General features: G+C 46.2%; 8 protein-coding genes, 1 long non-coding RNA gene and 2 pseudogenes across 15 annotated transcripts; 6 read left to right on the top strand and 5 right to left on the bottom strand.

Annotated features, from left to right (window-relative positions):
- Positions 1-1,963: 1,963 nt before the first annotated feature.
- Positions 1,964-4,825, top strand: LOC120713510 (annotated as a pseudogene).
- Positions 4,826-10,049: 5,224 nt separating this feature from the next.
- Positions 10,050-13,716, bottom strand: LOC120713724 (wall-associated receptor kinase 2-like). Of its 2 annotated transcripts, none has more exons than XM_039999679.1 (4): positions 12,599-13,716; positions 11,911-12,039; positions 11,625-11,774; positions 10,050-11,522 (listed from the first exon to the last, which is right to left on the bottom strand). In XM_039999679.1, the coding sequence occupies exons 1-4, from the start codon at positions 13,590-13,592 to the stop codon at positions 10,327-10,329; spliced, it is 2,469 nt and encodes an 822-aa protein (XP_039855613.1). In that variant the 5' UTR covers positions 13,593-13,716; the 3' UTR covers positions 10,050-10,326. The 2 variants fall into 2 exon arrangements, with proteins under 2 accessions (XP_039855613.1, XP_039855612.1); XM_039999678.1 differs by having other exon boundaries at positions 12,515-13,714.
- Positions 13,717-45,622: 31,906 nt separating this feature from the next.
- Positions 45,623-72,018, top strand: LOC120713723 (glycerophosphodiester phosphodiesterase GDPDL4-like). 5 transcript variants are annotated; one of them, XM_039999675.1, is made up of 10 exons: positions 45,634-45,920; positions 46,224-46,517; positions 48,032-48,147; positions 48,234-48,729; positions 49,140-49,178; positions 49,280-49,567; positions 49,712-49,851; positions 50,261-50,827; positions 71,235-71,276; positions 71,501-71,642. In XM_039999675.1, exons 1-9 carry the CDS (start codon positions 45,770-45,772, stop codon positions 71,256-71,258), a joined length of 2,115 nt encoding a protein of 704 aa, XP_039855609.1. In that variant the 5' UTR covers positions 45,634-45,769; the 3' UTR covers positions 71,259-71,276; positions 71,501-71,642. The 5 variants fall into 5 exon arrangements, with proteins under 5 accessions (XP_039855607.1, XP_039855609.1, XP_039855611.1 ...); XM_039999673.1 differs by lacking the exon at positions 71,235-71,276 and having other exon boundaries at positions 45,623-45,920; positions 50,261-50,747; positions 71,501-72,018; XM_039999677.1 differs by lacking the exon at positions 71,235-71,276 and having other exon boundaries at positions 50,261-50,747; positions 71,548-71,984.
- Positions 72,019-74,850: 2,832 nt separating this feature from the next.
- On the bottom strand, positions 74,851-79,206 carry LOC120713722. Its single transcript, XM_039999671.1, has 10 exons — positions 78,934-79,206; positions 78,060-78,306; positions 77,730-77,942; positions 77,222-77,302; positions 77,059-77,145; positions 76,869-76,964; positions 76,716-76,769; positions 75,623-76,618; positions 75,480-75,519; positions 74,851-75,384 (listed from the first exon to the last, which is right to left on the bottom strand). Exons 2-10 carry the CDS (start codon positions 78,297-78,299, stop codon positions 75,236-75,238), a joined length of 1,956 nt encoding a protein of 651 aa, XP_039855605.1. The 5' UTR covers positions 78,300-78,306; positions 78,934-79,206; the 3' UTR covers positions 74,851-75,235.
- A 2,759-nt stretch (positions 79,207-81,965) lies between these two features.
- Positions 81,966-85,889, top strand: LOC120713719 (heat shock protein 81-1-like). Its single transcript, XM_039999668.1, has 3 exons — positions 81,966-82,216; positions 83,165-83,587; positions 84,129-85,889. The coding sequence occupies exons 1-3, from the start codon at positions 82,091-82,093 to the stop codon at positions 85,674-85,676; spliced, it is 2,097 nt and encodes a 698-aa protein (XP_039855602.1). The 5' UTR covers positions 81,966-82,090; the 3' UTR covers positions 85,677-85,889.
- A 1,447-nt stretch (positions 85,890-87,336) lies between these two features.
- On the bottom strand, positions 87,337-89,305 carry LOC120713720 (pentatricopeptide repeat-containing protein At2g44880-like). Its single transcript, XM_039999669.1, has one exon. It carries the CDS (start codon positions 89,163-89,165, stop codon positions 87,453-87,455), a length of 1,713 nt encoding a protein of 570 aa, XP_039855603.1. The 5' UTR covers positions 89,166-89,305; the 3' UTR covers positions 87,337-87,452.
- An 87-nt stretch (positions 89,306-89,392) lies between these two features.
- On the bottom strand, positions 89,393-92,481 carry LOC120713721. Its single transcript, XM_039999670.1, has 2 exons — positions 92,218-92,481; positions 89,393-91,512 (listed from the first exon to the last, which is right to left on the bottom strand). Exon 2 carries the CDS (start codon positions 91,405-91,407, stop codon positions 89,770-89,772), a length of 1,638 nt encoding a protein of 545 aa, XP_039855604.1. The 5' UTR covers positions 91,408-91,512; positions 92,218-92,481; the 3' UTR covers positions 89,393-89,769.
- A 7,075-nt stretch (positions 92,482-99,556) lies between these two features.
- LOC120713718 (probable protein phosphatase 2C 66) lies at positions 99,557-104,054 on the top strand. Its single transcript, XM_039999667.1, has 5 exons — positions 99,557-99,962; positions 101,849-102,229; positions 102,340-102,457; positions 102,625-102,848; positions 103,036-104,054. The coding sequence occupies exons 1-5, from the start codon at positions 99,693-99,695 to the stop codon at positions 103,597-103,599; spliced, it is 1,557 nt and encodes a 518-aa protein (XP_039855601.1). The 5' UTR covers positions 99,557-99,692; the 3' UTR covers positions 103,600-104,054.
- Positions 104,055-104,749: 695 nt separating this feature from the next.
- LOC120713717 (pre-mRNA-splicing factor CWC25 homolog) lies at positions 104,750-107,939 on the top strand. Its single transcript, XM_039999666.1, has 4 exons — positions 104,750-105,097; positions 105,272-105,419; positions 106,092-106,253; positions 106,684-107,939. The coding sequence occupies exons 1-4, from the start codon at positions 104,910-104,912 to the stop codon at positions 107,773-107,775; spliced, it is 1,590 nt and encodes a 529-aa protein (XP_039855600.1). The 5' UTR covers positions 104,750-104,909; the 3' UTR covers positions 107,776-107,939.
- Positions 107,940-108,342: 403 nt separating this feature from the next.
- Positions 108,343-116,001, bottom strand: LOC120713716 (annotated as a pseudogene). Its single transcript, XR_005691250.1, has 15 exons — positions 115,708-116,001; positions 114,777-114,902; positions 114,543-114,696; positions 113,831-114,024; positions 113,398-113,640; positions 112,965-113,084; positions 112,558-112,728; positions 111,982-112,154; positions 111,435-111,682; positions 110,941-111,025; positions 110,442-110,551; positions 110,012-110,236; positions 109,220-109,285; positions 108,837-108,931; positions 108,343-108,752 (listed from the first exon to the last, which is right to left on the bottom strand). The product of XR_005691250.1 is annotated as a peroxisome biogenesis protein 5-like (transcript).
- Positions 116,002-119,288: 3,287 nt separating this feature from the next.
- LOC120713715 lies at positions 119,289-120,063 on the top strand. The gene is made up of 2 exons (XR_005691249.1): positions 119,289-119,636; positions 119,782-120,063. It is a non-coding gene; the product is annotated as an uncharacterized LOC120713715 (long non-coding RNA).
- Positions 120,064-132,208: the final 12,145 nt, after the last annotated feature.

The following is a 132,208-nucleotide window of genomic DNA, read 5'->3' as shown; positions in this document are numbered from 1 at the left end:
TTTTATATAATTCCAAACTATGAGCTTGAAGTAGAGATTTTCGTGTGCTATGTTTGTACTTGACATATGTTTATGCTTGTTTTTTTGAATAAGCATCAAGTGACATGTTGCTAAGATTAAACCATATTGCTTGTGCTCCGTGTATTGCGCCCGTATTAACGCACGGGTATACACCTAGTTTAAGTTTGAAATCCAAAAGCCATCAACGCCCAACACGGCCAGCCATGGAGGAAAATGTGCTACTCCCGTTGCATGGCAACGACAATGTTGCTACTCGCCCAACGGAAAATATAAAACTACATGTACATGTGACCACATATACCTTATCTCAGTCGTTGATTTCTCTCCATCCAACCGCTGATTTACCTCATCAGCTACCCATTTATCTTTTTACCTACATATGATTCTTTTACCTACCCAAGATTCATCTCACCTAGCCATATGAAAAAGTAAATTATGGAAGAGGAAATGTTTTTGTTGGCATGTTAGAGCAACTCCAATAGGGCTACTAAATGGGCTGTCATCTCCATATTTACTCGGTGGGTACAAAAAATTGATCTCCAGTAGGCCTTCCAAATGAGCAGCCATTTTGGTAGGTATTCTAAATTTCTCCCCTCACCCCCCCAATTTGGTGGCCCTCTATTTGGGATGCCAACTATGGGCCCTCTATAGAAGCCCAATTTACTCGGCCTGCTGGAGTGGAGGCTCATATTTGAGTGAATAAAATTTAAAAGTGGGTTTCTAAATAGATATTTGCTCACCCAAATTTAAAAGCCCTACTGGAGTTGCTTTTATCCTCAATGTCCTGAACAACAATAATGTTAAAATCTATTCCTAGTGCACAGAAAGAAGCAATGAACAAATGCTGCTCCTCTCTATTCTCAACACTGAGAGGAACTGCTTTTGCTCACCTACTCAAGGCATTTTGATTGGCCATAAAATTGGTAAGATTACGTGTGCTAGTTTCCATTATCTAAATTTATCGGTTTATATTTGAGTAGCGCAATATCATTCGTTATAAGAGGGGGCCGCCGGTCCTTGGAAAGAAAATCAGGTGTACCCACAAATAATTTGTGGCACTTAGTTTTGCTGCAAGGGACTAAGTTGAAATCTTAGGTCCTTTATTTCTACACCTCACCCCGCATGAGTTAGGCTCGGCTTCTTTAATTATATGTGCATGACACGTCTCCAAAGTCGTAGGTTCCATTGGCCTTTGCCAAAGCTTGTAGGGGCCGGGACGTTATATACAAACCACACGCGCCCCTTGTGCAGGCCAAAAGCTAGGGTTTAAGAGCATCTCTAGCAGATTATTCTTCTCTCATATCCTATATATTTTCTCTTTTCATCACCAGTAATACTTTTTACATTTTTAGTACCATGTGCTCTAGGAAATTAATTACTCAAAGATAGGGTAGAGAAAGGAATTCCCTTACATTTGAGTGAGAGGGAGATATGTTTTGATAATAATCACAAAAATATTTTGGTATTGGGGATGGAACTGGTAAATCTGTTGGACCACCTCCCATTACTAAAAGAACAGTTTTTAAGTATTGGGGAGATGGATGAATACTCTGCTTGATCGAGATGCTCCAATGGTCCTCATTAGAATCTTTTATAGCACAAGGTGAAAAGGCTAATGAGCATGTCGTGCAACAGTACAACCACGTGTTTTCTGGTGACAGCGTGATGTCCAAAGCTGGCTTAATTTGAACTGAACTTACTTTGCAGGTATATTATTATAGGGGATTAGCTTGCATTGCTTGCTTGTCGGTAGCTATAAAGTACTGCTGGATGCAAAATCGGCAAATCCAGGCACGTGATTCACGAATCAGGACCTGTTTCCTCGTTGTTTCGTAACTTTGGTTTGCTAGCTAGTTTGGAGGACTAGAGGCTAAAGAGTACGCCAACACTATATAGTGGCGAGGCAGATATACATTATACGAACCCCTGAACAGTGCTCCATCGAAGAAACAGTGTTGGAAGAACAAATAACAGTCGCCATTACCATCTAGGAGTAGTTAGTAGTAGCTACTAGCCTACTACTAATAGCTATAGCTAGCTAGTAATGGGGAGAGACTGATCGAGGCATCTAGCAGCGGCGTGCTTGCGACCATGGAGAGGAGGGTGGTGGGGATGATAAGCACGCGATCGGTGCTATTCGCGGTTGCTGTTGCTGCAGCGGTGCTGCCGCCGCCGCCAGTGTTGGGGGCGGCGGCAACGGCGTCGGTCACCGACGATGTAGCGTTGTTGCCCGGCTGCACCAGCCGCTGCGGCAACATCAGCATCCCGCACCCGTTCGGCGTGGAGCCCGGGTGCTTCCTCCCGGGCCTCAACGTCACCTGCAGGAACAGCACGTCCGGCGTGCCCGAGCTCTTCCTCGGCGACGGCACCTTGCAGGTGCTCGAGATCTCCATCCCCAACGCCGCGGTGCGCATCAACGCCACCTTCGCCTACTTCCCCGGCAGTAATGGCACCTACCCCAACAACATAGCAACAACAAACCGCACATGGAGCAGCGCTCTCGGGGAATCGGGGCCCTACACTCTGGGCCTCTGGGGTGGAGGAACAAGCTGATTGTACTCGGGTGCAACGTCCAGGTCATCGTCGCCGGAGGTCGCCGTCGAACTCGAACCCTGAGCACCTGCGCCGCGTTGTGCGACTGGGACGACGACGGGAGCTTCTGGTATTCTCCCTCGACCCCGGACTGCTCCGGCGTCGGATGCTGCCAGGCCAATATCATGGAGGATCACAGCGGCGGCGGCTATGAGTTGAAGGCGCACTGGATGAACGGGGAGCCAGGCGCCCACTCCGACGCCACGGTCTGGATAGTGGATTCGGAGTTCAGCATCCACCCCGCCTTCCAAGATTGGGTTGTTCCTTCGGGGCGGCTCCCTGCGGTGCTCGACTGGAGGATCAACCACACGACGTGCCACGGCAACGCGTCCTCGGCAGCGTGCCGCAGCAGCCACAGCCTTTCTTGAGAAGCACAGTTGCCTGATTAAAATTTTTATTTTTAGTCACATATTTGTATTGCTAGACTATGATATGCTGTATTTATAACCCTTCCACATAGTTAATAGTCATATCCAAATAACTAACCCTTTCTCTGTTGAATTTGTTCGCTGATCAATCCAAATAACTGTGATAATGACTCTTAATTACATGTTTCAGTTTGGAAAATCGGGCTGGGAGTTGGCGGCGGCACAACTTTTTTGCTCTTGGCACTTGGTGCACCCTTCATAACACGTAAAATCAAGTTGCATAAGGCTAAAAGGAAGAAAGAAAGATTCTTCAAGCAAAATCATGGGTTGCTACTCCAGCAATTGGTGTCACGGAATTCAGATATTGGTGGAAGGATGATCATCTCCTTGCGGGATCTAGAGAAGGCAACAAACAAATTCGATCCATCTCATGAAATTGGTGGTGGAGGGCACGGTGTTGTGTATAAAGGACTTCTAGACCTACAAGTTGTTGCCATCAAGAAATAAAAAATTATAGTACAAAGAGAAATTGATGACTTCATAAATGAGGTTGCAATTCTTTCCCAAATCAACCATAGGAATATTGTCAAGCTCCTTGGGTGTTGTCTTGAGACTGAAGTTCCGTTATTGGTTTATGAGTTTATATCGAATGGAACTCTTGATCATCATCTTCATGTTGAAGGAACCATATCACTCTCATGGGATGATCGACTGAGGATTGCTCTCGAAATTTCCAAAGCTCTAGCCTATCTACATTCAGCTACTTCAACACCAATACTTCATAGAGACATCAAGTCATCTAACATACTTCTTGATGACAATTTAACAGCAAAGGTATCTGACTTTGGGGCTTCAAAGTACATCCAGATTGATCAGACTGGAGTGACTACAGCTGTCCAAGGAACAATTGGCTACTTAGATCCCATGTATTATTATACATCTCGACTAACAGAAACCGTTTGTCTACCGGTCTGACTTTTAGTTTCGGTGTTCTTCTTATAGAACTGCTTACTAAAAAGAAACCGTTTGTCTACCGGTCTGACGATGGTGAAGGTCTTGTTTCACATTTTGCATCACTACTCAATCAAGGTATCTTGGTTGACATAATAGATCCTCAAATCATAGACGAGGAGGGTGAAGCAGTCGATGAAGTTGCCGCTCTAGCGGTGAAGTGTACAAAACCGAATGGAGAAGATCGGCCCACAATGAGGGAAGTCGAGATGACATTAGAAAACTTGAAAGGCACAAAGAAGCAGGTTCATAATACGACTTCAAGGAGGAAATACGAGAAGGATCATTACATGCCATTTGGAGAACTCACTCTAGACACAAGCAGACAGTACACCATGGAAGAGGAAATATTATTGTCGGCAAGGTATCCTCGGTGAGATACCGTTGTGTCCTGAACAAAAATGTTGCCTTCTATATCAATTTAATTCCCAGATGCATTGTTGCACTTGTTCTCTTTTGATGACTGTCTTGGAAGTGTTTTACTCTTACACATCCATACCGTCTCGTGCATTGGAGCATTGCTGTTGCAGCAACAGACATTCAGAACCAGACCAGAGGATTGATTTGCAGGTTCAGACTTCAGATTGGCCATGCATTGCAGTGTCAGGCTTCAGATTGACTGCGGCTGAGATGTGAGAGATTGAGGATAGAAATCTCTGTAAACTACATTTGCAATGTTTACACGAGGCCACCATCTCACATTCTCACCAGCGAGGAAGCTCAAAATCGGAAACATGAATTTCCTCAAGTTGTAATCCTCTAGATGGTGACCTCGCGTTGTAATCTGAATTGAGGGGCGATCGTATCTTGTGTTTCTAATGTAATCTGAATTGAATGGCTCTCGTGTTTATTTTGTTGCTACTGGGTTGGTAGGAGACAGTCGTAGACCTACACGTCCAGTCGTCCACTCAAGGCGCGGTGATATCAGCGGATGGACTTGCTCCTGATGATATCAGCTGCCAGGCGTCAGTATCATAGGCGGTGTGGCACCAAGGCGCGGTGCGGCGCCGCCGCAGAGAATTTTCTTCCCCCATCGAAGTCTCACGGGAGATCTGTCCCAGCGGGCGCGGCAGCGGCGGAGGCGGAGACCCGCGCTGGGCGGTCGCGGAGGTGGGCGCGGGCGCGGGGCGGCGGCGGAGGCTCGCGCGGGGCCGAGGCGGGAGCGGACGCCCGCGCGGGGCTGCGGCGGAACCTCGCCGCCCACGCGCGGAGGGGGCAGGGCTGGACTGCGGGCGGAGGCCCCGACGCGTCTTCTCCGCGCGGATCGATTGGCGGAGGCGGAGGCGGAGGCGGCGGTCAGCGCAGGCGCGGGCCCGCGGCGGAGGCCCGCGCGGGTGCGGAGGCGGACGCCCGCCCAGGGCTGCGGCGCAGATCGACCTGCGCTGGCGGACGAGATCGACCGGCAGCGGTGGCGCGGCCACGCGAGCGAGTGAGCAGGGGCAGCGCGAGCACTTGTAACGGTGGTGGATGCGTGAGCGTGCGGAGGAGCACCGGGGGGGGGGGGGGGGGGGGGGGGGGCGGGCGCGAACACGTGCGGAGCTGAGCGAGCACATGATGACACGACCGCGGCAGCGGCGAGAGCGTCTGGAGCAGCAGCAATGCGGCGAGAGCATTTACGGGAGCCGCAGCGGGGAATGGCGGCGACACCGCGACCAGCAGCCAGCGCGCGTGCCGCACCTAATCTGAAACGTATGTTCGCTGCGCCGGCGATGCCTGACTGCCTGTAACGAAGATCCGGCGAGGCGGCGAGCGACAGGAGGCGCGCTGGCCGCCGGCTTCTGCGCCGCCGCCTAGGGCTTGTGCGACTGCCCCGGCCGGTAGTTCCAGCTCAACATCGGCCTCTGCTCCCAGAGGCCAGAGCAGCGGCCATCGGTGGCCTGTTCGTCGCCAGCGTCGTCGTCCCCTCCTCTTCGTCCCCTAATCGTTCTTCGCCACCGCCTGCTGCTCGCAGAAGGCAGGCTGCATGTCCGTGTCCATCCGACTCCCATCCTGCATACGAGCAGAGGCTCCTCCACCTATACATGTCCATTTGGGCGTGCCGGGCCGGCTGGCACGGGCACGCCTGGGCACGGCACGGTTCCACCGTGCCCAGCCACGGCACGGCGAGACCTCGTGCCGTGCCGGCTTTCCTGTCCAGGCACGGCACGGTTAAGCTTAGACGGGCCGTGCCGTTCTTGGGGCACGGTCAGCCCGGCAGTGCCGTGCCGTACCCGTGACCAGGACACACAAGAGCTCAATCAACTCCAAATAATGCAATATAAACAGATTTCATATGTTCAAACTCAAGCATTCAACAATTCATGACCAAACTCCAAAATACCAGGCATAATCATTCAATCTACTAAACTAGATCATCCAGGCATTCAAACCATCACAGAACACAGAACAGTGCATCTCAAAATGTAAATGGAGCCTTAGTGCAATGTTGGCTCATTAAAAACCTTCCTAGGTAAAAACTCACACCTCGTAAGAAAACCCTAGGAAGGAAAAGAGTTACAGATACATGAATAGATATTAGATAGCCAGAATGGAAAGAGAGATTGAAGTTCAAGCTCTTTTGCCTCTTGAACTGGATGGTTCAGTTGCTGGGCCATGTCTTTCTTCCTAGCAGCAGTATCAGGTCCACTGCCTCCTTCTTGCTCCTTTCGCTTGGTACCAGGTGATGTTTCTTCCTCATTGTCCAGGTACATAGCTTCAAAGGCTGCTTCAAGGTCCTTTGTGTTCCTTCTCTACAGTGTGCTGCTTGTGCAAGTCCACCAACTCCCAATACTTGATGCATGAGAGGACCTCCACCATGTCTGGTGTTAGCCGCCGCCGCCGCTCCTCGAGGACCCTGCTAGCTAAGCTGAAAGTGGATTCTAAAGAAATAGTAGACACTGGGACAGTCAAAACATCCTTAGCAAGTATAGATAAGATAGGATAAGTCTGATTATGGCGCTGCCACCGGTTTAGAATGTTGAAATCAGGTCCAAACTTAACCTCAGTGTCACTATCAAGGTAAGAAGAGAGCTCAGATAGACCTGAACTAGCTGATGTACCTGCACCATTACCAGGATTACCTGCAAAAGCTTCCTCATCACCATATATATCATCCCAGGCCTCAGTTCCCATACCAGAAAATAGCTGGCAGTGTTGAAGTCCTCAAGCAAGCATCACCAAACTTGGACTCATAAACTTGAAACATCTTAGTTAACTTGCAACGAATAGATGATGGGTATCTAGCATAATCTTGACCATTAAGAACACTTAACTTCTGCAATACTTTATGAAACCCCCTCATCTTAGCTCTAGGATCAAGAATGAAAGCAAATGAATACAGGAGGAGTATCTCCCTCCAGTATTTGAGGAACTTAGTTTTCATAGGAACAACAGCAGTTCTTAGCAGTTCATGGTTCTCATATGCATTTAGATGCCTAGCAATTTTCAAAATATGATGCAGCATTAAGGGTGATGTAGGGTAATAAACACCGGATAGTGTAACAGTTGAGTCATAAAATAATTGAAGAAAAGACAATAACTTCTCTGCAATAGTCCAGTGATTAGGAGTCAGTAAAAAAGAGCCATCCTCTTTGCGAGGATGGTTTGTTTGAATCCACACGGAGAAGGTACTTTGATAAGGATCTAAATGCTTAAACATCAGATAAGTAGAGTTCCATCTCACATCCATGTCAACTCCAAACTTACGAGGGCGGACACCAACACTCAAGCAATACTGTTTATAAGAAGCAATACGTTGATTGAAAGAATTCAAGAATGTAATAGCAGTCCTAAAATCTTCAAAATATGGTTTCAAACGTTTCAGGCAACTCTTAACAATCAAATTGATGATATGGCAAGCACAGCGCTGATGCAAGAATACAGCAGCTAGATCATCTTCAATCCTAGCAGGTTTAGGCATCAAACTACCAATGTAACCAGAGAATACAGGTTTTAGAACATCTATAGCAATTTTGTTAGATGAAGTATTGTCAAGCACAATAGCAAAGATTTTATCAGTAATACCATAGTCACTTGCAACCATTTCAACACGCTCAGCAATGTTAACACCTGTATGAGCCACTTCTATAGGTTTTAGACCAAGTAACCTCTTTTCTAAATACCAATCAGGGTTAACAAAGTGAGCAACAACAGAGATGTAGTCCTCTTTAGCTTTACCAGACCAAATGTTAGATGTAAGAGCAACAGATGAAACAGAGTTTTTCAGGACATCAGTAAGCTGTTCAACACGGTTATTATAAAGGCCAATCAAGTCTCTAGCAGTAGTTTGTCTAGAGGACTTCACAAACCTAGGGTTATGAGCATTGGTAATGTAGTCCTGAAAAGCATCAGATTCACCAAAGCAAAGAGGCAGGTCTAGCCTAGCAATCAAACGGCAAAGCTCTGTTCTAGCAACAGAAGGAGAGTACTCCCAGTGCACAAAAGAACCATCAGCATTAAACTTAAGCATAGACTGAGTTCTACCGTGTCTATCCTTTTCCTTCTTAGTAGGGCAAAGATCTAGGTGACGGCGCAAGTGCCCAGTACCAGAAGAGGATTTAGCAGACAAGGTATTCTTGCAGTGGTGGCATATGGCAGATACACGAACTTCCTTACCTCCCTGGATCTCAGTCACCTCCTCAAAGTCTAGCCAGACTTTGGAAGATGGTCCCCTCCTCCTGGTGCGGGTACCAGATGCACTCGCCGCGGCCGTGCCCGTCGGGCTCGTGGATCCGGTGCGCGTGCCCGTCCCCGTCCCCGTCCCCGCGCCGGCGCCATCCACTTCGATGGCAGCATCTGCACTGCTACCCAGGATGAAGCGCCGGGCATCCTCGGCCTCATTCTGCGCCTCAAGCTCCCGCTCCGCCTCGTCGGCCTCGGCCTCGGCAGCAGCATAGTAGTCGTCGTCCATGGCATCATCTTCCATGGACATGGCCGCCTCCTCAGCCGGCGTATCCGGCTCCCTCACGGCCACGCGGCACCGGATCTATGGAAGAAGACCCATAGCCAACGACCTGCAACACAAGAGAAAGAAGAAGAACATAGAGGTTAGGGTTACTGATTTAGGGTTAGGGTTCGAGACTTCGTGCGGAAGAGAGGGACGGGCGGACGGCTCACCTGTGCAGCCGGAGCACCAGATCCACTGGCGGCGAGGGAATACGACGAGCGGAGCTTGGCACAGAACTTGACCAGATCGAGGTTAGGGTTAGGGTTACGGAGGCAGCGAGAGAGGAGGAGAGGGAAGAGATAGAGCGAGGAGGGAGAGAGAGGGGTAGAGGATCAGAAGGCGTCGATGGCGGCTCGGCGGCGTCCGTCTCCACTCTCCGGCGAATGGCTAGGGTTACGGTGGGTGAGGCGAGGCGAGCGAGGGAGACTGCGGGCGGCTCTGCTGCGGGGGAGGGGATGGCCGAATGGCTAGGGTTACGAGGGGGGGAGGGGAGGGGGGGGTATATATACCGGGCCGATGCCGGGCCGGCCACATTTACCGGGCCGTGCTCGGGCCATCACCGTGGGCCAACCTGCCGGCCCAAGCACGGCACGGACCTCGTGCCGGGCCGGCACGGGCACGCCGCCTGCCGGGCCGGGCCGTGCTCGGGCCGTGCCTCGCCGTGCCGGGCCACGGGCCCCCCGGCGGGCCGGCCCGAAATGGACATGTATACCTCCACCGTGCAGCTTATTACACTAGCCGACTAGAACAAGACGGCACCGTGCAGCTGTCTTCTGCAGCAGAATAGCAGGTAAATGTATTCAGCCCCAAGTCTGTTTGATGCACCTGATAACATCATATGGTCCAGTTAATGTTCCGGACTGTTTGCCTGGAAGATTATAAGCGATGGTTTCACTACTGCCTACCAACAAACCATAATCTTACTGTACTAGCAGAATCATGTTATGATTCGAGGCAGCGTGCTGGTCCTCCAGTCAGGTTCAGGTAGCGTTTCTTCTCTCCATTGCAGATTGAAAGTTGATGTAAATTACGCTGTGTTACGTTCACAAACAAGTTCTCTAATTTTTTTTCCCCTGAAAGACCACAATCTTTAGTCGGTATTTGGGTAAATAGCTGTACGCTGCACTGCAGCAAGAATAATGAGACATTATAATGCTCTGCTTTGAACTCCTCTGTCCAGTCCTCACAACAGACTGGACCACTGGAACAGATAGGTGGCAAGACCATTTCATGTTCAATCTATAATCAGGGAGCAATGCAAAATAAACAGGAAAATAAAATTTTCTGAAAGGTGGACAGGGTAATTTAGAAAACAACAGAGAATGACGTTTTTTTTTCTGTTGACTTCCTATGTATTTGGATTTTGGACTGAATATAGAAGCAACATTGTTCAGCACTGCGCAATATTATCTACCTTGCTGACAACAATGTTTCCTCTTCAATTGTGTACTGCCTGCTTGCTTCAGTAGAAACTTGCTCGCTTGACATCCAGTGAGCCGTAGTTTCATCATCGCCATATTTCCTTGATGTTGTATTCCACGGAACCTGTTTCTTCTTAACTAGTAAATTCTCAAGTGTCATCTCTACTTCTCTCATTGTAGGCCGATCCTCTCCCTTCAGTTTAGTGCACATTGCTGCTAGTGTGGCTACTTCTTGGACTTCTCCGTCTTCTTCCTCTATGACTTGGGGATCTATTATATCAAACAACTTGCCTTTCGTCAATAGTGAGACAAAATATGAAACAATGCCATCACCGCCATCAGATCGATACACAAATGGTTTCTTCCTAGTAAGCAATTCTATAAGAAGAACCCCATAGCTGAAGACATCACTCTTGTCTGTTAGTCGGCCTGTGTAATAGTACATTGGGTCCAAGTAACCAATTGTACCTTGAATCGCTGTAGTTACACCTGTCTGATCAATTGGGATATATCTTGAAGCTCCAAAGTCTGATACCTTGGCAGTTAAATTGTCATCCAGAAGTATATTCGAGGACTTAATATCTCTATGAAATATCGGCATTGAGGCCGCTGAATGTAGATAGGAGAGCGCTCTAGCCACTTCTAGTGCAATCCGTATCCTGTCATCCCATCTAAGTGATATAGGTCCTTCAATGTGAAGATGATGATAAAGAGTTCCATTCGATATGAACTCATAAACTAGCAGTGGAACCTCTGTCTCAAGGCAACATCCTAAGAGCTTCACTACATTTCTATGGTTCACTTGAGAAAGAACCGCAACTTCATTTATGAATTCATCAATTTCTCTTTGCACTACAATCTTTGATCTCTTGACTGCCACAACATGCAGATCTATAATACCCTTGAACACAACACCATGTCCTCCCCCGCCAACTACGCGGGACCTATCAAAATTGTCTGTAGCCTTCTCCAGCTCCCTTAATGTAATTATCATCCTTTCGCCAATGTCTGCCTTATGCGATATCATTTGCTGCAATAGTAAACCATGATTTTGGTTGAAATATTTCTCTTTCATCTTCTGCACCTTTCTCTCCTTGAGTTTCCGAATTATGAAGGGAGCACCAAATGCTAGAAGCAAAAGACTTGTACCACCAGATACTCCTAGCCCGATGCCTAAACCTGAAACTGAAAGATAAAACGTTTGGGGGTTCAAATTCATGTACCTCGTGCAAGCGAACAGATTAAGTGGGGATGAATTAGTGATAGGTTCACAAAATGGCTTGTCACCTGGGGATGAGTTCTTTATTGGAACGCACCCCCCTTTTCTGGAAGAATTTCCATTGGTTCCAATTGGACATTGACAATGGAAAGTTCCAGGCAAGTTTAGGCAGGTGCCATAGCACGAGTGGGCTTCCTGGCTCAAACACTCGTTTATGTCTGGAACAAAAAATATACAGTCATCATGGGAACATATCGTATATATGTTCGGAAGCGAAGCAATCAGGCAAGAATTAGTATACTAGCTGTAGAGATAATGTTCGATCATCAATCTTGTTTGCATTTTTGTACGTACCTTGGCATCCATCTGGGGCAGAAGCATTTCCGTAATACCCAGAACGGCACTCGCAAATAAAATTCCCTAATCCATTTGTGCAGATGCCATGACATGGGTAGATGTCTGGAGACATACACTCGTCGATATCTAGAGGAGAATAAATTGAAACGTCATTGATCAGGAGGGGATGTTAAGTACCGTACTCTTCAGATTCATGTATGGATAGTACTCTCTCCATTTGAAATCATATTAGTAGGTGTATACTAAGATTTCAGAAAAATTACACTTCACAAATTCTGACCAACAGTTATTCAACCTATAAGAAATTAAGAATGCTTAGTGCACACATGCTATACGTTTAGATTCGTATTACAAAAATTCTTTACTATGATGTTGACTTTATAACAATTGGTGATAAGAGAAATCAATGGTCGAAAAATACGCCTACATGTAATATTTTTTATTTAACAGTAATTATTTTTGAAGATATTATTGGTCGAAGATGAACTTTGACCGAATCTAAAAGTTGATATATTACCTCCACAGACTTTAATAAATTCTAATACACATATATACTTAATTTAATTAAACACCAAACTAGGGAGCGCGAGTGCATAGTTACCTTGGCATCCATCCGGGATGTAAGGGTTGCCTTGATAACCAATATCGCAGGCGCACCGACGCCCACGATTGGGAACATTATTACCTGCTTCGACGCATCTGCTGCTGGAGCTGACGCATTCGCTGGCGACTTCGTCCCTGTACACCGACGGGCACCCTGTGTGGTTGATCACCCAGTCGAGCGTGGCCGGGAGCGCCTCAGGAAAGTAGCCGGAGACACTGCCGGCGACCTCGTCGGCGTAGCTAATCCCCTGGTCAACCAAGTAGACGGCAGCTTCGGCGTAAACCGATGCGTTGAGCCTGTTGACCTGGATGTTGTAGGAATCGTAGCCCAGGACGATGTTCGCCTGGCAGCAGCCGACGCCGGCGCAGGCGCCGCTGGACTCGACGACGATCCGGCGGTCGCCGTCGAGCGGGCAGACGGCGGCGCAGGAGGCGATCAGGCTTTCGTCGTCCCCGCCGCGGAGCTGGACCTGGGCGCCGCAGCCCACCAGCGCGACGCTGCTCCTGGACTCGGACAGGAAGAAGGGCCCGCCGATCGGGAGGCCCCGGCCCCACGGCCCGCTCGCGGCGCTGGCCCCGGCGCCGACCGTGTACAGCAGCCGGCTGCTGTTGATGCGCACCATGCCGTTGGGGACGGAGATCTCCAGCACCTGCACGGTGCCGTCGCCCAGGAACAACTTCGGCGGCCGGAAGGAGAGGTCGCAGGTGAGGTTGAACCAGGCGGCGTGGTAGCACCCGGGCTCGACGCCGAACGGGTACGAGATGTCAATGCCGCCGCAGCTCCTGGTGCAGTTGTTCCTCCCCGAGCCGGTGGCCGCCGCCGCAGCTGGTGCCGCGCCGCCGGCGCCGAGCAGCAGCAACGAGCCGACTATGGCAGCCAAGGCTGTAAATCCTCTACAAGCTGCCTTCTTCATGTCGGCCTGGCTCAGCAGCGTCAAAGCCCTCTGTGGAACTGCAGAGCAGCAACACAAAGGGGCGGCGGCTTGATGCAAATGCAAGCACTCGAGCAGTGGGCAGAGGCTAGAGAGAGGGAGAGAGAGTGAGAGGAGTAGAAGCGAGGTGCAAAATGCCATCATGCTTTAATTAAGGCCGTGTTCGGTTAAGTGTCAAATCAACTTTACACAAAAAGATGAATGCCCGCATGGAGTACTAAATGAAGTCTATTTGCAAAATCTTTTCAGGGACGGATGTAACTTTTCGAGTAGAAGAGAGTTGATGATTTTATATTTGCAAAACCTTTTCAGGCCCGCTTGCTTCTCAGAGTGGAAATTGGAAAAGAGAACGCGACAACGCGTGCGCTGTCTTTGCTTGACTCCAGGTCTTCTCCTGTGTCCATCAACTAACCCTGCCAACCATTTCTCCTTCTTGAAATATAAAATATTAGAGAGTTTAAAATTTATATTCAAATATAAAATATTTTAAAATATTTTGGAAAAAATTTCGATCAGCCTCACCTCTTCTCCTCCCACGCATCAGACCCCTCGCGAAAGCTTCTTCCTTTTACCCCACGCATAGCTGGACCGGGCGAGCACTGCCCACCGCCCCTAATCCTATCCGTCTCCTCCAATCTCCCTCTCCGCCATTTTGCTGCTCCCCTCCCTCTCAATCCCAGTGAGATGAGCAGGCTCACCGCTCCCCGCACCCCTGATCCCGCTCCCTCCTCCTTGGGGGATAGCGAATGCTAGGGGCGTAGAGTCCCCTCGGCACGCCCTCAATATGGCGGCGGACGCTGAGGGTATGAAGTACCCTCGGCTGGACAACGACAATCCGCGTTAAGGTATTAGCTCGGTGTGAGGTACCCTTGGCTGGACAGCGAGAATCCGCTTTAAGATGCCGTAGGAAATCTATTCCCCGCATATGCGGGGCAGACGCAATGCGTCGCACAGGAAGGTGTTTTTTTTTCTCCTCTCGACCCCGCCACCGGCGAGCTAGGGGAGGGAGAAGGGGAGCAGCGGCCGCCGAGAAGGGATGGTTGGTGGGGCCGGGGCGGCGGTGGACTTTAGATTCCGGATTACGAGAGTTTTAATAGCCACCGAATCTAAAAGAGTGGGCCGAGGGGGTGGCAGCAGCCCGGCGATGGAGACGGGTTGGCCGGCTGAGGGCGAGGCGGCATGACCGGGGCTGAATCTCGGTGGACGGTGGCTGGCGGCGGAGATGTGCAACGCATCAGCGCTGCCCCGCATATGTGACGAATAGACGCCCCTCAATTTGGTCCTTGATTCGGGCCTGACTCCGTTGAGGCTGAAGCCGTTTTCCACGATGCCCCTGGTTGTGCATCTGTGCGATCACGGGAACCTCATCGAAGACCTCGTGCAGTTGTGCTCGTGCGCCAACTGGCCGGTGGCCGCCGCCGCAGCTGGTGCCGCGCCGCCGGCGTCGAGGAGCAGCAGTGAGCCAACTATGGCAGCCAAGGCTGTAAATCCTCTACTAGCTGCCTTCTTCATGTCTGGCTGGCGCTGGCGCCCTGGCTCAGCAGCGTCAAGCAGCCCTCAGCACAAAAGGGGCGGCAGCTAGCGGCTTGATGCAAGCACTCGAGCAGTGGCACAGGCTAGAGAGAGGAGTAGAAGCGAGGTACAAAATGCATGCCATCATGCTTTATTAAATATAAATACAAAAGAACCTTTATTAGTCTTGGTCGTCGTGGAAGCAAGTTATTCTGCCCATTTGCCTCTCAATCAAGGGGAAAAAAGATAGAAAAGAGAACGCGACAATGCGTGCGCTGTCTTCTCCCCCGTCCATCAAGTAACCCCGGTTGTGCCAAACTTAGCTCCATCTTGAAATCTATTATCTTAATACAATAGTGTTTAAAAAAGCCACCATGTTCGCCGAGAGAGTCTAGAAATTCCCACGTTAATCTAAAAAAGAAAAGATTTGCACCGTTGGATTTTATGAAGATCTAACGGTATGTATTATTCTAAAGAATCTATATCACATAAAAAACTATATTAGATTAAATTTTATGTTTCCTATTTCCTATTAGACTTGGGCTCTATTATTTTATTACACTCGGGCTCTATTATTTCCAATCTAAAAAAAGACTCCATTATTTCCATGACGTAGAATTCGTAAGGTGTACTCCATCCTAGCTATCTAGCTATAGGAATATGTTGATGTGTAGTTTAGTTTACAAAATAGGATAAGAGTTTTACGAAGCTGAGGGCACCGATGGTGCGCTGCTGTGATCAGCGGTCACTAGAAAAGCAATTGACATCTATTTATAATATTAACTAGCATAGTGCCTATGCATTAGTGCGGGTAATTTAAATTTTACCTAGATCTACATGAGACCATCAATTTTTTTACTCTCTCGCTACGTCTACAAACCGTGTGGCGATAGTGTGAGATATTGATTAATTGCCCAGCTTCCAGTTTTGATTCAGATTGATTTTGTTCGGGTTCCGCTTAGGATTCCGATTGCAAATCTGCCCCAATGCGTGCTACGGACAAAGTTGGTATATGTATCAGATACATATAGTTGTCCATATTTTAATGTATAAGGATTTACGTGATTGAGTCGTGGACGGAGAAGTTGTCCGACTTGCATATGAGATGGACTAAGATCCACATGTCAATGACACAAGACAGACCAAACAAAAAATTAAGGTGGAAACCTTGCTCGGTTTAGAAATAGGTATATATAAGAGAGTATTAAAGGAAGCCACAATGTTTATCGAGAGAGTTTAGAAATTCTCGCGTTAATTAAAAAAGATAAAAAATATACTCCCTCCGTATAGAAAAAGAATATCATTTTGGATAAGGTTTGGGTTAACCATTGGGAATATAAATCATGAATAACTTTTCAGTTATTGAGTTTGAAAAAGTGAAAGCCATGTAAATAGATTTTTCTTAAAAATCATATATATATATCACTTTTCAACAAATATTTTTATAAAAACAAGCAGTCAAAGTTATGCTTTGGAGACCGTGTTGTTATCCTAAAAATCTTCTATTTCCTATATGGAGAGAGTACACCGTTGGATTTTATAAAGATCTAACGGGCTAAACTAACTTGAAGAGAAATTCCCATGTTAATCTAAAAAAGTGAAGGATTTATTAAATTTTATGAAGATCTAACGGCCTAGACTAACTCGAAGAGAAATTTCCATGTTAACCTAATAAATAGAAGGATTTAAACGGTTAGATTTTAAAAAGATCTAGCGGTTCATATTAATTTAAAGAATCCATACTGAATATTAGTAAATATCTAAATTAGAATTAGTAAATAGCTAAATTAGAAATTAAAATAGGATAGACCAAGCTTATAACGTCAAAGACTTTTCAAAAAAAATATGCTGGAAATCAATCTTTCATCCACGTGCTATTCAAGTCAAAATCTAAGGCATTAGGCCATTAACGTTAGGAAATAGTACTATTGGTTTTTCTCAGCGCCATAGGAATAAGTCGCCTTAGCCCTAGATAGATATGGGGTAGATAGACCCAAAGACAATTCCGACCTGCCACCAGGTAATGGTCTAGAATGAAACGCACGCGTGGAGCCCTTTGGATTGAAGGGCCCCGCACCGGGGGAGGTCACACATCCCTCAGAAGTAGGGTGATCCCTTCGTGGAGAACGGTTAGCCTGGCGGCACATTTAATACATCATCTCGGTGCAGCATAACAGGGCTCGAGGATGACGCGCTTTCCCATAAAACAGCATGATTATAGGGGAGGGGTGCCCACAGACGGCGCTGTGACCACGCTGGGAGGGGGGCTCCCTGGGGTCACGTCACATCAACTGGCGATGGATAGTGTGGTGCCCCCAGCATCCGCCGCTTCCCATCGTGTTAGGCAAATATGGAGAAGAGCAACCGCGACCCCGGGCAAAAACTTAGGGCAAAACAAGGATCCCAATTTACCCCAGAATATCACGGGATCCCTCGGGGTACAATCTCGAACAAGAATAGGTCTGCCTTTTAGAATTGGGCCATGCCCAGACGGTAGGCACCACTTGCCGCCCCGCGCCTATCCTAGGTTATCGCGTTCACACCTAAGCATCGCACAGAAGTAGAATAGAAGAGTAATGTGTAAGTGGGGGATGCTTGGATCCTGATTTAGGACTCCCTCGGTTGATGATACCAGACTGAATATAACAACTAGCATCGCACAGAACATATGGTGTTATGCTTCCAAGCGGCCTCAACCTATCTAAACTCATTTGTCCACCGTTCGTCTCACGGATGGGATCTATACTATGTGTTACACCCCTAGCCGAATCTCAAAACGGGTGTTCCCATGAATCTCTACTCGCGGTACTCACCCACCATTAGTTTTTCTTAATAAGTAAACAATAGTAATCGGTGTATATTAATTTTAGAAAACAATTTAATTTGCAATTTTGTGGATAAAAGGCATAAGCAAAAGGAAAAAAATTATCAATCATGCGGCAGGGTATACAAATATATATATCGTTGCCCGAAAAGACAGACTGTCTTGGCCAACAAGTAGCATCAATCAATCATGCAAAAGGTTTTGAAGGGAAGAACAATTGTACTTGAGAGTGCTCAACTTGGGGGAGTGTGACAATAACCAGCACATGGACATTAGGAGCCTATGAATGAAAATTTGGTGATGCGGCCATGTTGTACGAGAGTATCAACATGATGCATCCTAGCAAGTCATTGCCACTGCAGCATGCTCATCATCACTAGCAACTGGAATTATTCAAAAATTAAATTTTAATGATACCAGGATAGTATACATTGAGCCACTCACCAAGAACTTCTTCTTAATAAAAAACAAAGAGAAATTTTTAACCGTAACCAAACTTTCATACAAAACTATTCATGACCAGTCAAAAATAAAAATATATTCCTATTGAATATGAGAAAATAACATGTTGTAGGGAAAGAGTGGTGATATGATCCAAATAAACCAACTCGGGACCAATATTTGACATGGATATACCTAATTATGGGCAGTCCAACCCAATGAACCTGACCCGACACATCCAAAATGCCCAATCCAACCAATATGTTGACCAGTTTGGACAGAAATTTTCGACCCACAAGAAACAATATGTTGGATAGAGCTAGACTTTTCTTACCTAAAATCCCAAAAAAAAAAAACGGTCGAACCCGAAAATTGTACATGAAAAATTGGGTTTAACCCGACCTGACCACATATCGGGCCGGGCTTGAATAAAAGAATCCGACCTGGTGGCCGGGTCGGGTCGAGTTCGCGCTGAAGAGAATACCGAGCTTTTCTTTAACTCAGCCCCTGATCAGGTATGTATAGTAAGTCGCGGACCATCTGAGAAGCACCTAGCTTCATTGACTAAAGTGTAGTGGGCAGAGCTTCTTGGGTGTAATTTTAGCAAATGGAACGAGCTCAAGGGTCTATACCTTGCTTGCATAACAACAAATTTATTGGTGCAGCAGCCATAAAACAAGGGGAGCATGTTTAGATCTGTTGTAGCAATTGGAGAGGCTGGATACGAAAAATAATAAAGATAATGCATCCACTACTCATTAAGTTTTTTTTGACTAATATTCAAAAACTAAATTCTAATGATCTCAGAGTAGTGTATATTAAGCCACTCATCTAAATCTTATTCTTAAAAAAATAAGAGTAATCTTTAACCGTAACTAAAACTTTCAGACAAAAATATTCATTACCAGTCAAACAACAAATATATTTCTATTGAAAGCTTAATTTTTGTATTACTTTCAATAAATATCAAAATTATGTTTCTATGTGAGGTATTCTAAAAAATTATATACCACAAAGTATTATGGTGGAAAAAACATAGATGCTACCTTCCTCTAGGATATTGGGACAAAACAATTACAATGACATCACAAACAATAATATTGGCGTAAATTTCTTTTAGAGTAGAATACAAATGTTATTACATCCATTCAAAATTATTTAGCACTTTAGTTTTGTCGTAAGTGGAACATTTTTATTCACTGACCAGGACAATAAAATATATTAATTTTCATAATACCAAATAAATACACTATAAATATATATTTTATGATAGATTTAATGAAACTAATTTGATCTTATAGATGTTGGTACTATTTTCTATAAATTTAATTTGAATTAGATTAGTTTCAAGTAGAACAAAGATAATACGTACCTAATAAAGTGACTAATAATTTAGATAGAAACAGTAACATAAAAATATCAAATATCTAGCTACCCGCGCTATTTGCGCGGGCCTCCTTGCTAGTTTAAAGTATTATAGAGTTTTGAAAGTGATTGGGTGCTCTAGTCTGAGAGGGGAAGATGGTGAATTAGGCAACTTAAAATCTTAACCTATGGCTCAAACTAGTTTGCACAAAACTTAACTAAACAAGCTATCTAGATAGAAAACATATTAGGTGCAAACCAACCTCTTCGTGCAAACTATGGAAACTTCAATCTGAACCATCAGATCAACATTCAAGGGGAGGGGCGCATGGGGGTGGGAGGAGGGATTTGCAAAAATGTGATTACCCAATTGTCACACCCGGTTTAAGAAAGTAACCGAATGTATCTCATGTGTGCGCCAGGATCAAGTTCACAGACACATGATAGACTTATAAAATGAAATGTCATTACAATGTCATAACGAAAGAGAGTAAATAGTACTTTATTACAAGACCAACAGTCTTAGACATAACAAAAGATAAACGACTCAGAGTAACAGCGGAACGTCGTCTTCACAGGCAGATCACTGGGAGATATACGCCTAGAACTCCTCGAAGTCTTCTGAAAACTCCGGACAATTATCTTGGTCTGAACAGCGCTATGCAAGGGTGAGTACTCTTATGGTTGGTACTCAACAAGTGGTAGGGAGAAATTATACTACATGCAAGGCAAGGCTAAGTCAAGGGATGGCTGACATGGTTTGACTGCAATAAGCACTTTTAGTTGATCAAGTTTTAATTAGCAAGCATTAACTAAGTTTAATTTTATACCATTAAACCCACAAGTATATAAGTAAAGAACTGAACAACATAAATAAACAACAACGATTTAGATCATCTTCAAGTTCAATTATCATGTGAGGGTCCAAGCCGCTCCTAACTGTGAGCACGGCTGATATATCAGTTTTACACTCTGCAGAGGTTGTACACTTTACCCACAACTCGTGTTTCTCATGTCGTCCGGGTTTGCAAAGCCATTAAACACTTCCTTTGGTGAGTGGCTAGGGATTCACTATGAGGCCTTTATAAAGATTCCCTAACCTATGACAATCCGCTAAGGTTTCAAACCAAAGTGGTCATAACACTTCCTAATGAGGAGGTACCTTAGCCAAGAACCCTAAACAAAATCATTGCCTCAAGAGGACCGAGCTATACCCCAACGATGCATCCCCTCTTGCTCTTTCGGTAAGATTGTCAAAAGTTAGAGTTTCTAATTAATTAGCCAAGATCAGAGCCATTTAATATTGTGGTTGCACTGTTTTCCTGAGTGGTTCTCCATGTTCCAATTAAAGCATATATGATCTTATTAAAACAACAGGTAAACCGGAACATGAAGTAAACAAGTGTGTCATTGTTTCCAAGGTGAAACCTTAATCTAGTAAGAGCAACTAGCATAGCTACAACACTAAAGTAAACCCAAGTTTGGTCAAGGTAGGAAATAAACAAACTAGGCATGTCCTTAAATAGGGTCCCATCATGTTATAGACTCATGCATTGCATATAAAGTAAATGTGAATTAAATGATAAATTATGGGACAAAATATGATCAAAGGGTCCACTTGCCTTGCTCAAAGAGCTGCTGCTGTTCATCGTCTTCAAAGCTGTGCTCTTGGCAGTCCTCGAAAGACGCACCGTCTATCGCATCACACACGTACATATAAGCAAGCAAATACAATAAATAAGAAACAGTACACCAATCAGTGTAAACAGTACAAAACAAGGTTATAGATCTACTGTACACGTCACAACGATCGCGTGAGCGCAAGAATCATCAAAAACAGAGTTATAACGAGTAAGTTATGGCTAAAACGGGGTTCTAAGGGCTTATCTGCAATAAACTTGAAAGAAAAAGGGCTCTGGGTAAAGAAACCGGGGGCTAAAACATAAATAAACCTTAATCGCAGGGGCTAGCAAGCGAAACTAGCCTCCAGGGACGTGTTGACGGTCGTTAAGTGCAAAATATGACCATCAACTATACTCACAAGAGAAGAAAAATCATGCCTCTTACTCACATATTGTATCCCTAATTTAGCTCCATAGTTGTTTTGGAGAACTTATATTTTCAGGAGCACAAGTCCGGAATAAGAAGAAAACATGAAGAATACGCAGAAGAAACCACAGAAGATCACGTCCTGCGTAACACAAGCAAAAGAGGCCCACCTGGCAGACCAAACCGACCATCCAAGCCTCACCGACAACCTGAAAAGAGGACCCACTGGGCAGTCTCCCAGACGAAGGCGGTGGCGAGAGGCAGCAGGGTGGGGCCGGCCGAACCAGGGGTTCGGCCGAACCCTCCCTAAGTCCCGTCCAGGTGCACTTTGGCGGGAAGATCACTCTTATCCTCCTAAAGGCGGTTTGGCAAGTTTTCATGTATAGAGATGGCGGGAACCGACCTCAAGCACTATAAGAGGGGCCAACCACCACTCTCTCACACACACACCACTTGGAAAAGCCTCTCTCTCTCATTGTGACTTGTACCCTTTAGGGTAGTGGAGCTAGGCTAGTACTTCAATTCCTTAGCGAATCCAGTCGTCTCGGGGTCGGAGAGCAATCCTCGGCCTCTGGTATGGCTTTGTATTCCGACTATCATTATGCTATTCATAAAGAGTTCATTCTTGGTTATCTTACTATGTTCTTAGCATGCGTAGCCAAGTTCTGTTCTTATTCAAGTTGTATTAGTTGCCTGCTTAGACCAGATGATCTGGGTAAGAATATCGGTTCGTTGTGCTTTCGGGCTTGCCTTAGCGTCTTACCTGTCCATCCGAAGGGTGGGGGGCCCGGGGGCGCTTGGGTAGTGACCTCGTACGCGAGCATGGGGCTCGGGTATGTGGGATCTTTCGGATATGACGGTGCTCCACAGTTTGACTGGGGTAGACCGCAGGTGGTGATAGCCCTGTCGGTCCACTGGGAAGATGCTTCTCAGTTAGTGTACTCCCCGACATTCGGGTATTCGTATAGGAGGTCACGCAAAGACGAAACGGTCTGGACATTCTCTAGAACGAGTCATTCTCCCCGATGTCCCTAATTTCTCGGCACCTGCAGTTCTAAGCGTGTGACTAACATAGCTTCTCTGCTGACATGAATAGTGTGGCAGCCCCGCCCGACATAAACCGGCTTAAGTGCGCTAACCATCATCAAAACGACAATCAGGGTTAACACGCACTTAAAACGGAGCAATCCGGTAGTGCTGTAGGGTAAAATCCCGATAAAACCACTTACACCTGGATCGAACAAAGCAGCGTAACTCACACGAAGGCGAGTCCAGAGATTACAACACCTCACAATATATTACACCACAGAGTTTAACATAAAAACAGAATTACAAACCAAGTTCCAAATTTAACAAAGTACTTTTCAAACCAACGTAACAGAAGTTCATCAGAGTCCTTTATTTTAGCGGAAAGTAAACACGAGAACTAACGACGATACGGATGTCTCGAGAAAGCCCGATACAAGACATCACTCGTTCTTGTCATCATTGGCCGGGGACGCATCCCACTCCACGGACCAACCAGGCGGAAGAGTGCAAGGCCAGGTCAAACTGGCAATCATATCCTCAAAGGTTTCACCTGAAACAAAATATAGCCACAAGCAAGGCTGAGTATTCTAATACTCAGCAAGGCTTACCCGACTAAGGGTATACTTAGCCCTTTATCTAGACATGCAAGGCTTTTGGCTTGCGGGGTTTGGTTTGCCGAAAAGCAGTAAAGAGTAGATCCTTAATTGCAGGTTTTAGTTTTCAGGTTCTAGTTCAATTAACCATTCTAAGTGAGCATCTATCCAACAACATACATGGTGAACAAAACTTATCTTTCATCAATCAAACATATTCATCATCATCATCAAGTTCCACTTCTTACTCTATGTAGCAGAAGAGTTAAGCAGTCCCATTATCCGTGAGAGGCGGACGATTCGAATCGAATTTGTTAACCTTGCAAGGCAGACCTAAACACACGTCACGTGGTTACTCCCAGAGTCACACGTGCAACATTTCCCCTTTCTTTCCGGGTTGTGGATCAGGGTCACCGTCCTCGACTACAGAGTACGACGACTCTGCACCCGCATGTGCGCGCATGAGAAACGACGTTCAAAGAAGGTGAAAGTAAAGTCCACTTGCCGGTCCAATCAGGTACTTAAGCTTACCGATTACCATATTCTCGGCATGTGTCTAGTACGTTCAAACGCTTAACCACCACTACCACACACTGCGGCCTTATCAAATTTCACTAAACAGACGGGGCATCACAAGTACCACAGCCCCGCCCGTAAGCCTTATAATTGCAGCGGGTATTAAACAACCAACTCCTATAATTCTCGCGAGTGACAGGAAATCACTCGACTTCTACCGAACACTTAGCATAGCCAACTAGCGACCTACACATACTAGTGTTCAAGCATAGGTACCTAGGATCATGCAACTAAGGTTCCAGTCAACTCCTGTAAACTTAAATGCACAAATAGATAGGAACAATAATAAGTTGCATAAATTTAAAATAGTTGGACATGCTCCGGGGCTTGCCTTCCTAGGCGTAGCTGGATCTGGGCTCTTCCGAACTCGGGTTCGGGTCATGCGCAGCTTCAGTTTGGTTAACTTGAGCTTCACGCTGCTCACTCTCGGACTCGGGCACCAGCTCGTATGTTCCGTCAGCGAGAGTTGTAGTATCTATATGAGATGCAATGCACATGGGTAAGTCGTTGTGATGGTAAGAATTTATGAATTATTTCACAATAACGGTGTAACGCAAACAAAACCCGAAGTTAAAGAGTGAAACATTTTCATTCATATTTTACTGGGCAATCATTTATAGAGTAGTAATATAACCTATCTAACTACACAAGACATCATGATCAACAGCACAAGAGAGCTAGACTAAACTCCTAAACAAGTGGGAGTAGCTTCATAAAACAATAAAATCATGGTTGGTTAATAACTTAACAACTCAGCACACATACAGTATTAAATTCAACAAAAATTACTACAAACAGAAAGTAAACAGGACTAGCTATCCTGCAAAACTCATCCTAAATCTTGTAGCCAATTATCCAGAACAATTCATGTAGTCAGACAATTCCTAGAACAAGATTGAATTATACAGGTTACACCAGAGTATAAAACAATCTCAAACTTTAACAGTAGGTCTAAACAGGGATGAATTAGCTACTGTGAATTTTTCAGGATTTATTAACCACACAAAAAAAATTGGAGAAAATAAACAAAACATACATCAGTTTAACAAGATTAATTTTTAGATCCTGTTCTATTTATGAACTGGGGCTCAAACTCCATGGACAAGCTAAACTATTCAAAATGAACACTCAGAAATATTTTCATGATTTATTATCAACATAAACTATTTATCATAATTACAATCTACTAAACAAACATTAAATCAAAGAAATTGCTACACAAATATAAAAATATTGAAACTTGGAAAGTGGTGCTCATTTGGTATTGAAAATACACAGAAAAGGTTCCATACATATATCTAAGTCAGAACATCCAGAAATAAAAAGCAAAATATTTTACTAGATCTAGCCAAGACTAGGGTTTCATCTAGTTACAAAGGTCAACTGGTGCTCAAATTTTTACACAACACTAAGCATGGCATGTACTACCTACCAGCCAAAAATAAACTATAGAGTCTAAGTATAACTCCTAGAACAATTATAGTCTTTGAAATCTAATCTTTTTCCTAGATTAAAATACAGACAGAAAATAAACATGTGCATGTAAAGAAAGTTGTAGATCTTGTTGCAAGGATTCCAAAACAATTGGATTTGCATTTTTCCGATTTTTCTACGAATTTCTAGGAATTTTCAAAGTTTGCTGGTTTGGAAAACAAAAAGGAAAAAGGATTTCTTTTTGCACAAAAGCCCCTGGAAGAAGTTTTCTTCTCGCGGATAGGCCCCTGGCCGGAGTTGGAAGCAGGGGAGCGGCGGGCGGCGGGATTCCGGCGTGGGGGCTCACCGGGGGCGTGGGGAAAGTGGGGGAAAAGCGTCACGGCGTCGAGAGGAACCCAAGGGTGGGCTCGGATGGACGCGGGACGGCTGGAGGCGGCGGCTCCGCGGAGCAGGAGCTCCGGCGGCGGCGTTTGGCGGCGGCGGCGGCGGTCCGGTGGTCCGGGGCGGCGGCGAGCGGGTCGGGGAGCACCGGTGGAGGCCAAGGGAGCTAGCTGCGGGGGTTGTTGGGCACGAGGGAGGGCGGAGGAGTGAGCTCCGCGGCGAGCTAGGGGGCGGCGGCGGCCATGGTGGCGGCGGCGGCCGTTCCAGGCGCAAGGGCGTGCGGGGCTTGGCTCTCAAGCTCGGGCGCGGCGATGAGAAGGTCAAGGACGGCTCTAGGCTTGCTGGAGAGGTCTAGGCGGTCAAGGACACGAGGCGAGACGAGGCACGGTCGGCCGGACCATCACGGCGTCGCCGTGGCGCTTCGGCGGCGGTCCACGGCGTGCGTGCACGGGGTGGCGCCGCGTGGCGAGGCCGAGGGGGTTGGGTGGGTTCGGTTCAGGGCAAACCCGGTGCCGGGGAGGTGGCCTGGCCGGGCGAGCGGCGCGCGGCGTGAGGCCGGCGGCCCTGGTCGGTCGGCAGAAATAGGGGAGGGGAGGGAGAGCAGAGAGAGAGAGATGAAATTGATTCAAACATTCGAATTTTTCTCAAAGATTCATTTTGAAACATGAAAAACTCTGAATCCGAAAGTTGTAGAGAATTTCGAATTCTCCACTTTTTGTTTCAGGCACAAGTTCGTTTGGGAGTTCGTTCAAAAGTTAATTTGACATCCCGACGAATGTACGCTATTCGTCGGTTCGAATTTGAAATTCAAAATTTCTTCAACTTTTGTATCGAAACTTGAAATTATTTGCACACAAAAGTTGTTTCGCAACAAAAATGCTACGACTTTGGTTTTGGGCAAAATTTTGTTTGAGCTATGTTTTTGGAATTATTCTCTAAGAATATTTGTTTAAAACTTGAAAAGAATACAATTTAAACCTTTAAAACCTTGATTCAAATGATTTGTCATTTCATGTGCTAAACTTCACTTTCTCACTTTGATTTCAACTAGACTTTGATTTATCGTGATGTTAGTGACATGCCAACTCAAAATCATATGCACACTTGCATTGGATTAAGAATTATTTAAGGTTTCCGAGCTATGCACATATACACATACACACGCGTACATACACATGCATTTATTTCGATGTTTCTTGATTAAGGGTGCAGGATTTGATGCTAATGACCCTGGTTTAACTAATTAAACACCTGGGGTGTTACAGCCTACCCCCCTTAAAAAAGAATCTCGACCCGAGATTCGAATAAAAAGGCTAAGTGTGGAAGGTATGTGTACCTTGGAGAGAAGCTAGAAAACCACGGTAATGTTCATTTAGATAAGTTTCAGTCTCCCAAGTGGCTTCTTCTTCAGTGTGATGACTCCACTGGATTTTGTACATTTTAACTAATTTTCTTCTGGTTACCCTTTCTTTTCGGTCAAGAACTTTGATAGGATATTCCACATAGGAAAGGTCCGGTTCTACCCATATATCCTCTTGTTCGACAATCTCCGTGGGAACTCGGACACATTTCTTAAGCTGAGAAACATGGAAGATGTCGTGTATGGTGGATAGTTGCGGAGGAAGTCTCACCCTATAGGCCACGGGTCCACAAATTTCGATGATTTCATAGGGACCTACATACCGGGGAGCTAGTTTTCCTTTCAATCCAAATCTTTGTACACCCCTGGTTGGAGAAACCCGAAAGTACACATGATTTCCAACTTCGAATTGCAAGGGATCTCTTCTTTTGTCGAAATAGCTCTTTTGCCTAGATTGTGCTGCTTTAAGATTTGCTTGGATTACCCTCACTTTTTCCTCTGCCTCGTTTACAAGATCAGGTCCGAATACCACTCGTTCTCCGACTTGCGACCAGCTCAAAGGAGTACGACACCTTCGACCATACAAGGCCTCAAAGGGTGCCATTTTCAAACTTTCTTGATAGCTATTGTTGTATGAGAATTCTGCTAGAGGTAAACACTTATCCCAACTCTTGTCAAAGTGAATGACACAAGCCCTCAACATGTCTTCTAGGATTTGGTTTACTCTCTCTGTTTGTCCATCGGTTTGAGGATGATAAGCTGAGCTTCGAATCAGTTTGGTACCAAGAGAAACTTGCAATTGTTCCCAAAAGCGTGCTGTGAATTGGGTGCCACGATCAGAAATGATCGTTTTAGGTACGCCATGTAGGCAAACAATGCGATCGAGATAAATCTCGGCATATCTCTTGGCATTATAGGTGGTGTGCACTGGGATGAAATGGGCCGTCTTTGTAAGTCTGTCCACGATAACCCAAATGGAGTCGTGCTTCTGAGAGGTGTTTGGCAATCCAACAATGAAATCCATACTTATGTCTTCCCATTTCCATGATGGAATAGACAAAGGTTGAAGAGGGCCGGCTACCTTCAAGTGGCTGGCTTTCACTCGCCGACAGGTATCACATTCCGAAACATACTTAGCAATTTCCCTTTTCATCCTAGTCCACCAGAAGTTTTGTTTAAGATCTTGATACATCTTGTTACTGCCTGGATGAATGGAGAACTTGGAAAGGTGTGCCTCATCGAGGATTTGCTTTCGGAGCTCATGATTCTTTGGAACGACTATACGGCTTTCGAACCATAGAATTCCATTGTGATCTTGGCGAAAACATTTATACTTTTCTTCCCCTTGGTAGAGCTTCTGCTTGATGATATTAATACCTTCATCATGTAGTTGTGCCATGATAATTTGATCGTGGAGGGTTGGTTCAATGGAAATATGGTTTAAAGTGCCTTGGGGAATCATTTCCAAATTTAGTCTTCTCATTTCAGAACATAGTGTCTGGTCATAAGATTCCACCGTTAGGCAATTACAATGAGTCTTGCGGCTTAGTGCATCCGCGACTACATTGGCCTTGCCCGGATGGTAGTGCACCTCAAGATCATAGTCTTTGATTAATTCCAACCATCTTCTTTGTCTCATATTTAGATCGGCTTGGGTGAAGATATATTTGAGACTCTTATGGTCGGTGTAGATATTGCAATGAGTGCCCATAAGATAGTGTCTCCAAATCTTTAGAGCATGAGTGACGGCTGCTAACTCGAGATCATGAGTAGGATAGTTCTGCTCATGCGGCCGAAGAGATCGTGAAGCATAGGCAATGACTCTATTGTCTTGCATGAGCACACAACCAAGACCCATACCCGACGCGTCACAATACACGTCAAAGGGCTTGGCATTATCAGGTTGAGCTAGTACAAGGGCCTTAGTCAGCAACTCCCTTAGAGTGTGAAAAGCTTTCTCACATCTTTCATCCCAGACAAATTTGATTCCTTTCTTCAACAGTTCGGTCATAGGCTTAGCAATTTTTGAGAAGTCCGGAATGAAACGACGATAATATCCAGCTAGACCAAGAAAACTGCGAATTTGATGAACGGAAGCAGGAGATTTCCAGTCCATCACTTCTTGTACTTTACTAGGATCAACGGCTATGCCTTCACTGGATATGGTATGACCCAAAAATTTCACCCTGTCTAACCAGAATTCACATTTGGAAAACTTAGCATATAATTTATGATCTCTGAGACGTTGAAGAACAATGCGCAAATGTTGGGCATGGTCCTCTTCATTCTTGGAATAAACAAGGATGTCGTCAATGAAAACCACGACAAACTTGTCAAGATCAGGCATGAACACCGAATTCATAAGGTACATGAAATAGGCAGGTGCATTTGTGAGGCCAAAGGACATGACTAAATATTCATATAGTCCATATCCCGTAGAGAAGGCTGTTTTAGGAATATCACAGGGTCGGATTTTGATCTGATGATATCCAGAACGAAGATCCAACTTTGAAAACACCCTAGCTCCAGCCAACTGATCAAATAAAACATCAATGCGGGGAAGGGGATATTTATTTTTGATTGTCACCGCATTGAGGGGCCGGTAGTCCACACACAATCTCAAACTATCATCCTTTTTCTTCACAAATAAGGCCGGACAACCCCAAGGTGATGCACTGGGGCGAATGAAACCTTTGTCAAGAAGTTCTTGCAGTTGAATTTTTAATTCGGCCAATTCCTTAGGTGGCATTCTATAGGACCTTTTTGAGATAGGTGCAGTACCTGGCTGCAACTCAATAATAAACTCGATGTCCCTATCCGGTGGCATTCCTGGCAAGTCATCCGGAAAAACATCGGCAAACTCGCATACCACTGGGATTTCTTCTAATCTGGATTCGCTCATGGCATATGCGCAGGAATTTGTGCACTCTTGGGAGGGCAAATAAAGAGTAGTGGCTCCTTGGATCGGAGAATTTATTTCAACGGCCCTGGAGGGAATGTCCAAAGCCACTCCATGCCGAGTCATCCAATCCATTCCCAATATTATATCTAGTCCTTCTAGTGCCAACAAGATCAGATCGGTTTTGATGACTTTACTACCCAGTTTGATTGGAACGTTTCTTATGATTTGATTTGAAGCAATTTTTCCACCCGGTGTTGATATCATATAAGACCCTTTTGTGTGACAGAAATCCAAACCCACTTTTGCACCAAATTTTGCATTAATGAAACTATGGGATGCACCGGAATCAAATAGTATAACTGCAGGCTTGTTGTGGATAGAAAAGGTACCCGTCATCACTGGTGCACCCTCAGGAAGTTCTGCAAGAGTGGTGAAGTTGACTCGCCCTTGACTGACCTGAACAGTTTGCCTTCTTCCCTTGTTCTGGTTGTTCTGAGTAGACCCTTGACCCTGGTTTTGTTTCTTAGGCTGCGGACACTCTCGAGCAAAATGAGATGAACTCCCACAGTTGAAGCAACGATTTTTATCGCCTGGACGGGCTGGTGGTGGGGGTGGCGGCTGCTGCGATCCGCTACCACTCGCGTTCACGAAACCCTCCGGATTACCACGCGTTGATCCCACCATCTGGAATAAAAAAAAATTCCTTCGTAAGCAAGTGGGATGCAAAGCCCCAAAATACAAAAGAATAAGTGCAGATCACTGAAACTTGTATGAATTATATAACAACATGGACAAAAAGTTGTTCGTTTCAAGAACAACTCTTGACAGCAGAGGGGTATTTTAACACTCTACACCTTTGTATTCTACTCAAGCACTTCGGCAAATAAAGTCATTTGCTGAGTTCGGTAACTTCCTATATTCAAACACGGCAGACAGAGCAGAGTCTAGATAGACCTTAATCGTGAAAAATAACACGTGCTCAGGTGCAAACCTCAGTATTTTCCTATTACCACATGTACTTTTATTGATTTCCAGATTAAGATCATGATGCATGCACGACCTATTCGTCCTCACAAAACAAACAACTGCCAAATAGCTTTGGACTTACGGGGTTAGCGCCGGTAGCATAGCACAAAATTACGTCTCTCCCTATATATGTCTAGCCGAATTCTAACCGTTCTTAACTTAACGTAATCGCGGTTAGTGTACCTGCAAAAGATGCATAGAATGTATATATATGAATGTCCACGACTGGACCCTTCGTGCCAGCACTCACGAACGGCCCCCATGTGTCCTACGCCACATGGGTAACGCATATGCAGTTGCCCACATATTCACACATACATTGCCATTCACTATAGAAACGGCAGCCATACAATTTTTCCGCCGTATGGCCAACGTTAATATACGCTACTCAGTGGCGTATTCACAAATTCCTTTACTCCCAATATAATCGACCGAGGTCGGTATATTGGTAGCAGCTCAAGTAGGCCACTGCTTGAGCACAGCGTTCGGTTCGCATCACCAACGGGAAGGTCAGTCTCCCTCAGCTGACTGAGTATACTTTACTCCCAATATAGTCAACCGATAGTTGATATATTGGCAGCACCTCAAGTAAGCCATTGCTTGAGGGCAACGTTCGGCTCGCATCACCGACGGGAAGGTCAGACTCCCTCAGCTGACTGAGGATCCTTACCTTCTTACCATGGCGTAGGTGCGTCGTTACAGAATTTAAGGGTTGATTGAGCACAAAATAAGGTCTGACGAAAAGTAAGTGCTGGAAGTCAGGTATATAATGACATAAGTTAGATAGCCACCTAGTAACTTCCCATAATTCCCTTAGGGCTTTACGAACTAGGCACCACCTTAACGAACCAACGTATTTTGCAAACGCAAGTGTTACGGTCAAAATTTTAATAAAATCCTTCAAAAACTCGTCACTAACTCTGGTGCACGCTTTGTTCGGCTCTGATACCAGCTGTGGCATTGGATTAAGAATTATTTAAGGTTTCCGAGCTATGCACATATACACATACACACGCGTACATACACATGCATTTATTTCGATGTTTCTTGATTAAGGGTGCAGGATTTGATGCTAATGACCCTGGTTTAACTAATTAAACACCTGGGGTGTTACAAATAGTATACTAGAATCTTGTTTGCCTATGCTCCCACTAACCTTAGGTGTATTTGTTTATTCTTTATTCATGAGAGTTAATTGATGTGTGTGTCACATTACCCTCGATTATCTTTATTATCACTTACCCTTGTATGATCAGCAGTGCACACCTTATCTCATAATTGTTATCGTTATGTATCTAGTAAACATCTTTACACACCATAGCCATCCCTTGGGAAAATATAAATAACGATACACTGAATACTTCCGGGTGAAATGCTACGACGGTATATCTGTGCGATTGTAGATCCGTCTGTAATCATTATGACATACCGCACGCCGCCCATGGCGTCACCGTTGTGGGGCGACTGACCCGGTGTTTCTTGGCGCCGTTGCTGGGAACTAACCATTCCTAATGATTGCGCTAAGAAATGCCAACAGGATGGCAGGTTTTATTTTACAAAAGCGCAGGGGCTAAAATAGAAAAGAAAAGGGCCGTTTCGAAAATACTTTTGAACTACAGTGGATCGCGGGTTGATTTGACTAGAACAGAGGGGCTCTTTTGCAAAAAGATCTGGGTTGACCGGTACTTGACTAGTTGACTTGGGTTTATATCTAATCTGCTGGATCTAGATCTAACGGCTCAGGATGATTGGGGGTGGAGGCGGCGGTGCTAAGGCGCCGGCGGCGAGGCTACACGGTGGCTGGCGTCAGCGCGCTCGCTGGCACATCGCGTATACGCGATTCCGGCCACGGTTTGGCACGCGGTTTGGCCTGGGAGGTAGAACGTGAGATCGCGAACTCATCTAGGGGTTCGGTGGGGCGAAGCGAAGACCAGGGCGAGCGCGCGACAGCAAACGGCGGCGCGGGCCGTCGGAGCTCGCTCCGACGAGCGAATTCCGGTGGAACAGAGGGGAAAAGAGAGGGGAAGGGGCACGGCGAGAATCCTCACCACCGTGCGAAGCTCCGGGGCGGCGTGGTCGTCGAGGAATGGCGACGGAACGATGACGCGGCGTGCGGCTCCGAGCTCCGAGAGGGTGGCAGCGGTGCAAGCTAGGGTTGATGAGAGCAGATGCGGCGGCGGCTAGGGTTGACTGGTCTAGGGGGTCGCGGGGGTTCCCTTTTATAGGGTCAAAGGCCTCGGTGTGCGGGCCCAGAGCGGGGGACCGGCGGTATGCACGCCATGGCCGGGTTCCGGCTCGAACCTGAGCCTGGCTCGGCGGGGAAGGCGGAGCTGATGGGCGGGCCCCGCCTGTCAGCGAGAGAGGGAGAGGGGAGGGTGGAAACGGGCCGGCGTGGGATTTGGGCTGGGAAGGCGAACTGGGCCGGCGGGGAGAAGAAAAATAAAAGGAAAGGGAGAGAGGGATTTGGGCCGGGCTGGAAAGGGTAGGGAGAGGGTGAAGGGTTTTCTTTTTGCATTTTCTTTTGGAAAATTATTCAAACAATCAAATTTAAATTCTGAGAATTCAAATTCCAGTTGAACATCAAGCAATAAAATAATGCAAGGGCACTATGAGATGCACAAACCTATGTAACCTTATATTTATTTTTATAGCTAAGTAATTTATTTAATTCACGATAAGTGATCTAAATTCAAGAGAAATTAAATAAAACCTTATCGAACCTATGAAAAATCTAATTAAATTTATTTGGGTGCCTAAAACTGAAAATGCGGGTGTTACCCAATCCAAGGGCGGGTCCAGATTGTAAAATTATCCAAACCCCCATGCCCCTTGGATGTTGATCCAATGATCTAGATTGAAGTTTCCATAATTTGCACGAAGAGATAAGTTTGCACCTAATACGTTCCCTTAGTGTGAAACCCTCATCCCAAAAGAGTTTAGCAACCTATAGCTAATCCTAGAAAGATACTACTCTAGAAAAGTAGGAGGGATGAGAGAAAGCAAACTCTCGACACGAGGATTTATCCGTGGTTCGGATTGCCACAAAAGTGCCCCTACATTCACGCTGTTGAAGCACTCACGAAGAGTATTGCTTCCGACAATCAAATCTCTTTCGTGATCAAAATCACGGTCATCTTGATCCCGCTTTCCACTAAGGAGCTTCTCCACAAAGGGTGGGGGTGTCCACGTCCCCGCACAAGATCGTCGACGCCACTCCACACCAAGCCGGAGGGTTGAGGACGTGCCGGCGAGCCAGCAAGACTCCAAGAAGGCCGGCGCACCAAGATACACTTGTTGGTTCACTCTTGAACCAGCCACAAGGTACAACACCTTGCTCTCTCACTCTCTTAAGAGCTAATCCTAGCACTAACACTCACAAAGCTTGTGCTAAGCCTAAGAATTTGATCTATTTGCACTTGGATGGCTTGGAGCTATTCTTGGATGTGTATGAGGCTTCTAGGAACTCCAGCAAGCTTCAGATGGCCGGGGGTGCCCATATATATAGCCTTCCAATTTGAACTAGCCGTTTGGAGCCGTTGGCCAATTTTCTGTGTAGGCGTCGGTTTATCTGGTGCTAGAGCGTCGGTTCAACCGGTCGCACACAGGCTCATTCTAGCCGTTGGCTTTTCTAACACGGCCGCAACAACTCCTGGGACCATCGGTTAAACTGATGCTTGGGCGTCGGTTAAACCAGTGATACTAGATCTTCTCATTGCCGTTGCACTTGATCATTTCTTGCTGACATTATTGCATCGATGCAAGCTCCGATGGGGCATCGGTTAAACTGGTGCTAAAAACTTGGCTCATGTGTACTTGACATCGTCTCTGAGTAATAGTATGTTGATTGCACCGATGGCTGTCTCTGACCCATCGGTTAAACAGGTGCCTTAGGGTTGTCTTGACTTGATCTCTTCTGGCACCAAAACTTGCACCGTTGCTAGGGCGCCGGTGTATTCGGGAACCATCGGATGAACCGATGGCTACGCGTTGGTTTAACCGGTTGAGCTGACTCTGCATCTTATTGTCCAATATCTGTATTTTTACTATGCTTTTGCATTTCTACGACTGATTGGACTTGGCATCTTGGCGGTGGATTGGTCATGGCGTCTCGACGATGGATTGGACATGGCGTCTCGACGATGGATTAAACGTGTTGAATTATATCCATAGGGCCTAAAAATCCTACAAATGTGATCTCGCAAACTGGTTAGTCCCTTTGATTATGTTGTCACTCAATCACCAAAATCACAAACAATGGCCTAACGGGGCCATGTTCCTTACATGTTTAAAATTTGTTCTCAAATTTAAGATATTCTAGAATTCTTTAAAAAAGACAAATCCAGTCACCCATATCGCTCTACCCAATGTACACCGCCATCGCCCTCTGACGCGTGGGCCCCAACTCCCGCTTGCTCTGCCTCCTCACAATGCTGGCTTGCTCCCCCAACCCCTACCAGCCAATAAAACACGAAAGACAGAGAGGAAGAGGAAGAGAACAAGAGAGAGGACAGAGAAGAGAGATGGAGATGATCAGTGGTAGTACTAGCAGCCGCACCACTACTACCTCGGAGGGCCCCCTTCCCCACAGCTCCTCGCCTCTGGTCCGCTGCTGTCCCCACCCCTCCCCTCCTTTCCCCAGCTGGTGCTTGCTCACTGTCAGACCTGGGGCAGCGGGACTTCTCATAGGCATAGAATATTCCAGGATAAGGGATGGCATGTGAACCATACTTTATGCTATTGTAACTACTTGATCACGAGTAGAACTAGTCGGAATAGAAGAAAACTACCCAAGTAGTACTCGGGTAGGACTCCTAAACTAGTATTCGGCTAGGATGCGCCTGAGTGCACCTGTTAGGTGTAGCCCTCGAACTTCGGAAGGTTTCATAAATGTGTTACGAGGGTCAACAAGATTAATTCTTTTCCTATCATAGCCGATCTGAAGTAACTGAGCTCTCCAGTCCATATCTACGGTGTCCAGCCCCCGAGCAGGGTCGCTTGAGGAGTCATGGAGACACACACGGCGCCCAACTCCTTTCGTTTGGGAGGTGATTTGTTGTTGGAGATGAAGTTGATGATTCGTGCTCGCCAGTTGGAGTCGATGATGAGTACTTCTGGTCCCATTGCTGGCACCAAGTTTGGCTTGGTTAGTGGTTCTTCTTCAATCTTCACCGTGGGCCTCCCGAGAGCCTGGATGAAGACTCCTACTGGGACGAGAGCTCGCTTAGAGTCGAGCTTTGAGACAACAACCACAAAGATGTTGTACTCTTGAATGATGTGATAGTCCGTACAACTTTGCTTCCAACTTGCGGATTTCTTTGTTGTAGGCATCCATCTTCTCCTGGGTATACTCCCAATCTTTGTTGACTTGTTGGATAACCACTTTGGAGTTGTCGTAGGGTAGGAGCCTTTTGATGCCGAGTTAGGCCCTAAATAAGGGCTTCATACTCGGCGACTTTGTTGGTCACCTTGAAGAGAAGTTGTAGCACATACTTGAGTTGCTCGCCTTTTGGGGAGATGAGGAAAACGCCAGTGCCAGCTCCAGCTCCATCAAGGTTGAGTGCTCTGTTGAAGTACATGACCCAATGTTCGGGTCGATGTTAAGGTGGAGAGTCCTGAATCTCGATCCATTAAGTCGGCTAGCATCTGGGACTTGATTGTAGAATGGGTGTGAACTCAATGGAGAGAGAGCCCAGAGTTCTATTGACCACTTGACGACCCGACCATTGGCGTCTCGGTTATGAAGGATGTCGCCGAGTGGGTAGGAGGAAATGACCTTGATGTGGTACACCTGGAAATAGTGTCAGTGCTTTCTTGACATGATGAGGATCGTGTAGAGGAGCTTCTTTGACTCACCGAGTACATCATTGATGAAGTACACAGGGAGTTGGACTTTGTATATGTGTCCTGGTTCAACGCATTCAATGACCAGGGCAGTGCTAACCACATGAGTAGTAGCTGTTATGTAGAGTTGGGTCTCCCTGTCGTCCAGAGATGTGAGTACGGGTGGTTTGGTTAGGGATTCCTTCAGCTCCTAGAATGCCTTGTGGCATCGTCGTTCCACTCGAACTTGTCGGACTTCCCGAGAAGTTTGAAGAAGGGCAGGCCCTCATCACCAAGTCGGCTGACGGGCTTAGGGCTGCCATGCACCCAATCAACTTCATCAGGTCCTTGCAGGGAGGGCTTCATGTACCTAATAGCGTTGCCTCTATGCCCCAACAACTGACGATGAAGACGAGTAGTTTTCTAGAAGGAATGCTGAAAACACATTTGGTGGGGTTAAGTTTCCATTTGAATCTCTAGAGATTTTCGAACATCTCAGCCAAGTCAGCAATGAATTGGTCATTGGACTTAGTCTTGACCACCACATCGTCGACATAGGCCTCGTCATTGCGCCCAGTCTGCCTTTGGAGACATCTCTGGATGGCCTTTCGGTAGGTTGCACTGGCGTTATTGAGTCCGAACATCATAGTGTTGTAGCAATACGCCCCAATGGGAGTAATGAAGCAGGTCTTCTCTTGATTTGACTTTTGTAGGGCGATCTGATGGTACCCAGAGTACCAGTCAAGAAAAGATAGGAGGACACATCTGGCCATTGAGTCAATGACCTGGTCGATGCAGGGTAGAGGGAAGGGGTGTTTCAATTCTCTCTAGAACTAGATCATGAGGGCTGATGAACTGATAGTTACTTGCATTGAGACGACGGTAAGTGCTCTGACCCTCCGTAGCACGCACGGAGCTAAGAGCTGGACGAGAATTGATGGACGAAGCACCCACATGCGGCAATTAGGGCAGTAGCCAATGTGCTCTCCATTGGCTACCAGCTTGTTTAGTTCGCGAAAATTTATGGGTTTTGGTATTGTAGCACTTTCATTGTTATTTAACAATTAATGTTAAATTATGGACTAATTAGTCTTGAAAGATTCGTCTCGTCATTTACAGTTAAACTGTGTAATTAGTTATTTTTTCTAATTGCATTTAATGCTCCATGCATATATTCGAAGATTCGATGCGATTGGTACTGTAGAAAAAAATTTGGGAACTAAACATAGCCGAAAGCGTCTTAGTAGTGTTATTTGCAACGGTCAAGGTGGATCACGACGGCGCCACCTCCCTGAGGGCGCAATAAGAAGTTGTGCCATGATGAGGGGAAAGGTGACGGCCAACGGTCAAGGTGGATCACGACGGCGCCACCTCCCTGAGGGCGCAATAAGAAGTTGTGCCATGAGGAGGGGGAAAGGTGATGGCCAACGGTCAAGGTGGATCACGACGGCGCCACCTCCCTGAGGGCGCAATAAGAAGTTGTGCCATGATGAGGGGAAAGGTGACGGCGACTCCGCTCCATCTCGATCGACAACCTCAGGGAGGGATATAAATTGATGATCCTTAGGTGTAGGCCTGGGTATCGAGCCAGCTCGGCTCGATATAGCTCTCGTTACCACACTAGCTGGATTTGGCTTGTTATGTAAATGAGCTAGCAGATCAGCTCGGCTCAGCTTGCTAAAAAGCTCAAGCTAGCTCGTTTGCTGCACGAGCCACATCATAAAAATACAGTATAAGAAGATTATAAATGCAAGTGAGCAACAAACACAAAGACATGTGGAAATGGGAGATCGGAGAGGAGCTGCGTGCCTGTATGTGGTGTGTGTGCGGCATGCAGCGGCTCAGGGTTGGGGGTCGGAAGGGGAAAGGGAAAAGACCGTGACTGTGACTGTGACTACAGTGGAAGTGGAGTCGACTGCTTGGCGGTGTGGTGTATAAGGTTAGGGTTTCACGATTGGGCTGGGCCGAGCTGCCAAGGGATGTATGACCATATGGGCCGAGTCAATTTCAGTTGTTGACTAGAAAATTAACTTGACTTGTTATCTCTCGTGAGCAACTCGCGAGCCAGCTGGCTCATTATAAAACGAGTCGAGCTCGAGCCGAGCCATTAACGAGCGAGTCGAGCGAGCTAGCAAATTACAAGTTTTTTGTCCAGCCATACTTAAATACACCTCCAATCCTTTTTGAATTAAAATAAAATTATAAATATTTGAATTAAAAATATTGAATTTTCGTCCAGCAAGTTATAATGATTCGTTAAAATAAAATTATAAAAAATAGTATAAATATTTGAATTAAAAATATTGAAGGGTCACCGATTTGTATCCCTAATCTCCTCCTGAAGGCATGCATGCCTCCGGGGCTCCGACCACTCAAAGACCACGAGAGGATAATAAACTAATAAAGGTGGACTGCTGTTGATGAGCATGTGGAAGCTATGCACGGCTTTTGGACCGTATCTACGTGCACGCGTGCGTGCCATGCACCGATGACCGACCGATCGATCGTCGCCGGTCAATGCATGCCGGTCTCGGTCGTCCTTTTGGCCAAGCGAACACGCGGCCGACCATTTCTAGTTTTCTACCACTGGGAGTCTCGTCTCGAATTAGAAACGCTTGCAGTTTTCCAATTCGGCCTAGAGGTGCAGGTGCAACGACGCGAACGCATCAATACGTCACACGGCCTGAGTGCACGACTCATGGTGGACCGATGACTTGCACTTGCATAATGCGCATATTACGGAGTATCTATCTATGTTCATAAGCTCATCGTGACGGGGAACTAAACACTGTTTAGTTCCAAAAAAATTTCTACAGTACCCGTCACATCGAATTTTTGAACACATACATGGAATATTAAATATAGTTAAAAAATAACTAATTACACGGTTTAACTGATTAGCACGAGATGAATCTTTTAAGTCTAATTAGTCAATAATTAAATATTAATTGTCAAATAACAACGAAAGTGCTACAATGTCAAAATCAAAATATTTTCGCGAACTAAACAGAAACGTTCGATCATTTCTAGTTTTCTACCACTCGGAGTCTCGTCTCGAATTAGAAAGGCTTGCAGTTTTCCAATTCGGCCTAGAGGTGCAGGTGCAACGACGCGAACGCATCAAGACGTCAGAACTGCTTATGTTTGGACTTTGGAGATCCATCTACTCAGAGTTATATCCAGTTGATGGCAGCTCTGCTAGCTGCAAAAACGCAGCTAATCTCCAACTAACTAGCTGCCTCCATCCACCAGTTATTACCTATTAGTAATCCTAGTTATTAATCATTATTAGCTCTAGCTACAACTTAAACACGATCGATCATCTTCAAGAGCTCTTGTATTTTGTTAGCTAAATTTGGAAATTGTACTCCCTTTGTAAAAATACAAAGCCACCTAATTCTATGGGTTAATCCAAAAGACTATGTAAAAATTTGTTTGGATAAATTCAAAGCGTTCCCCGTCGTGCGATCATCATCGCTATTCCGATCCCTCCTGCCTGCGGGTTTCCCATCGCTTGCCGCCACCGCCTGGACGTGGATGCCTGCCGCCGCCGCCTGGCCGTGGACGCCTGGTGGTGATGCCTCCTGACCTGAACACCTTGAGGCTGGCTGGACGTAGGGGTGGTAAAGGGTTTAAAATTTTGAACTAGAAAAATCTAAGAGCCGGATTTTAAAAAGGATTGGACTCTAATCTTATACAATTATGAACTAAAAAATTTAAGAGTTTTATTAGGCTGTGAAAAAACCACTAGGATCATGATCTATTACCACCTCTAGACGTCCCCTCAGAATGATTTGAGGTATGTGGCCGAAGTCGGTGGCGGGGCCGCGGCGGCCAGGACATGGCGAGTCCGGCGGCGTCGAGATTGGATCCAGGTGCGCCGATTTGATGCCTCGACCGAGTCATTGGCGGCGATTCGATTTGGTGCCTCGACCGAGTCATTGGCAGCGATTTGCTAGGGAAACTAGGCACGCGTGAACTGGCCAGCGAAGGGGCACGAAGGAGGAGAGAGTGGGCAGGAAGGAGGAGAGAGTGGGCGGGCGTGGGCGAGCGGGATGGCAAGCGTGCGGGGCTCGGGGGGAGGGATACCAAGCCTAGATAGATAGATGGCGACTCATTTAGCTTAGCCGTTGGATGTGGTTTTACTCTCTGTTTCTTTTCTTTTAACTAGCACATGTCAGATAGTACAAAAGTTTTTAAAGATGCTCTAACAAGGGCCATGATTGGTTGATCTAGCATACGATTCTTGAAAAAAGAATCTCGCATGCATAGAGTACTAAATAAAGTCTATTTGCAAAAAAATTTTAGGGATGGATGTAACTTTTCGTGACGAATCTAATAACGGTAATTAATTAATGATTGGCTACAGTGATGCTGCAGTAAATATTCTCTAATCACACGACCAAAGGTCTCATTAAATTCTTCAGGGTTCCTAGCGCAGGAGTTTTGAAGTTGGTTTTGAAAACTGACTTAATTTAATACCTCTAATTAACAATCAAAATTGATACAAATTCTAGCATAGCAGAAACTAAACAAAACTAAAATATTTCTTCCCTCACGGCCTCACTTGTGTGCAACGACTGCCACCTGTGGGTTCCTTTCGGTATTTCTTCCCTCAAGGGCCACTCGCTTCTGTGCGTACGCAGGCTCCCTACTACAATGAGTTGACCCGCCGCCATTACTGCTACTACGAAGCTTAGCCACGGCATTAATTAACTCTCATCATCATCGTCAACCTCGCTACGTGTGTCGCCGCTAATCAGCCGCCACACGCAGCATCAACGAAAAGCTGTGCCGTGCGAGCACCGGCGCCGCCGCCACCAGGCCAGCCGCCGTGGCAGCCAGCCAGACGCACTCCAATGATGGCGATGAGGCACCCTTCATTCACAAGCCCCAGACATGCCGCCGGCCGGGGTAGGGGACGAGGAAATATCAGAGCATTGCCTAGGCCGAGAGACTTCAGCCTTCAGGAGAGTGTGACAGCTGACGCGACAGTGCCGTGGTCTGCGGGGCGCCGCGGGCTGCGCGATGCACATGCTGGGCGCCGTGTGGACTATGGCTGTATTCAGTTCCACAAAAATTCTCACAAAAACATCACATCTCCATCACATCTCTATCATATCGAAACATTAAATATATCAAATGACTCATATATAAAGTACTAAATGTAGATAAATAAAAAAACTAATTGCATAGTTTTGATGTACGTTGCGAGACGAATCTTTTGAGCCTAGTTAGGTCATGGTAGGACAATATCTACCACAAACAAACGAAACGTGCTACGATGTGCTACAATATTTTTTTCGGACTGCTACAGTAGATTTCAGGGGAACTAAACACAGCCTATTAAGAACGAAGATTATCTGTACCATTGATATGCAACCCGGGACGTAGTACGCGCAGAAGCGAGTGTCCCTTGCTTGAGGGAAGAAATTAAATACATACCAAGAGGAATCATCTGACTGGTCGTGGTAGCTAATAATAATGATTAACTGGGATCACTGAAGAAGTAGCCGTTAGCTGACTACTAACCAAGTACTAAGCCGTTAGCAGAGCTGATGTGGCATGTCATAGCTGGCGAGCTCGCTCTAACCGGCAGATGGATCCAAAAAAAATTATCCTTAAGTCCAGTCTCAATGGGAGTTTCATATAGAGTTTCATGACATTAAATATCATCAATTTTGCTGATGTGGCAAAGAGAGAAAATCATGGAGTTTCATGGGATGTGAGGAGAGTTTCATCACCATAAAACTCATCTGGTACGGTTACCTAATTTCCAGTCTAGATATCTATGCCTATGAAACTCTCACCGAGAGTGACCTAAACTGGGGTATTTAGCTAGGTAGGTAAATACCGGATTTCATTCCATAGGAGGCCTTTCAAGCGCTTTGATGTGGTCGCATCGCGTCGCGCGCATTCAAATTCGAGAGCGTACACACGCAGACACCAGCGGCGCTCGCGTCGCGTGTTTGTCGTCGATCATCACGGCACCGGATCTGACCGCGGTTTGGAAAATTGCAAGGTGCGACACACCTCGGCGCGAGCGGACGGGTGGGCCCGGGCGTTTGAACGCCGCCGCGGGCCACGGGGCCGTGCAGCTGCTTTAGGCTATCCGCACTGTATCCTCTAAAGGATCCCGCAGGAGCCGTACAGGGAAGAATCGCCTGCAGCGGCGTCCTGCAAAACATCCTCAACCCAAAACGTCCCCATCGGCCAGCGTGGTGCGGGGCTGTAGGATCAAGAACACCGACTAGAGAGGAGTGAATATGCGGTTTAAAATCTAAAACCAACAATACTAGAAAAATTTAATTAGTAACAAAAGAAAGTCATATATCATGCTACTACTAACTCTAGTTGTGTTTGCAACCTAGGATGACAAGATACAAATCAAGCTCTAATAAAGTAAATTTCTCAAAGTAAATGAACTAATCAAGATGAGAAAGAGATGTAACCGAGATAGACACACGAATTTGTCTCGTGGTGTCGATGACTTGCCGGTCACCACTAATCCATGTTGAGGTGGATTCCAACAGTCAACCGCTCTTCTATCAAGAACTCTCTTGATCTTGAGCCGGCTTGAATCAAGGAACCGTTCCACACCTTGATTCCACTAGAGTTGCTCTTCACCACTCCGGTGAGGTGAGCACAAAACCTCTCACAACCGAAATCGGGGCTCCTCAACAATCTCCTTGGAGGTGCTCCACGAAATCCGCTTCTCCAAACCATCTAGGGAGCGGCAACTCCCAAGAGTAACAAGTCGTTGACGCTTGCTTGAAGTTTTCCTAGTGCCACAAAGCTCAAACTCTTGATGCAATGCACTAGGATGCTCTCACACTCTCAAGAATGCAATCTCTAAGCAAGTGTGTGAGAGAGGGATGCCTTAGTTCTATAGTGTCAAGTATGCAGTCCAAATGGCCAAGAGAGTGACCCAATGGCCGGGCATTGGGTATATATAGATATCCCCTCAAAAACTAGCCGTTACACTCTTTTCTGCGAAGTCGCGGACCGTCCGCGGTTCAAAAACCGGACCCTCCGCCGTTATAAGCCAGTGAGTCAGAGTGCATTTTATGCGTGTCAGAACTAACCGTTACAGCCATGGTGGACCGTCCGCGCCCTAGGGACGGACCGTCCGCAGTTATGTGTTCCACACCACCAGAGACGAACATTTTCTCTGGTACAACTTTGAAATTAGTCGGCGGACCGTCCGCGCCCCAGGAACGGACCGTCCGCCGTTCATCCTTGAAATCCACTAGAGACAACAATGTCTCTGGTACAAATTGTCAAATAGCCGGCGGACCGTCCACACCCCAGGGGCGGACCGTCCGCCGCACAGATCATCGCCTCAACCAGAGAAAACACCCTCTCTGCTACATTTTGAGTTAGAGCGGCGGACCGTCCGCCAGCCAATTTAAATTCCCACTCAAGTTCAACCGGCTCTCTGGTATGGGTGCGGACAGTCCGCGCCACAGAGGCGGACTGTCCGCACTTGTGCAGTCAGTTCTCAAACTTGATCTTTTTCAAATTTTTTCAAAACGTCGTTAGCCCTCATGCATGCATCTAGACATTTTAAGCAAAATGGCACTAAAGATCCATCAAGTACGAGTACACGACCCCTCTTGATAGTACGGCTATCTGTCCAACAAATCCGGTCACTTTTCATCCACTAAACGCCTTGTGACTGGTAAATTACAAAAGCCCTATTTTATACCTTTGTCTTGAGCCCGAGCTTTGCATATCATCTCTAAACTCCACACGTTCACAACCAAATCCCTTTCATCCGTGGATCAACCTATGCTCATTATCTCGAATGAAATTGTTAATCCACAAATCGTTGTCATTAATTACCAAAACTCGAATTAGGGGCCTAGATGCTTTCAGAGGCCCGCGAGCTAGCAGTCGCAGCCTCACCTGTGTGCCTGGAGAGGGAAGGGGGAAGGAGCAGAGGAGGCGGCGGGAGAGCTCGGGGTGCCCGCGCGGGGAGGCAAGCCGGCAGCCGGGGGCGCGCAGTGCGGCTGGTGGGGAGGCGAGCAGGGGGGCCGAGGCCGCGCCGGCGGGAGGTGTGGCCGGACCCGCCATGGCCACGCGTGGCTCCGGCCGCCGCCGCCATCCCCGCCAGGGGTGGGGACGGCGATGAGGCCCGGCAGGGAGAAGAGAGGAGAAGGGGGAGACCGCGACCACCATCATGGCCCAATAGCAGGATGCCGCCTCATCCTCGGCCAGCGCCGCCTCGTCCTCGGCCCTCGCACACCTCGCCGCGACCGAGCTCCAGGGGCGCTAGCCGCGGAGGCCGCGAGCTCCAGGGGGCGGCGTCCCCGAGCTCCAGAGGGCGGTGGCACGCGTAGGTCGCCGCCGCCCCAAGCCGGATCCGGTCGCTACCGGAGGTGCTCGCGCTGGATCCACCATTTCTACCCAGTTCTGGCCGCGCAGAGCCTCGCCGCCGGTGGGGGAGGCAGGGAGGAGGGGATGGGAGGGGATGGGGAGGAGGGGGTGGAGGGGATGGGGAACCTTGCCGCCGTAGGGGAGGGAGAAAGCGCGGGCGGCGGCGCGTCTGTTCATGGAGTGGGAGGGGCCGGTGCCGTCGCGCCCAGGTACCCGCCGCCGGCGAGGGAGGAGGCGCAGGGATGGCCGGTGGAGAGGGCCAGAGAGGGGCGGAAAGAGAGAGGGGGGCGGCGAGAAAAAAAGAAGGGAGAGAGAAAAAGTAAGGAAATCTGACATGTGGGTTCCGTCTATAGCAGTTGGTATAGAGGAGAGAATTAGACGATGAATGGGTGCAGAAAAATTAGGTATAGTAAAGACAATCTCGATGACCAGGATCAAAAATATTTTTTTAGAGGATGAATTTAGAGTAGAATGAGTGTGAACAGCCTTATATGCTCCCTGCCAAAAAAAAAAAAACCAACAGGCGCGCATTCCTCAGCTCTGCTTCTCTCTCTGTCTTCTCGATCCCCGCCGCTGGCCGCTGCTCGATCCCACCGTGCTCCGGGGGAAGGTTCTGGAAGCTCTCGGCGGATGAGGTGGGGTGGAGGAGGAGTAGGAGTAGGAGGAGGGGTTGCCGCGTCCCTCGCCGCGCTGCTGTGCTGCGGCTGCGTCATGCTGGCCCTCGCCGGCGCCGCCGCTGCGCAGGGCTCCCGCCTCCCCTTCGCCTACAAGACCCTACGAGGTAAGGCCCGGCCCTGCCCCTCCGCAGCTCTCTGGACGCGTGTCCGTCGTTTGCTCTGCTTCTGTTCATGCCCAATTGCTTGTTCGTACGGGAGGTGCCGGGCGCGTGCTTCCGCGGGCTCGGTAGCCGACAGAGCCGGATTCACGGGTGCCTGTTCTAGAGCCCGTGCAGCCCGTATGCACAGAATTTTTCCCCCCATAGAGGCCACGCCTACCTTATTCGTCGACGACTATAGGTTTTCTCCCAACACTAATGGCAAAGTTGGAACAAATAATCACGAGCTTTCGCCGTTGTGTTCTGCAGGTGACCCTCCACGAATCGTGGCCAAAGGCGGCTTTTCAGGAGTGTTTCCGGACTCAAGCTTAGACGCCTACTCTTTTGCATTGAGCACCAGCGCACCCGATACGACTCTCTGGTGTGATGTCCAGCTGACGAAGGACGGCGTTGGAGTCTGCCTTCGGGACATCAACATGCAGAACTGCACCACCGTCGCCGAAGCATACCCCGCGAGAAAGCGGACCTATGTCATCAATGGTGTGCGGAAAACGGGATGGTTTGCTTCGGACTTTACCATGGCTGAGCTCCAGTCTGTCGTTTGTGAGTATAACAGTGCCACGGCCAACTTGCATTTCACCATAGAGCAATTAGTTGGATAATTGCATAAGCTCTGTACATCTTCGATGTGTCGACAAACTAATAATAAAGTTTGTAGTAGTCTTTTTCCGTCACAAAGAAAAAGACTAATATGTGCAAACATGCCCCTGAACTCAAGATGGGAATGGGCCGGCCCGGATCTGGCCTTGGACCTGGCCCTATGGCCTCAGGGCTAATTTGTGAGGCCACGGGCCGACCCAATCTATCATCTATATATGGCCTTGTTGACCCAATGGGTATAATGGGTCCACCTGTTTAGACATAACATATAGTATACCAGTGGCGGATGTACACCCCGGGCCACCCGTGCCATGGCCCGGGGTTCGGCTAAAAAAATTGCTGAAGAAGCCCAAAAAATTGCTGAAGAAGAATAAATATACTACTTCGCGATAACACTTGTTGTATGTTTTCTATCTTTCCATTATGTTCTCGTGTATCTTTTGAACTTCCATTATGTTCTCGTCTATCTTTTGAACTATGAGTTTGTCGACGTCTAGTTTTTGTCACAACTATATTTAAAACTCGGCCCGGGGTTCAACTCAATCCTAGTTCCGCCACTGTAGTATACTGAAGTTATATGTGCATACAACAAATCAATCAATATAAATAAGAGCAAGGTAGAGTGTAAAATTATGAAAATTAATATAGTATTATCTAGTGCTAGCTGAAAACTCTACAAACAACAATATTTCCAAAGCCGCGATAATGGTGCAGGCTACTATGGCCACGCAAGCTGTGTGTCCACGAGGAAGAAGAAGAATCGTTCTCCACAGTTGCCCAGTGGCCAGATGCTCCGTTGCACTTGGGGTTAGCTAGGTAGGGCATGCAAAGATCTGGTTCTAGTTCAATCATCATATAGGATACCCACGGGAGAATAACAGAGATGGAGCGCGGCATGAAGATTCATGGCCGCCGGATGATAGCGAGACGCGCCGAGATGCTGCCGCCATGGCTAGCTTGCTCGCTTCCATGTTTGTCTCTCTCCCATGCATCAGATAGAACTAGAGATCAGGTGGGATGGTAGAGTAGAACTAGAGATTAAGTAGGATGATAGAGTTGTTTTGGGTCGACCCATCCGGCCCATTGGGTCGGTAGACTCCGGTTTCTATGGACTCTTATCAAACTTGAAGCCGGCTCATGTGGCCCATTGGCCTTGCTTTTATGGGTCGGGTCAACTACCCGATGGGTCGACCCGACCCGTTCCCATCTTGACCCTGAACGCACCACCAAGGTCATGAATCTGGAAACATAGTAACATATTATGATTCTTCTTTCTGTTTAGTTTTATTTTATTATTTATAACTACTTTCACATTGTGGGCTTCGTTTTGCTCTTAAGTTGTGTATACTCGAGCATTTGTGCCTTTTGTCTTATAAATACTTTTCTGAGAGCAACATGATCTAACGATGCAAACTATACTTCTTTATTCTTGACTCATTATCTAATATTTTGAGCAGTAACACAAGCAATTTGGTCTCGCTCCCCCAGATTCGATGGATATCCTATCCTCTCTGTCCCTGAGTTGCCAACCATCCTTGACGTCAAGCAGCCTTCTCTTTGGTTGAATGTTCAGGTTGAATTATTGTTCCTAAAACTTAACCAGAATTTATTATTGCTAGTGCTACCTTCAAAAGCTAATTTCTTGTTTCATGTGTGTAGCACGATATTTTCTACAAAGAACATGGTTTGAACATGAGGAACTACATACTTTCCATCCAAAAGAATGTATCTGTGGATTATATCTCGTCACCTGAACTGGGCTTCCTCCAAAATATATCTGGAAGAGTTCATCGCAAAACAAAGCTTGTGTTTAGGTTTCTTGATAAATCCTTAGATAATTCTATACACCAAACATATGCTTCACTTTTGAGCAACCTAACGTTTATTAAGTCTATTGCATCTGGCATAATGGTCCCTAAGAGCTACATTTGGCCAGTCACAAAGGATAACTATCTACAGGCACCCACATCAATTGTAGCAAAAGCCCACAGTGCAGGGCTGGAAATATATGCCTCTGATTTTGCAAATGATAGAATTATCCCCTATAACTACAGTTATGATCCATTGGCAGAATACCTAAACTTTATCGGCGATGGGGGCTTCTCTGTTGATGGTGTATTGTCAGAACACCCAATTACTGCATCAGAGGCTATTGGTAAGCTACCAAGTACATGTCAAAGAGTTAACTAAAATATTGTTATTGATTTTTTTTACCTTTTATCATTATATTTGCATGTGAACTCCTACGTACAATATATTGGACTTGCACTTTTATCGAGTAAGAGGCATAACATTACAATCCTCCTATGGAACTTATGCCTTGTAACACCTCAAGTTGACCGTACTTTTTTCCCCTAAACCCTCATTTAGTTTTGTGTCCACAGTGTCCAATGATCAAATAGATTGGAAGTGTAGATTCAAAATAATCTTACTGCATTTTAAGATATGGTTGTGCACATCATGGAAACTTATGATGATATCTATGAAGAAAAAGGCATTATGATGATATCTATGAAGAAAAAGGCAACTTGTAATTTTAATGCCTTTGAATCTCCTCATCTGCAGGTTGCTTTGCTAATCTGAATTCAAGTAAGACTGATCATGGTATGTCTCATCAGGGTGTAAGACCTACCTTAGTAGTTGTGCCATGACGGTTGAATTTCTTCTATTTCAGCTCAGTTTAATTATTTAGTGTTTCTATACAGGGGAACCCTTAATTATCTCGCATAATGGTGCTAGTGGAGATTATCCGGACTGTACGGACCTAGCCTACCATAGTGCAATTAATGATGGCGCAGATGTCATTGATTGTCCTGTTCAAGTGACAAGTGATGGAACTCTTATGTGCATGGGTTCCATTAACCTGCTTGATACTACGAATGTGCAGAGAACAACTTTCAACTCTCGTGCTTCTGTTGTTTCAGAAATTCAGGCTACACCAGGAGTCTTCACATTCAACCTTACTTGGGATGACATCAATAGTAGTATACAACGTGAGTTTCTTTTGTAGTATTATTGAGATAATTCGTTGATGTTTTGTCCACCAAGAGTAAATGATGAATAACATTATAATACAAGAATGGCTTATAAAAAGCACAAACTCATCAGTAGCCTTTTAACTTGTCATTTTCCTACAGCCAAAATATCTTCCCCATTGAGTCGGTATTATATGGTAAGGAACCCAAGGTACACAAATCAAGGGAAGTTTCTGAAGTTATATGACTTTCTAGCAATGGGAATGGATAAGGATTTGTCTGGTGTCATGATCATTATTGAGGTGATACTTTCGCTCGAAATTCACTTATTTTGATAAGATCCAGAGTTAAAACTTTGTAGCTTATACCTGAGTTTTATATCTCTATTATGACTATGTGACGGGCAAAAGTTCACCAGATAATAACCTTTCCATATCTTGAAGAATAATGAACATAATCTGTATCAAGGAAGAGCTCATGTTCTATTTTCATTTTTTAATATTTATAAATGGTATAATTTATGTAACTGTTGTCACCTTGATGAGTTCTGTTTCTTGTATAGATACACCAAGTTTGTACTTGTATAGACACACCAATGACCTAAACACCACTAGCCATGTTCTATTCATCTTTGCAGATGACAAATATCTAGAAACTTATCTTACTAAATCGAGTTCTTTATTCATTTATCATTCTATCTTTGTACTGCAGAATGCTGCATTTCTGGCAAAGTCATTAGGAATTGACATTGTTGATTCTGTAAACGCTGCCTTAAGTGCTGCTGGATACGATAATCAGACTGCCAAGGAAGTTCTGATTCAGTCAAAAGATAGTGCTGTTCTTGTCAAATTGAAGCAGCAGAAAACAAAATGCAAGCTTGTTTACACTCTCCCATTAGGCATTGGGGAAGTTTCTACCTCCTCACTAGAAGCCGTGAAGAAGTTTGCTGATGCTGTAGTTGTTGATAGGAATTCTGTTTTTACCTCAAGTCAAAGTTTTATCATCAGACAGAACAGTCTTATGAAAGATCTACAGTCAGCGGGGCTAGCTGTGTATACTCAGGTGTTCCGGAATGAGTTTGTGTCACAACCGTGGGATTTCCTTGCAGACGAAACTGTGGAGGTCAATTACTATTTTCAATCATTTAATCTGTCAGGCGTCATAACTGATTTCCCGAAGACGGTTAGAAGATACAAAAGTAAGTCTCATTTGTCATCTACATATAGTGGGTCATCATTTTGCTGCTTGCATCAGCACGGTACGATGGAAACTAGCATTTGGAATGTAGAGGAGAGGATAGGAGAGAATAGTGGCTTGTATTCCTCCAAACCCTAGAAGGGTGGGATATGTAGTTCCTATACATAGGCCTCTGGATGAGCCTCTATATATGGGCTCAATATACTCCAACACCCCCCGCAGTCTGAACTACCGGCGCAGCGGTGTTCAAGACTGGACAACAAGAAAGCTAACACCCCCCGCAGTCTGAACTACCGACGCAGCGGTGTTCAAGACTGGACAAGAAGAGAGTACAAATAGAGTACAAAGGGCAAATATCCCCCGCAGCCACAACTAGCCACCGGCTACGTTGAGGCTGGATCGAAACTCCGAGAAGGTCGACGAGGGCAGCCCCTTGGTGAAGATGTCAGCAAACTGGGAGGTAGTCGGGACATGGAGTACCCGAACATCGCCGATGGCGACTCTGTCGCGCACGAAGTGTAGGTCGATCTCCACGTGCTTCGTCCGCTGATGCTGGACGGGGTTGGTGGAGAGATACACGGCGCTGACGTTGTCGCAGTAGACAAGCGTGCTCTTTGCGAGCGGGCTGTGAAGCTCCGCTAAGAGCTGCCGTAGCCAGGACGCCTCCGCCACGCCGTTGGCGACAGCCCGGTACTCCGCCTCGGCACTAGAGCGGGAGACAATCGGCTGCCGCTTGGACGACCAGGAGACCAGGTTGCCGCCCAGGAAGACGGCGTAGCCGGAGGTGGAGCGACGAGTGTCCGGGCAGCCAGCCCAGTCAGCGTCGGTGTAGACCACCAGCTCAGCAGAGGACGAGCGGTGAAGTACCAGGCCGAGGTCCACAGTGCCACGGACGTACCGGAGGAGACGCTTCAGCGCAGCAAGGTGTGACTCCCGGGGATCATGCATATGGAGACAGACCTGCTGAACAGCGTAGGTGAGGTCCGGCCTGGTGAAGGTGAGGTACTGCAAAGCGCCGGCCAGACTCCGGTAGGCAGTAGGATCAGCCACCGGATCACCCAGATCAGCAGACAGCTTCGCCTGAGTGTCGACTGGAGTGGAGCAGGGCTTGCACTCAGTCATCCCAGCCCGCTCCAGAATATCGAGGGCGTACTGCCGCTGGTGAAGGAGAAGACCAGACGGGCGAGGCTCAATAGTGATGCCCAAGAAGTGGTGGAGCTCACCGAGATCCTTCATAGCGAACTCCTGCTGCAGAGAGGAGATGACACTCTGAACCAACTGCTGACTGGAAGCTGTGAGCACAATGTCATCGACATATAGCAGCAGATAGGCAGTCTCATCCCCACGGCGGTAGATGAAGAGAGACGTGTCAGACTTGGCCTCGGTGAATCTCAGTGTCATCAAGAACGTGGCGAACCGAGAGTACCAAGCCCGAGGAGCCTGCTTCAGACCATAGAGAGACTTGTTGAGCCGGCAGACCATATCCGGACGACTCGAGTCCACAAATCCCGCTAGCTGAGAGTAGTGGACAGTCTCTGACAAGGTGTCGTGAAGAAACGCATTCTTCACGTCCAGCTGGTGCACAGGCCAAGTGCGTGAGAGCGCAAGCGAGAGGACCGTGCGCACCGTAGCGGGCTTCACGACCGGGCTGAAGGTTTCATCATAGTCCACATCAGGTCACTGAGTGAACCCCCGGAGGACCCAGCGAGCCTTGTAGCGCTCCAGTGTGCCGTCAGCCCGACGCTTGTGCGTCCAGATCCACTTGCCAGTCACCACATTGCAACCAGACGGACGCGGCACGAGGTCCCACGTCTAGTTGGCAAGAAGAGCCGCGTACTCCTCTTCCATCGCGCGACGCCAGTGAGGATCTGCCAAGGCGTCGCACACAGAGGAAGGTACCGGAGAGTCCCGCGGCTCGCCCTCGGTGGCGGAGAGAGTCGCGGCCTGGGACGCCATCCGCCGAGTCACCATGGGATGGATATGCCGAGGATCCCGATGGATGACCAGCGGGTGGTACACCTCCGGCTCGGCTCGAGAGGGAGCCGGAGGTGGCGACGGCGGCGACGGCTCCGGTGTCGGCATCGCAGGTACCTCTGGAGCAGGAGGCGGCGCCGGTGTCGACGCCGAACGACGCCGGTACACCTGCACCGGCTCAGCGTACCGCTGCGGTGTCGGGGTCGGCGCCGAGCGGCGCCGGTACACCTGCACCGGCTGAGCGTGCCACGCAGGTGCAGGGGAAGGCACCAGGGCCGCGCGTGGCGCAGCGGGTGACACCGGGTCCGCGCGCGGCACGACCGGAGGTCCGGGGACCGCGCGTGGCGCGACCGTGGGCATCGGTGCCGCGCTCGGCGCAGCAGGGATCACCGGAAACGGTGCCGGCGTGACGGGAAAACCTGCAGGAAAAGGACAGACAGGTAACGGTGGCTGAACCACCGGGTCAGTCGGAAACAGAGACTCCAGCTCGGGGTCAGGAGAAGGTGTAGAAGAGGTGGAGTAGGGGAAATCCGACTCGTCGAAGACGACGTATCGGGAGATCTGGACGCGGCGAGTGGTGAGGTCAAAGCATCGGTACCCCTTGTGGTCAGGGGAGTAACCGAGGAACACACAACGAGTCGAGCGGGGCGCCAGCTTGTGAGGAGCGGTGGCGGAGGTGTTAGGGTAACATGCACACCCGAAGACCCGAAGGTGGTCGTAGCGAGGAGGGGTACCGAAGAGAGCGTGGTGTGGAGTGGGAGCAGGAGAAGCAGTGGACGGAAGGCGGTTGAGCAGGTAGGTGGCGGTGTGGAGGCTCTCTGCCCAGAAGCGCGGGGGCAGGGAAGCCTGGATCAGAAGGGTGCGCACGACGTCATTCGTCGTGCGAATCATCCGCTCAGCCTTGCCGTTCTGAGGAGAGGTATACGGACAAGACATACGCAGCTGAACACCCCGAGACAGGAAGAAGGAACGGGAGGTGGAGTTGTCAAACTCCCGCCCGTTGTCACACTGGACGGCCTTAACGGTGAGGCCGAACTGAGTGGACACCCAGGCAAAGAAGTGGAGGAGGGTGGGGAAGGTCTCAGACTTGGCGCGCAAAGGAAACGTCCAAGAGTAGTGCGAGAAGTCGTCGACCACCACCAGATAGTACTTATAACTAGAAAGGCTAAGTACAGGAGAGGTCCACAGGTCACAGTGAACAAGATCGAATGCACACGTCGCATGCGAAGAAGAGGAAAAATGGAGCCGAACATGACGACCGAGCTGGCACGCATGGCAAAGGGGCTGAGCAGGAGCCCTAGTACCAGGAACATTGGTACTACGACCGAGCTGAGCCAGAACGTCGCGGCCAGGGTGACCAAGACGACGGTGCCAAGTGGTGGAAGACGGCGTCGCGGCAAAAGCGGCAGACCAAGAAGGCCAGGGCGAAGAAGAAGACGAGAGTGGTGCAGCGGAAGAAGGAAGGCGAAGAGTGTAAAGGGGCCCCGTGCTGTCACACCGGAGTAGCGGACGCCGGGAGGCCGAATCCTTTACAGTGAGGCCAGAAGAATCAAACTCGATGGAACAGGAATTGTCAGCTGTGAACTGGCGAATGGAAAGAAGGTTATGAACCATCTGAGGAGCAACAAGGACATTGGGAAGGAGAAAAGAACTAGGAGCAGAACCCACGGCGGTGACAGGAAGGCAAGACCCGTCACCAATCATGATGGAAGAAGGACAAGAGGGGTGTGGGGGTTGGACAGAAGAGAGGATACCGACATCTGGGGTGGTGTGGAAGGAGGCACCTGTGGCAGAACCACCTGAATTATCCCGGCTCAAGTGCGCAGGCCATCACCATAAAGGCAACACCGGCTCAAACGCACTTCAAACGGAACAATCCTTGGTCTGTCGGGTAACGTCCCGATACAACCACCGGTTCTCGGATCGAACAAGCATACCCCGCACGAAGGCGAGTCCAGAGATATTACAACCACAAGTTTTACATCACAGGCATAAAAGTTATTACAAACCAGTTCTAAAGCATTATTACAAGATCAACCTTAGTAAACAGTTATACAAGCCATAACTTAAGTTCAGAGTTTAGACAGCGGAAGATAAAACACGACGGCTACAACACGTCGCAAAAGGATACCAGGCTAGCCCAAGCATGGTATCACTCGCCATAGTCATTGCCGGTCGAAGACGTGTCCCACTCTACGGACCAGCCAGGAGGCAACGAGCAAGGGTAGGTCAAGCTAGCAATTTGCTCCTCAAAACTCATACCTGAAAAGGTTTTCAACAGCAAGACTGAGTATTCTAATACTCAGCAAGACTTAACCGTCAACGGGTCTAAGTAGCCCACTATAGCTAGACTATGCAGGGTTTGTGAGGCTCTGGTTTTCCTTTTTGCTGAAAAGCAATAAAGAGTAGGTCCTTACTTTCAAGTTTTAGCTTTCAAGATTCTAGTTGATTTAACCATTCTATGTAAGCAACTACTATCCAAACATGGTAGAAAACTAAGCAAACAACAAGATTGATAAATAATATTGTTGCTCTTATTACTCTGTGTGGCAAAGGGATCAAGCAGTCTCATATCATCGTGAGAGGCGGACGATTCTGAATCGAAATTCAACCTTGCAAGGATAAACCTAGCACACACGTCTGGAACACCGTCGGGTCGTTCCCAAACAACCGTTGACCTTTCTTTCCGGCTTGTGGATAGTGCCACTCTCCCCGACTACAGGGCTCCAAGGTCCACCCTTCTACGAGGTCCACCCTTGTCCCTTGAAGTCGCAGTGTTGCGCAACATAAACATAAAACCTATCCCTAAGAGAGAGTGGGAGGTATATCCACTCCCCGGTCCAATCGGCTACTAGGCTTGCCGCGTACCATATTTACGGCATGTGGCTAGTACTTTCAAAAACTTAACCAGCGCTACCACACACCGCGACCTTAACAAGTTCATTAATACAGACAGGGTCTCACCAAAGGTCATGATATCGAACACGACCCCGCCCGTCGTCCTTATATTGATAACCGAAAGTAAACAAGTAATTCCTATAAAGCTCGCGAGTGACAGGCAATCACTCGACTTTTACCGGTCCTACAAGCTTAGCAAGTAGTCGAACTCAAGTCTAGTGTTCAGTTCATAGGTTCCTAGGATCATGCATCTAGGGTTTCAATTCAAATCCTAAGAACTGTCAATGCACAAGTAAGTAATACAGTAAATGATATTAAATTGAAGTATAGGTTATGTCCGGGGCTTGCCTTCTCGGTAGTCGCTAGCTAACACAGCCTGGGGTTCTTCCGAACTTTGGTTCGGGGCTTCAGTTAGTTCAGCTGCGTTCACCTGGACTTCTGGATCACCTTCGCCAGACTCCGGGATCAACTCGTACGTCCCGTCCGTCAACGTAGTCGTATCTATATGAAATGCAAAAGGTGACATAAATAAGAACATACCCCTGTCATGGTAAAGTTGTAGACTAACAACTGGCAACAAGCATAACACATGGGCAATCGTTTATAGAGTAGTTAACTATCAAACCTAACTACACAAGGCATCATGATCAACAGCACAAATGATGTTGACTACTCCATAAACAAGTGGGGGTGGTTTTCTATAACAAACAAAACATGGTTTGCTAATAAACTAAACACTCAGAGCATAACCAGTAATAAATTCTGCCAAAATCACACTAAACAGAACATGAACAAAGTAACCTACCCTGTAAAAATCATGCCATAACATCTAACCATTTAATCAGAACAAAACAATCATTCAGACAGCACATAGAACAAACTTGAATTATACAGGTCAAACTAGAACAAAGCAGAAGCTCAAAATTTAACAGGAGATCTATACAGAAATGAACTAGCTACTGGGAATTTTTCATGATTTTATCTACACAGAAATAATTATGAGAAAATAAACAAAACAGAACAACAGATTAGCAAGATTCATTTTTAGATCCTGTTCTTGTCATGAACTGAGGCTCAAACTTCCTGGACAAGCTAAGATGCTCAAGAACAACATGCAGAAATATATTCATGATTTATTACGAACAGAAACTATTTACCATAATTAAAGTCTATTAAACAAGGATTAAATCAAATAAATAGCTATACATGAGAACTGAGCACGAAATTTTTATAGCAACACTATATACATATGAGTAAATCACCATAAAAAATTTCATTGCAAGATCAGGCTTCCAACAGTAGATAAGAAAAAGATAAAAAAACAACTAATATAAATGCACTAGTAACACAAATCAAATTCTACAGCAAAAACTTGCAACTAAAGCCTAACATATTATGGTTCTACTGCATAGAGATCTTCAAGAGGATTCCAAAACATCAAGATTTGCTATTTTACGAATTTTCTACGAATTGATATTGAATTTCAAAGTTCACTGAAAAATCATAACAAAGAAGTCCCTAAAGCACTATTCATCTGAGTCACGAGGTTTGCAGACAGCCCCCTGGGCTTTTGATTCTTCTCACCCGGGGTCCTTGGCCGGGTCAGAGCAAAGGGGCGGTGGTTGACTGGCCAAAACCGGCGAGGTCCGGCCCTGGGAGCGAGGGGGAGGTTAGGGAAAAGACATAGGAGGTCCTCGCGAACCTTTTGGTCGTCTTCTTGGGGCTCGGGGTGGGCGGGTTGGAGGTTCCCCACGGCGAGGTGCGGCGGCGGCGGAGGGAACTCGTCGGTGAGGTTGCTCCGACGGGCTCTGGGCGAAGGGGAGGGGTGAGTGAGCTGCCTGAGATCGATGCGAAGCTATTGGAGGGGTCGGGTTGAACGGTGGAAGACCGGAGCTATGAGCTCCACGGTGAGCGGCGGCCGGTGGAGCTCGGAGCATGGCGGTGGGGTGACTCCGGTGGCAAATAGGCGAGGGGAAAGGGCTGGGGAGCTGCGCGAGGTCGAGGCGTGGCTAAAGGAGGGGTCAGCACGGGCGGATTGGGTCTGCAGTGGCGGTGCGACGGCGGATTGAGCTCGCCGGCGTTCGGGGATGGCGGCGGCGTTCTGGGTTATGGGGACAGGGAAGCAGCAAAAGAACGTGAGGAGCAGCACGCAGGGGCTTTTGTAGTGCTCGTGCGCGCAATAGGGAAGGGCGGCGGCCTCTGCAGCGGGCGTGCCACCGCGGCGACGAGGTGGCGGCCGGCGGGCTGCTCTGGGCGGCGTGGCAAGGCGAGGAGGCTCCAGCGCGAAGCCAAGGGCGGTGGGGAAGCTGTGGGGCGACGCGTGGGCGCCAGCACAGAGCGAAGGGCGGCCGGGCGGGCTCTCCACGGCGCCGGCGACATGCTCTGCGGCGGCGGCAGAGAAAAACAGAGGAGAGGGCTGGAGGAAGAAGAAAAAGGACTGGTTTGCAATTTCTGAAAATTTCAGGGACCAAACTGTAAACAAGTAATAACTTTTAAACTAAAGCTCAAATGAAAAAGTGCTCAACATGAAAGTTGTTCAACTTTTCAAGATCTACAACTTTGATGTTGTGCAAAAATTTATTTGACCAAAGGATAGAGAGCTAATTTTGAAAACAAAGAAAGGAATTTGAATTCAAAGGAATTTGTCTTTTTCAATGAAATTTCACTTCAATCTTGGGCTGATTTGAAAAGTTCCCTGCCATGTAATGATTACACCACATTTTACAAAAACACCCTCCACAAAAGCTATAATTGCACACCCAATTCAAATATAACTGCAGAATGTACCTTGCATAAAATCATAATTACACATATACCCTTTTATAATTACAAAAAGATCCTTTTTCAAGTAAAATAAGCACAAGATGCATACAATGAGTGCAAATTTGATTGAGCAAACACCTAGGGTGTTACAGCCTTCCCCCCCTAAAAAGGAATCTCGCCCCGAGATTACAGGAAGACTAAGAATGGAAAGGTTCGATACCTGGATTTGTTCTAAGAAAGTCGGGAAAGTTTCTTTGGAGAAAATTTTCAGTCTCCCAAGTAGCTTCTTCCTCGGTATGATGATTCCATTGAATCTTGTACATTTTAACTGTCTCCCTTCTAGTACTTCTTTCTTTGGCGTCAAGAAGCTTGATTGGATACTCCGTGTAAGATAGATCGGATTCAATCTCGATATCTTATGGTTCAAGGATCTCAGTAGGTACCCTGGTGCACTTCCGGAGTTGTGATACATGGAAGACATCATGAATGGCGGCCAACTGAGAAGGAAGACGAAGTCGGTAGGCAACTGGTCCACAAGTTTCGATAATTTCAAATGGTCCGATGTATCGGGGTGCTAGTTTCCCTTTTACGCCAAAGCGTTGAACACCTCTAGTAGGAGACACTCGCAAATATACGAAATCCCCTACCTCGAATTGTAAAGGATCTCTTCTTTTGTCTGCATAACTTTTCTGTCTTGATTGGGCTGCTTTGAGATTATTCTGGATAACTTTGACTTTTTCCTCTGCCTCAGAGACTAAATCTGGCCCAAAGATTTTACGTTCTCCAGCTTGTGACCAACTCAAAGGAGTTCGACACCTTCGTCCGTATAACGCTTCAAATGGTGCCATTTGCAAGCTGGATTGATAGCTGTTATTATACGAGAATTCTGCCAGTGCTAGGCATTTGTCCCAGTTCTTGCCATACTGAATAGCACATGCCCTCAACATGTCTTCAAGGATTTGATTGATTCGCTCCGTTTGCCCATCAGTTTGTGGATGATAAGCTGAACTACGAATCAATTTTGTTCCAAGAGATTCTTGCAATTGCTCCCAGAAACGTGCAATAAACTGAGCCCCACGATCAGAAATGATCGTCTTTGGAACTCCATGCAAACGAACAATTTGATCAAGATAAATCTCTGCATACCTCTTGGCAGAATAAGTTGTATGCACTGGAATAAAATGAGCGGTCTTGGTGAGTCTATCAACGATTACCCAAATAGAATCATGCTTCTGAGAAGTGTTGGGTAAACCGACAATAAAATCCATACTGATGTCCTCCCATTTCCAGGACGGAATGGGTAAAGGTTGGAGAGTACCAGCTACTTTCAAGTGACTAGCCTTAACTCTTTGACAGACATCACACTCAGAAACATATCTGGCGATCTCTCTTTTCATTCGAGTCCACCAGAAATTTTGTTTAAGGTCTTGGTACATCTTTGTACTACCCGGATGAATCGAAAACTTCGATAGATGGGCTTCGTCAAGAATTTGCTTTCTAAGTTGATGATCCTTGGGTACAACAAGTCGAGATTCAAACCATAAAACTCCTCGATGATCCACTCGGAAACATTTGTACTTTGCTTCACCTTGGGATAACTTTTCCTTGATGACCTTGATACCCTCATCATGTAATTGTGCCATGATGATGCTATCATGAAGTGTAGGCTCAATAGATATATGGTTCAAACTTCCTTGAGGTACCATTTCTAAGTTCAACTTCATCATTTCTTGGCATAGAGTTTCATTGAATGGCTCTACAGATAGACAATGGCATTGTGACTTGCGGCTGAGTGCATCCGCAACCACATTAGCTTTTCCTGGATGATAGTGCACTTCTAGATCATAATCCTTTATCAACTCTAGCCAACGCCTCTATCTCATATTGAGATCAGCTTGGGTGAAGATATATTTGAGACTCTTATGGTCAGTGTAAATATTACAATGAGTTCCCATAAGATGATGTCTCCAAAGCTTGAGGGCGTGTATAACAGCTGCTAACTCCAGATCATGTGTTGGATAATTCTCCTCATGATTCCGGAGAGCTCTTGATGCATAAGCAATAACTCGGTTTTCTTGCATAAGCACACAACCAAGTCCCGTACCAGAAGCATCCCGTACCAGAAGCATCGCAATAGACATCAAAAGGTTTGGTGTTGTCCGGTGTAGCTAATACTGGAGCAGTAGTGAGTCGAGCTTTGAGAGTTTGAAAGGCTTCTTCACATTTGTCACTCCAAACAAACTTCACTCCCTTCTTCAATAACTCCGTCATAGGCTTGGCTATTCTGGAGAAATCAGGGATGAATCGACGATAATATCCAGCTAAACCAAGAAAACTGCGAATTTGATGAACTGAAGTTGGAGATTCCCAATCCATCACTTCTTGTACTTTAGTTGGACCAACAGATATACCATCACTGGAGATAGTGTGGCCTAAAAATTTCACACTGTCCAACCAAAATTCACACTTGGAGAATTTGGCATAAAGATGATGATCTCGTAATCGTTGAAGAACGATACGCAAATGCTCAGCATGATCTTCTTCATTCTTGGAGTAGATCAAAATATCGTCAATGAATACTACGACGAATTTATCCAGCTCCGGCATAAAGACTGAATTCATCAAGTACATGAAATATGCTGGGGCGTTGGTAAGACCAAAAGACATAACCAAATATTCATAAAGTCCATATCTGGTTGAGAAAGCAGTCTTTGGAATATCACAAGTCCTGATCTTTATTTGGTGGTAGCCAGAACGAAGATCGATCTTAGAGAAAACCTTGGCTCCAGCTAACTGATCAAATAGGATATCAATGCGGGGAAGAGGATACTTATTTTTAATAGTGACCGCATTGAGTGGTCGATAATCAACACATAGCCGCAAGCTGTTGTCTTTCTTCTTCACAAACAGGGCTGGACATCCCCAAGGTGAAGAACTTGGACGTATAAAGCCCTTGTCAAGAAGGTCTTGGAGTTGGACTTTCAATTCTGCTAACTCATTTGGAGGCATTCGATACGACCTCTTAGAAATAGGGGCGGTACCGGGTTGAAGTTCAATAACAAACTCGATATCTCTATCAGGAGGCATTCCAGGCAAGTCATCTGGAAATACATCCGCATACTCCCACACAACAGGGATATCTTCAAGTTTAATTTCTTTTGTAGCATAAGCACAAGAGTTGAAGCACTCTCGTTGTGGTAGATAGAGTATGGTGGCTCCTTGATGTGGTGAATCTATCTCGACAGCTCGGGAAGAGATATCTAACAGTACTTTATGTGTAGTCATCCAATTCATGCCTAAAATAACATCCATGCCTTCTAAGTTTAACAGGATCAAATCTGTCTTTATCAATTTGCTTCCCAGCTTAATTGGCACATATCTAGTGATTTGATTGGAAGCTATCTTCCCACCAGGGGTTGTTATCATAAAAGACCCCTTAGTATGACAAAAATCAAATCCTAATCTTGCTCCAAATTTGGCACTTATAAAACTATGCGTTGCACCAGAATCAAATAATATGACTGCGGGTTTATTGTGGATAGAGAAAGTACCCGTCATAACTGGTGCTCCTTCTGGAAGGTCTGCGAGAGTGGTGAAATTAACTCGCCCTTGTCGAACTTGCACCATTTGCCTCTTGCCCTTGCCCTTATTGTTGTTCTGGTTGGAGTTTTGCCCTGGATTATTCCTTCTGGCCTGCGGACAATTCTTGGCAAAGTGAGATGTACTGCCGCAGTTGAAACATCGATTATTACCATTCCCACTATTGAACTGTGGGGCATTCGGCCTTGGGCTAGATTGCTGCTGCTGCTGTTGAGGCACTGGAGGTCTGAATCCTCCCTGCTGCTGGGGTGGTCTAAACACAAGTCTGCCCACTGGGGCATTTCCCTGTGGAGGTCTGGGTGGAGTATTTTGCACCAGACGATACCTCGGTGGCTGGGCACTCGAGGGTCCTGTGGGTGCCTTCCGCTTCTTCTCAGCACGATGGGCAGTGATGCAGTCCTCTTGAGTAATTGCTAGGTTGACCAGCTCATTATAGGTGTTGGGCTGAACAAGGTTCAGGCGTTCCTTGAGCTTAGTAGTGAGGCCACGAAGAAAACGGTCACGTTTCTTGGCATCTGTATCAGCATGATGGCCCGCATATTGGCACAGGTGATTGAAAGTCTGTGCATATTGAAGAACAGTGCGGGTTCCTTGATTTAGAGCCAAGAATTCATTCAACTTTCTCTCTATCAGTCCCTCAGGAATATGATGTGATCTGAAGGCAGTTCGAAATTCCTCCCAAGAGATGACATGCTCAGCAGGCTGCATCTCACAATAATGATCCCACCATATGCGTGCAGGACCACGAAGTTGTTGGGCGGCAAAGTGGGCCTTGTTGGCATCAGCACACGGTACCGCTAACAGAGCAAACTTGGAATTGATAGTACGAAGTCAAGCATCAGCATCTAGTGGGTCATCAGCTCAGCTGAAGAGTGGAGGTTGGGTACCAAAGAACTCCTGGTAACCCGCGGGTTGAGCATCCCGACCTCCATGATATTGGCGGGGCTGATTTTGTTGCCCTTGGACCAATTGACGAAGCAGCTCAGTCTGCATGGCCATCAACTCGTGCAGATTCGACGGTGGTGGCGGTGGCTGCTGAGATCCACTGCCACTCTCACGGCCGAAGCCTTCAGGCGTTCCACGAGTTTGACCAACCATCTGTAATTATGGAAGACATCCATTAGATACATTTCTCTTGCTCCCAAAATCAATGGTAAATGCAGTGATCAAACAGTGGATATCAAAATAAAATCAGCAGAATTTAACTAAATGCGGTGTAGCATAATATGCACAACACATATTTGTACAACCCACAAAACTCAGAATTGGTCAACTGTTAGATGGCTTCATGCTCCATCGTATTGATACTCAACGCTGAGAGCGAAAGGGTAAAGAAGCTAATCCAGCAATTCATTCTTCGTTGTTCTGTGCTACGCGGCTAACCAACAGAGATCATAGGAGTGATTGGACTAAAATATAGTCTCATAGATTCAACAGTCTAAAATTTGATGAGCATACATGCCACAAAATTTGCAACATCTTAGTATTCATCAAACAGCGTGGAAATGCACAAATGAAGAGATTTGGCAAGTAGGAAGATCATGATTTTCAAACAGGTAGTCGCTACTTATATTACATCCAAAGTAGCCTTTCTCTTACAACCTAGCATCATACATCCTTACCACATATAATACAACAAGTGGTACTCCTCCCTAGGCTATTTTACAACATCATCTTCTCTATGTACAAATGCTACAATAAGAGAAAACACAACTAGCTAGGACAAGTCTAAGACGCCTAGAAGTCGTCGAGGTTGCCCACAGAAGAGGCACTGCCGGAAGAAGAGTCGTCCGGCTGAGGGTTAGGCTCAGCAGGTGCGTGCTCCGAATCCAAGTCAGAAACTCCCTCAATCTCCTCTGGGTCCTCTTCTGCTGCTGCAGGCGCGGCTGGAACATCTAGTTGCTCCTGGAGCGCACCAATATGGGCTAAAGCATCAGCCCAATCTGCTTGAAGCTCATTCACCTGCCCCTGTAGAAAACCAATAACTGTGTTGCGCTGCTCTATCTCAGCACCATGCTCTAAAGCCTGATGCTCAAACTGTGCAATTGCCTGATCCCTATCAGCAACGGCATCCTGAAGTCCCTGGATCTGAGTATCCCTCAAACGAAGACCTCGCTGGAAGGACTGGGCTAAGTCTAGCACCTGCTCCATATGTCGCTGCTGAAGTATCTGGTAGTGAGACTGCGCATTCATATATCTGACTACTGCCTGAATAGTCTCCTCAGCTACATCTCCAAGTAAGTGCCCAAAGTGTGTGGCCCTGAAGAGCCACTCTGCATTACCAGCACTGACCGCTGGAAACAAACCAATCGGATACGCAGCTACCTCCTCAGGATGGTGCTCACAAAAAGTAGTAATAGCTCTGAGGGCTGCCGTCTCAAAAGCATCAACCAAACGATATCACACCACCTCAATATCAATGGGTGGCCAATCCAAGGTGGGGTGCTGAGGAATGGTCATGGTAACTCTGTTCTTCTGAATCCCATCCTCAGAAAACTGGCGTCCCGTGTACTGGGGTGGATCTGGGTAGTGAAAGATACGAAGTGAATCCCAAAGAATCCTCGGAAAACCCTCCCAGTACAGACAGTCGGTATGAGCATTTCCCTCCTCATCCCAATACATCTGAGGACAAGCCGCCATCTGAATCAAAAAGGATTCAAATGTGAGTAATGTGATTATCTCAAGACTTCTCAAATAAAGCTTTAAGAAGACTGCGGTAAAGCAAATGTGATCCTAATTCAAAAGATGACATGGTTCCAAACTCAGAAAATAACAAACCACAATCGGTACTGGTTCATCATTTGAGATTCTAAGGAATGAAGAGATCCTGTTAACAACATGGGGCTTAGGATGAAGGCATGACTCAAAACCCTATTTTTCATCCAAGGAAACCTAAGCATTTAACAAGCATGCTACTAAAATCAAAATTCAACTCACTCATGATTTAAGCACACTAACACTTATCTATGAGAATTCATACTAGAAATTCCTTACAAAGCTTAGGTAACAACTTCAAACACTAAGAACCAATTCAAACATCAACTAGATATGCATGCACGTCCTGACCGTCCTCACAAGATAAACAATTGCCAACTATCGTTGGGCTTACGTGGTTAGCACGGTGGCATACATAAATACGGCTCTCCCTATATAGCTAGTCGATACATTCTAACCGTTCTTACCTTATCGAATCGCGGTTAGTGTACCTGCAGAAGATTGACAGAACAAATATATATATCCAATGAACCTTTCATGCCAGCACTCATGAAAGCGTCCCCAAACATTACCGCTCACTATAGAAGCGGCAGCCATACAATTCCCGCCGTATGGCCAACGTTAACATACGCTACTCAGAAGCGTATTCACAAGTTCCTTTATATAATCGACCAAGATCAATATATTGGCAGCAGCTCAAGTAGGCCACTGCTTGAGCGCAGCGTTCGGTTCGCATCGCCGACGGGAAGGTCAGACTCCCTCAGCTGACTGAGCACACTTTACTTCCAATATAGTCAACTAATAGTCGGTATATTGGAAGCACCTCAAGTAAGCCACTGCTTGAGGGCAGCGTTCGGCTCGCATCACCGACGGGAAGGTCAGACTCCCTCAGCTGACTGAGGATTCTTACCTTCTTACCTCAACGTAGGTGCGTCGTTACAAGAATTAAGAGTTGCTTGTGAGTATGGTTTAACAAAATGTAAAGTGCTGGAAGTTAGATAATATAAACCATACATAAATAACCACCTAGTAATTCCCATAAATTCCCTAGGACTTTACGTTCTATGCACAACCCTTAACGAATCCAACGTAGTTTTCCGAAATACCTTGTTGTTCCAATTTTATACGGAAAACGATTTTTAAGGTTCCAACACCTCTGGTGTATGCTTGCAGCTCGGATACCAGCTGTGGCAGAACCACCTGAATTATCCCGGCTCAAGTGCGCAGGCCATCACCATAAAGGCAACACCGGCTCAAACGCACTTCAAACGGAACAATCCTTGGTCTGTCGGGTAACGTCCCGATACAACCACCGGTTCTCGGATCGAACAAGCATACCCCGCACGAAGGCGAGTCCAGAGATATTACAACCACAAGTTTTACATCACAGGCATAAAAGTTATTACAAACCAGTTCTAAAGCATTATTACAAGATCAACCTTAGTAAACAGTTATACAAGCCATAACTTAAGTTCAGAGTTTAGACAGCGGAAGATAAAACACGACGGCTACAACACGTCGCAAAAGGATACCAGGCTAGCCCAAGCATGGTATCACTCGCCATAGTCATTGCCGGTCGAAGACGTGTCCCACTCTACGGACCAGCCAGGAGGCAACGAGCAAGGGTAGGTCAAGCTAGCAATTTGCTCCTCAAAACTCATACCTGAAAAGGTTTTCAACAGCAAGACTGAGTATTCTAATACTCAGCAAGACTTAACCGTCAACGGGTCTAAGTAGCCCACTATAGCTAGACTATGCAGGGTTTGTGAGGCTCTGGTTTTCCTTTTTGCTGAAAAGCAATAAAGAGTAGGTCCTTACTTTCAAGTTTTAGCTTTCAAGATTCTAGTTGATTTAACCATTCTATGTAAGCAACTACTATCCAAACATGGTAGAAAACTAAGCAAACAACAAGATTGATAAATAATATTGTTGCTCTTATTACTCTGTGTGGCAAATGGATCAAGCAGTCTCATATCATCGTGAGAGGCGGACGATTCTGAATCGAAATTCAACCTTGCAAGGATAAACCTAGCACACACGTCTGGAACACCGTCGGGTCGTTCCCAAACAACCGTTGACCTTTCTTTCCGGCTTGTGGATAGTGCCACTCTCCCCGACTACAGGGCTCCAAGGTCCACCCTTCTACGAGGTCCACCCTTGTCCCTTGAAGTCGCAGTGTTGCGCAACATAAACATAAAACCTATCCCTAAGAGAGAGTGGGAGGTATATCCACTCCCCGGTCCAATCGGCTACTAGGCTTGCCGCGTACCATATTTACGGCATGTGGCTAGTACTTTCAAAAACTTAACCAGCGCTACCACACACCGCGACCTTAACAAGTTCATTAATACAGACAGGGTCTCACCAAAGGTCATGATATCGAACACGACCCCGCCCGTCGTCCTTATATTGATAACCGAAAGTAAACAAGTAATTCCTATAAAGCTCGCGAGTGACAGGCAATCACTCGACTTTTACCGGTCCTACAAGCTTAGCAAGTAGTCGAACTCAAGTCTAGTGTTCAGTTCATAGGTTCCTAGGATCATGCATCTAGGGTTTCAATTCAAATCCTAAGAACTGTAAATGCACAAGTAAGTAATACAGTAAATGATATTAAATTGAAGTATAGGTTATGTCCGGGGCTTGCCTTCTCGGTAGTCGCTAGCTAACACAGCCTGGGGTTCTTCCGAACTTTGGTTCGGGGCTTCAGTTAGTTCAGCTGCGTTCACCTGGACTTCTGGATCACCTTCGCCAGACTCCGGGATCAACTCGTACGTCCCGTCCGTCAACGTAGTCGTATCTATATGAAATGCAAAAGGTGACATAAATAAGAACATACCCCTGTCATGGTAAAGTTGTAGACTAACAACTGGCAACAAGCATAACACATGGGCAATCGTTTATAGAGTAGTTAACTATCAAACCTAACTACACAAGGCATCATGATCAACAGCACAAATGATGTTGACTACTCCATAAACAAGTGGGGGTGGTTTTCTATAACAAACAAAACATGGTTTGCTAATAAACTAAACACTCAGAGCATAACCAGTAATAAATTCTGCCAAAATCACACTAAACAGAACATGAACAAAGTAACCTACCCTGTAAAAATCATGCCATAACATCTAACCATTTAATCAGAACAAAACAATCATTCAGACAGCACATAGAACAAACTTGAATTATACAGGTCAAACTAGAACAAAGCAGAAGCTCAAAATTTAACAGGAGATCTATACAGAAATGAACTAGCTACTGGGAATTTTTCATGATTTTATCTACACAGAAATAATTATGAGAAAATAAACAAAACAGAACAACAGATTAGCAAGATTCATTTTTAGATCCTGTTCTTGTCATGAACTGAGGCTCAAACTTCCTGGACAAGCTAAGATGCTCAAGAACAACATGCAGAAATATATTCATGATTTATTACGAACAGAAACTATTTACCATAATTAAAGTCTATTAAACAAGGATTAAATCAAATAAATAGCTATACATGAGAACTGAGCACGAAATTTTTATAGCAACACTATATACATATGAGTAAATCACCATAAAAAATTTCATTGCAAGATCAGGCTTCCAACAGTAGATAAGAAAAAGATAAAAAAACAACTAATATAAATGCACTAGTAACACAAATCAAATTCTACAGCAAAAACTTGCAACTAAAGCCTAACATATTATGGTTCTACTGCATAGAGATCTTCAAGAGGATTCCAAAACATCAAGATTTGCTATTTTACGAATTTTCTACGAATTGATATTGAATTTCAAAGTTCACTGAAAAATCATAACAAAGAAGTCCCTAAAGCACTATTCATCTGAGTCACGAGGTTTGCAGACAGCCCCCTGGGCTTCTGATTCTTCTCACCCGGGGTCCTTGGCCGGGTCAGAGCAGAGGGGCGGTGGTTGACCGGCCAAAACCGGCGAGGTCCGGCCCTGGGAGCGAGGGGGAGGTTAGGGAAAAGACATAGGAGGTCCTCGTGAACCTTTTGGTCGTCTTCTTGGGGCTCGGGGTGGGCGGGTTGGAGGTTCCCCACGGCGAGGTGCGGCGGCGGCGAAGGGAACTCGTCGGTGAGGTTGCTCCGACGGGCTCTGGGCGAAGGGGAGGGGTGAGTGAGCTGCCAGAGATCGATGCGAAGCTATTGGAGGGGTCGGGTTGAACGGTGGAAGACCGGAGCTATGAGCTCCACGGTGAGCGGCGGCCGGTGGAGCTCGGAGCATGGCGGTGGGGTGACTCCGGTGGCAAATAGGCGAGGGGAAAGGGCTGGGGAGCTGCGCGAGGTCGAGGCGTGGCTAAAGGAGGGGTCAGCGCGGGCGGATTGGGTCTGCAGTGGCGGTGCGACGGCGGATTGAGCTCGCCGGCGTTCGGGGATGGCGGCGGCGTTCTGGGTTATGGGGACAGGGAAGCAGCAAAAGAACGCGAGGAGCAGCACGCAGGGGCTTTTGTAGTGCTCGTGCGCGCAATAGGGAAGGGCGGCGGCCTCTGCAGCGGGCGTGCCACCGCGGCGACGAGGTGGCGGCCGGCGGGCTGCTCTGGGCGGCGTGGCAAGGCGAGGAGGCTCCAGCGCGAAGCCAAGGGCGGTGGGGAAGCTGTGGGGCGACGCGTGGGCGCCAGCGCAAAGCGAAGGGCGGCCGGGCGGGCTCTCCACGGCGCCGGCGACATGCTCTGCGGCGGCGGCAGAGAAAAACAGAGGAGAGGGCTGGAGGAAGAAGAAAAAGGACTGGTTTGCAATTTCTGAAAATTTCAGGGACCAAACTATAAACAAGCAATAACTTTTAAACTAAAGCTCAAATGAAAAAGTGCTCAACATGAAAGTTGTTCAACTTTTCAAGATCTACAACTTTGATGTTGTGCAAAAATTTATTTGACCAAAGGATAGAGAGCTAATTTTGAAAACAAAGAAAGGAATTTGTCTTTTTCAATGAAATTTCACTTCAATCTTGGGCTGATTTGAAAAGTTCCCTGCCATGTAATGATTACACCACATTTTGCAAAAACACCCTCCACAAAAGCTATAATTGCACACCCAATTCAAATATAACTGCAGAATGTACCTTGCATAAAATCATAATTACACATATACCCTTTTATAATTACAAAAAGATCCTCTTTCAAGTAAAATAAGCACAAGATGCATACAATGAGTGCAAATTTGATTGAGCAAACACCTAGGGTGTTACAGCACCCGAGTCGGCGATCCACTCGGTGCTGACCGGCGGCGTCCGCCCCATGGCGCTGAAGGACTGCGCCAACATGGGAGCAGCTCCGGCAGTAGCAGCACCGGCGGCGATCGGCTGCCTGCTGAAAGCGTTGGCGGCGAACAGCGCGGCCGCGGGGGGCATCCCGAACGCAGGCCTCGCGGCGGCGAGGGAGGCAGTGGCCCGCGAGGAGTCCCTGGGCGGAACGGCCTGCGCGGCGACGAGGGAGGCGGCGGCCCGCGCGGCCTGCGCGACGGGCGCGACGGCGGCCCCATAGGCGGCGGCGGCCAGGTCTGCGGGCGCGACGGCCTGAGCCTGCGCGGCGGGCGCGACAGCGGCCTGCGCGGCGGCGAGAGAGGCAGCAGCCCGCGTGGGGTCCCTGTGCGCGACGGCCTGCGCGACGTGCGCGGCAGCGAGGGAGGCGGCGGCCCGCGCGGCCTGCGCAGCGTGCGCGGCGGGCGCGACGGCGGCCACAAAGGCGGCGGCGGCGGCGTGCGTGGCACGGCCCGCGCCCTGGAGCAGAGGAGGCACCTGGGCGGCGGCAGGCCAGGGGGCGGGGGTCCACGGGTCCTGGGGCCACGGCCGCGCCGCGGGGGGCATCTCGAGCGCAGGCCAAGGAAGGAAGAAGGGAGTAGCAGCGCCGTGGGCGGCCTCGGCGGCGCGAGGAGCAGCGGCGCCAGCGGCCTCCGCACCCCCCGCGGCGGCGGCAGTGGCCGGATCAGGCGCGGGCGCACGGCCCCCCGCTGGTCCAGCGGCAGCAGCAGCCTCGGCGGCCGCCGCGGCCGCTGTGCCGGTGGCCGCGACCCCCCCGCGCGCGCCAGCGGCGGCGGCAGCGGCTGCGGGGTCGGGCAGCGGCGACAGGGCCGCAAGAACGGCGGCGGGAGAGGGCTGCGCAGTCGGAGCAGAGGAAGCAGGAGACCCCGGTCCAGCCGGCGCGGGCGGCGCAGGCGAGCGGGGTGGCGGGCCAGTAGATGCGCGCGCGGGCGGCGGCGTCGGGCTCGGCGGACGCGAGGCAGAGGCAGCACGCCCCCTGCTGCTGCGGGAGGGAGAGGTAGGGGAGGAGGAGGCCCAGGCGCCGGCGGGCTGCAGAGCAGGGGAGGAGGAGAGGGGAGGGAAGGGCGGCGGCGCCGGCTGCCGGCCGGCCATGACGCCGACGGCGGCGGCGGCTACAGTAGCCAGGAAACCCTAACTGATACCATGTAGAGGAGAGGATATGAGAGAATAGTGGCTTGTATTCCTCCAAACCCTAGAAGGGTGGGATATATAGTTCCTATACATGGGCCTCTGGATGGGCCTCTATACATGGGCTCAATATACTCCAACATGGAACATGGCTAGTGGTGTTTAGGTCATTGTCTTCACAATGGTAGGGCTAGTTTCCAACCATTTTCCAGCTTCACAGTACCTTGAGCTTGTGTGATATCAGAATTTTCAGATCTGAATTCTGATCCCACATTTGCCCTGCTTTTGCCATAGATTAGGGAGATGGATATTGGCATCCTTTTTGTAGGGTTATTGTGATAGTATTTACTTAGTAGCTGCAGTATTTATGTTCCTGTTTCTAACACTTGCATACTCTTGTATTGGCAGAAAATACTTGTACAGGTTTGGGAAATGACATGCCCAACTACATGCAGGCTGTTCCGGTTGGCGCCCTTGACCAGTTACTCCAAAAGTTTAAAGCCCAGCCGCCATCTATGCCGCCAATGCCGACACTGAATGCCTCAGACGTGGTGGAGACACCGCTTCCTCCTGTTGCACCAAGAAATGCGCCTGGTGCGCCTCCTTCTGATACTCACAAGGCTACCGCAAGTACTGGTATTCTGTTTGTGATGGTTTTCGCAGCTCTGCTGATCTAGACAGACACATGAGGCTGTATAGTAGGTGATATAAGTTGTTTTGTACAAGCTCCATTTGATTCGGGCAAGCTTAGACCGATGACCTGGTGCTCCCAGGCATTTGTTTGATCGTTTCTGCCTGTATAAATTCAGCAGTAGAAAGGTTACACTATTTAGCCAGCATGGGGTGTTGATACATTGCACATAATTGTTCTGTATATATCCTCGTTCTGACATGAAGAATATGTTATATGTTCTGCGAATTGGCAATCATCACTGTCACGTGAAAGAATGAAGCTCAGATGAAATAGCAATTTTTCTCTGATGTGAGTTATAAGGCGAACTTTTCTTCGGAGTGCATGTCTCCTACAGTGAAGAACAGCCTAAAACCATATCGCTACTATGGTCACAGTAACTATCAAACATTCTATGCACAGCGCTGTTAAGGCCCATATGTTATCTAGGCCCATAGTGGCCCATACCCTGGCTACATATATGTCCACCTAGGACTAATGGAGATTATCACTTGTCTAATCATCTAAAGGTAACATGGAATCATAGCATAGTTTAGGATTAGGGTTAGGACTAATCTAATCCCTACCCCCGATCCATTTTTTTCTCCCGCCAGCGCTCTGCTCTGCCACCCGTCGGGTTCCTCTGCTCTGCCGCCCGTCGCGGCAGGTCCCCATCCACCACCGCCTCTGCTCTGCCGCCTGTCGCAGCCAATCGCTGCCGCCGTCGCGGCTCATCCACCGCTGCCTGTCGCGGCCCGTCCAGCGCCGCCGTCGCGGCCCATCTCCTGCCGCCCGTCGCGGCCTCTTCTTCGACGCCGCCATCCTCTCCAACGCCGCCCGCCGCGGTCTCCTCTACATCGCCGCCTGTCGTGGTGATTTCTGCTATCGCGGGAGTCCACTCAGGCTATCTTCATCAGGCACCGCTGCTGCAAGACTGCCGTGTTTTTCCTCTGTGAGCAGGATTTTCATTTCTTGTTACTGGTACTGGTTTTTGCTATTGTTGGACATATACCACCATGTCGCGTCCTATTGCTATCAGCCTATCACCATCCTTGTGCAGCTTGATGGCTCCAATTATAGCGAACGGGTTTTTTGTGTTGAGACAGTGCTTGGTGGATATGGTCTTGTCTCACATCTTATTGGCACTAAACCAGTTGCTCAAGCTGATGGTTCTAATGCTAGTACATTCACTACTTGGGTTAATGATGATGGCAGGGCAAGACTGCAATAGTCACAAGTGTTAAACCATCATTGATGATGAGTCTTCAGCCCTTTGCAACAGCTAAGGAGATGTGGGATTATCTAAAGAACAGATTTGTTCATGTCAGTGGTGCTCATCTGCATACTCTGATGCAAGGTCTTCGTGGACTTCAGCAAGATGACATGACCATTGATGACTACTATAGTGCTTTTGATCGTTTCATGGGACCAGTGCTATCTATGGTTCCTTCATCTACTGCAGATTGTGATGGGTGCTCCAAGAAGAACAAGTTCATTGAGCAGTTCATGATGTATCAGTTTGTTATGGAACTCGGGTCTGGATATGAGCCTGTTTGTGTGCAGCTTCTCAATAGATCTCCCTCTCCATCCTTATCAGAGGTTCTATCCTCATTGACTGCTAAAGAGGCTCGACTTCGTTCAGTGTCATCTGCTCCTTCAGTGTTGGCACCTCAGAGTGTTCTTGCCGCTGCTCACAGGTCTCGTGTGTCTGATACTTCCACACCTTGTGAACATTGTAAGAAGACTACTCAACGTTCAGAGCACTGTTTCGCTAAGTATCCAGAGAAGCTAGCTGAGTTCCGTGCTCGTCGTGCGGCTCGTGGTCGTGGTACATCTGCTCCTCCTCGGGGCTCTGTGTCTGTTGCTGCTGCTTCACCTGTTCATGCTCCTCAGTCCTCTTGGGTCCTTGATTCAGGCGCTTCTTTCCACGTGACTTCTGATAAATCTCAGTTGGTTAATTGCCAAGCAGTCCATAATGGTGCTTCTGTTCAGACAGCGAACGGTACATCTTGTCCTATTACTTCTCATGGTTCACTTTCTACACCACACTTTTCTGTACCCAATGTTTCCTTTGTACCTCAGCTGTCCATGAATCTTCTTTCAGTAGGACAGATTACCAATCAGAATTGTTTTATTGGATTTGATGACTTCGCCAATTTTTGGCCTCTGAGGGTACTCTTCCTCAGCTTTCATGTTCTGGCGCTCATGCTCAGAATGGGGTTGCTGAGCGCAAGCATCGCCATCTCATTGAGACTGCTCGTACCCTTTTGATTTCCTCATTTGTTCCTTCTCATTTTTGGGGTGAGGCTGTTTCTACCGCTGCTAATCTCATAAATAGACAACCGTCTTCCACACTGTCTGGAAAATGTCCTGGTGAAGTTCTATTTGGTACTCCACCTCTCTATGATCATCTTCGAATTTTTGGTTGCACTTGTTATGTCTTGCTTGCACCTCGTGAGCGGACTAAGTTGACTGCTCAATCAGTTGAGTGCGTGTTTCTGGAGTATAGTCTTGAACATAAGGATTATCGTTGTTATTGCTATCGTCGTATGCGTATTTCTCGTGAAGTATTATAAAAGAAAGGGCGATTCTCATCAAAGATAAGGACAAGAAATTAGTAACATTTTCCGAATCTAGTTTGTTTATGGTTCCTTAATTCGGGCTGGATTTCCAAAATGTAGGCATCATCGAACGCAATCTATGATGGGGAAGAAACCCACAGACTGCCTCAACGATGAAAAACCAGCCTGTCTTCCTCATGATTAAGAAACAAACTGGGTAGGGTGATGAACACAACGAGCAGCCTTGCTTCAGTATTATCTGACAACCCAAACCCAGTACCTAAATGGTGAAACTAGAAATCAAATTAGAGGAAGACCGGCAGGGCTTTGCTGTTCGAGAGGGCTCTCTAAGAATGGCTTCCATTTACACCATTCCCCTTCTTCTATCCCTCTCAAAGAAAGATGCATTTTTAAAGTGTTGTAACATGCAACTAGACACTGACTAATAAACACATTACAAATAGCAATTATTTGGATATCAAGAGCAGAAGAGATGGAGTAAAGGAAGCTCAAATTGACAAAATATATACACTACAAATAGCACGTATTTGCATATCAACTATCAAGAGCACAAGAGATGGAGATATAGGAAGCTCACAGTGAAAATTGCTCCATCGTCAGATATACACTGGCCTGGCTGCAGAATAATCTGGCAATTCAAGGCTTCATGTATGTCTTCTTGGTACCTTGCTGACATGTGGCTAGGTTTCATCAGTACATCGCATGGGATTGCAAGCCAGTCAAGACAAGGCATAGATAAGAAAAGAAAGTTATGAGCGCAGCATTCCATTCTTGGGTGTTCATATACACGTATACAATTATGCCTATACAGGAAAACAGTACATTCCAATAGCTAAGTTTCTTGCTCAATATATCCACAGAGAAAACAACAACCATTGGTATCAACTTTTATCAAGCCAGGGATCCTTCAAGTGAGGACTTTGCCAGCCATAACAATCCAGGATCGTTCCTTTTCAACACCAGGTAAGTCTCTGCACGCCCAATCTCATCTGAGACGACATCCTCACAGAAGCCGATCAATTCAAGGACCTCCATTGCAGCTGGTTTTTGGAGTAAAAAGAGATTAAACAATTAGTATGCACTACATTTAAAGACTCTAGTGAGCAATGGCAACTGGTAGAGCTAACAGGAATACCTTTATAGTTTGCTACACTCCTTTGGAAATGTGGATTGGACTGCAGATGTGGCAAATGAGAGGATTTGTAAGAATTTGCTTTAGCAATTGAATGCTATATCATAATATGCAAGAATAACGAAATTTAAGACAGCCAACCATACCTTACGCAATCTCTTATACTTAATATCGTTTGGGTGCTCTATCACATTCTTGATAATCTTAAAAAGTGTTTGAATAGCAGACTCTGCCTCTGTAGGTGTTGCTTGCAACCGGAGCATTTCAATGGACTTCTGGAGTCGTGCACAGAGAGCTGCCACGGGTTCTTCGATCCTTTGCAGCTCATTGCTGTTTAAATCTCTAAAACGATCGTCAGGATCAGGTTCCAACTTCAAAACTTTGGAGTTTCTACTCTGCTCTGTTATCACTTGTGTCTCATCTCCAGATTTTGGAACAATTAGACAAGTAGTATCATCAGGATCAGGTTCTTCACCATGCTTCCCATCAATGACCAACTTCTGATTGACAACAGTATTTAAGGAATCATCAGGGTCAGGCTCAGACTTCAAAACTGTGGTGCTGTTTGTCAGTTCACTATCCACTTCCATCTTGTTTCCAGATTCCAGAACGAATCCATTAGTACCATCATCAGGATCAGGTTCACTATGGTGTCTTCCATCAAACCTCAGCTCCTGATTCAAAATATTAACATTTTGAGAGTCATCAGGATCAGGTTCTAGGCAACCAAAAGAACTTTGCTTGCCAACACCATTAGGCTCAGAGTAGCCAATAGTATGTTGTCCTGCCACTGATCTAGAACCCATTGCTGAATCAATATGCATAGCATCATCTGGATCAGGCTCTACCTTCACAGTTCCCTGAAAAAAATCTTGAGGAACACCAACTGGATTATATTCAGTTTCAGTGCCTGATACATGGTCCTCCTTTGCAGATGCATTTAAGAAACGCTGATAAGCAGCAGCCCCGGACAACGCACGAGCACTAGCCAGCGAACTTAACTCTCCCCCAAGCATGTGACCAGAAACAGTTATACCTGGTTCCAGAACAAATTCATCTTCATAATAATCAAAGACTTTGCGACCATTCAACATATGACCTCTAGACTTGGTCCAGTCCAATGAAGCAGCTTCCTCATTTAACTGCCACAAATTAAAAGCACATTTAATAAGATTAAATAAAATCAAATGCAAAGAGATGCCAACCGAACATGATCAGAACATCTACGAAAAAAATTACCTGCTTATTAAGAGCAAAAAAGTTTGCATCATGCTCAGAGTGCACCATATGCGCCTGGAATTGAAATATAGGCACTCAGCGTAACATAGAGAAGGCCCAGTACAGTGAACGAAAACCATACGGAAATTTTTAGTGAAGCCAAAAGTTACATACAAGTTCATGAAGTAGAGTCTTCTTGATACTTTCATACTTCCGGAATCCCTTCAAGTCATCTGTTCGTAGACGAAGAGATATTTCCTCCCCCATGTTCTGCATGAATAATAAGATTGTAAGTATATTCTCAAAAACTAGTGTTTGACCATTTTTTTTCTATAATACACATATTGTAATGGCTTATGCTCACCTTATTGAAGCCTAAAATGCATTTCGGACTGACTCCTACATATCCGACAGGAGCCATTTCAGTCATGATTCCAACTCGCCATTTATGCTGAGAACATCAACAACAAAGTCAAAAAGGGATGAAACTCCATTAACAGAAAGGATTAATTCTTGGAGATCATTACCTTGTTCATGATCGCAATTATACCAGGGTCACATGCAAGCATGTGCATCCTTTTCAGGGCTTCCGAAGGTGGAGGATTCAGCTGGCAGAGGAAAGGAAAGTAAACAGGTACAACAGCTTAAATCAAAACTGATTCATAGCACATCCAGGATCATACATATTAGAGATGTGTGTACTTGTACTACCATGCCCTAGAGAGATAGTGGTATGAAATTGAAAAGGTTTTACAGCCCACACTATTTTATATTGGACACTAGAACAATTAGCTCAATTTTTTGTTCAGCTTTCAGTCTTTGCAATTGGTCCTAGACAGAACTTTGTCCAAACATACACACTCATGTAGCTCCTCAAACCCGATATTAAAAATGCATACTGCTCAGATGAACTGATTCGCGGGGGGGAGGGGGGGGAGTGTGCATAATTCAAGCAGGGCACTGTTTCTGCGATTATTATCGGAGGGATCCATTTCCTGTAGCCTACAGAGCAGGTGGGAGCAGGGGTTGGCTAACCTCAATCCCAGGCAAGTGAAGTGTACGAAAATCACAGAAGATGTATTGTCCCTGGGGAAGTTTGAGTGAAATTTGTGGCCTGCCTGTTGACCGTTGCCTATGCCGCTGTTCTTCCTCATCAAATCCAATTATACGTAGATCTGGCCTTTTGCCATTGTCAGATACTTCCTCGATTTCATCATCAAAAACACCCATCATTCTAATAGGTTTTCCCTGTAACAAGAAAAACTTCAGTCACAATGATTTCAACAGCCAGCTGTCATTACAATATCCACTGGCAAGTAACATGCCAATGTGCCTGTGAAATGTTGCATGCTAGCCACAGCTTACCTCACTAATAGCCGCTTCATTCAGTGTCAGGCTTGAATGTGGATCCGAAAATGGTGTGATCAACTTGGAGCCTTTGTTTGTAGACTGTGGCACGTTTAGCTTCAATGTATCAGGTTTAACACTAGTCAAATCCTGCAGCAGTTGCCCAAATTCTTTCACCGTGCAGCTTGGATCTGCATCCACATCAAGCTGTCTGCCCCTCCAGGTGACCGAAATTCGAGCTATTCTGCTCTCTTCCATCTTGTTCCTGATACAAGACCACCTTATGCTATCAACTTCATGGATTACCCAGAAAGAATGCGGTGATGCTAATTATCAAGTTATCCACTCGGTCCCCCTCAAACAAAAAAGTTATCAGTTCGGCAAGGAAGCTAGATAATTAGGCATGAAAGAGCAAGAAATCTCAAAAGAAATATAAACACCTGAGCTCAATCACTCATGGACCGAGATGGGCAATCCAGATTTATATCTAAATTATTTTTAGACTGTTTCTAACCTCACATTCACATATTTTGTCAGCAACGAAACGAGGAGTTCGAGAATTTCATCGAGCCTTCACCCAACCAAAAGAGGGGCAACTGCCACTAGTAATATTTTTTTTTTGCGAGGGATTGCCACTAGTAATAGAATACACAGACACAACAACCTTTATATCATAGTAGTGCAGCACCATAGAAATACATTCACTAATCTCTCGATTCAAATTATTGCCCAAAGCTAGCCCCAATTCGACCAAAATGGCGAAATTCGCCTCCCAGGAACAACCATCCGGGCCAACTTGAGCCACGGAATCTGCCGCTGATCCGACTATACCGAACAAACAAATAACGAATCGAACTTGCGGGCGGAAGCGATTGAGCAGCCAAGGACGCACCTAGACAGACGCTCCCGTCGTCGAGCGCGTGAATCAGCTGGTGGAAGGAAGGGGAAACCAGGTCGGGTAGCTTCCGGATGTGGGGGAGTTCGATCGGCTACGTCGGCCTCGCCGGCCTTGGATGCCGGATAGTTGTAGGCGACCGGAACGTTCGAGAACGCGGCGTCGGACAGCGGCGGCGGCAACAGGCCAAGCAGCTACCCCCGCGATGACGGGGCGGGGTTGGTTTATGAGCACGCTGCCGATCGCGTTTTGTCGAGTCGATTGCGTCATGACTGACGGACAGCAGTTTACGCCTACAACTATCTCGAAGGGCGCCTTCTCCTTCCGTTTGTGCATTTTCCTTGTGTGAGATTCGCATGGAGCAAGCACACGAGCAGTAGGATTGTAAGACTGACCTCACCAGCGTCCCGCGAATCAATGGGACACCCACCACGCTGCGGGCCCGTACCGACGTGGTGGTGAGGTGGACACGCGTGCTGGTGAGGTGGACACGCCGCGCGGTGGGTCGCGCGTCGGCACCGCGGGTACGCGGGTACGCTGGTGAGGTCAGTCTAAGGCTATCCGCACCAAGTACCGGGAGCCATCCGGTACCCGGTACTCTAGTACCAACCTCCGTTTCAAAATACTTGTCACTTTTTGTTTATCGTGCCAACTTTAATTAAATGTTTTTTTCTAAAAAAGTTTTGTAAATACTTAAAAATATATAATAATAATAAAATCTATTACATAAAAAATCTAGTGATATATAAACATTAAACATTAATAAACATTCTACAGAAAAAAAACAATTGGTCAAAGTTGACACGAAAAACGAGGAGTGACAAGTATTTTGAAACGGAGATTGATACATGTTAATGCTAATGCATGGTAGTGTTCTGGCGTAGTTATGGGAATCTAGGGAAGGTAGCGGACGTGCACTACCATGCGACGTGATGTGGGAGCCACCACCAGCCAACCGCGCCAGAAGGCAGCCCGGAGCCGCTCCAGGCCGAGCCGACCATGGACGCCGCTGCCGGAGCTCAACTTGGCGCGTGCGAGCTTCTGCCGCCGCGGCGAGGCGAGCTAGCGGGCGCGCATGGCTAGGGGAGGGCGCCAATGAGGGAGGCAAACAGAGGAGGGAGGAGGACTGTGCCAGTTGCCGGCATTGGAGTTCGTGCGAGCCGCTGCGGCCGGCATCATATGTTTGATGTAGAATCGCATTATATTCGACAATTTAGATAGTTTCATAAAATATATAATTTATGTGCATATTGACATGGTATCTACTATTTAGAATGCCAACTTTTGATGATGTCATGTGTATGACATGTGGGACCATTTACCTTTTTTACCAAAAGATATCAATTATGGATCTCAATATGTTTGTAAAAATCATTAGTTTAATCCAATTAGCAATCGGATATAACATTTGGAAACCATAATAGTTTGAAGATTGTTAACGGAACAAGTAAAGTATTTTTGTGCAGCCACTAGTGAATTGCCATGTCAAGAATAGTAGGAAGCATCAACAGGATGATGGTATAGGGTACCTGTAGTTTTTAATTGCAAAATTTCGATCAAACATTTTGAATTGGCTGCCGCTGGCTGGAGCTGGTCGGCTGCCGGCTCCAGCAGCAGCTCCAATCCAGCCATTTTAGCCCAACCGAATAGGCCGCATATTTCCGGCAAACACCTATATCGGTTCTCACTGAATATAAGTTTTCAAACTTGCATCGTGTTGGGCGTTGGCTCTTCCACCTAGGTCCCCCAGGTGCTGGGACCACCGAACCAAGGTACAGTACACGTTACGATCGTGGCTGTGATGCAAAGGATCATTCTTTCGCTTTCCCTTTTTGTGCCAGCATCCAGATAAATAGGCTTATTGTGGTTTGGGATTTTGCGTGGTGTACCTTAAACTCTATTTCTTTCTTAATTGAAAGGCAGAGCTCCTGCCATTTTATTAAAAAAAAAGATAAATAAGCCTAACTATAGTTTTTTTTGCAAAATGAGTTTTACCCCTTATCTTCCTTTATCTTTTTATTTTTTTTTTCTAGGATACCTGTCGGTATTCAGTTTTAATTCTGTACCTATAACTTCAGATTTGAAGCGTGGTTGTCTAAACACATCACTCGTCGGTTCTTTATCTTCATCGTCGGGCCCTGTTTAGTTCCCAAAATTTTTTTATGAGGTACCCGTCACATCGAATCTTTGGACATAGACATGAGTATTAAATACAGTTAAAACAATAACTCATTACACAGTTTAACTGTAAACGACAAGATAAATTTTTTAAACCTAATTAGTCTATAATTAAATATTAATTGTCAAATAACAACGAAAGTGTTACAGTAAACTCAAAAATTTTCACGAAACTAAACAAGTCCAAGTGTTGTTTTTGGGACCCCTGAAAGACTACGGAGTATTATGCAGGATAATTGGCTGGTGAGCCACACGTACGTCCCGCTTGACCTCCCTCGAGAAGCTTCCTGCAAGTTGCCTAGGGAGCTGGAGACCGGGTCTGCTCGTTCCACCGCCGCGAAATGGTAGGAGTAAAATTCCACAGATTTTGGAAATTAGTACGATCACGAGAAGTCATACGATTAGAGCTTCCCCTTCAAATTGAGAACACGCCGCTTTCAAAATGCTTTTAAGAAAAAAAAACAGTATCAGTTCGTGCAAGCCCTGTACTGGACTCCCCTTTTTTCTTCTTATTATTTTCCCAAACCAAAACCTCTAGTGCGTTACGACTTACGGCAGTTATTATGCTCGCTCGTCGATGGACCTGCCAAGTGCCCGTTAATCGTTAGGTAATCATGCTCCAAACCCCCTCGATCCAGAACCATCCAAGTCCGGAAAAAAACAAAGGCACAACGACCACTAACTCGTGGGCCCGGGGACTCCGTCCTCGGCACTGCCGGGCCCGGAAGACTTTCGGGCCCAACGGCAAGTCAGTCAACCTGCCCCGCGCGCCCAGCCCCGCTTCCCGTCTCTGGTAGAACGTTCCAGAACCCCTCCTCTCCCCTCTCCCCTCTCCCCTCTCCCAATTAAAATCCCCCCACCCCACGACCCTCCCCCGTCTCATCCCACGCTTCCTCGCGCTCCCCACAAACCCTCCTCGCCTCCTCCCTCGTGCCGCCGCCGCCTCTCTCTCCTAGCGTTCGGGAAGGGCCTCGCCATGGCCTCGGAGACGGAGACGTTCGCCTTCCAGGCGGAGATCAACCAGCTGCTCTCCCTCATCATCAACACCTTCTACTCCAACAAGGAGATCTTCCTCAGGGAGCTCATCTCCAACTCCTCCGATGTAAGCTTTTACCCCCGACCCGCCCGTGCTCTTCTGTTTGCGGTTCTAGATCTGTGCGATAATCCCTCGCGTCGTCGTTTGATAGATCGGTGGGTGGTTTCCGCATCGTGCTTTGAATCTGGTGATGGGTTGTAGGGTTTTGCGCTAGTTAGCTGTTGACTATTCAGCTCAAATCCGCGGCGTTCAATCTGAGCTTCTCAAGTTGTAAATATGGTCCCAAATTTATTGGATCTCGGTTGCGTATGCGGGAACTGGTTTATTATCTGAAATCTGATAGCACTGTGAACTGTGAAAGCATGATTGGTCTTGATAACTTTATATCATTATATGGTCCATGCTAGTAGATTAGAATGGCTGGTTTATGCAGGGAACGTTACATGCTTCAACGGCTGCATGGTTAAATTGATAGTGTGTAATCGTGTTTATTACATTGCTAGTTTAGAGTGCACAGTACATACAAATGGATGTGTGATTGGGCTTGATAAACCAGTCTTTGCTGGATTAGAAGGACGTTCGTGCTGGGAAGGTAGAAGGCTTTGTAGTTCATGTGTTAACAATATGGTTAAATTGATAGTGTGTTGATGCAGTTAATCGCGTTTATTGCATTGCTAATTTAGTGTACATACATGCATATATACAAATGGATGTGTGATTGGGTTTCATAAACTTTATGTAGTCTTTGCTGGGTTAGAAGGGTTTGTTCGTGCTGGGAAGGCAGAAGGCTTTGTAGTACATGCTTTAACAGTATGGTTAAATTGGTTGTCAATTCAGTTATTGTGTTTAGTGCAGGGATAACCTGAATACTTTGGTTACCCTACTTTCATAGAATAATAACTCCTGATATTAGATAAAGCTGTACAAGTTTTATTTAATTACTTTTCAGCTCTTCATTTTCTACTGTGATGTGTGGACCCAACCCTTGACCAAATTTTGTGTGGGTTTTGACAGGCCTTGGACAAGATCAGGTTTGAGAGCTTGACGGACAAGAGCAAGCTGGATGCCCAGCCAGAGCTGTTCATCCACATTGTTCCTGACAAGGCCACAAACACTCTGACAATCATTGACAGTGGTATTGGTATGACCAAGTCAGATCTCGTGAACAACCTTGGTACCATTGCACGGTCAGGCACAAAGGAGTTCATGGAGGCTTTGGCTGCTGGTGCTGATGTTTCTATGATTGGTCAGTTTGGTGTTGGTTTCTACTCTGCATACCTTGTTGCTGAGAGAGTAGTTGTGACCACCAAGCACAACGATGATGAGCAGTACGTGTGGGAGTCTCAGGCTGGTGGCTCCTTCACTGTCAAGCGTGATGCCTCTGGGGAGCCCCTTGGCAGGGGTACTAAGATGACCCTCTACCTCAAGGATGATCAGGTAAAAAACTTATGTATTATTGTGGTTCATTGTATTATTACTCTGATCATGCCGTGGACAGTTATGTGCTGACTATTTAGATATTTCTGATGCAATTTGGCTATTATCTCTGTTGAAACTGCTTGGCTCTATAATGTTAATAAAACAGGTTTCAATTTTTGATTATTTTCCCGGGCTTGATTCACTCTAGGATCTAACTGATTGGAAATGTGGATGGTTAGGGAATAATTAGGAATTTGATTATTTTGCTGGGCTTGATTCACTCTAGGATTATTTTGCTGGGCTTGATTCACTCTAGGTTTCAGTTTTACAGGCTTTTGAGATATTGCTATTAAATGATGCCTTTCTTTTTGACTCAACTAAACTGTTGCCATGCTTATTCTGGAATGACTGAAGTAAAATTGTGCATGCAGTCCTGGTACTAAGTACTGAGATAAACATAAATTTGTGCATATTGTGCTGTTGTACTGAACATTTAAAAGTTTGTTAATAGTTTAGTAGTTCCATCATCTTGATCATGATTTGCTCTTATTTTCTGCAGTTGGAGTACCTTGAGGAGCGTCGCCTCAAGGATCTGATCAAGAAGCATTCTGAGTTCATCAGCTACCCAATCTCTCTCTGGACAGAGAAGACTACTGAGAAGGAGATTTCTGATGATGAGGATGAGGAAGATAAGAAGGATGAGGAGGGCAAGGTTGAGGATGTTGATGAGGAGAAGGAAGAGAAGGAGAAGAAAAAGAAGAAGATCAAGGAGGTTTCTCATGAGTGGCAGTTGGTCAACAAGCAGAAGCCTATTTGGATGAGGAAGCCTGAGGAGATTACCAAGGAAGAGTATGCTGCTTTCTACAAGAGCTTGACCAATGACTGGGAGGAGCATCTTGCTGTGAAGCACTTCTCTGTTGAGGGTCAGCTTGAGTTCAAGGCTGTCCTCTTTGTACCCAAGAGGGCTCCGTTTGACCTCTTTGACAATAGGAAGAAGCTGAACAACATCAAGCTCTATGTCCGCCGTGTCTTCATCATGGACAACTGTGAGGAGCTGATCCCAGAGTGGCTGAGCTTTGTCAAGGGCATTGTTGACTCTGAGGACCTTCCCCTCAACATCTCCCGTGAGACCCTCCAGCAGAACAAGATCCTCAAGGTCATCCGCAAGAACCTGGTCAAGAAGTGCATTGAGCTCTTCTTTGAGATCGCTGAGAACAAGGAGGATTACAACAAGTTCTATGAGGCCTTCTCCAAGAACCTCAAGCTTGGCATCCACGAGGACTCCCAGAACAGGAACAAGATTGCTGAGCTCCTGAGGTACCACTCCACCAAGAGTGGTGATGAGCTGACTAGCCTCAAGGACTATGTGACCAGGATGAAGGAGGGCCAGAGTGACATCTACTACATCACTGGTGAGAGCAAGAAGGCTGTGGAGAACTCCCCCTTCCTTGAGAAGCTGAAGAAGAAGGGCTATGAAGTCCTGTACATGGTGGATGCCATTGATGAGTATGCCATTGGTCAGCTGAAGGAGTTCGAAGGCAAGAAGCTTGTCTCTGCCACCAAGGAGGGCCTGAAGCTCGATGAGAGCGAGGATGAGAAGAAGAGGAAGGAGGAGCTCAAGGAAAAGTTCGAGGGCCTCTGCAAGGTGATCAAGGAGGTGCTGGGTGACAAGGTTGAGAAGGTTGTTGTCTCTGACCGTGTGGTGGACTCCCCCTGCTGTCTTGTCACTGGTGAGTATGGCTGGACCGCCAACATGGAGAGGATCATGAAGGCCCAGGCTCTGAGGGACTCCAGCATGTCCGGATACATGTCCTCCAAGAAGACCATGGAGATCAACCCTGAGAATGCCATCATGGAGGAGCTCCGGAAGCGTGCTGAGGCTGACAAGAATGACAAGTCTGTCAAGGACCTTGTCATGCTGCTGTTCGAGACTGCGCTCCTCACCTCTGGCTTCAGCCTCGACGACCCCAACACCTTCGGCAGCCGCATCCACCGCATGCTCAAGCTGGGCCTGAGCATCGACGAGGACGAGACTCCGGAGGCTGACACAGACATGCCCCCGCTGGAGGACGACGCTGGCGAGAGCAAGATGGAGGAGGTCGACTAAGCGCTGCGCGGTGGTTTTTTACGTTTGAAGTTGAGTTAGCTTAGCTATTCGGGTTGCCAGTCTCTGAACCTCTAGTTGGTTTATTTTGTGTGGTGTTACTTTTGGTCGCCTGCAATGCATGTGGCTAAATGCTGTGGTGCCGTGGATTATCGAACTGCTTATGTGAATCGTCGGTGGTATAATAGTATTATTATCCTGCTGTCTTCCAATTTCTCCATGTTTGTCGTTTTGATTTCTGAGTTTTTTTTCCCTCCAGCTTATTTCCCATCAGCCATCATTGATTGCATTAGCTTGTTTTGCGGAATGTATCTGTGACTTTGCAGGCCGGCAGCTTATTTCCCTGACAGTGGTTTGGTCTAGTGATTTGTGTCATTGTGCGATGCTTGTTTTGGGCTTGTGAATATGGCATTGTTTAGTTTTCTGGTAAAATTTTTGAAATGGAATATTTTCACATTTCAATAACACATTTTTTTGTCTACATTTAATACTGCCAAAGTGTGTTTGTACTTGATCAGTAGCGTCTCATCGTGAAGAAATCTGCTTGGCCAACACACCTCGGCAGTTAACACGCAAATCGTTCAAGCACATTCATGCTAATGTGGAAAATAGTTTTTTAGAAAAAAAGGAAAATAAGCATGGTAGCACACAGCAAACTTCTTTTTTTTTTAAAAAACACTGGGTGCTGCACAATGTCAAGCTGGATGAAACTCTTTTTTTCTGAAGTGGCATTTTCGCTTCGCGGGGCAAACTTCGCTGGGCATGACGCAGCAAAACTTAGTTATGTTACAAGTATGCATACACGCATGACGCAGCAATTTTCGGCAGTTTTAGCAGAACTATTTTCTGATAATGTGTATCTAATTTTACTTATCAAAATTTGCTTGATGGCCAAAATACTGAAGGCAACCCTTAGAGTATTTGTCGATCTCCCTCTATATTCAACCAAGGAAAAGTCATGGACATATGTCAAATTCTATGTATGTTCAGTGTATAAGACTATGCAAATACGTATGGTCCATTTTATAAAATAAGTAAGCACCCTTCGAATATTTGTCGATATTTTTCAACACATCATCTTAAGAAACACACAACTCTGGTGAGTATTTGCTCCTCTAGAGCAGCATCCTGAGGAAGTTATGTATTTACACCAAGAACGCACCTCCGGATAAGAAAGAATAAATCAAAACATGATGTCCATCAGCTAAAATTTGGTGAGGTTACATGTCCAAGGAAGTTATGTTAACTGTCATGCATATCTTAAGAGAAGAGATCACTTGGAGAAGATCACGCAAGTGCTGAAGATCACGTAAGTGTCAGAAATCAGAACTAAAAGTTAGGCCATGTTTAGTTACCACCCCATAAACCCCGTAAACGCAAAAAAACCATCACATCGAATGTTTCGACACATGCATGAAGTACTAAATGAAGTCTATTTACAAACTTTTTGCATAGATGGGCTGTAAATCGCGAGACGAATTTAATGAGCCTACTTAATCCATGATTTGCAACAGTGATGCTACAGTAACCATCCACTAATTATTGATTAATCATGGATTAATTAGCATCATTAGATTCGTCTCGCGATTTACAACCCATCTGTGCAAAAAGTTTTTGTAAATAGATTTCATTTAGTACTTCAAATTAGTAAGATTCCAACGCAAAAAAAATTTGTGCCAGAACTAAACAGGGCCTTAGTTCTATATTTCTATCTCTACATTTTGCTGGTAAAGAATGCAATCAAATCTAAGATGCGGGCAACTTATTGCCTTTTCGAACCTATTGCCTTGAGCTGGATGATGCGGGCAACTTCCTAATATTATGCCTCTGCAGAAAACCCCTTGCCTCTAGAGAATCAGTCCATTTGCCAGCTGCAGCATAAATGTCAGAAATCAGAACGTGGAAACCAGGCTGCTTTGTATTGAGACTGAGGATCCAACTCTGTACTCTTTCAGCCACATCAAATCTCTTATGCATTCGACTTGCACCTAGTAGCGCACCCAAAACCTTGACATCCGGTGCCATTGGCATGCTCCGGATCAGCTCCTCCGCCTCATCAAGAAGCCCTGCACGGCCCAACAAGTCAACCATGCAGCCATAGTGTTTGAGCTCTGGCTGCATTCCAAAAGCAGATACCATGCTCTGGAAGCACTGCCGACCCTCGTTGACCAGCCCAGCATGAGCACAAGCTGTCAGCAGACTGACAAAAGTTATGTCGTTCGGGTTTTCTCCTGAACCCTTCATCTGCTCAAACACATCAATGCATTGCGGAGCATCACCATTTACTGCCAGCCCTGTGATAAGTGCATTCCAGGCAGAGACATTCTTCTGATCCAGGGAGTGAAAAACTTTAACAGCCATGTCTGTTCTCCCACACTTGGCGTACATGTCTATGAGAGCAGCACCAAGATTGTACTCATTGTCCAGAACCATCTTGTGTTTGTCGACGAAAGTGTGAGCCCACCTCCCTTCCTCTAGAGCTGTTAAATGTGCGCACGCCGAAAGCACACTCACCATGGTCACCTCATTAGGTTGGGTACTGCTCCTGCTCTGCATTGACCTGAATAGCTCAAGGGTTTCTGCATAGCATCCAGCCTGTGCGTACCCGGAAATCATGCATGTCCAAGAAACCACATCCTTCTCCGGCATCGCATCAAACAACTCCCTTGCGCCATCCATCTCGCCATTCACCACGTATCCCCGGATCATTGCATTCCATGAGACCAGATTCCTGAACGGCATCTCATCAAACATCTTCCTCGCCAATGGCAGCAGACCATGCCTTGCAAACCCTGTCACCATTGAATTCCATGTGACAACATTCCTCCCGATCGCAGGCATCCGATCAAACATCTCCCTGGCAACATCCAGCTCCCCAGCACCCGCATACGCTCCCACCATCGCGCTCCAGGACACCCCATTCCTATGTGGCATTTCGTCGAACACCCGTCTGGCGTTCCCAATATCCCCGCACTTCACGTAGCCACCAATCACCGTGTTCCAAGAGACCACGTCGGCGACCTTCGCGGACGAGTCAAACACGCCCCACATCGACGCTGTATCGCGGAACGCGGCGTACATCGCGAGGAGCGAGTTAAGAACGAAGATGTCGGTCAAGAACCCGCGCCGGGCAGCCTGGGCGTGGGCCTGCGCGCCCGTGCGCGGGAAGGAGGGGAGCCTGGAGGCGGATTTGACCAGCGGAGGGAAGGTGAAGTGATCGGGGAGGAAGTCGCACCGGAGGAGGGAGGAGAACGCGGCGAAGGACAGGCGCGGGGAGGGGGACGCGGCGGAGGCACGGATGAGCAGGTTGTGGAGGAAAGTGGCGGAGGAGGGGAAGAGTGGGAAGTAGAGGCTGGAGAGGGCGGCGGCAAGGTGGGGGTGCGAGGGAAGGAGGGGTATGATGCGGCGGAGGTGATCCGGGCTCCGGCGGATCTCGCCGGCGACGAGGAGGCGGCCGAGGAGGAGCGGGAGGCGGCGAGGCGGCGGCGCCATTTGGGCAGAGGACGAGTGTTCGTTCGAATATATTTTGATTTGATGCTTCTCCCAAGGTTAAGTGCTTAACCGTGCACTCGGCATCGGACGGCTGAGATCACGGTAGTTCCCCATTCTTGTTGGACCCTTTTAAAGGTAAGACACCTTTTGGTTGATAATACCGAAGTGCTAGTGGAATTCATAGATTTTAACGAAATTTTTTGGATGGGAATCAGAGAGCCTATTCAAATTTTTAACTGATGGGTGACAGATCAAATTCAATTGAAGTTTGAAATTACAGCTGAAACCAACAGAAATCAGGGTCAGCCAGGGTCAGGCATGGCAGAATTTCTATACTGAAATTTGTAACGCCTCTAGTTCTGGTACTAGTAGTACAGATCTCCCTGAACATAGCAGCCAGATATGACTGGTTTGCATACTTGAATAGTTCAACTATTGAAGTGTAAACTACTTATACCGATCTCAAAAGGACGAATACTCTAGGCTTTGGTTATCATTGTCATAGGAGAAAGGAAAAATAATTCATGTTTATTTACTATGTCAGATGGATGCTAATTTCTATCCCTAATTATATTCAGCTCCCATTGCTTGCAATTGCCAAGCTTCAGAGTTTGATTGCCTTCACTTTCATGTTGGGCATGCTGTCTAGCACACCCGGTGACACTGTATCTTCCACCATAGTTGACCTCTTGGGCGGCTTCCTCCTTGCGTAGGTGTAAGTGAATTGTCGAGCTTCTTCAACTTCAGTAACAGGCTTGGCAGGAGGTGCCTCCAGCTTCACGCCATCATGGTACTTGTGCACCGTTTCCAACTGCTCTGACAATTTCCCTGTGCCAAGGTTCAACATCTCTGAAATACTTTCAACATTTCTTATACTGTGCAATGTCTTGTATCCATTCATTTCATGACCATCACTAATTCCTGCACATGGATCAGGAGAACTTTGATGGACTATCTGTTTCTGATCACCAAAGTTCTTCAAAAGGTCTTTCATGTGGTCACATTCTCTGGTGTCATATGCTTCTCTGGAATACACTAAACTATGGTTAGCTGCTGGTTGATAGAAACCTCTCAGCATCATGGAAGGATAAACTGCATTGTGCTCCTCTGGAACCGTCATTTGGACTCCAAGTGGGCTTTTGCCGATCAGAGTACAAGTGTCCATTGTGCCCTTCCATTGCAAGGGATTCCATCGTGAACCAGCAGAAGTACCACTGTCTGTGTTGATGTCAGAAGATGAATTCTCAGAATAAACATGTACATCATGCTCAAAAGCATGAGGTGGAACAAAAAAGCTGGAGCTCTGCATTCCTAACTGATCAACTAGAACCAGTCTAGGTCTGTGATGTATACCTTTACCGCCATCAATATGAGAACTGCCACCAGTCCTTACTTTCAGCACACCTTTTGGTAGTTTACCACAAATTTGCCTGGGGTCATTGAGAGGATGGAAGGTTTGACTTTCCAGTGTGTTCATTTCTGCTGATTTGGGTACATTGCCTGTTTCATTATGTCTGCTTGAACGATGGATGGTTAGTGAGCCACCCATAAGTTTAGCTCGCTTCATTGGTGACACAGTGGCAGACTCACCCTTGATAATAATTGGTTGAGTGGAACTGCTTAGGCCTACACATGGGAACTGCTTCTCGTATGCCCGGTTGTGCGAGATGGGAACCTTCTCTCTAAGACTAGCACTCATATCAGAACTTCTCAACATTTTGGCCATGGATGCAAACTTACCAACCATACGATCATGGTACAGCATCAGAAATTGATAATGTCTTCGTCTTTGAAACATCAATAGTAACTCTCTTGCCTGAGAAACTTGTGGAGAATAAAGCCCACCGTTCAACCTAAGGAAAAAGCTTCTAAGTGGACTTCCAAAGAAGATAGCATCACCACTAAACAGTTGTTTCATTGTTGTAACGAAGTCATGTTGTTCCATGTCCGGGAGGTAGGCTGCTAGATACAATCTATCATCTTCCGTGAGGCATGAATTCCACGTCTCCAAAGAAAGAACCTCTGTCAAGTCAGGCAGATCATAAAGCCCATATGGCACATTGCACACCTGACCTCTGGACATTGCAAACTCACAGTCCACCTCTGCAAGTTCAGAGTCATGAGAGTCGTGAATAGGAAAGCTCTGAAGCAGCACTCTGTCATCTCGTGTAAGGTCCTCATCTCCACAGCTGTAACCACTCTTCTCTGCAGGCTCACCACTCGCTATCTTGACAATCCCCATTGGCCGAAAAGGTGGTCTAATTCTCCAATCGGATAAGAGATAATCAAAGTAGAGGATAATCAACAGAGTTTCGAGCACAACACCACTTCATCAGATAGAGGATCCCTGAGGGAGGAAAAATGAACAAAGGCATTTGAGCACTTAATCACTTAGCGATATCCTAGCAGCACATATCATGGAATGTCAAAATGTGGTCAGTGGTCAGCAACACACAATGCATTTTCAGAACCAAAACGATTGAAAGTAACAAGTAAAACTGACTACATTTCAGTGCAGCATAACGATTTTGTTTAGGATCACGGCAGCATTTTGTTTGTAAGCACCAATTTCGAATTTATTTAGTCACTGAACTAATTGTGCACAAATGATTCCCCCCCAGTGAGCACCAATTTTAAGTCTAACAACAGGCAGTCTGATCTGTGATGATCTCCTAGCACTTCAGGAAGCAAGCAACTGAAACACCACAGCGCTGCACAACTCTCTAACCACTCTACGCGAATTCTCAGGCTCGAACAAAAGTCGCCGAATTTCCTCTACAGTTCAGTTCCACAAACAGGAAAAACCTAAGAATAACCGAGCCCTCACACGACGGAACCATCCATCAATCCACCCAACCTACGCCAATCGCAAGCCTGCAGGCTGCAGCCACGCAATTCCGGGACGAGCAACGCCCCCAGCGCGGCGCCCAGTGCCCCCCCCCCCCCCCCCATACCCCAAAGCCTACCAAAAGCCCTCAAGCCCCCACCAAAACCCGGACGATCGATCGGTCACTCCGCGGCGCGGGATCGAGGCGGGTGGGGGGATGCTCACCGTGAGTACGCGCCGGGGATCGGGCCGGAGCCGCCGCCGGCCGGCGCCGAGGAGGGGAAAGGCGGGCGGGCGGGCGCTTGGCGAGGAAGGAAGGGTTGGGGAACGGGGAGGAGCAGTGAGGTGGTGGGTACTGTGCCGCCGCGCTGTTGCTCTGCTTCGCTTCGCTTCCCATTTTGTCCCGCGGCTGCTCGGCTGGCTCCACGACGAAAAGCGCAGGGATTTTTGCCGCCTGGCCTGGCCTTCTGCTGCCCCGTCTCCTCCCGCGGCTGTAGCGCAGCGGCCAGCGGCCAGCGGCCAGCGGCTCGGCGGCCGCGCTCTCTGATTTTTGCCGCCTGGCCTGGCCTTCTGCTGCCCCGTCTCCTCCCGCGGCTGTAGCGCAGCGGCTCGGCGGCCGCTCTCTCTGCCGGCAGGGGTAGCGGCCGCTTTGCGTCTCCTTTCGGTTGCCTTTTCCCTTCCGTGCAATTCGGTGCCTGGGCACACGGTTCCTTGCATTCATTTCGTGGAGAATTCTTGCGGTTCCATGGCTTCGTTGGTTCCTAGATAGAGACCAGAGTGGAACCGCACTAGGAGCGTATTCTTGTGTGGGCTTCTTTTTAAGTTGCCACAACCATCCTATCAAAAAAAAAAAGTTGCCACAACCACAACCTGAGAAGACCCGACACTAGTGGCATATGAGAATCAAGCTAGCACTGCGCACCTTAGAGGCAAAGAGGGTTATTTTTGCCGTTAACAAGTCACTTGTTACACATCATTTACACATATGTTCAACCATTGCTCTAGTATAGGTCGTTTTATTTTTTTCTGGGTACACACACTATGTCTGGAAAAGCTAAAACGACTTAAAATAATTTCTAGAAATAACATATCCAACACATAGCAAATTGTAATTTTATAAATATGTTTCCATGGTAAATTGGAGTACATTATTTCAAAAAAAAGTTCAATCAATGGATAAATCATTTGGAATATGAACATGTTGACTATGCACTCTTTAGTATATGAAGATGCTGTGAAATAATATAATAAAATCGAAATGTTATAAATAGCTTTTCAAACAAATCTAGTTGTACCATTTTCAAAAGTTTACCAAATATATTGAAATATTTTAAAATTGCTAATTGCATGCATCCTAAACACAACACTCTTTTACAGTATGAGAGAGTGGTGAGTATGAATTGTATAAGTCACCAACATGTTGTCACGTTAATTTAAGATGCACGGTAACTCTATTTGCAAATTTTCTTCGTCATTGTTTGATGGCTGCTTCACCTTTCCTCTTTTTACTTGTGAGTTTTAGTTTTCCTTTTGCCTTTTTGACTGAAGTCAGCAGGAGGCCCTTAACTATTTTTTCATATTAATTTTTTATTTAATTCAGGTCCATCTTTAATTCATCCCTATCAAGAGTCAAATCCAGGTCTATTGGACACTACTCATACGCTCCCTCCGCGGGTTTTCTTGAGCTTATTTGGCAGGTGATTGAAATATGCGAGGATGGTGATGAAAGCTTGCACTTGAGTAGTATAGCTTTTGACAATGAAAGGAGCTTTTGAACTTGGAAATGTCATTGGAGTTGTACCATACATTCAGTTAGGATGAATCATCCTTCGAGCAAGTCAAGTCAGTAGGTTATTCTTCCAAGTCTTTCATTGTAAAAGTAGGGGAAACATAAACTTATTATCTACAAAGTCATCAGTGTGGCATGTATATTACCATTAACAAATGCAAATGGACTTAGATATTATCTGTCATTCTCTTTTGAATTTTCATTAAAGTTATAGGGTTCTATAAAGGATCTTGTTAGTCTGTAATATGAAAAACACTTGTAACTTTTTTTAAAAAATAATGAATTTTCTTAATATTACAATAAAATCCATCGTTAGTTGAGATAGGCAAGTGGTAAGTTGTTGATTTGTTGAGCGAAGCCACAACTCTCCATCTGGATATAAATTGTGATTTTCCTTGTCATGGAGACTAATTATTAGTATTGAATATATGAAAACATATTAAAGAATGATGAATATTAATGATAAAATAATTAAGCTTATTGCCTACGCGAATGTGAAAATGACAGCATTTTTAGGGTTGAATAGAATGGTGCCATATGAGTTGAAAAGGTTGCGATCAGTAATAAATCTACGCCCCTCTTTGTCAGGTTGATGGAAGATGCAAGGTCGATACATATATATAATAGCTGTGAATTTTACTGTGGAAGATATATATCCCTTTCCTCTTTTTTCGATGGCTTGTGTCTCACCCTTTTCTCTATTTATAGCTAGTAGTGTTTCTTTGGCTGGCGGTTGAAATGCAAGCAGATGTGTTAAGCATGCATTTGAGTTCAGAGTCTTTGACGATGAGAGGAACTTTTAGACTTGGAAATTTCAATGGAGCTGTACCGTACATTCAGGTATGAGGATTTGTCATTGATGCATGCAAGCCAAGCCACTAGGTTATTCTTCCATGCCTTTTGCTGACAAATAGGAGAAAGCTCTAACTTAGACGAAGTGGTCAGTACTCCATGTATGTGTTACCACCTTTTAACAGGTGCACATGGACATATATAGAAATTCTCTATGAGTATAGGATTTTCTTTGGAATTCCTCATTAAAAGCTACTCTCTCTTTTTTACAACATGAAAAGCCCAAGTAATTTTTAAGAAAGTATAATGCTAGTTGGGTAATATTACATCGAATTCTGAATATCAATGAAGATATATGAATTGTAAATTGGTTATCTGCTGAGATAGGCCACATACTAGATTTCAATACAATCCGTTATGTTTCCTACCACAGTTTATATGGAGACAAGTGTGCTTCCTGCCACACTGCAATCTCAAAATTCACAAAAAGAAGCTGAAAAAAAAGACACACCATACATGATACACCCAACACCTCAACGGAATCCTCGCCACAACATAGTATCCGTGCACGACCAAGTCAAACAAAAAGATCCTCAAAAGCTACTCACCACTTGTCATCACTTTCCACAAAATATGAACACGCCCGATTCAGCAGCTCTCACTTTCTTTTCATCCACAATGACACCAGAAGACTCCAAAAAGTTGTTTGAAAGATGAAGCAGAAGAGAAAGCATGCAGAGGCGTGGCGACAGGGTGTGATGCAGAAAACGGAGCCATGGAATTCACTCATGCGTGCAGGACACCTGTAGTGTGACTTAACCTAAAGTAGTATATCTTGGGAACATATCAGGTGCAAACCAACATCTCCGTGCAAACTATGAAAACTCCAATCTAAACCATCAGATCAACATCTAAGGAGAGGGGCGTAGAGAGGTGGGAGGGGGGATTTGCAAAAATGTGATTATCCAATCCAAGGACGGGTCCAGATTGTAAAATTACTCAATCTCTCATACCTCTTGAATGTTGATCCAATAACTCAGATTGAAGTTTTCATAGTTTGCACGAAGAGATTGGTTTGCACCTGGTCCGCCTTGATTTGCTCACCATTTCTGCCGTGATGGCAACCCATCTCTCATTTCAGGCAGCTCCATGATGCGGGTACAGACAGACGGATCCACAGATAGCACACGGATTTGCAAAATGTTAATTATTCTAGATTTTTCAAAGTGGCTTCTTGCATTGCTGCACACATGTGTACAGTGTTCTGTTGATCTTAGCCAAAGGACATGGTTATACAACAGTCAACAGACGAGTATGTAGTGCAGAGTATAGTATGCAAAAACATAATAGCATCGTATGATTTTTTTTAGTTCATGACAAGAGATTAGATGTCTTTTCCTGATTCATGGGTCGAAAACTCGAACATACTCAAGATTCAAATCACCATGCATTGCATGACAGAGCAAATTTTATGCATATTATCTGAACTCTTCAAAAAATAAATTAGAGGGGTGAATATAACCTGGTACACAATAATGGACGTATTTTTGGCACTGAATCATAGTGTTTCCCTTCATGCAATTGCAAGCCCGACAATCATCAGTGTTGACGCCACTGCTGCAAACTCTCATGATTGCAACAGTACACATCGATGGCCCAGGGCCTGATGGAGATCCGACCATCCTTCTGATTGCTAGTAGTGTGGCGTTCTACTATGTGGCCAACCAAGTATGTTTCAGTAAGGACCCACATGTCAGTACAAGCCATGTGGCAGAGTAACATTTACTCCCATTGGGTACGTCTCCCTCCAGAATCCGTTGAAAAAAAGGCCAGAAAGATCTCAAGATGAATGCTGCGAGCATCAACCGCGCCCAAGAACAGAAATTGCCCTCTGCACACGCAAGAGCCGGCGTCGCCATTGGTAACAATAATTTACGCTTCAAGGTTGCCCGGCGTGTGGGGGTGGTTGAGTTACTCGCGTCCCCATCCGCCCGGCGTGTGGGCGAGCACGCGGCCTCCTCGATCGGCGCCGGTGAGGTGCGGGTGGGCTGTGGGCGGCGAGAGTCCGCCGCCTCATTAACTGCTAGGGGCTCACCGGCCGGTTCGGTGCGTTTGGTGGCTTGGGATGAGCTCCTCCTCCCGGTCCCGGATGGCGACGACAACGACGACGAGGAGCGGCGCGATCGATCTGCGACAGAATCTTCGGCGGTGAGATTGCCTTGGAAATGCAGCAAGAAAATTCCCTGCTGATCAGGCCAGAGGCAGCTAGGTTGTGTGTTCTTGGCCCCGGATGTGCCCACGTCTGATCGATGTGCCAAGAAGTTAATTGGGTTGTTGACCTGTGTGCCTGGTTTTGAGCACACACACGTGCTTTGATTCAGTAACCTCTGGCAGGATTAGAAGAAATCACAAGCAGTGTGGTACTCGAATGAGTCCCATCGAAGCAGCTGTTGTACTGGACTGCTGGAGTGTTCTACTGTTGTGCGCAGCAGAACTCAAGATTCGACATGAATGGCCCCATGGATGATTTGGTTTCAGGTACCCTTAGCGTTTTTTTATTTAAGAAAAATTCACTGAAACAAGCTAGCTCAATCTCAGGCAGAATTGCAGCGACGACCCTGCCCTGTCTTGCACGCACACGAACAGTGTATAGCACACGGCCGGCGTTACTGCCGGAGCCCGGCCGGAGGAGGTGAGCGTACGTCCCCGGCCGGGCGGGCCATCCATGATCCACCGCAACCCTCACCCCCTCCTCCCTGGACGCGGGGACCCCTGCACAGTTGGCTGTCAGCATTCATGTGCACAGCGCGGCGGCAGGCGGGAGATGGGAGACGGCAACGCGGATCCACCCCAGCCGGTGAGAAGCCGCCGCGGGCACGGACAATCCGGGACAGCAGGGCACGAGCCTCGCCGCCATTATTGCCCGCCGCCGCCGCCTGCCACCGTGGAGCCGCGGTTTCAGGCGAGGCGAGGCGACCCTCCCTCCCCTTCTCGATCTCTCTCCCGCACGCACGTTGCCGCCACATGCGATGCGATGGAAGAAGCTGCGCGTTGGCGGCGGCGCCTGCAACGGCCGGCAAGATCGCCCAGGTTGATCCGAGATGTGACGGAACGTTCCATGAACGCGGTTGCTCCACGTGCATATCCCCATCGATCGCCAGTACGTGTATATATAAAATTACTATCCAACATTTGCAACGAGCGCATCCATCAAGAAAAACCAGTCTCAAACTAATTTGATTTTCGAACTAGTATTAATTTGTGGGTCTTAATCCTCAGACATGGTGTCACTTGTCAGCAACATGTATGCATCCCCAGAAACCATTCCATGCATCCAACCAAGATAAAGTTGATGATAGACTTCCCAAGAAGGGAAATGCCATTTTTCAGACCAAGTTCTCCAGGATCACAAGTGTTTATTATTAGGAATCTCGGGAGATCTTCTTGGCCAACCACAACAAACCTACTTGGTTTGTGTGGTTTAACTGAAAACCAGAGTGCTATTGTCAATGCCACTTGTCCTCATGCACTTTGAGTGGCCAAGTCAACTCAACCACCGCCACTTATTCCACTTATTCCTAAGTTTGACAGTCCAGGTCTGAAAAAACTGAGCTGAACTTGATCTGGACGCGCCCATAGATCCGTTCAACAGCTCGATTTTCTGACTTTTAAATTACACATCTCACCAGTGCTTTGACTTGGCTTCAGTTTCAGTAAAGAAAAAAGAGTAACATTCATGATTCATGGATATACGAAGCCGTGCTTTTTAGGTGACATATACAAGTGCGTTGCTTTCAAGATAAGTGTTGCCATCTATGTCACCGGTGTCCATGTAATGCAGATTAGTGAAGAACAGTGTGATGCTCAGCAAGATGATAAACAATTATTTAGAGGAGCACTATGAGTAATCTATTGCATGCACTTGTGGTGGTGATAAGGACAAAGAGAGACCCATAAGGCAATCACTTTGTCCCTGTTGCAGACAAAAAGGCTATGCCAAAGAGTATACTATATGTGTATAGTTGAAAAATCTCAATCTAGAATCCATAGAGGAGATGCACCAAAAAGTTTCCCTTGTGTCAAAAGTGGGTTGAAAAGATGAGTAGATTGGATTGGTACTACTTTTGGTAGGTGTCAAATACAAAAAAAAACTTTTTATGGACTTTTAGTAGTTCATAAAATGTTGAAAAATTATCAAGAAATGGCAGTACTATATGAGTTATTATACTACATTTTTAAATGAATCTTGATTATTATAATTGTATCGTTCATATAATTTCTCATGCATGTAAGGACAATCGAGAACTGCATCGTTAATACAGCCGTCAGGATCCAATGTATCATCATGTGGCAGGTTGGATTAGTGCTGTCAAATGGATCTGATTGTTAAACGAGATAGCCATCTCAGGTTTTAAGATTCTTTGACACTTGCAAATGCAAAAAAGAAAAAGATGCATTGTTGTACGGCTGTACCCATCGGTGCGTTTTAAGACGACAGAGGGCACGTGATTCTTGTGCCCTCCCTTTTTCCCATATTATGTCAGTGGTAATACTTTGGTTTCCTGTCCCTTTTGCAGTTTTGCACTGTTAAAAATCACGATGCTATTCAAACTTATAAATTACAGCCAAATTATACTATCTACAACTAAGACTAGATTGAAGTAACTAGAAAACAATACTAAGTGTTTACAGTTTCCAAGATAAGCATAACTAAAAAAACTTGCATAAATTAGAAAGTATCAAATTAAAAACATATCTTTTATGAGTCAGGCAACATTATCCCACGTGGCAAAGCATTTGTATCTTCAAAGTGACCTTATCTTGGAGTAAAATTTTCCTCATTTCCCCATCATAGGATTCCATCACCCATAGGAGAGAGCATCATGATGATAATCAATTAAACCAACACCCAACCAAACCCTAGTTAAAAGTTAAAATAACATTTTTTAGCACAAACCTCCAAGCAAGAAGACCATACAATCCAGATGATACAGAAGGCTCAACTCCACAAGACCATACAACCCTACAGCCACACCACAGTTTGCAGCAACGCCCCACAGCCAGCAGTTACCACCCGCACCCTGTGCTCCACCCTGTTGCCTCCCTCCCATTGGCCGCCATGGGCTCCTGCCTCTCCTCCGAGGCCCCCGCCGCCGGCGACGGGCCGGCGTGGCGGAAGAGGCGCCGCGGGATCCGGGAGGGCTTTGCGGGCGGCGGCCCCTTCTCCAGCGGCGGCAAGAGGCTGCCTGGAGGCGGGGCAGAGATGACGGAGGACGAGCTCGCGCGGGTCTCCGGGAGGATGTACGGCAACGGAGCGAGCGCCGTGGCGTGCCTCCACACGCAGCAGGGGCGGAAGGGCACGAACCAGGACGCCATGGTCGTGTGGGAGGTGAGCTCGTAACCGCCGCTTCTTGTCTGGTGATTCGCTCCGGGGGGCTGTGGGTTCTGAGCCCTGATCAGTGGCGATGTTCGGTCCGTGTGCGATCTTGGTCCCCAAACGGCCGCCTTTGTGTCCTTCTTTCGCATGGTTTAGAGCGTCGAAATGATTGCGTTTACTCGTGCAAAATCGAAGTGTTCCTTAGCTATTGGTGGTATTGGGTAATGGCTTGGTTTGGTTGGGTTCCGGTTAGGGGTATATTTTGGTTTCGGATTTTGTATTGATTTGATAGAAGAAGCGTTTCTATATAAGCAATTTGTGATTTTTGATGCTAAGAGGTGTTTAGCCTTTGGATGGAGAATACACTCTTCTCTGAGGTGTTCCTTGCAATGATTTAGATAGATTCGGATTTGTAGTTAGAGTTGGAATGTGTGCTTTTTAATGGTTTGGTTTTGGTTGGCAGCCCTTTTTAGTCCACGTGAAGGCTTGATTCAAAATGAGCGGTGTTGTGCTGTAGATTATTCGAGCTTTATTAATATGAAAGTGATAAGTTTTCAGTGTGGAATCGGAAAGTACCAGCATAATTTTGTCGGATGATTTTTCAAAAACAAAAGAAGCTGATAGATGGCGCATGAGTTGGTTGAGGTATAGGAGCATTGTTCGTTTCTCGTCTTTGCTTTTGGTTATAATCTTTGATTGTAGTTCCGGACTTCAGGCAAGATTCTTTCCTGTGGTACTCTGGCAACCTTTTCTACTTTTCTTTGTTTTGATATCCTTTTGTTCCAAAGAATGGTATAATGTTGCTGCTTTCTTGAACCGGTTGTGCTTGTGCTATGAGGTGATTGGTTGGGCCTAGTGATAGCTGTCTTATTCCATTTATGGCCCATTATAATTAATTCATGAATTGCTCTTTAGTTTCGTGAACAAGCAACTGGTACTGAAAATCAGTTCCATTACACAAAAGGTTGCTTGTGATCCGTATCTCATAAGTGGAGTTTAACAGAGGGAGAGGATGAAGTGTACTTAAGGATGATTCTCTCACTATTTGTAGACCTAGCTAAGCGTAGACGTAGGTTGCTGTCTTCTAGGTATTTAAGAATATCTGTACGCATTGGTTTAGGAAGTCAAAGAAGTTAAGGCAGCCACTTTCATAAGTTGCATTGCGGATCATGTTCTACAGAGGACAACAAAGACTTTATGCCTATAGGTTCTCAGAGCAGTGCTATTGATTGCTAATATTCAAGGCTAGAAAGGTACTTGATTAACTAGGGTGAGGTATTTCCTTTACAAACATTTTAAATTTTGTTAGAACTTGGAATTAAATATGGCCTTGTGGTTCCATCTTGAGGTTTTTGTTTTACTCTTTGATAATATTTCCTCATACTTTATTATACTTTTAAATTTCCATTATATACCGAAGTTCACATATTTTCTGTTCATCTCTGTACATTTCAGTGTGAGTAACCACACTGTTGCAGGAGCTATTTGATGACTGCTGATAGGACTTTTTCTTAATGTCAGTGTAGGAATACTCCTGTAATTTAAATGTGGTCGGTCCAAACTGTTGTGAAACGGGCCTACGCAGTCTATATTATTGCATGCTATGGTTCTCTAAGTTTGCTAGCTCTATGCATGGATGATTGGGCGTCCAAATGATAATTGTTTTTCCTTATCCTTGCTAGCTGCTAAATGGCTTCAGAGTTTGTTGAAACCTGGTCAACGAGCCTATCTACTGAGACTTTTCACTGAACAGTAGAATATACAACTGCTGCTTTAGAAAATTACAGACGTTACTACCCAATGGAACTTTTGGATACATACAAAGAAAAATATCAGCATATAGCGCAGTAAATGCTATTACTTGACTACTGTGTGAATTTTTTTTTCTGTTACTGCAGAGTTTTAATTCAAGTGATAGCATCTTTTGTGGTGTGTTTGATGGCCATGGGCCTTACGGTCATTTTGTTGCCAAGAAAGTTAGAGATTCACTTCCTGTCAAGCTGCGCACACAATGGCAAACCAGTGCTAATGGGGCCTCCAGTCCTCATCAAAATGGAAGCATCTCTGGAAGTATCAACTCTGAAGAAACAGGTTCTGTTGTTGATGATGAATGGAGTGAATCCATTAATGGTGATGAGAGTGACAAGCTTCCTGAGATGTTTCTTCCACTTAAGCAATCTTACTTTAAAGCTTTCAAATTGATGGACAAAGAACTCAAGCTGCATCCTACAGTTGATTGTTTCTGCAGTGGATCGACGGCAGTAACATTGGTGAAACAGGTGATGAATACTTCTAAACTTGCCTTGGTGCTTGCAGATATTGAAGCTTTTGACAGAAGTGGTAGAAATACAACTTAATTTCTGAATTCAGATATGCCTCTTTTTTTTAGGGATTGGACCTTGTAATTGGAAATCTTGGGGACTCAAGAGCAATAATGGGAACAAGAGATGCCTCCAACAATCTAACTGCTGTGCAACTCACTGTTGATTTGAAGCCTAACCTTCCTAGTATGTTCATTTCTCACTTTGATAATTATGCTGGATATCATGCCCATGGCTTCCAAACTTAAGGCCATCTTAATCTGGATGTAATATCTTTCTTTTCCTTTTTGTCCTTAAGGTGTCTTTGATCGGACTATGATGTAAATATTTAATTTTCATTCTGTGTTCTTTAGGGGAAGCTGCAAGGATCCAGCAATGTAAAGGAAGAGTTTTTGCTCTTCAGGATGAGCCAGATGTTGCTAGAGTATGGTTGCCAAATAATGACTCTCCTGGATTGGCAATGGCAAGAGCTTTTGGAGACTTCTGCCTTAAAGATTATGGCTTAATATCTGTTCCTGAAGTATCATATCGGCGTCTTACTGAAAAAGATGAATTTGTAATATTGGCCACTGATGGGGTATGTCTCTGATCATCTATCATTCTTACTTAGGTGTTGTTATCAAGAAATTCGCTTGCCAATGCATTGTATCTTAATTTTCCAATCCCTGTTGGAGTAGTAATCTTTTTAGCACCTTTGTATAGAAAGGTTTTACAACTATCAGCTGCATCAACTTTCTTATATTTGGAAAGTTCAATGCTTGTAGGTTTGGGACGTCCTCTCAAACAAGGAGGCTGTTGACATAGTAGCATCAGCACCATCTCGGGCAACAGCAGCCAGGGCTCTTGTTGACTGTGCTGTCAGATCTTGGAGATTGCAGTTCCCGACATCCAAGAGTGATGACTGTGCTGTTGTCTGCTTATTCTTGGATCATGAGAAGTCACCTGAGTCTGTTCAGGAGGGTGAACACAAGGAGGAGACTGTAGAAACCACTGGGGAGGTTTCAACACCAGATGCCAGTGCTGAGGTTGATGAAGACACTCCAGATGTAAATGTACATATATCCAGTGAAGAGCACATCACCACGGCCACATTGCAACACTCCAACACATTAAGGGAGGCTGATGAGATTGTACCAGTTGATGAGCCTCCCATCTTGAAGGAGCCAGAGAGGTGTGGGTCTGCTCGCAGCCTGGCAGATTGCATATCAACAAACGAGGAAGAGGAATGGTCCGCGCTCGAAGGCGTGACCCGGGTGAATTCCCTTCTGAACCTCCCTAGAATACTGTCAGGTGATAAGAGATCGACCAGCTGGAGAAAGCGGCGGTAAACAGCAAAAGAAAGCTCCCTAGCATTCTTAACTGGATTCAGGCTGGGTGCTTGCAGAGCATTTCAAACCAGCGTGGGCATTTTTCATTCAGGCCGTGTAAAATTCTTCGGCCTCTGGGATTTGTTCTAGCTGCTTTTTAGGCTTCCCCCAGATTGTTTTGACCGGCAGGCGTGTACATTCCAGATTCCTTATGCTTTGCCAGGAGGGTGTTCCATGCTTGGGCTTCTTTGCTTCGTTTGTGCATAAGAAAGTTTTTTCTGTAAGAAGCTTCTTTTTGTAAATCATGCGATACCTCCTGACATTGGATGGATGCTGCCTGTTGTGCTGTCTGTGACTGTATTCAAACAAAGGCGGATTCGGTACTATATGTGTTATGTTAGGTCGTGATTTTGTTCACCTACTTTGGCTTGGCTTCACCTGTGAATTCACCCATCAAAAAGATTTTGTTTTGTTAAGCCTTCAATTTTTCTGTAACGATCTTCATGTATTCTTGTTGTATCATCATCTTCTCTGAAATCTGTGCCGGGCACTGCTCAAGTGCTTGCTCACAGTGGACGTACCACTATTTGGATTACTATTTTTTCTTGAGATTACATGGCGCAACTTAGATACTCAGTGCAGACTCATCCTTATGAACGCACGAACATAAATACTATCATCTAAGCATCTTCAGAAACATCGACTATCACTGAAAACACAGCGTCGTTAAATTTTAAAATATTCGCCGTTAAACAGAAGCGATAAAAAGCCCATTTACAAAATCTACCCAAAGCAAAAAGATGGGTACTTGCTGGGCCCAATCACGATAACAGGCCGAACCGGCAACCATCCCTTGCCACCTCGATTCGCTTTCCTTAGCTACTCCTTTCGTCGTTAAATAACTGTCACTTTTGCTTCTCGAGAAATAACTTTAAATAATTTTATATAAAAAAATATTAGTATTTATGATACATAATTGATATTATTAGATAAATTTTTAATCTAATTTTTTTAATAAATTTATTTAAAGATATAAATATTATTTATATTTTTTATAAATTGAGTAAAATTTGTGGCACCTACGTACCCTTAACATTGTGAGTCGCCGTGGCTGAGGTGGTGGACCGGGCCCACCAAATAGCCCCCGACGCAAAAGACAACTCGGGGCCGAGGCGGCGGCTACCTCCCGATCTCACCTTCTTTCTCTCGCGTCGTCTGCCCCCCGTTTCGCAGGTCGCAGCGGACGTGACTCGCGAGGAAGAAGAAGAGGGAGACCGGGCCAGGCCGACGCTAGGGTTAGGGTTTACGAGGGCGGGAGGCGGGCTTCAGCCATGGCGCTCAAGTTCCTGAACAAGAAGGGGTGGCACACGGGGTCCCTCCGCAACATCGAGCGGGTATGGAAGGCGGAGCAGGCGGAGGAGGCGGAGAAGCGCAAGACGGAGGAGCTCAAGAAGCAGGTCGCCGCCGAGAAGGAGAAGGCCGAGTTCCGGGCCATGCAGGAGCGCGCCGGCCTCAGGCCGTAAGTGTCTCGTCCTTCTCTCTTTCTTTTCCCCGCTTCGCTTGACTGGATCTGAGCGCGTAATAGTTCGGCTAGGGTTTCGCTTGGATTGAATGTCTGGGGGGCTGGGCGGTGCCATTTCCGGTGTTTCTGGCTTCGTCCGGTGTTATAATCGCGTCGTGATGGTTGCTACAGGGCGCAGGAGAGATTGGACTTCCTGTACGAGTCGGGGTTGGCCGTTGGCAAGAGCTCCGAAGGGTTCCAGGCGCTGCAACAATCTGCACCGGGCGCTGCTGCTGCATCCTCTTCTTCTGCGCAAGCGAGTGTGGCTGATTCTTCCAAGGTACTTATGCCTGCCTGTAATTCTCACTCCTCTCTGTTTGTAGTTCCTTTAGGCACATGACAAACAGCCGAGCAGTTAGGTTGAGTGTAATTCAAAGCTGGGAATCGATAAAAAAAAGGTTCTGTTATTGCTGATGCAGTGGCAGGTTTGATGTTACAAAAGGCTATTAAGTAAGAAATGCCAAGATCAATTAGAGTGGTGCATGGATTATTGATGTTGGGAGGTTGTCATGGTAGAATATTGTTACCTTATATCATGATACGATGCATTCATGGTTGTAGCCACTCAAAACAATTTTATTTTACATCATCATTCTTTAGTCTTTAGAACATATCACAGAATATGTTGATCTTTGCATATACGCAGTCCCTTGTAGTAGTTTCCTTGCACATATCACTTCTTTTAAAAATCATATCTACAGAATTAAGTGTTCGAGGTACAGCACAGAAGTGGTCTCCTAGTAGTCCTGAACAGAAAACTGCGCACACTAAACTTGTATCCTAACAGCAGTTCTTTGTGTTGTGGAACATGGTTTGAAGTTTTTCGCTCAGTTTCTTGTTTAAACTTCATATTTACCTTGGAGTTGTACTTCTACTGATGTCCTATTTATGAAAATCATATAAAGGGAAAAATTGATTTCAAGAGCCATTTTTTTTCATTTGCTTGATTCAGGCAGCTGCGCCAGGAGCTTTATTTGAGGATAAACCTCAATCTGCAAATGATACATGGAGAAAACTCCACTCTGATCCTCTACTCCTAATAAGGCAGCGGGAGCAGGATGCAATTGCAAGGATTAAAAACAATCCAATCAAGATGGCTGAGATAAAGAAATCTGTAAGTGCTCCTTTACTTTCTTAATCTGGGTTCTGAGTAGCCTAACTATATCCAAACTTATCAGCAAGTGGTGAAAATATTGATATGGTTTCAAATTGTTGGTTTGAGATGACAACATCATGAACAAGTTTTCAGAAAACAACTGTAGTAACATCTTGAATGATATTCGATTTGTTTAATGCAACCGCAGAAAAATGCTATTTGTAAAAGATGCAAATAATTGCTTTTGGTAAAAAAATATGAATTTTATGATTTTTTTGAAAAATAAGTTAATTTTAAAAGATTACTTAGCAGTATCCAAACAGTGTTTTGTGGTTGGGCTGAATTTGGTTTTAGGAAATGTCCTTTTGTAAAGCTCAATATCCATTCTCAAGCTTTTTCCTTTGAACACGCTCCCTGAGATGCTAATGAATCTTACTCGCATGTGTAGGTTGAAGCTGAGAAAAAGCAAAAAGAAGAGAAGAAAGATAAGAAAAAGCACAAGAAGCATCGCCACCATAAGTCAAAGAGTAAGAGGCATCACTCAGATGAGAATTCAGATTCAGATGAAATAAGTGATGGAAAGGATGAGAGAAGGAAGAGAGTTCATTCTTCCCCTGACCATAAGAAAGAAGAGAAAAGGTCCAGGCATGAGAAGAAACGCCGCAGACATGATTCATCAGATTCAGACAATGATGAACCCCGGAGAAGACAGGATTTGTCAGAAGATGATGAGACAAGGAGAAGACGGCATGATGATGATGAACTGAGGAGAAGACGGCATGGTGATGATGAGCCTAGGAGAAGACGGCATGATGACGATGAGCCTAGGATTAGGCAGCAAGGTGACGATGAACCGAGAAGACGGCAGGAAGATTTGGAACCAAGGAGAAGATGGCAGGAGGATGAGGAACCAAGGAGAAGACGGCAGGACAATGAGGAACCAAGGGGAAGACGGCAGGACGATGAGGAACCAAGGGGAAGACGGCATGATGACCGTCCACGATATGATCGCTTGGACGCTGATGATAGGAAGAGACGGCAATCGTCACCAGACCGCCATCATGCATACTCAAAGCATGACAGTCCAGACTCTAGGTCCAAAAGAGTGGAGGATGGCCACAAAACTGGAAATTCCACTTCTGAACACCGTTCCCGTGCTGAACAAGGCTCAGGAGAGCAGATAAGGAAAGAAAGTGAACAGGGCAGAAACAATGGTCCTTCATTCAACCGTCGACGAGGTGGTGTTCACCATATGTCGGAAGAGGAGAGGTTAGCTCGTCTGCGGCAGATGGAGGCTGATGCTGAGGTCCACGAGGAGCAGAGATGGAAGAGGTTGAAAAAAGCTGCAGATGACGATGCTAAAGAGGCAGCAACTGTGAACGTAAACCAGTTCAAAGGAAAGAACTTCTTGGAAGATGAAAAGAAGAGCATATTTGGGACGGACAAGGGTGGCAGCGCCACAATCGAAGAGAGCATCAGGCGCCGCGCTTTTTACTCTCAAGGTGGCCGTGATGCTGAGGGCAATGCGTTCAGGCGGTGAATCTTCTGCTGTACGGTTGCTGTTGCTTGACACATGTGCCCTCAGTACTGTACTAAGATTTTTGAGCATTATGTACAATAATACTGTTGTTTTGAATACGGAAAATTTGCTGCCGTGTCTTTTTCATATTAATTTGCTGCAATCTCGTATACAATTTCGCTCCATGATTTTTTCCCGTGAATGAAACTATAAATTTCGATGGAATTACCATTTTTGTAAGATTATTTTTGCAAGATTATGCGGACGTTGGACGTTAGCTCGGGTCAGAATGGTCAGACCGCTTCTACTGGTCCTGCACTAGTGTGTTAATGGTGCGAATGGGAACGTTTCCTATGCCTGCCAATCGGTAGACCAGAACCGAAATGGATGGCGATAGTTAAGAGGTAATTTATACTTAATTTATGCTTAATTTCTTTTTAAAAGAACATCTGGCCTTCTGTCTCTGAAGATGTACCAGGTGGGTCTAAATCTGGGCCTCTTTTACGCTTTCCGTGCAGCGGCCAGCGGACCCCATACATCGGAATCACTAGAGGCTCCACGCAGCATTTCCATTGAACAAGCAGAGGGTGTCATCCTCGAAATAAAGATTTTTTTATTCAAATCATTCTTTTATTCCTGCTGTGCCTCCCGTGTGTATCTACAAATATTCTCCCCTTAGCCACCATTGCCTTTAGCCATGGTATTTCGCATCTATAATTGGGTGCTGTTCCCACTGTACATTCCACGCTTGTTAAATAGAAGAATCAACATACATCAAACAGGAATCAGAAGATCAAAAGGCTGCTGGATTCCGAATTCCATTTCCATGAGTGCAGCCAATGACAGCATGCGCCTTGCTAATTGGCTGCTTCCTTGCTGGATGAGGATCTGCTCAAGAGCTGATGTTCAGGACCGGGACTCAGAGAGGAAACTCTTTCTGAAGAGCGTCGAGGTTGCGGGCATCGCATGCAACAATCATGTCAGCTCGTGACGCATTGCTGGTTTAAAATGGAACATATGATTAGTTGGTAAAACCAGCATCAGAGGTTCGCATGTATGAACGGCGAGCATACAGGACATACCTGAGAGAAATCCTCAAGTACTGCCAGGCGTTGTCAGCTTTCGGATTCATCGCAACTGCTCTTACATAGTATCGAATAGAATCTTCGTACAAACCCTGCATCAGCAACATAGAAGAACGCTGTCAACATAGAAGAAACTTTGCTAACTAGGTTGTCTAGATAACCGTTGCAACTTGCAATGCAAATGTTACAATAGTTCAGATAAATAACAAAAATAGAAGTTCCACCATGGTTGCATGTTAGTGTAGTAGTGTTGAGAAACCAAGGTAAGCAAAGTCAAAATATGGCCTCTTATTTCACATCACAAGGTGGTAGTATTAAAGAATGTGATGACACAGCCGATAACATAATCAAATGATAGCATTCTACAAGAGAAGAATTACCTGGTTTGCATAGCTGATTCCCATATTAGCCCATGCACGGACATAGTTCGGTTTCAAGTCTAGAGCCTGAAACCAACAAGCAACATATTGTGATTAGTTGTGTTTCAAATCCATAAACAAGGGTTGTCGTACCAGGAGCCACAATATTATCCATTGTATAATATACGCCAAATATAAGTTTGAATAACAACTATTTATTTATACCAGCCACAGATAGAGGAGATGATACAAAAAATATTATGTTAAGTTGTTAACCAAATAAGTGAAGGTGCAAATTTTTACCTGAGATATCTTTAAAGAATTTGGTCAAACAAATCTACATTGTATTTCAAATAATTTGATAAGTATTTTGGACGTTAATAATGCTAGAAGCACTGCAATGTAGTATTAACTTTATTAAACAAAAACTTTTCCCATAGAGGGCATGAGGCCACTGAAGTTGCAACAAGACAACACTTCTGCCATGTCTGTCAGTCTATAGAATAGTCATTTCCAAGTTCAATAGCAAGTCCTACAGGATCAGTGATACGTTATTTAGGAATTTATATGTTAAGACAACAACCATATAGTTTTTTCCTGTTAGTTCTGCAGCTTACACAGGATATAATAGCCACAAATATTCCACCAAAAGGAATAACCAAAGACCAACAAAAGACAGGATAAGCGATCATTTAAGCATCAAAGATGATAGAAACAAAGTGTCATAGTTCTTCAAACAAGAATATATACTGGGTCGTCAACCAGGAAAAACGACCAAAGTTGAAAATTTAAATATGTATTGGAACTAATTACCTTCTGATATGCCAATATTGCATCAGCACTCTGGATGCTGTTTGCTTGGGTTGCACCAAGCTTATTCCAGAGTGCATAGTCCTGAGGTTTGAGCTGTAGTGCTGTCTTAAATGAAGCTATAGCTTTATCATACTCTCTTGATAGGTTGTATAAGACTCCCAGAACTATATGGACGTCTGCATCTTCAGGTGACATCTGAGCAGCTTCATTAAACAACCTAACAACCTGATGAAATGTAAGCATTTAGCATGTCAGAATGAAAAAATATATGGAAACATATTAGAAATTGGAAAAAAGTATATGACTGTAGCTAAAAATATCTAACCATGTATACAGGGTACCCATCTGAAATCTGAAGTTGACAGAGTTCAAGAGTGACTAAACTGAAACATCCACACTAAAAGAGTAAAAGCATATAGCATGCACTCACATCTGGACCATAAGGTGAATCAGTCGCCTGTGGAGGGGCAAGGCCCCCATATTTTGGATGATTCTGAAGCCACCTATAAAGATATCTTAATGCTTCTCCCTGCTCCAATTCTGCAGCAATTGCGTAGAAGAATTAAAACCTTTCAAGATAGCATATAATTTGTTATTTTGATTAGTTTCCTACTTGAACTAAATTAAAGAATTTTGAATTACAAAAATGATATTAGCAAAGCATTTCATTATTGGAGATGAAGCTTGGAGAAGGATGGAGAAGTTTTTCTTTCTTTAAAACTACAAAAGTAAATAGATGTGTTTTGCCTCAAACATGAATTAGTTCAATAAGTTGTGTTTCATTGTTCACTGTTCCTGGTGATTTAGCTTTGCATCATTGCGGAAATAAGATTACTTCCAATCACAACTTCTGTCAGAAGATTATCTCGAAGAGCTTCAGAGCAGATTGAGCAGGATATTAAATTACTCTCACAATTCCAGGCACTAACCGTTTGTGTGACTGACACCTAGAGCGAGAAGAACTTCAAGGTTTGTCGGATTAGCTTCCTGCGCACGCATCATTGCAGCGATGGCCTGAATTCAAAGCAATAAATTAGAAACAAATTTCACCTTGATGAAACGGAGAACCAAGGAATCCCTAGGTCATAGCATCATAGTTTATCATGCCAAAGACTACCAGAAGTACATTTTTCCAGATAGGTATACAAAACTGCAATGGAACATTGTTGAAATTATTCCTCGTGACAATTTGTATACTGCATGCAGGACCAGCTACAAACAATCAAGCTCAGCCACCCTGTACCAAACTTAATTCTTTTACCTCTCAGATTTTGTTAACATGTTTTTTGAAATTGATCTATTCAAAACTCATAACAAACAGGACTCATACTCCAGTGGATACATGTTGGACTTTATCCACATAATAGATAATAGCATAATTCACATATAGAAAAAATATAAACATTAAAGGGAGATACATCACCTGTTGGTCATCATCATTTTCTGCATGTGTTACTCCTAGCAACCTCCAACCTTCAGCATTATCAGGATTCTTCAAAACTTCAGCCTCTAAAGCAAGAACAGCTTCACTTAAGAGGCCCTTGCGGAAGAGCTCTTGTCCTTCTTGCATTGGATTAGGGTGACCAACATACGGGTTCATCTCAGAAAAAAACATAAACCCCTCGAGAAGCACCCGAGCTTTGTTTGAAGGATGACAATTGTTCTTGGAACCTACAAACAAAGCATGACAACAATTAGTGGTATGATACCACAATGTAACAGCCATACGAAAGGGTTTCCTATAAAACATAACATAATTCACATGGCACTATAAACTAATTAGACACTTTTATTAATAATTTTCCAAACTAGATGGTACGTTGGAATAAAAAGCCCAAAGTTATTTCAATATCTTGATATAAAGATAGAACTGACAACACACCAAGAAAGAAGCAATAAATGTTGACTCAAATTGAATGCTATTCCTATGACAAACCAAATGTACAGAGGCACAAGTGACTTGTACTTACTCATCTGCCCATGGATCAGCAGAGCTTTCACCAAAACCACCACCACTGAATTCTTCTGCCCATTCGTCAGTAACATTTAATTTTGAAAACTCGTCAACCCAATTATCATTTAACGCGCCCTGATTATGTTTACTAGCGAACTCGCTAGCCCATTTATCCACCCCTTGTGAAAGCTGCAGGATAAAAAATAGTGGGAAGAAAATAATCAGAGCACAGCTGATACAAGTGTGAATGAAACAAAAGGCTGCCAACACCAATTATGCCAGGATACTACATGGTTTGTACTTTGAACTAAAGGATGATCATTATTTTTTTATATGCAGGTCCTAGAGAGAAAATCCAGCCACCATGGCTTGGGGATATCTAATCAGAAGCTTTGGCAGTTGTGCAATTCTGTACTGAACGAATGCATCCTAACTTCTAGTCTCGCACATGCTCATAGGCACAAAAGCTCAAAAGTCGCATGCTATAAAGTGCCATGATGCACCAGTGATTTGTCAAAAGAAAAAAAAAACTCTGGCAAGGGAAAATTGAATCCTCATTAAGCATGCAATACACCCATCTCTCTGTTATTACCTCTTCATGTGCAAACTGATCCGCCCATGAGTTTGCATTTGCATTGTACTGTGTTTGAAATTCATCAGCCCAGCCATTGGATTGGGATGCTGAACCTTGTTTTACTTGATTATCTTCTATAATAAGTTCACCACGGCTCATCTTTGAAACAAACTGGAAGAACTTAGAATTCTTCCAAAAGTGAGAAAAAAAAGGATACTGTCAGGTCTAAGATTGTCGTTTGATACACGGTCTAGGAAAAACGTAAGTCAGTACTGAACAACAATGGTTCAGATATGACAAGTAATAGTGCAGTACAATGTGAACAGTCATAAATATGTAATGCACACTATGCTTTCTCAGCATATCCAATGAGGTCCCCACCCCTCAGCCAGTCCAGAAAGCAAAGTAATCAGGTCATCAAGTACCTGAAACTTGGGGTCGTTATTACTTGCTAATGTTTGTGCAAGCATACGGGATTGCTCCATAGCAGCCAGGTTAGCCATGTTCGCTCCTCCCATCTGACCCATGGCCATCTGAGATTGATGCTGCAATAGTATAATAAATGTGATTTAAACCAAAGGTAATAAAAATGAGCATGTCAGGCACAATGATATTGCAAGAAGGCAAAGGAATTTTAAGAAACCAAATTGGGCATACGATTGGATTGAGGTAAAATAGCTGAGCAGATAAATTCATATCAACTCCAAACAACAACAACATAGCCTTATATCAACTCCACATACTATCTATTTCTAAGAAGACTTGTCCAGTAAAAAAGCATCTTTCAGAATTGATACTTGCAGAAATCCTAAACAAGCAATGCAAGAAATCCTAAACAAGCATGCTAAAGACTCTGACCTGTTCAAACTCAGAGGCCCAACCATTCGGGCCATATTGCTGCTCGAAAGAATTTGCCCAACTTTCTGGGTTATTATTTTGATTGCCAAACTCGGTAATCCATTTATCTGCAGCATTATGCATCGAGGCAGGTCCCATAGAACTTTGGGACTGATTCCAGTACTGCTCCAGCTCTGGGTACTGTCCATGCATAGGCCCTCTCATTCGGTTGTCAATATCAAGCGAATGCAACAAAGTATTGACCTAACAAACATAAATAAGTAAGTAAGATCTCCAATAATAACATAAATACTGAATTTGGAAAGTGCATGCAAAACTGAGGTACTGTACAATTATAGCTATATAAGAGAAACGGAAAACAGAAGTATTTTGAGCAAACCACATGATCCTAGGTAATTTTCAGATCCAGAGAGTTTACAAATAACAAGTTAACCTGAGCCTGTATATATTCCTCTGGTTGGTCAGCCAGAATATGTCGTGCCATTATGCAGCTACGATCACGTATGCATTGTTTGTCGCTTTCAGATAAACCAAGAGCTGGTAATGGAACAGGTTGAAACGGCACACCAGCTCTGCCACTTGCAAGAAAAGAATGCAAGACACCAGACAACACCCTTTGTGGTGGACCTGAAATGAATTATGTTGAGAGTCACTATAGTTTGTTGTATTTTGGCATCTTTGTCAACTCTAAACTGGAAAATACTGTTAAGTCTAAGGTAAACTCCATTTTCATATAGTTTGTTGTTTCAAAACCTTGTTCTCAATATATTAAACTTCAATCCTCACAGTCAAACACAATTTGCATAACAAAGAGTCAAGAACCGAGGCATTTAATATTTAGCTATTCTGGAGTATGCAAGCACTATATATTAAAGCAGGATCTAGTGCCTACACTGTTGATACAACTAAACCTTTTGTCTCAAGCAAATTGGGTAGGAAGTATGCCAGATGTGAAACAGTAAGAGCCACACAATCAAAAAAGGATTGTTAATATATAAGAGGTAATATCTCACAGACAAAATAATAATTATTAAGCTGTACATGATTGCATCATTTATTCAACAGGCTGGGTGTATTATATGTGCAATGTGGTACACAGACAAACATCAAGTCAAAAAAAAAGAAAGAAAAATCTAGACATATACCATCCAAGGGTGGTCTGATGGTTGTCCCTGCATTGTTATAGATTTGGTCAAATTCTGCGTATTGTGATTCTGCTCCTCCAAATTCAGGAACCCCTGGAGGGCGAAAAGATTCAATCCAATCATTAGCGGGACCCCCACGAATGAAGTCTGCACCCTGCAGGTTCTCAATTACAGTTAGGACTTAGGATTGCCTGTCAGGGGAATAAAAAGGGCAGCATTCGGAATAACTCTTACCCGTGCAAGGGGTCGCTGATCTTGTTTGAACTCATTCTCTGAACCGGGGATGGTTGACAAGGGAGGAGCTGTGCCAAACTCAGACGTAGACGGAACACTGACTGAGCCAGGAAGTTCCTTAATGGACTGCAAAAATACAGGGTGTTTTTAAGGAGAAAGTTGAGTTGATGTTAAACATAACCTATTAATATATTCGGATGTTAACCACTGCAGAATATTACAGATCCATTCTATATTCATATATCAAGAAGCATGATGCCATATTTCCATTAGTAGGTCAATCAGAAATTCTCACAGTATTGTACTATTGCTTACTGAGTACTTAAATTAGGAAATTGAACATCCTTTCAACTGAAGCAAAAATGAGCTGTTTCTTCCTTGGCAACAGAAAAGGATCATAGTAGAAAACTACATCATACTTGATACATGATCTCACCGAGGTGTACTGGCAATTCAGTTCCAGCTAAAAAGAAAAATTCACCACTCAATCAGAGACAAGTATTATTTTTGAACTCTTGTAATTTCGTTACTATTTGGTAATCAAATCATGGGTATAGCCTGGGGTGGAAAAAAAAAATCAGAGCCAAGTTGCAGTGGAACACATGGTCAGACAGATCAGTACTTGTACTCAGAACTGGGCACATCTAGTAGAGTGGCGTGATTATATACTAGCTAATTGGGACTTGCACAGTTACCGTTCAAAACAATACACGTGACAGGATACCAACCTAAACATCACGGGGCGATCAAACTACCAGCAACCTAGAATAGCAGGATTAGTTCCGCTTTCGGAACAATATAGGCGCAATTGACGAACTACGCAACCGAAGCGGCACGAATCGTCAAACCAAGCCTAGCCATCACTGCGGGCGTCGACTAAGCCTCCGAGCTCCAGACTACACAGGCAGAGCTAAAGGCTACGGAGGCTCACCTGAGTCTTGGAGGACTGGCCGAGGACGGCGTTGGCGAAGGCGTTGAGGGGGTTGGACGACGAGGCGCCGTCCGGGGCACAGCTGTTCTGGCCCGTGACGAGGTGCCGCATCGCCATCTCGGCCGCCGCCTCCGCCGGGCGGGCGCGCTCGCCGGCGCCGGAGCTGCGATGCTACGGGCGCCGCTTCGGTCGTCGCCGGCGACGAGGGGCGCCCGCCTCGAATTGAGAGATGGGGAAGGGCAGCCGGGCAGGTGAGGAGAGGAGGAGTCGCCGTGCGGCGGTGGCTTTGCGGGTGTGGAGGGCGGAAAGCAGCAAGACCCGATAAGGCCAGATACCGCACCGGACACGTGAGAGATCGGCCTGCGTACGTATGCACAATTTTTTTTTTCGTCTTTAAGTTTCGCGGTTAGTTGAGGAAATTTCCGTTTCCCTTTTTGGGCCCACAATCTCTATCAAATTTGGGCCCAGCCCATCGCTAGCATGAGAATGGCCCAGCACACAGAATAACAAAACCCTCACCCCCTCACGGGGACCTTTTTCATTTTTATATTTAAAAAAATAAAATTTCAAAAATATACGTCGAATAGTGAAATTTTCAAAAATAGGTGCTTGTCGCCCCCTAATGGGCGACAGGTGCCTGTCGCCTACTGGATGGGTGACATGACCTAAATGTAAAAAAAATTTACATTTAGGTCCCGGCGCCTAGGGCGCATTAAACAGTGAACTTGTAAAATCGATATAAAATCGTAAAAAAATCAAAAAAATACAAACTCAACTGTTCTATATTCTATGAAACAAGATCTACAACTTTTGTTACATAAAATTTTTCATTTGATCAATGTATCTAAATCAAGAAAAATAGTTCTTGTACCTAGAAAAATCTGAAATAATTCATTTGGTCTAGTTGTGCTTATCTAAAATTTACCAAACTTTTTTTTATAGCTCTTAGGAAATAAAATAATGGTACTTTAAAAGTTATGGCTGCTAATACTCAGTATAACAGCATGAATAAATAACCTATTTAAACTAGACATATTGCAAGATCTAATTTAACACCTTATTCTAGAAATGTTTTCTGGGCCTACCAATTTTGTACAAGTCTATTCTCACCATATGCAATACTCTGGCCAAAGATGAGATGCATACAAAGGATGGATCTTGAGATTTAAATAAAAGTGCATTAAACTGGTATTTAAAATAGAGAAAGATACATTGATCAAATGAAAAACTTTATGTAACAAAAGTTGTAGATCTTGTTTCATTGAATCCAGAACAGTTAAGTTTGTATTTTTATAATTTTTTTACTATTTTATATCGATTTTACAAGTTCACTGTTTAATGCTCCGTGGGCGCCAGGACCTAAATGTAATTTTTTTACATTTAGGTCATGTCGCCCATCCAGTGGGCGACAGGCACCCTGTCCCATTTTTGAAAATTTTCCTATTCGGCATATATTTTTGAAATTTTGTTTTTTTTAAATATAAAAATGAAAAACAGTCCCCTCACGGCCTCTCTTCTTATAGGAGGCGGCGACCGTCCGTCGAGGGTTCTGCCCAGTCTTCTCGTGGCAATTCTCCCTCGCACACTTACGTAGGCGAGAAGATTGATCTGTGATGGCGGCGGAGTCGTCCAACGCGAGGACGGGCAAGGGAGTGCCCGAGGCGGAGGAGGATCTCAAGCTCGACGAGGAGAAGGCACACGTCGGATCGAAGCAGAAGATGAAGAAGAAGGTGAGCGCCGGATCGAAGCAGAAGATGAAGAAGAAGGTGGGTGCCGGATCGAAGCAGAAGATGAAGAAGAAGGTGAACGCCGGATCGAAACAGAAGATGAAGAAGGAGGAGGTGCTGCCGACCCCGTGCCCTACGCCCCTCGGTTATCGCTCGGGCTGGTGGAGGGCAATGCGCGGGGGCCGGGAAGAGGATGAAGAAGAAGGTGCTATGGTTGGGAAAGGATTACGTCGACTTTCTCGCGGAAACCCCCCTTCCCCCGCCCTACCAACCCATCCCTAGTTCGAATCTTGAATTCATGAGGATGCAGGAAAGCTTTGCCGCTAAACTAACTGCTGATCATGAAGAACGCGACGGCATCCTCAAGCAATACGCCGAGTACGGGTACGCTTATCTGGAAATCGAGGTCACCAATGACGAGGATGACAAGGGGTTCGCAGGATCGAAGCAGAAGATGAAGAAGAAGGTGGGCGACGGATCGAAGCAGAAGATGAAGAAGAAGGTGGGCGACGGATCGAAACAGAAGATGAAGAAGAAGGTGGGCGCCGGATCGAAGCAGAAGATGAAGGAGGAGGTGCTGCCGACCCCCGTGCCCTTCCGCATTCAGTCATCGATCGGGCAGTTGGAGGGCAAGGTGGTAGCCGGGAAGAGGAGGAAGAAGGTGCTACCATTGGGAAAGTCATATATCAACTTCCTCAAGGAAAACCCCCTTCCCCTGCCCTACCAACCCGTCCCTAGTTTCGATCCGCGATTCAATGAGATGCAAAAAAGCCTTGCCGCTAAACAAACTGCTGATATTGAAGAACGCGACAACATCCTCAAGCAATACGATAAGTACGGGTGTGTTTATGTGGAAATCGAGGTCACAGATGACGAGAAGGACGAGGGCTTCGCAGCGTGAGCACCAGAGATTAGTTTGCTTTATTTGCTGGTAAGGGATTAAGGCTGGCTAAATAATTTAATACATGTGACCTCTAAGTTCATGTACTAGTATATCTTGTGTGTGATCCTGCTATCGTGATCCGACATTATGTTACTAGTAGAAAACTCATATGTTGCTTTTCTCATGTGATCTATTATCTTGTTTTGATCTTAGATAATAATCTATGTGTTGGATGGCTTCAGTTTGGGTACTAATTAATATTCAGATTGAAATGATGGCATGTGTTATCTTTGCTGTGTATGGCTGGAAAAATGGAGTAGATCAATCTGAAGATTGTAGATATAGTTATAATGTAATTTCAAGTAATTGGTACACGGGTGTAGCTTCATTCGCATACAGAGGCCCATAGATATCTCAAAGTTTGATAGACTTATTTGTACCCAGCACTTAAGCATGTATTATCATAAAGAAAAGCGAAACAAATGCCAGTCTATATGTTAAGGTTGGTAATCTGGGGGGCAGCAATAACATGGATTTGTTGGCTGCTGCATCAGGCATATATGTGCTTTAGTTGATGAAGCAGGAAATGCATTAAGATTCAAATTTGTAGGATGTGGCCACATGCACAATTCAAGTTGGAACATACCAAGAACAAAACAAAGGCATACCAGGAGAGAGAGAATGCACAACAGACAGGTCAAACCATTCAAGGTATATTTTGTGAAATGAAATGCTCCTTTTGCTACAGCATCAGCTTAACTAAACATATTCAGAATACTTACTCTAACTCATATACACCGTGGGAGGGAAGGCTTGGGAGCAATTGGATAACATGGAGCTGACACGTGTCTCGGTGGACAGCCCGACGCTAGCTCTGAAATTTGTCCACGCCAGTTCACGCACGTGGCCGCTTCCCGTCCACGAGACATCACCGCCTCCGACGCGCTGACTCCGGTCCTTCATTGGGACGCCACGCCGCGCACCCCCTCGCGGCTCCCACCCGCTCTCTTTCGTTCGCCTTTTTCTCCACGGAGGCGCCGGAGGAGGGCGGGGAGAGCTGGGCTTCAGTGGAGTTGAGAGCTACGGTGGATGAGGAGGAGGTCCAGCGCCGGTGCGTCGGCCGGTGGGGGCGAGGCGCGGCTCCCAACTCCCGTCGGAGCACAGAGCACCGCCCCTCGCCTGCACTGCCTCCACGGTGAGTTCCAGATATGGGCTTCGCCGCTTCGGTGGGGAAAAGAGCTAGGAGGGGAAATGAGCTGGGCCTCCCGGCGGAGCAGCGCCTGTCGCCTGCCGCGCGTCCGCCCTCTCTGCGCCCTGTGGTGAGTTCCAGATCGTGCGAGTTAAGGTTTTTCTTTCTTCCTGGTGTTCCTTTCATGGATGGCTGATGTTTGCCTTCTATGTTTCCATGGATGCCTGATGTTTCGCTTGCCTGCTTGTGCTCTGTTCGTCGGCCGGCTAGACCAGTTCTCCTGCTGTTCACTGTCTCTCTGCGTTGTTCCAGTCAAGTTCGTCCTCCTGGTTTAGCTGATATATGTTCGTCGTTTGTTAGTTTTGTTCGATGCTTGTGCTTTTGTGCTGGAATGTTCAGAGATTTTAGATAGCTGGGCTCATGTTTTTCTGGTACAGAGCAGGGCATAGGTAGGAATGGTTCATGTACATCTGAAATATCGGATTGTGCTGTGTAAAGACCAGATTTATTTTCAGTGAAATGTAATATAGACCTTCAGGTATTATTGTGTGCTGGTACAAAGCAGCCCAGCTTCGTGCTAGATGGTGCTGCTTTTTTTTATATGGTGGCTAATGAGTTACTGCAGTTTGTGCTTGCTAAATATCAAAAAATTGCTAATCATTAATTCTTTCTTGCTTTTTGGGTGTGTTTCTCATGTTGCGACGCTAGCTGCTCATGAGTATGGGGCTCCCTATTTTCATCAGGTGTGTTGCGACTTTGTGGTGCTGCTTAGTTGCAGAGGCTTCGCGAAGACTGTGGGTGGCATACTGGCATACATATACTTACTATTACTCTTATGCACCGTGGAGAGGAAGAACTGAGAGCAACGACACGTGTCCCCGGAGAGAGGAAGCCCGACGTGCTTCCCTGGAGAAAGGAAGTCCGAAATGGGGTATGCATTTGGTGTTTGCTCCTTCCGGTCCATACGCAACAATCAGCTTATTGTCACGCCCTCCAACATACCTCTCTTCCTATTCTATACGCATACGTAACCATCAACGCATCAACTATTTTGCTTCATATTTTCAAGTGGACGCTATGCTCCATATTTTCAAGTGGACGCGGCGTAGCGCGCGGTTTATCTAGTATACCTGGTATAGCTAGCATAATAAAAGCACTGCATCCAGATAACACTTGTCACTTCATATTAGGTATTTCTGTTGTCTACACTTAGCTCAAATGATAGGGTTGCATGTATTCTCATAGTAGATTTCCTTATGGACCCCTTTCCTTATCTAATTTAATGGGATCAGTTCATTCATTTTTGTATTTGAGTGTTTTTAATGGGTGATAAAATCTTTCTTTTTATTTTTTGCTAACTCAATGTTTTTATAGGAGCATCTAGTTTAATTCCATCATTTTTAGGATTTTGATCTTGTAGAGTAGCCATATTCATCATGGTTCGAAAACAGATCACTAAGACATAATGCTTAATGCAAAAACAATATGAAAGCTAATCGGTTGATTACATAGCATCGATAGGGAATATCCAAGTTGAATGCCAGGTTCAGATAGTATCATACTATCAAGTAGTGTTTGGCGTGTGTAGGTCCGCATGTTTTCATGATGTGTCTGTTGCAGGCCTTTCCACTGCATAGATCTACAAGACATTTGTAGCATGATTTGCCAGTGTAGTTCGTGAGATGGCTGTTAATCAATTGTGTAATGCAATGATATCTATGCTAAAATCCACATATCAACTATATCAATCTGAATTTCCTTGTGCCTGCAAATATTATAAAAAAAATGATGCTGAGCATGTCAGTGTTCTGGTGACCAGAGGAGCAAGAAGCGCAGTGTTGGTCCTGCAAAGATGTGGTGAACTGCCCTCATCAAATGGTTGTGGTGTCAACCTTTGCCAAGAAAGTCATGGTTATATATATGGTGAGAAATATACTTAGATCAGGCTATACCATGTCACAAACACATGCTGAGCTTACTGGCAAAGTAATTTAACTATACAAGGTTACAAATCATTTTCCTTTGTATATGACGGTATATTGTTTTGTCTGAAATCTAATGATGTATTGACCAGCGAGAAGTCATGTTCAAGGTACTTTTGCCTTGCAAATAGGTTGAACAGATGGGGCCGAAGAGATGACTGGGTACCTCTTGTGACTTCGTTCACCTGCCAGCTGCCTCAAATCAGTGTAATTTCTTAGACGAAAAGCAGAGGGCAGGCACAGAAAATCCAGTGCCTTAAAAGCAATGAACGAAGAAACTTGTAGTTAGAGCAATTATTATGGGTTAGTCAGCAGGCTAAATAGCTGTTCATATCACAAAAAGCGAAAAAGCGACTGCTCGGTGTAGAGCAGCACAAAAAACGACTGCTCGGCGTAGATCAAGCAGCATAAAGAGGAAATGTCTGAGCGCATAGAGCAACGAGGAAATGTCTCAGCTCAAAAAAGAGCATGCAAACGGGAAGCATGCATTCGATAGGCAATAGTGAATATTATATGAGCATTATTTTGCCATAGGCGTTGAGTGACGTGGCCTGCACATGCTAGTGCTGCCGTCGATTTCTATTCACTCTGTTCTGCTTGCTGCTCCACCGGCTAGCAACAGTATTTTTCTCTCGCACCAAACAGCACCAGCCACTAGCCAGCCAGCAGTAATTTTCTCTCATAATAAATTTGTCACGAGTCGCAGCCAGCAGAACAGAGTGATTATTCTTACTCTTAGATTTGACCATTCCGGGAAACAAAATAGTTAGACTTGACCCGGAGATAGACTCATAGTCAAACTTACCCAATCATAGTGAGATTTTGGCGGTCGGAGAAAGAACGGTTCAGGCTGCGATTCGAATTTTTTTATTTTTATATTATTTTTTTTTCGATTTATCAAAAATAAATATCGTTATATTTTTTTTGCAAATATGTTACCCTGCCGCTAGTTCGTTTGGCGGTAAGGAGATACCGCCGGATGAACCGGCGGTAAGTTTCTTGGCCCACGGCCCATCAAACATACCGCCGTTTCATCCGGCGGTAGCTACCTACTGCCGGATGAACTGGCGGTATGTGCTACCGTCGGGCTACAGCGCGGTTATAACCGGCTGTAGCCGGACTGTAGACGCCCAGTGTCCTATCGCCGTTTGAAACGGCGGTAGGTATTCCCACATTTTTTAATTATTTTATATGCTCTCAGTGCTGTAATTAATTGTTTAATTATTTTATAGGCTGTCTGTACTGTAATTATTTTCTTTACGTTTAGAGATATTTCAGAAAATAATAGAGATAGCGGAGGTTAGGGAAATATTTTTTAAAAAATTAATACAAATTAGATTTAACTCTAATAGAATGTGAAAATATATTTTTATGAGATATTCATGAGTTTCAATTACGATTTCGATCTCCTGTCACCTTGCATCAGATTCTTCTGCACCCCACTATAATTAAAAATGTGGGAGGACCTACCGCCGTTTGAAACGGCGATAGACATGCATGAACCATGCCTATAGACCAAATAGCTCCATCTATAAATAGGACATCGCCCCATCTCATACAAAGTCACTAGCCATCCCCGCACTACCACCATGTCTTTCTCTGGTTCTACCTTCATTCCGTGGAACAAGATTAGAGAACCTGTGCCTCAAGGAGTGCAAGTTCTAATGTGCTTCTGCGGTTCGTTGTGCAAGCTGATGGAGTCCAAAGTTTTGGGCGATGACTTCGGCAGGAGGTTCTTCATGTGTGATAACTACGAGTACGATCCCCCAAAGCGCTACGGCAAGGACAAAGCGAATGTATCACCTCGCACTATCTAGTTTGCGCCTTCGGAGTTTAGTAAGTTAATTCTAACTCGGCTTGGAAATAGAGTCCACCACCTCTTTGTGATTTCATACAGTGGCTGGACACGGAGCAATCGACCGAAGCTAAGGAACACGTTGAGCGCGAAGCAAGGTGGGCTGCGGAAAGGTGGCAGCGAATGCTGCAAGAGGAAAAAATAGAGGAGAAGAGCAAGAAAGATAAAGAAGAGATCCAGAAGAGGTTCGCAGATGTGGAACGTCGGCAGGCGGAGGAGCGTGAAGCTAATAGGGAGAGGAAACGAGAGAGGGCCCGCCGTGCGAAGGAGGCGGGGCCCGAGGCTATTAGGAAGGGGAAGTATCCTCGGTGCACTCTGTAGATGACTATCATGTAATGTTCGAATTTCATATTCCCTAAGGCATGTTAGGTCTAGATGGAACACGACGTTAGCGTGTTCCATGTACATGCCATGGCAATTGTTTTTGTAATTTCAATGTCTAATTAATATGCATTGTGTACTTTCTACTACAAGTACCCATTTCATAAAACAGGAGCTACAACTAAATTTTTCAGAAGCATTGCTCTACAAATAAACTTTTCAGACCGACGTGATGACAACTCCATGGGCATATATCGGCCAGTACACACAATAAAAACAAACAAAACAATCACCGTTCATATATTGAACACAAATTAAATAGTGGTCCACACAATTCAACGCACAGAACACATGACATGTCATGTCAGGACCTGTTGCAAGCTACGGTAACGAGGTCCAAGACTAAACCTAACATGCCTTAGGTAATTCGAACAAACATTACATTATTTATTCAGACGGAGCAGGACAACATCAATCATTCACGGGCAGTCCCCTTATCACGTCCCGCGATGTCTGCTTTTGCACGCTCGCATTTGCGTAAATCTTCATTCACCTTCTTCAACCACTCCATATATTGTTGATCACGACGAGTGATCCACGTGTCAATCCACTCATGGAAATGACACCAATGAGTATGCGTGTCATCACCAGCGTACTTTTGCAAACAAGAAACAATTCAAAATTATTAAAAATAACAAAAGCATATTTACAAATTAATCTATACCTGTGATGTTGCACCTCTTTTTTGGACTTCCTCGATATTCTTGCAACACCAATACCTTTGGCCAAAAGTCTCGTAATCACGAGATATGTTCGGAACACAACACATTTGGCAATAACAATCGGGTGGCTCTACACCTTTCGGCCATACCTTGCAATATGTAATACATCTATTGGGATCGTTAGGAGAGGGTCCTAAATTAGCCTCCATTTCCCGACGGAAAGCTGCCCGGGAGAATGAGGAGCTCATAGTTGTTTGTTTGGGCTAATTAAAAAAAGTGGAACCTGAATTGCAAGGCTTTGCTTTCGGCAACCACAAGGTGGTCTTTTATACACGCAGGGCTGCCTGCATCGTCCAAGCACTTTGAACACAGATATTACCTCTCACAGCTCCACAGTCGTCCACGCTTCTGCACTCGCACACTCCACAGCGCGCACTCATTCCACTTTAAACAACAACAGGACCTCTCACTGCTCGTACCATCAGTACTTGCACGCTCCACAGCGCTCACTGCTACCACTTTAAACACAGACACTGATTCACAAACCTCCATCCATCAATGTTCAATTAAGTATGTACTTGTTATCGCAAATTAACAACTCGTCTTAGACGTACCTAGATCATGTATTGGACGACGAAGAGACGAAGATCCGGCGCCGTACGGATCTATCGACGGAAACAACGACGAGCCGGGCGCTACACGAATAAGAAGTACAAGTTAATGAATAAAGTTTTACATAATACGGTATTGTAAGTGACACGAGGTTAGAGTACGATTTACCTGCCGAGTACAAATGTGTCGGCCGCGGCACGTACATGGGCCGAACTGCAGAACCCGAAGGTGTCGCCATCGTGTCAGGTGGCGGTGGCGGTGGCGGTGGACTTGACTGTGCCGCGAGTGCAGACCGTCGTGACGATGGACCGGGCACAGGCACCGGCCCCGAACTGTGAGGTGGGAGGAAGGTGTCGTCCTCACGACAGGTCACGGCTCGTCGAAACCGCTTGCACATGTCGACGATCTTCTGCAGCGTGCTCTGGTGCTGCGCGAGCGTCATGTCATGGTACTGGCCCATACTCGACGAAGCCTCGAACTCAATCGCTCGTATGACATCGTACTGAACCGAGAAAGTAGTAACATCATATGCAATCGGTTTTGTAGACTGCAAAATCAATCAGAGAAACGTACCGCTATGGCGAAGTTCTGGTCTCGAACTACGGGGTACGTCTCGGACACCCTTGCGGCCTCGATCCGAGCATCTGGTGGAACATGCACAACACGTGTGCGCGTCCTCGGCAGGTACCACCGTAGGTAGTCCGCGTATGCCTCGTCGCTGTGCGGCCGATCCTCGAAAACGACGTCGTCGAGGGCCGCGGCCCAAGAGTTGACGTAAGAACGGACCTTGTCGGCCCACCGCGAGCCTGGTGGCTGGCCCTGATGTGTCCACCTATAATAGAAAGCTTGAGCGATTCAATGCTAAATGGTAGGGTATAAAAAAAGATGAATTATTAACAGAACTATTTATTCGGTACCTGTGGACGTGGGCCTCCACTGAGTGCACAATCGGGACCGTGGTCTGCTGGTAGAGACCGAACTGCCTCATGACCTGGTTCACGTGGTACTCCTCGATGTGGATGTCGTAAAGGATCGGTTTCCTCGTCATCTAGTACTCGTGATCTCGCAGGCATAAGGACGAAAGACCGCTCGGTGCCCGGGCGTAAATGTCGGCTGCAGTGTACGGAGTCCACCTCACGTCCGTGTCCACAAGAGCGTCAAACTGTCCCACGAAGTTGTGGTACGACTTCCTCGTCTGCACGCCGACCCAAGAAGGCTGCATAACGAAAAAATATGTTAACCGCTAAATCGTACAATTCTGAAGGCATGTAACAATAAGTAAAACAAACGATGTAACGTACCCTCCTGAGGCACCACAACGAACCCATCGTAGGTCTGTCGACGTCGTCATGGTCTGCGGACAACTGGACGTACGGCTCGAAGTCCATCTCTGGCCTACTGACGGGAAAGCGTTCGTACAACCAGAGCTGTAACAGTAGAGGACACCCAACAAAAATGGGCTCCTCTGCTGAGACCTTCGTCACGCCCGTGCAAAGACCCCTGTAACTCGCAGCCAAAACGGCAGACCCCCAGCTGAACTGTGGGACCTCGTGAAATGGAGCATCAGCTATCGACCTCGCCAATGGAATGAGCTGTTTGGGGGCACGAGTCAACCTGGGAGCTGCAGAACATGACCCAGCCGAACAGCCACAGTAAGTAGGCCTCGAAGTGTCTGGCAACCGTAAAGTCGTCTGCGTCTGCCCTCATGTAGTCCATCTTCAAAATGGTACGAGTCGTCAATGCAAATACATATGAATATAAGTACAGAAAGATTCAACATTTATGTACTCACACTGAATTGTAGCAGCCACCTCTTTGTCGGTCCATGTGCGTAGTTCGCAGGCAAGGGCCGGTATGGCAACGCTAGCTCGTTGCGCTGAACCCCGGCGAACCGAGCCAAAAGGTCGTCGTGCCACGAGAGTCCCACGTCCTCTGCACCCACGGCTCGTCCAGCACACGGCAAGCCTAGAAGCATCGCCACGTCCTGAAGAGTAGGGGTCATCTCACCGACCGAGAGTTGAAACGTGTGCGTCTCTGGACGCCAACGGTCGAGAAGTGCCGCGAGGAGGGACATGTCGAACTGAAACCATGGAGCCCTGTCCCTAGGTCGACGTGCAGGGTCGGCCATATCTCCCTCCACAAGTCGCGCAATCGGGAGAAGACCTGAAGCGCGTAGCCTGCATCGCGAAAATGAAACATCAAGTTAGAACAAACAGTTACGGAAACAATTAAAATATGTGACAAATGTAACCCGTACCTAGAAACCCAGCGACGGTGTATCGGCATCGTTGACATGGGCACACGTGCCCGAAACGTCCCTAAGCTTACGCCACGGACCGCAGACATGTACGACCGGTGGCGCTTGTCGACGAGAGTATCGAGCAACTCAGGGGTGGCTCCTTCCTCGTGCGCGATACCTGTATAATAAGATTTATTAGAAAAAATTTCAGAATATAAATAACAATATTAAGCATAATAACATTAAGTAATACAACAAATACTTAATAAAATACTAAATAAAACATAACGTAATAAACTAATAAATGATGCACGACAAATTACATATCATATAACTTCAATTTTCCAATTACAACAACAAAGTTGAACATACATTTGCGCCACACATTACAACAAATATTCGTACGCCAAGACGAAATCAGTTTACGACATATTAGTTCTTAATATTACATAATTTAATATCGAACATGATTCAATAGCGAATGACACAGATGACAATCGTCATCGATCACATAAGGCCATCGTTGTTCGGACGGCGGCCACGACGACCCGTTGCCTGCGTTGCCGGATTTGGAGCAGCTTCTGATGGGCCCACTCCATCTGTGCGGCCACCATAACTCAATGCCGTACAATCCTTGTACGTATGACCCGTCTCATGGCACTTCGAGCAGAGGCGGACCTCTCGACCTCTCGACCAGCCTCCGATCGATCCATGTTATTTCTAATGCGTTTCTTCTTGCGTCGGCCCACCCCTTGAAACATTTCTGGATCTGGATCCGGAATGTAAGTTGCATTGTGTTCAGGATCAGTTATGAAGTCTCCCAGGATGCGGAACCCATAAATCTCGTGCCTCCAAGTCATCCAAATAGTTTCCTTCATGAAGTAATTTGAGACATACATACGAGGCTGTAGTCCACCAGCTTCAAAACAGGCAGCAATGACATGTGTGCATGGCATGTGCAACAGCTTTGGCTTATGACATGAGCAAATACAAGCATCAGGACGGAGAACACACTCCTGCACATGCTTCTCACGCCGGCCCCCCATTCGGCCTTTGTCCCTACACATCACCTCGTACCGACGTTCCATCGAGCCAACTGGAGTCACCCGATGTAAACGGGCCTTTTTGAAAGGTGCCTCCATATACTCCGTAACCTTGTATCCGTAAACTTTGTGATTATCGATCATATCTTTCTGTGCCACTGCGTAACGGTCCCTAAAGTACTCGCAAGTGCGATACAAGAAGAACTCCACGATCCCAACAAGTGGCAATGATCTTACACCACGCAGCACCCAATTGTATACCTCGGCTAGGTTCGTAGTCATTAAACCGTACCTAGCACCTCCTTCATCAAACAGTAAAGCCCATTTCTTTTTTGGTTCGTGCTCAATCCACTCCGAGAATGTCTTAATTGCCCTTCTCCTTTTGTGCCTGACATTCGGACCGTCCAAGCCCACGTCTTCAAGTGAGACCTGGTCGTCCTCCTCTGTATTGACAGATCTCTTCGCTAGCTCCGCCGTTTGCTTTTTTGTTAGCTCATCCAATTTTTTCCATAGGAAGTTGAATTTCCTTTCCTGATTCTGGCTGCATAACCGCTTGAACAGCTTCATAAGGGTTTTGTTCTTGAACTGGCTATGAAAGTTTGCCCCCATATGCCTCATGCACCACCTACTCTTTAGGTCCGGCCAAAGTGCAGTCCTACTACGCTCAGTAGAACCATTCTGTATGTCATCGATTGCTTGTAATATACTCTTGTGCCGATCATGAATCAAACACACTTCTCTACATCTTTGACAATCATCTGCTTCACACTCTGCAAAAACCAATACCAAGTATCCCCTGATTCTTTCTCCACAAAGGCAATTGCCAAAGGCAACAATTGTCTGTTACCATCAGCTGCAACAGCTGTGAGGATTGTGCCTTTATACATTCCTGTCAAAAATGTCCCATCTATAAAAATGACTGGCCGGCAGTGCGGAAACGCCTCAATGCAAGCGCCCAAGGCCAAGAATGACCGTTGGAGTACCTTGTCAGTACCCTATAGCAGGGATACCAACTCTTACTGCAGCAAGGCAGGACCCGCGTAGTCATCCGTAACTGCGCGGAAAGGACGGAGTAGCCAGGCCCCACGGGTCAGGCTCTTCCCTCACCAGGCCAACGGCCCCGGACCCGTTCCCCGCCTGGGGATGGGTCCGGAGGCGCCACGTGTCTCTAAGGAAGGGAAGCTCTATGTCGACAGCCGAGGCCTCGGACCCCCCGTAGGGGTCCGGGACCTCCTGCGTCCATGCGGACCTCCCGCACTGCGTGGGGGTCCGGAGCCGCCACGTGGCCCGGAGGCACGGGCTCGAGCGCGAGCCTTCCGCTGGAAGACTCGCGCGCCCACTGCATTTAATGCAGATAGACAAGGCGTGCTCTGCCACCGCGGCACGCGAGACAGCCTATGTTAGGCCTCACTGTGCACCGCGTATTACCAAGGTGCACAGTGCAGCCGCCTGTGCCGCGGCCGCATAGAGCCCGTCTGCAGCATTAAATGGATACGACGACACGATACTTTTCCATCATGCCGCCTATGCCGCAAGCTACACAGCCCGCTTAAGCAACGTGGCAGGCGACGCCACTAGCTACATCTGGCATCGTCCCGACAAGACAGTGCCAGGACATGATGAACAAGGGACTCCAGGAGCAGGCAAAGGAATCCAGGAGAGAGATCTCCTTTGCCTGCAATGCCATAATGTATGGACAATACGTTATTTTATACTACACCGTTGGGCTCACCTGTCGGGGACCCAACAGCTGTGTACGCGCCTCCCTTGAGATATAAAAGGGAGGCGCTCGCTATGCACGACAATCCTCTCCAGACATACTCAAGCTCTCGCGAACTCTCTCTCTCTCTCTCTCTCTCTCTCTCTCTCTCTCGGGAAGGCAATTCAACACACAGTGGACGTAGGGTATTACGCTCCGGCGGCCCGAACCACTCTAAATCTTGCCGTGTTCATCGTGTTCCTGAGTGAGATCGAACTAAGACTAGCTAACCCCCGAGTACACACCCTCTGGGCAAGGGCGGGTGCCTTTCGCCACCCGGCTGTGGTTTGCAGCACCACGACATTTGGCGCGCCAGGTAGGGGAGCAATTTAGCTGGTCGCAGTTCATCTCTTCTTCGTCCCCATGGTTCGTGTGGACGACGTGGAGATGACGGAGGGTGTGGCGTCCTCCACGCCACACGCCTCTCGTGTCCCTGCTCCAGGGGCAACTGTGCCCGTGGAGCAGCCACTGTCGGCGGCGGCACGCGCTGCTCGCCGGCAAGAGTCAGGGCGCCCATCAAGGGCCCCCTCACAAGCTGCGAGCGGCGGAGTGCTGGCAGCGGCTAGGGAGTTGCTTCGCAACCCCCCGGCTGAAGCAGCCTCGCCAGACGCCCTGAAGCAGTGGCGGGACGACGTTGACCGTCTCCTCCACCCGGCTCAGGCCTCCCCCAGTTCTGCAAGGACTGGGCAACGACCTCCGCCCGGCAACGCGGTGGTACCTTACCGCAAGTGTCAGGGCGGTGCGTCGGCGTTCGTGCACTCCCCTACCGTGAGGGGTGCACGAACAGAAGACCTGCGGGCGGAGCTCAACCGCCGGCGCGCGGGAGAGGATGCCCGTATCTCCGTCGAGAGGGCGTGAGAGCGCCGTCTTAACATTGAGGGCCGCAACCTCAACGCCGACTTGGACGTGGTGGCACCCAAGCCCCCGGTGAACGCCCGGATACAGCCAGACGCACTAGTTGCTGGGGTGGGCTACGCTGCGCTGGCGGAGCACCTCCGCGCCATGGCATGGCCATCCAAGTTCCGCCCCCACCTGCTGGAAAAGTATGACGGTACCACTAACCCGTCGGAGTTCCTGCAGGTGTACGTTACCGCCATCACAGCGGCTGGTGGTAACGGCGCCGTCATGGCAAGCTACTTTCATCTAGCCTTGTCTGGGCCAGCCCGGACCTGGCTCATGAACCTCACACCTGGGACGATCCAGTCCTGGGAAGAGCTCTGTGCGAGGTTCACAGCGAACTTCGCCAGTGCATACCAGCAGCATGGTGTGGAGGCGCACCTTCACGCCGTGAGGCAAAAACCCGGAGAAACGCTCCGGGCCTTCATCTCGCGCTTCACCAAGGTACGGGGTACCATTCCTCGTATCTCAGATGCATCTATTATCACTGCTTTCTGCCAGGGGGTACGTGACGAGAAGATGCTCGAGAAGTTGGCGACACACGAGGTGGAAAGCGTCACTACGCTTTTCTCCCTGGCAGACAAGTGTGCCAGGGCCGCTGAGGGCCGTGCATGGCACTCAGCCCCCCAAGACGGAGACGCCAAGGCTGGTGGCTCCGGTGCTACCGCTCAGGGCGGTGGCAAGAAGAAGAAGAACAAGAACCGGAGTCGCGGGGAACCGTATTCTGGCGGACCAGTCGTTGCAGCAGAAGCGCCAGCGAGCACAACTCAGCAGAAGATGATCTCTCTGCGAGAGCATCTACCTGGGCATCCGTGCCCGAGGGTGTCTTCGAAAGACGGCTGCTGAGACCTACCGCCCAGCCTGCCGAACTGGGTGAAGGGGATCAAACTAGCACCTAGAAGCCAATGGTCCCGGCAGCATTCCAAATATGGTGCCCGATCTGGGCTGTGTGCTCTGTTGAGGATCCAAGTGACCTCATAGAGCCACCCCCACCTACTCAGGGAGCTCCCGATGCATGGATCTCCGAGATCCGGGACTACCTGAAAGATAACATCCTCCCTGATGACGATGTGTCCGCTGAGCGCATAGTCCGATTGGCTAAACGCTACGCGGTGGTAGAAGGGGATCTCTACCACCGTGGCGCCAACGGTGTCCTCATGCGGTGCATTTCCCAGGGAGAGGGCCGCGAGTTGCTCGCGGAGATCCATGGAGGCGAGTGCGGAAGTCATTCTTCCTCTCGCACGATTGTTCCCAAGGCCTTTCGGCATGGCT

The sequence above is a fragment of the Panicum virgatum genome, chromosome 6K (assembly GCF_016808335.1).
Source record: "Panicum virgatum strain AP13 chromosome 6K, P.virgatum_v5, whole genome shotgun sequence".
Taxonomy (NCBI): domain Eukaryota; kingdom Viridiplantae; phylum Streptophyta; class Magnoliopsida; order Poales; family Poaceae; genus Panicum; species Panicum virgatum.
Note: the sequence above shows the minus strand (reverse complement) of the source record. Positions and strands in the feature narration are given on the sequence as shown.

Coding starts and splice junctions, on each gene's coding strand:
- LOC120713718 (XM_039999667.1), top strand. CDS start 99,693: ATGGGCTCCTGCCTCTCCTCCGAGGCCCCCGCCGCCGGCGACGGGCCG. Junction 99,963..101,848: donor ACGCCATGGTCGTGTGGGAG/GTGAGCTCGTAA, acceptor CTGTTACTGCAG/AGTTTTAATTCAAGTGATAG. Junction 102,230..102,339: donor CAGTAACATTGGTGAAACAG/GTGATGAATACT, acceptor TCTTTTTTTTAG/GGATTGGACCTTGTAATTGG.
- LOC120713721 (XM_039999670.1), bottom strand. CDS start 91,407: ATGGGGATTGTCAAGATAGCGAGTGGTGAGCCTGCAGAGAAGAGTGGT.
- LOC120713724 (XM_039999678.1), bottom strand. CDS start 13,592: ATGATGGCATTTTGCACCTCGCTTCTACTCCTCTCACTCTCTCTCCCT. Junction 12,040..12,514: donor CATCCCGGATGGATGCCAAG/GTAACTATGCAC, acceptor ATTCTCCTCTAG/ATATCGACGAGTGTATGTCT. Junction 11,523..11,624: donor AATAAAGAACTCATCCCCAG/GTGACAAGCCAT, acceptor TTTATCTTTCAG/TTTCAGGTTTAGGCATCGGG.
- LOC120713719 (XM_039999668.1), top strand. CDS start 82,091: ATGGCCTCGGAGACGGAGACGTTCGCCTTCCAGGCGGAGATCAACCAG. Junction 82,217..83,164: donor TCATCTCCAACTCCTCCGAT/GTAAGCTTTTAC, acceptor GGGTTTTGACAG/GCCTTGGACAAGATCAGGTT. Junction 83,588..84,128: donor TCTACCTCAAGGATGATCAG/GTAAAAAACTTA, acceptor TATTTTCTGCAG/TTGGAGTACCTTGAGGAGCG.
- LOC120713720 (XM_039999669.1), bottom strand. CDS start 89,165: ATGGCGCCGCCGCCTCGCCGCCTCCCGCTCCTCCTCGGCCGCCTCCTC.
- LOC120713717 (XM_039999666.1), top strand. CDS start 104,910: ATGGCGCTCAAGTTCCTGAACAAGAAGGGGTGGCACACGGGGTCCCTC. Junction 105,420..106,091: donor GTGTGGCTGATTCTTCCAAG/GTACTTATGCCT, acceptor TGCTTGATTCAG/GCAGCTGCGCCAGGAGCTTT. Junction 106,254..106,683: donor TGGCTGAGATAAAGAAATCT/GTAAGTGCTCCT, acceptor TCGCATGTGTAG/GTTGAAGCTGAGAAAAAGCA.
- LOC120713723 (XM_039999673.1), top strand. CDS start 45,770: ATGAGGTGGGGTGGAGGAGGAGTAGGAGTAGGAGGAGGGGTTGCCGCG. Junction 46,518..48,031: donor TGAGCTCCAGTCTGTCGTTT/GTGAGTATAACA, acceptor TATTTTGAGCAG/TAACACAAGCAATTTGGTCT. Junction 49,852..50,260: donor GTGTCATGATCATTATTGAG/GTGATACTTTCG, acceptor TTTGTACTGCAG/AATGCTGCATTTCTGGCAAA.
- LOC120713722 (XM_039999671.1), bottom strand. CDS start 78,299: ATGGAAGAGAGCAGAATAGCTCGAATTTCGGTCACCTGGAGGGGCAGA. Junction 77,943..78,059: donor ATGAAGCGGCTATTAGTGAG/GTAAGCTGTGGC, acceptor TTCTTGTTACAG/GGAAAACCTATTAGAATGAT. Junction 75,520..75,622: donor AGTATAAGAGATTGCGTAAG/GTATGGTTGGCT, acceptor CCACATCTGCAG/TCCAATCCACATTTCCAAAG.